Below are 109,935 nucleotides of genomic sequence, written 5' to 3'. Positions count from 1 at the left end.
CCGACCATCAACGTCCCCGGAGAAGACTCGTGGGGTGGAATTTCCGGTCAGAATCCGATGATCGGAGTCGAAAATGTTAATGCATTCGATAGAAATCTCAATAATGGAGCTCTGAGTGATAATGCTAGCTGCATTTCAGAAGTATGGTCCTTCAAATAGTATGTTCATTTTATTTAAAAGTGAATTATGGATTTTAATTAATTACTTATATTAATATTATTATTATTGTGGTATTTATGTATGATTATAGACAATATATTTGTTGTATGTGAGATTTGTCATAGTTGTATGTAACTATTTAAGGACTTTTATATGTTTGAGTTTGTTAACACTATGAACTTTAATATAATGTATTGCTATTTGATCTAAGAAAAAGTATGGTTTTTATCCATCGATTAATGTATATTGTGTTGTTATTTAATTTTTAGTTCTTTTTAGTATATATGTGTTATAGTCTAGAGGTGTTAGATGGACATACTAAATTATATTTCATCATACTTGCGTCAATTTCTCTCTATCTCCATTTGTATCATGTTGTTGTCGCTATTAAAAACTAGAATTGTTTCATGTATAAATATACACACGATAAAAGACATATGTAGATGTGTCCTTCCATCACAAACACTAAAAAACATTGTTATAAAATGTAATTAATGTATATAGATTGTTTAGAAGTGTATATTCAACATGTTATACATGAAATATATACGTATTACACACTATATATACACACTTGTACACCTTCATCCTAACACCATGATCATAGAGGGACGTTTAGTTTATGACTAGCTAATGATAAATAGATAATACTAAACCAACATAGACATGCAACAATTATTTCAATGAGCATTAAGAATCAATTAAAATAAAAAATACCATCACAAGATAGATGTATCTGAATCTTATATTATGTTTCAACATTATTTCGAAGATTTTGTATGTTGCAAATATACAATTTTAAATAGAATAATCATTCCTTCAAAAATCAACGAGCAAGTCATTGAAGAGTAAATGAATGTCTTAGCAAAGAAAAATGAAAATCAGCAATATACCACACCATACCACATATTCACAATTAAAAAATTAAACTTAAAGAGTGTTAGATAGTTAAGTTTTAGAGTGTTGGGCTCAACTCTTGAGCATGATTATTATTATTTTTTTTTAAATGGGCTTAACAGTGCTATAGTGCACGTGAAATAAGTAGACTAAAATTAAATTAATGATAAAAAGATATGAAATATTTATAAGTTTCGAAGCTAATTACTTAGATATACGCTAATTTGTAATATTATTAATCTTATCTGATTTTGGTGTGTTCAGATACATGTATCTCAAGATACATGGAGTCAAAATTAGGAGTAATTTAATCAAGATATACTATATTCAAGTAGATTTGAATGTATCTGGGATACACAAACAAATCTCGCTCGTCTCCCTCCCATCCCGCTCGCCACTTGCCTATGTATCTGGTATCTCAGATACATACAAATACATGTATCTAGTGTGATTCACATATATCTGAGATACATATACAAATCTCGCTCGTCTCCCTCCTGTTCTAGCTCGCCTCTCTCCCTAGCTATTTCAGTGTATCTGGTAGCAAAAAACATGTATCCAGGTGCATCTGACTTAATTTCTATCTTTTTGGTATGAAATTATTAATTAGTGATATAAAACGTAATAATTTCAAACTATAGGAAGGATTAGTAAATATGATAAGAATCTTTGAGTAATTAGGTAGTTTCTCCTATAATTTATTGGTTTGTTTAGTTTTTTTTTTTAATAAACCAAAATCAAATCAAATATTATTAATTTTTAAAATTGAAAAACAAAATATCAATTTTTTGCAATTGATTTTGACTTTTGGGTTTGAGTCGATTCTTCACCAAACCATGAACCCCTACATGTGACTCATCTGTGTCACGACCCAATCCATCGAGCCGTGCAGGCACCCACTCTAACACCTAAGTAGGAGAACCCTCATACCCCAATAGTCAAACATGCGGAAAAATTTAACAAAACTGATGTAATTACAATATCATAATTTTATAAATAATATCCTTAGACACACCTTTAGTTAAAAAATTGCAAAGTAATTTAACAACTCCCATGGATCTAGTCTAAATAGGTACAAGAGCTACTACGAGTACAACTGGACAAATAAATAAAAGACACAGCTCCCATTATACAGAAGGAAGAATAAAAGTTGCTGGAGATTTTCTTCGTCTTCACCTAATGAAACGTCATCAATCCTGCATCCAGACTATGTCAAAAGACATAGCAAGAGTAGTATCAGTACAAACACGTGTACTGGTAGGCATCATCAGTCAACTCGACGCCCACCACATAACATAAGAAACTAACTAGTAAGATCATGAAATAAACCACTCACTTCTCCACCTTTTCCCTATCCTAAAATACCTCCAAATTACACTAGCACCCTAACTCTTAACCACCTTCCAGTTAACCTACTTACTAGGTCTTAATTGTAGCCTAACCATTCTAACATGTAGAAAAACATTCCCAAATACAATTACAATATTCCAACTAACCGCTCACGGCATACCCTTACTTCCTCATCACACTAACCAACCATGGTCACATAGTACATTAAATCAAGCATTCTTCCCACTAGACCCAATCTCTTTTCTCCAAAGTGAAATCTACCTAAGCATATTTCATCAAACCCGCTACCTTTACTTCTCGCCATTACAACACATGAACCACCCTTACTATCCATTACTCGCCCCTTGAACACTTTATCCTTCCACTATATCTAACAAGTTCGCTTAACCCAAGAACTATCAATTATTAATAGTCATAACCTATATCCCCTAAGTTCAACACAAGCAAGTCAAACAACATTATAATCCCATGTATATATCGAACATGTACCACATTATCAACATTTACGAACAACGAACAACGAACAACTTCATATTTTATATCACATCATCGGCCCTCTCATGGTACCCAAACCCAAACCCAAACAGTTAGTTATGCCGAAACGTGGCAAGCGATCCAAGTTAGTTATGCCGGAACGTGGCAACCGATCCCACAGTTATGTCGGAGCGTGGCAACCGATCCAATAGTTATGCCGGAACGTGACAACCGATCCAAGTTAGTTATGTCGGAACGTGGCAACCGATCCATTCAACACACCACAATCACAATCACAAGTACATTCTCAATAATCATACAATCAAGAAGTTATTCACGACATATAGTTATTCATTTATCTCATTTACAACAAGTGTAATCAACAATGCAACATTCATGTACAAACATTAATTTGACCATACTTAGCCCTAGTCATCATCTAAGACTTCTTTCTAAGGTTTAGTCACAATTCATCGTAAATCCTCAATTCAATCACTCTAATTTATGATCTAGCATGCATTCATAAATCTAGTTCCATTCTTGATTTTATAGTCTTATTCTTGAACCAATTATATCCATGATAACAATTCTAGAGTCCTTAACAATTCATCGATTTCTCTCATCAAGGCATAAACCCTCATACTTTGATTTCTAGGGATAACTCATGGAATTTACTTGGTGCACGAAGGTCTACACATAACCCTACCATTGATTTNCAAAAATCAACGAGCAAGTCATTGAAGAGTAAATGAATGTCTTAGCAAAGAAAAATGAAAATCAGCAATATACCACACCATACCACATATTCACAATTAAAAAATTAAACTTAAAGAGTGTTAGATAGTTAAGTTTTAGAGTGTTGGGCTCAACTCTTGAGCATGATTATTATTATTTTTTTTTAAATGGGCTTAACAGTGCTATAGTGCACGTGAAATAAGTAGACTAAAATTAAATTAATGATAAAAAGATATGAAATATTTATAAGTTTCGAAGCTAATTACTTAGATATACGCTAATTTGTAATATTATTAATCTTATCTGATTTTGGTGTGTTCAGATACATGTATCTCAAGATACATGGAGTCAAAATTAGGAGTAATTTAATCAAGATATACTATATTCAAGTAGATTTGAATGTATCTGGGATACACAAACAAATCTCGCTCGTCTCCCTCCCATCCCGCTCGCCACTTGCCTATGTATCTGGTATCTCAGATACATACAAATACATGTATCTAGTGTGATTCACATATATCTGAGATACATATACAAATCTCGCTCGTCTCCCTCCTGTTCTAGCTCGCCTCTCTCCCTAGCTATTTCAGTGTATCTGGTAGCAAAAAACATGTATCCAGGTGCATCTGACTTAATTTCTATCTTTTTGGTATGAAATTATTAATTAGTGATATAAAACGTAATAATTTCAAACTATAGGAAGGATTAGTAAATATGATAAGAATCTTTGAGTAATTAGGTAGTTTCTCCTATAATTTATTGGTTTGTTTAGTTTTTTTTTTTAATAAACCAAAATCAAATCAAATATTATTAATTTTTAAAATTGAAAAACAAAATATCAATTTTTTGCAATTGATTTTGACTTTTGGGTTTGAGTCGATTCTTCACCAAACCATGAACCCCTACATGTGACTCATCTGTGTCACGACCCAATCCATCGAGCCGTGCAGGCACCCACTCTAACACCTAAGTAGGAGAACCCTCATACCCCAATAGTCAAACATGCGGAAAAATTTAACAAAACTGATGTAATTACAATATCATAATTTTATAAATAATATCCTTAGACACACCTTTAGTTAAAAACTTTCAAAGTAATTTAACAACTCCCATGGATCTAGTCTAAATAGGTACAAGAGCTACTAAGAGTACAACTGGATAAATAAATAAAAGACACAACTCCTACCATGCGGAAGGAAGAATAGAAGCTGCTGGAGATTTTCTTCGTCTTCACCTAATGAAACGTCACCAATCCTGCATCCAGACTATGTCAAAAGACATAGCAAGAGTAGTATCAGTACAAACACGTGTACTGGTAGGCATCATCAGTCAACTCGACGCCCACCACATAACATAAGAAACTAACTAGTAAGATCATGAAATAAACCACTCACTTCTCCACCTTTTCCCTATCCTAAAACACCTCCAAATTACACTAGCACCCTAACTCTTAGCCACCTTCCAGTCAACCTACTTACTAGGTCTTTATCGTAGCCTAACCATTCTAACATGTAGAAAAACATTTCCAATTACGATTACAACATTCCAATTAACCGCTCACGGCATACCCTTACTTCCTCGTCACACTAACCAACCATGATCACATAGTACATTAAATCAAGCTTTCTTCCCACTAAACCCAATCTCTTTTCCCCAAAGTGAAATCTACGTAAGCATATTTCATAACACCCGCTACCTCTACTTCTCGCCATTACAACATATGAACCACCTTTACTATCCACTACTCTCCCCTTGAACACTTTATCCTTCCACTATGTCTAACAAGTTCGCTTAACCCAAGAACTATCAATTATTAACGGTCATAACCTATATCTCCTAAGTTCAACACAAACAAGTCAAACAACATTATAATCCCATGTATATATCGAACATGTACCACATTATCAATATTTACGAACAACGAACAACTTTATATTTTATATCACATCATTGGCCCTCTCATGGAACCCAAACCCAAACAGTTAGTTATGTCGAAACGTGGCAAGCGATCCAAGTTAGTTATGCCGGAACGTGGCAACCGCCGGAACGTGGCAACCGATCCAAGTTAGTTATGTCGGAACGTGGCAACCGATCCATTCAACACACCACAATCACAATCACAAGTACATTCTCAATAATCATACAATCAAGAAGTGATTCATGACATATAGTTATTCATTTATCTCATTTACAACAAGTGTAATCAACAATGCAACATTCATATACAAACATTAATTTGACCATACTTAGGCCTAGTCATCATCTAAGGCTTCTTTCTAGGGTTTAGTCACAATTCATCGTAAATCCTCAATTCAATCACTCTAATTTATGATCTAGCATGCATTCATAAATCTAGTTCCATTCTTGATTTCATAGTCTTATTCTTGAACCAATTGTATCCATGATAACAATTCTAGAGTCCCTAACAATCCATCAATTTCTCTTTTCAAGGTATAAACCCACATACTTTGATTTCTAGGGATTAGTCATGGAATTTACTTGGTGCACGAAGGTCTACACATAACCCTACCATTGATTTCCATATATTTCGTAGTAAGCGCAGATTTATAACTACTCAATTCATAAAACCTAGCCTACCTGGCAGCCAAGAAGTTGCACGTTGTTTTTGACTTCGATTCAGGTTTTTCCAGGTTTCGTGACGGTGAATTTGGCCAAGAATCGCAAGATATCACCATCCTCACGCTATAAATCTCCTTCTCCTTCTTTCCCAAGCTTAGAACAGCTTTTTTAAGGTTTCTAGGGTGTTTTACGACTTATTTAGGTATTTTAGGAAGAAGAAGAAAATATAATTTCTCGTAATTTACGTTCTGTCTAGCTTATCCCGCTCTGGCACCAACTTACCCCACCATGACGCCGCAGCCCTAGTGACATCTAGCCCGCTCTGGCGGGAGAATGGCCTAAAATTTTTCCCGAATTTTTGTTCCTCCTAAATAACAACGGTTCGGATCGTTACAATCTGTTTCTCCATGCAATCAGAATAGAGATAAGAACATTACTAATGAAAATACAAATTAAGGAATTGATCAAGTACGGTTAAGTTCTCTCTAAATTATTATTATCTAGCTAGCCCAATTAAACAAGAATTTCAAAACAATAAAACTAGTGAACACTAAATGTATATTAGTATATATTTTCTCCCTTCAATTTACATAGCATAATTTGAAATTTAAGAGTCAAAATTTTTATTTTGACCATACATTCAGACATAGAATTTTTTTAAAAAATTGGAAAATTAATTTACATATATAGAAACTACATTAAAAAAATACTATAAATCACAAGAATAAAATAATTTAAAATATTTAAAATGCATACCAATAAATCACGGCCAATGATTATTTTTGTTCATACTCTTCAAATTTAATTTCTGCAGTAAAATCGACCTCCAAAAATTGTTCTTTTATAAGTTTTATTTATTTATTTTCTTGCAAAATCAATCTCCAGAGGTCAATTTGTATTTTATAATTTCTAACGCTAAAAAAATCGACATCCGAAGATCAATTTTATAATAATAAAACTAAATATTAACTGTTTTTTTAGTAGTAAATGTAACAATATAACCAAGCATGCATGTGATCAAATCAGCCATTTTAGCAGCATGTAAAATGAGCCATTTTGAGCTTACTTTATTAAATTGAGGAAGTTTTACCTATTAAATTTTGTCTTATGAAGTAGGAGCTTTTTTTAAAAAATAGGATTCATTATATAGGCCTATTATAAATTCTAAACCTATGCAATGTTCTTGGAGCATATTTAATTTGAATTTGGAAGTCTGATTTTAAGTTTTGATTTTAATTCAACGTTTGTTTTTGAAGTCGGTATAAATTTTAATTATGATTTTAATCTTCTTTTAAAATATAAAACTTGACTCATGAGATTATATTTTACAGAATAGAAAGACCCATAATTATTATCTTTATTAAAAAAAATTATGATAGAGTAACACCATGGACGAATTTGAGATTTGTTAAGACAAAAAGGTCTATACATGTCATAAGCTTGGGTCGAGTACTCTTATGGGGGAAAACCTTAATTAACAAAGACGTTGAGTCTGTAAAGGAGGGTGTATGTGACACGTATGATGAAGGGTATATCAAATTAAAGAGAAGGATTGACATACTTCTAGATTAATAAGATTCTAAAAAAGAGATGCATATCATGACACTTTAGCCGTATCCCACATGAGAATAAGAGAGGGAAGTAAAGAAATAGCTCAATTATACAAACTCATCACCCGTGAATTATACAAATGAGACAGCTTAAACTGTAGTTACAACCTGTTAATATACAAACTATAGCTATAGAAAATAATTAAGTTTATTATAGTGGCTATTTGCGAAAATTCCTATAGTTTAAATAGTCAAGTTTCTCATTATTTTCAATTAAACATGAGACATTACAAAATCATCATCACCATTTTCATTTCCATTCTCATAATAAACATTATGCTTTATCTTTTCCTTACGAAAGGAAGAAAATACCTTTCTATTATAAGTTGAAAGCGAATTCAATAGTCCTCGTATTGATAATCATTAATCTCAAAATTGATTCTATACATATGATCAACAACAAAAAATTAAAACAAATGCTATATTGCCAAAAAAAATACATAAATGAATAATTCCAAATTACATAAAATTGAATAAGCCACATTTTTTTATTGATAATATTTCAAAGTGAAGTATCTCATTATAATTTGAATTAAACATGAGATATTACATAATCATCATCACCATTTCCCTTTCCATTGTGATGAATGTTATTCTTCATCATTTTCCCCTTGTGATCATCATTAGATATCACAAAATCAAGATTATAAAGCACAGTAACAAGACTAATAGAACTCAAAAAAACCAATACAGGACCAAATATCCAAAGTACAAGTGTTAATGCAGCATAGAACAACCTATTAGCCACAGCATTTAATATAAATGCTTTTTCAAGTAACTCACAAATGTAGTCAATACTCAAGATGAATATTCCCAAATCATTATGATCTTGTTGTGGACAATTGATGAGAAAATTCACTTGGTTGATAAACCTAATTGATATAGAATAACAAACAAATGAGAAGAGAAAAATTAATAAAAGTGTAACATATTTTAGTGCAACCATAAATTCACCATGACCACCATAAACGGCGTCGTTTAACGGCTTTTTCACACTATAAGTGCTACTTATAACAGCAGCAAGCCCAGAACATAAAAGAATTGAAGTTGTTGCCATTAGGGTTGATCCCATTATTGTGTTTCTAAATGTTTGAACAGCCAATATGTTTTTCTTCTCATTATCCTGCAAAAAAATAAAATGTGTTAGTACGAGCTATTTAGTGATAGATTAGTAATATATTCTGTAGTCACACTAACTGGACGAGCAATAGTGTTCTAACTTATTCTCCAACGTGACTCGAATCTTCAACCTACTATAGTGATGTGTTATGTATAAGGTAATGATTTGTTTATCTTTAGAGAGTTTCAATAATTTAATTCATTTAAAGTATATGAGAGTGACGTTATGATTTTACCATGTAACAACCCTAACAAACAAACCCTTTTTCCCAAAAGAAAAATAGTCAATATTTTTCTTTCTTTTTTTCCTATCATTTAAGAATTTCATTAGAATAATAATTTGAGCAAAAGATAATATTTTAGTTTTTTTTTTCTAGATTCAATCAATTTTAATTTCTCAAAGTAGGTAGAAAATGAAATTTAGGAAAAACAAATGTTGTTTCCCAAGAAAAAACCTCTAACTAATGAAAAAAAAAAGTGAATTTTTTATGGACGTTTTTGTTAGAATGTAAACAGAAATGTGAGATTTTTCGACTAAAAATATGTCAGAAACATTTTCAACAATCCAATTTCTTAAAGTTTCATCTGAAAATTTGGTTTTTTAGTAGTGGACTTAAAAATGTCTAAAACCTTGATAAAAAGAATTACTTGATTATGATCCAATTTGGATGATAAAAATGTCAAATAAACATGACATAAGAACCTAATATAATGTAAACAAGCAATTTAATTGAATATCCTTCTATGTATCAATTTGCCTTTTCATATATAACTCCAGAGAGAGGTGTGAAAAGAAAAAGGATATAACTTATATATACTGCAACGTACTTTTAGTGTAATTTAATATGTTATAATAAATTAGCAACTGACTTATTTTAAGATAATTAATTTTGTGAAAGATCTTTTTATATTATTAGCATACATATAAATTAAACTCAAGCACCAACAAAAAAAAAGGTATCCACCTTCAAACATGTTCTAGTGGCTACCTAATTTTTCATATTATTGATGAAGATTAGATTTTCCACGCCCCCCACCCCACCCCCCCAAATCATGTATAATAAAGAATATTTAATCTGAATAGCCGCTCACTCCATCATTTAATCTAAATACTATATAATCTATGTAAAATATATGTATAATATGTATATAACGTATGTATACCATTTCGAAAAAATAAATATTGAATCCATCTTTATTTAAGAAAAATACACTTTCATACATCTTCGTAAACACAAAAAATTAAACATACAAGGGAATATACCTTATAGTAGTATAACTCTAAAACACAAAAAAAAAACTCTCTTTGTTTTAATTTGTATGTGTTATTTTGACTTGACATAATCACATAAAGTTTAAGAATGAAAAGAAAATTTTTAAATTTTGTGATCATAAACTAAAGATATATCAAATATATCAAAATATCCTTTAATTTTTTGATCTTAAACATTGTTACGTGGAAACTTAAAACTAAAGAGTCGACAAAAAAAGGAAAGCGGTATTCTTTTTTTGAAACAGATTAAAAAAAATTAAAAGCAGGACAAACAAATTGAAACGAAAAGTTTTTTTTACCTTGATAATAGCAGAAACCCATAAACGCCTTCCATTAGCATTGGTTCCAATAATAGTAGAAAGTGGTTGTGTTTTAACCTTATGCCATAACCAAATATGATATGTCAAGCTTATCATAAACCCTAATGGAACTAATATCACATCCAAATAACACTTTTTCCATTCCATTTTTCTCTTTGTTTGTTAGTGTGTGTGTGTGTTTTTCCACCTTTTTCTTCTTGTTGTGTTAGTAGAAAGAAGGACTTTGTTTCTCCTTTCTACTTCATTGGGTTTATGTGTCAACAAGCAACATATATATAGACTATAGAGTATAAGTTACATCATCATCATCAATATAATGTTAATAATTTTTTCTATTATCATGTCGTTTAAATAATATACACATATAAGTCTTTTTAAAATAAGGTAATTGAACTGTTATAAAAAATGAAAATGATCTGATAATATAAAAACTACTTACAAAATTATTAGAATTGATTTAGTGAATAGTTATTCAATTTTAATTGTACAAGTATCAAAGTCACTAAATTACTTTTTCATAACGGACAAGTACTCACTCAATGTTGCTTCAGTATCACCAAAGTCACTCAACTTTACCTAAATATCGTAGAAAATCATTAGGAGTGCAAGAAGACTTTTTTTTTTTTTTTATGAAAATTAGGTAAAGTTAAGTAACTTTTTGTTAAGAAAAAAATATTTAGTAACTTTTGGATAAAATTGATAAACTTTTTTTGTAACAAAAAAATATACTTCCATTCAATTACAATAAATAAAAGAATTAGTGCTTATTCAATTTTTTTAAAATCAAAATATCAATGTATATAACTTAAATCTAATATTCGATGCACATGGACTTGTTTCAAGGCAATATCCAAAATTAAAGGGAAAAAACCTTGTATATAAAGAGGCATACCCACACATATACTTTATAGTTAATATATTTCTTTGGTGTCTCAAACACTAAAAAAAATCAATAATACTTTATCGCTGAGTTATATCTTTTTCATAAAACCATTCTTACTATAATTAACGAAAAATAAAAATAAAAATCATAATAAAACACTAAATTTTATTAGGATTAATTTTTTTCTGTTATTTTATTACCTAAAGCTCCATATACTTCTTATATCATGTTTTGTCAAATATTAAACAACATAACCATTTTTAATTAGTTAGGTAAGTAAAATTTAATTTAGTTAGGTAAAACATACTGTTAGGTATTGGTTAATTTCATCCAAAAACTCAATCGAACCAGATGATCCAATCAATTATTATTATAAGGTATACAATTACTATAAATTTTTAAAATAATTTTATCATTAGTGATAAGTTACTAAATCAAAGAATACTAATCATTTAAGATGAAAAAATAATTCTTAAAATAACATGTCTTTTTAAGGATAGTCTTAAAATAGTAAAAAGTTTGGATTATTTATTGATATTATATATGTAAAAGGAGTAATTCAATTTATCGATACTAAATTTCTTGTTTATTTTATTAACTAAAACAAAAGTTCAATATAATTTTACCACTTATTTTTGAACTAACATGTCATTTAGCTCATAAGTGTCATGCAATATGCTGGTTTATTTACGGTAAATACTTATTTGTATGATGTGTTTATATCGAATTAATGTAACTTATACTGGAGTTAGAATATGATTTAGCGAGATAAGAATGTATATTAATTATTCATTATTCTGTGTTAGAAGTATAATAAAAACGCATGACATGTATTTATTGATTTGGTGTAAACATCGAAGGCAAATATAATTTGAGTTCATTCTGGTTAAAAAATAATAATTAAGTAAATATAAATGTACTTTCAAATAAGTTTTTAGATGAAATAATCATGCTTTAAACACTTCTATTCCTTTCAATTTGGTACTACAAAAATTGAAAAGCACACTTAACATTTTATAGGAGCCTTCACGTATCAATTAATTTATCTTAATATAAGTAATTTAATTTACGGAATTTGTGGGTTGGAAGTTGATCAACTATTTAATAAACCTAATTTGCTTAAGCAAATTGCTGAGTTAAATTCCACTGAAAAAGGGCCAAAAATATTAAAATAAACCTTACCAAACTAGAATAGAGTTTGTGGCCAATAAGCTAAGGATTATGGTACTGTAGAGTGGTAAGTACTCCTCTATTCTTAATTAGAGGTTTTGGTTCGAGTTCTTTCGATACAAAATTATTTTTGTTAGAGAACGTTTTATCCCCAATATAAAATTTTCCGATGTAATTTCAAATTTAATCGAACTCTAATATAAAAATCAGACAAGCGAGTAGAAAAAAAAAAAAAGGATTTTGTGAGACAAAACTAAGAATTAACACACCTGTATATCACTATTAATCTTAGTATAATAACGTGCAAGGGTCAAATTGGCTATTCAAGTTTCTAAAGCATGCTATTTTTACTATCAACATTATATAGAAGCAGTGGCGGAGCTACAATTTTTAATAAAGGGGATAAATATACTGACTAATTGAAGGGGGTTCGACATTCTATTGTATATACATAAAAAATAATTTTAACCATGTATAAATAGTAATATTTTTCACCGAAGGGGTACTGTTCGGATGAATCCCCTGCCATACTGCTGGCTCCGCCCCTGTATAAAAGTAAAGAATTATTAGAAAAGAAAACATGCATTTTTTTTAAATAGACTAAAAAGAAAAATAAAACAAATGAATTTGACAGATTCATCACTTGTTCTACGCAGCCAATACTCATAATAGGTTAAAAAGAGATTGCAATCGCCATAAAGAATAAACATGTTGTATCGAATGACATGAACTAGCGGCAATTAAGTTTTGGCAAACTAGGATAGAGGAATAGGAAAAAAAAGTGATATTTCACATCCATTAAGCAAATTATCTATACTAATTATTTTATAAGTGATCGTAAAATATTAATTTTTATAAAAAAAAAATCGTAAAATATTCTTTACAACATCAACATTATGGATTTGTGGGTGGGATGCATGGGTGGAGTTTATGCTTTATTAGGTCAATACGTAATTACGTGATAATGACATAGTTTTCTTAATCAAGATAATTAAAAGGAGAAAGCGGCTATGCACTTATTTTTTAAAATTAGGGTTAAGGTTTGGCTTTCTTTCTTAATAGTAAAATAATTATGAAAAGAAGGATAAGACAAATTAAGAGTGGATTAAGTGCTTTTTGGTTAATTGGCCACCTTCTTAGCACTCAAATTTTGATCTTCCATATTATTTTAAAATTTCATAATTTATGTTTTAAAAAAAAACATACTTTATGTACTGACAATTTTAAAAATATGTATATAATTATCAGATTAATTATAAAATTACAAATACTTTTTTTATAATCACTATGAATTAGTAAGTTTTTGTTGTAAACACCAATTGATAATTTGCTATTATATATTAAAATCCACTAGTAATATATAATAAAAACTTTATGTAGACAATATAATATAACTTAAATATTTTTATTTTAGGAGACTCATTATGTTTCACATTTTTGTTGAGAGTTTTATTTTTTTAATTTGGCGTCTAACTTTCTCTTTTCCACCAATCCAAACTCATGGAAGAGTATACTATATATTTTTAACAAATATAGGTATAATTTGTACAAGTGGTGAATAGGTGGGTTGAATTAGATTTGATCAAAACAAATCAAATTAACATATGGGCACGCATTGTTTAATCATGTCCAAAGTTTATGGGAGAAGTAAATGAGTACTTGTTTTTTATATCACTATTTAATTAGTGTGTGCTTTTTTTTTACAAAGATTTGTATGTGTATTCACTTTGAACAATTTCAGACATATGGTGTGTAAAATTAATTTAGACAGAGTTTAATATTAGATATTTCATATGGCTGAAGTTTGGGAATATGTGACTGAAATTTCGTCAAGTTTGTTTGAAGTTCAGTCATTTTTATCTCCCTTTAGCTATTTTTGCTTTAAATATTTTTGTCTTACCTTCATGCACATATGTGGTTAAAGTTCAATTATTTTTGCTTAATCTTTGACATTTTCGTTTGATGTTCATGTACATATAACTAATATTTAAGCAAAAATGACTTAAGTTGGGCAAAAACGAATGAACTTCAAATGAGACGAAAAATGATTGAACCATTATTACGTGAACTTTATGCAATAATGCATAAATAATTAAATTTCATCTAAAGTTTAGTTTTGTCAAGCATAATATCAGATACTACATATCAAAAGGGGGTATATGTGAAAAAAATAGAATTATATCATAAAGCGATATCAAAAATAGATTGTCCTATGAATTTTTTACAAAATTTATATGAACAAAAGATGAATTGGACCAAAATGAGCTTAAACAATAGGTCATAGCACCTAGCTTGACCCACCAATTTTACAGGGGACGTACAAAATTATACTAAAATAAAACTAATATTTACCAAAACTAATAATAAAAATTATTTCATTTCAAATATAGCAGTATATTATTTACTAAACATATACAACCTCCAACAAAATTAGTAAAGTTGGATCTTTTTTCTCTTTCTTCATATCTTCTCTTCCCACAAATTCTAGCTTCCACAACTCCTCATCTCCATGTACACTTGTATTTCATTGTATACTATTTTATGACATATGTATGTTAATATATACAACTGATATACACAAATATACAAGGTCATGACTCATGCATCATCTTATTATAGGTAGATCCATATCCATATTGTATTAATTCTTAATCATATAATATAGTCATACCTTCATCAAATATGAATTTGGTGTCATATATTTACTGTTATTAAATTTAAAATTCTAGATTCGTCTCTCTCGATACTGAAACGTAGAAGTTGGTCCAGACCATAAGCTAGCTAGTAGCTATAATTGGAGCTCTCTAGAGCCAGTTCCCATGATAAAGGCAGTAGAAAGGATTAGGGAAGCCTAATATTCCTTGAATTTTGAGATGAGAAGAATTTTCAAATAAGACTTACACTAATTGATTTGTAATAATTTTTTTAGAAAGTACTCTTTGTGTAAAATGTACGATAAGTCATAATTTTTAAAAAATATAATTTAACATATTTATAAGATATAAAACGTAATTATGATTATAATAATACTTGACTCCCAAAATTTAAAAGATATCACATAAAGATGTCAAGTTTCCAAAAAAGTTGTCTTAAGGGTTAGTAGGCCGCGTCGATCAAGATCAAGTAGTAGTTTTAGCATTATAGCATTTTAGAGAATTAGAGTTGGATAAATTAGCATAAAGATATTCTTAACATGATGTGATATAGTCTATTTTAAATTAACATCGTGTGATTTTTCATAAAAGGTCTCATATCTTTAAGAGTGTCTCTATATACACCTTACGTATGATTTCCAAATCTCAATTATCAATGTGAATTTTATTTGCACGCCCAACAATCTCTCCCTTGAACTAATTAAGTTTCATGTGACCTGTAACAATGATATACATGTCGCTCCTTGAAATGAGTTCTATGTGACACATTACCATGATCTATGAGACAGTCAATTTTCTAGATTTATTATGTAAGATTTTTAATTTATGAGTTTTGATCACAATTATTTTGTTTACTGAATTCTGAATATATTATTTATACATATCAAATGACTTTTTTTAACTTAAATACGAAGTTTAAGTCAAAACTATTCAATTCTGTCAAACCCAGGACTAAAAAGGTTGGTCTACGCTATGTGTCACCCACATAACTGATGTGCATTTATGTCTATTGATGCCCCAATCTAACTTCTATAGTGTTGTGCATCTTCTAGCTAGCTACTTTTGGCATAGTAAAAATAGTAAATCGAGTTTTATGTCATCATTTTGTCGTCTCTATACACGTCTCATAAAATCATTACCTCTAATACGATAATTTGGGCTAAGCCAATCCAAAGAAATATTTTATGATAACACTCATATTAGACAAGCTTACATTATTTTCTCCAAAAATCTCACTCATTGAAAATATCCCTACATCTAACTAATCATATGTAACTTCTCATTATCTGTCAACTAACCTATATGAGATTCTATTCACATAACCAACAAATCAAAAAAATTGTAAAAGTTTGCTCGTAAAATGAGAAAATATGCGTGAAAAAATTGGCGGGACTATATGTAATGCTTCCCTAACTCATTACAGAGGTCATCATATAATTTCCTAAGAAAAAATTTCAAATTGTTCTTAAATAGCATTCCTGGAATGCGTTTTATTCATTGTTAGTGATCATCAATGCAGCTCTTTGTTTTCTCCCTTAATAGCATTAACTAAACTAGTAAATAACACACGTTTTCTATCATTACACAACAACGCCATTTTATTGCATGTATTTTCACTACTTTATTAATTTAATTATTCTCACATAAATACACATATCTGAAGCATGGGCTAACCCACAAGAAAAACGTGGAAAGTCGGGTAATTCCTAAATTTTGACTCGTTAATGTGAAAATATTAATTGAAAAACTGCGGGACTATACATAATGCATCCACAACTCATTATAGAGGTCCTCATATAGTTTTTTCAGGAAAAAAATTCGGGTGCCCAGCGCCAGATCCATGAGTTAATACACACAAAATCGGCGAAAATCGGGTAATTTCTAAAATTTTCCTTGTAAATGAGAAAAAATGTGTGAAAAAAAGGTGGGACTATATGTAATGCTTCCCCGACTCATTGCGGAGGTCCTCATAAAGTTTTCTCATAAAGAAATTCAAATTGTTCATAAATCGCATTTGTGGAATGCGTTTTATTCATTGTTAGTGATCTTCAATGCAACTCTTGGTTTTCTCCCTTAATGTCATTAACTAAACTAGTAAATAACAGACGTTTTCTATCATTACACAACAACACCACTTTATTGCATTTATTTTCACTACTTTATTAATTTAATTATTCTCACATAAATACACATATCTCAAGCATGGGCTAACATAAGAGAAAAACGGTGAAAGTCGGGTAATTCCTCAAATTTGTCTCGTAAATGTAAAAATATTCGTGAAAAAAATGCAGGACTATACGTAATGCATCCCCAACTCATTACAGAGGTGCTCGTATAGTTTTTTCAAAAAAAAAATTGGGTGCCCAAAAAGTGTCTAATTCATGGGCTAATACACACGAAATTGGAGAAAGCCGGATAATTTCTAAAATTTTGCTCGTAAATGAGAAAATATGTGTGATAAAAATGGCGGGACTATATGTAATGCTTACCCAACTCATTAGGCGGTCCTCATAAGTTTTCTCAGAAAAAATTCAAATTGTTCATAAATCGCATTTATGGAATGCGTTTTATTCATTGTTAGTGATCATCAATGCAACTCTTTGTTTTCTCCCTTAATAGCATTATCTAAACTAGTAAATAACAGACGTTTTCTATCATTACACAACAACTCCACTTTATTGCATGTATTTCCACTACTTTATTACTTTAATTATTCTCACATAAATACACATATCTCAAGCATAGGCTAACACACAAGAAAAACGATGAAAATTGGGTGATTCCTAAAATTTGGCTCGTAATGCGAAAATATTAATGAAAAAACTGCAAGACTATACGTAATGCATCCCTAACTTATTTCAGGGGTCCTCATATAGTTTTTTCAAGAAAAAAACTTGGGTGCCTAAAAGGCACCAGATAAATGGGCTAATACACTCGTAATCGTCGAAAGTCCGGTAATTCATAAAAAATTTGCTTCTAAATGAGAAATTATGCGTGAAAAAAATGGCGGGATCATATGTAATGTTTCTCCAACTTATTACGGAGGTCCTTATATACTTTTCTTAGAAAAAAATTGAAATTGTTCATAAATCGCATTCTTGAATTGCGTTTGATTCATTGATAGTGATCATCAATGCAACTCTTTGTTTTCTCCCTTAATAGCATTAACTAAACTAGTAAATAACAAACATTTTTTATATATCATTACACAACAACACCACGTTATTGCATATATTTTCACTACTTTGTTAATTCAATTATTCTCACATAATATACATATCTCAAGCATGGGCTAACACAAAAGAAAATGGTGAAAGTCGAGTAATTCCTAATATTTGGTTCATAAATGCGAAAATATAAATGAAAAAATCTTCAATACTATACGAAATGCATCCTCAACTCATTACAGAGATCCTCATATAGTTTTTTCAGAAAAAAAATCCGGGTGCCCAAAAGGCGTCAGATCCATGGGCTAATACACACGAAATTGGCGAAAGTCGGGTAATTCCTAAAATTTTGCTCCTAAATGAGAAAATATGCGTGAAAAAAATAATTTAGTCCTATTAGATATGAAATAGCTCTTTATAGCCTCTATGGCAACTTCTCTGGGACTATATGTAATGCTTGACCCAACTCATAACAGAGGTCTTCATATAGTTTTCTCCGTAAAAATTTCAAATTGTTCATAATCGTGGAATGTGTTTTATTCATTGTTAGTGATATTCAATGCAACACTTTGTTTTCTCCCTTAATCGCATTAACTAAATTAGTAAATAACAGACATTTTCTATCATTACACAACAACTCCACTTTATTGCCTATATTTTCACTACTTTGTTATTTTAATTATTCTCACATAAATACACATAAGAAAAACAGCGAAAGTGGGGTAATTCCTAAAATTTTGCTAGTAAGTGCGAAAATATTAATGAAAAAAATTGTGGGACTATATGTAATGCATCTCCAACCCATTACAAAAGTCTTCATATTGTTTTTTCAGAAAAATGTTCCGGGTACCCAAAAGACGCCAAATTCATGGCCTAATACACACGATACTGGCGAAAGTCGGGTAATTTCTAAAATTTTACTCGTAAATGAAAAAATATGTGTGAAAAAAATGGCGGGACTATATGTAATGATTCTCCAACTCATTACAAATGTCCTCATATAGTTTTCTCAGAAAAAAAATTCAAATTGTTCATAAATCGCATTCATAGAATGCGTTTTATTCTTTGATAGTGATCATCAATAGTGCTCTTTATTTTCTCCCTTAATAGCATTAACTAAACCAGTAAATAACAGACATTTTCTATCATTACACAACAATTCCACTTTATTGCATATATTTCCACTACTTTATTAATTTAATTATTCTCACATAAATACACATATCTCAAGCATGGGCTAACACACAAGAAAAACGGTGAAAGTCGGATAATTCTTAAAATTTGGCTCGTAAATACAAAAATATTAATATAAAAAACTGCGAGACTATACGTAATACATTTTCAATTCATTACAGAGGTCCTCCTATAGTTTTTTTCAGAAAAAATTTCTAGGTGCCCAATAAAAGAGAAAAATATTTAAAATGTAATTATTTATTATTTTGAATGGCATACAGCTAGCTAGTTTGTTGTTTCCTTAGTCACCCATTATGGCTCACATTGTCCACAAAAAACAACAATATTTTCTTACATTTTTAATGCACATCCAATTGTATGTCCACATTTCATCATTAAATAAATGGAGGAATTCCAGGATTTTAATTTGTTACAGAAGGTTATGAATAAATTTGTTAAGTGTTGCAAGCAATAATGAAATTCTTCCAACATATTTTTAAAATCTTAATTTATAAGAAACATGACTTGCAATATTAAATTGAATGAAAAAGAATCATTCAATTTGCATTAACATCAAATGCAACAGCAGTACAACATTATTAAGAAAAAATAACTATGCATTTACACTCAATAGATCTTCAAATTTTTCATAGATCAACATTATATCCAACTAGATTTTCACTGTTCATACATGTAAACCTTAGATATGTAGATCTGGAGAACCATTTCATAGTCATTAGCTTTTTGGAGATTTCAAGATTGTGTTTTCAGGAAGATCAACAGCTCAACAAAAAGGAAGTTCCATTACTATTATCATCCCACATTAACTACTCTCTATCTACCGGTAAGTTGGTTGGCTATGAAGGTTGGCCATAGCAATAGTCCAAAGAATTCACCACGGTCAACAACTCGAACAATGAGATTACACATACTGCTTTAGCATGCTTCAAAAGTACGTCAGCCAGCAAGTGGATTAGCATGAATGGTCACCCGGTTGAGCCTGATCTCTGCAAGGGGTTTATCACCTGGTCCTGTTGGAGTCTGCAAAATTTAGAAAAGAAGTGACTTAGGTGATAGCCAACCAAATGACACTACCGTAAAGGGTCTTATAGAGCAACATATATACTGAAAACCTTAGTTGCGCGGACTCTTCACTTTTGATGCCGCACCCGTCTCGGATTCTTCAAAAATACACTAATTTTGGCGAATCCGACACGCACCCGTTGGCATTTTTGAAGAGTCCGAGCAACATAGCTGAAAACAGAATGTCATGCTATAAAGTCAATATCTCTGTCTGTTTTATAAGTAATAATGCTGAATAAGATCCAAGAATCACTAATGAGCATAGCTGCTAGAAAACGGTAGATTACTCTGCATTCCAAAATGAGCGAGCATCAGTCCGGCCATACCTTTTCCATGAGATCGAGAACCTCAAATCCATGTATCACTTTCCCGAAGATGGTGTACAATCCATTGAGATGTGGTTGCTTGGCATACGTAATGAAAAACTGGCTCCCATTGGTATTAGGGCCACTGTTGGCCATTGCCAACATCCCTCTTGCATTGTGCTGGATGGAATGCAAAACGCACAAGATTCAGAAAATTAAAAAGAGGTAGTCGCTGACAGCTAAGAGTGAAAGAAGACAAATCCAACATGCTAGACGTAATGCATCATCGACATAGTGTAGTGCATGTATAATCAGATCCATATTGACTAGTTTGGAATCAATTTAACCAAAGCAAGAGACCCCCATGAAGCAGTTGAGGTGTCAAACGATTGAAAACAAGAATAAGGGAAAGAAGAAATCAGAACGTTCTTTCTTTTTAGAAATAAGAAATTTTATTAATGGCATCACGTAGATGCAAAGAAATAACAAAAAAGTGATTACAAAAGAAATTTTAGTAATTTAGCTCCAATGCAAGTGAGCCAAATTAATTCTGGGAGCTAACAAAAAAAAACTCAGGGGAACTTACTGGGGAAAGGTAACTATAGAGTAACAAAAGACATCTAACCTTGAGTGCATGATTTGTGAAACTACAAAATATCATTAATCAGACACCAAAGTTCTTATTTAGTTTTTTAACAATAGAATATCATCATTAAATTACCATGAAACAAGCACACTTTGCACTTGCAAAGCTAAACAAACTTTTGTAAAAGGTGTAACAGAGGCTACAGCCCATATTACAGAATCTCCTAGGTCTATGGGATCACCAATAACAATGTTCTATATCAAGAACAGATCAAACTTCATATTGTAAAAGGATGATTTAGGAAGTTGCTGAATATATTAGACATGCATCCATAAGAACAAATGTTGCAACAAATACCTTGAGAGACTCCCTTATCTCATCATTGAACTTTTTTCCCCAAATACTTGTCCCACCTTTCCCTGTACCTGTTGGGTCACCACCTTGGATCATGAAACCCTTTATGTTTCTATGAAATATGGTCCCATCATAATAATCACTTGAGCATAACGCCAAGAAATTCTGCAACCAAAGGGCACTTAACGTTACTACCAATCGTCCAATTAAAACAAACACCAAATATTACTAGTTTCACCACTCAACCTAATTAAAAAACGACTGCTTCCAGATAAAAATGGAACGAAGTATAAACCAAAAAAAAGTTAATAATTCTGAAAGCAAACATGGCTTTAAAGGAGTAAGCAAAATATCATGATACGAGAGGACTTTCAAGTTTCAAGGAGAATAATAAGTCTACTTATACCATGAAGCTTATGCTTTTTTCGGTTATGAAATAATGTTTACCGCTTCATAAGTCCCTCTATGTACCCAAGCATATGGATTAGGAATTGGAAAAATATTACTTCATGCACTTCGTCGCATGGGATTGAACATAGGTATTATACAATGGTACACATCATACGCGAGAAATTTGAATTACAAGTTTTTATGTACCTGAACGTAGCATAGGCCTATGGATTAGGAAATAGAAATACTGTATCAGACACTAGGTACTGGGTAGTATGTAAATGAATATAAGTGATGTGCAACAGTAAATATATTAGAAATGAGTAACTCAATGTTTTAGACGTTTTTGATGTAGTTCAATAGATCTCAACAAAGTCATACCGATATCCTAGCTGTTGAGACAGGAACATTAATGTGAGAAAACCCGGTAATTGATTGATTATAGAGATATCCTTATCAAAAAATGATTGATTACAGAAATATATAATTTTTGTAACTTTCTGCTATAATGGTGACATTAAAATTGAAAAGCCAATCACGCTAGATAGATCCATATGCAGAATATACACCATCCAATAAGAGCAAACAAATTTCTCTGTGCCTGCATGGGTGTGGGTGTGTATCACAGATATATCAATCAAGTAAGCATATGCTGCGGGCATCTGATCTAGGCCTGACAAAGAAGTAATCATCATTAGTTGCCTATGTTCCATCATGATTTGTTTCAACTAACTACTATAAAAAAATGTTGTTTCAATTAGTTGAGGTAAGCAAGTTCAGAAATGTGGCTATGATGTTTGTTATTTAATGCTAATGGCATTTTCTCGATTGTAACCTCTCATGTTGAAGATAATATGATCTGTTACTTTGATTTGTGAGTTTACAATCATGGTCTATTTCTATTTTTTATAGACTGATGGAAGGAAGCACTTTTCTTTGTCTTGCGATGAAAATTTATAGACATACAAGAAGAAATGGGATACTTCCAACCAAAGCTGGAAGAAAAAGATTTTAGGCTCTCTCTCTCTCTCCAACGGCTTTCTCTCCATACCCCAACGGCTTTCTCTCCGGCGACGCCGGCGAAACCGACAGACACCAGCGCTGCTCCGACCAGGCGGCAGCTCCGACGGGATCCTCTTTCTCTTTCCCTCTTTTTCTTTTTCTTTTTCTTTTTCGTTCTTCTTCTTCTCCGTCTCCAGCAGCTGACGAGGACCACCAGCAATCACAGAACAGCAGCAGCAGCAGCCGGCGACAACCCACGACAGCAACAGATCCGGTCGACAGCAACCAGCGAGAGCCAGCTCTGACTCCGGTGAGCTACCGGCCAAACAACAGTGCACCAGCAGTGCTACTGTTTGTCGCCGGAGACCAACCAGATCTGGCCGGAAAACTCACCGACCAGGTTCTATCTATCCTGTCTCTCTTCCTTTCTTGATCTGAATCTATTTTCTGAGCCCTCTCTTGCAGATTTTGTGTACTGTCTACTATTTTTGAAACCTGCTGATTATCTTTTTATTTCTGTTTGGCTTTGTAGTTCAGATTAGGGCTACACCTTATTTAGTTCGGATCAGTGCTTTCTTGTTTTCTATTATAGGCTGGATCAGTGCTTCAACCGGTAGCCTAGTTGTTGCTATCTTGTCTTTTAGATTATACACTTGTTGTAGTATTTTTAAGTATATTCCTGTGTAGATTTTACATTAGTTTCAGTTTCTTTCTAGTGGCTTTGGTATCTGATGGTGGTAGTGAGTCATGTCTTCGGTTGAGGCCGAGGACGAGGGCAAATAGTGGTAAGAGGGCTACGGGTTCCCATAATTTAAGGGTAGGATCATGGAACATAGGTTCGTTGACGGGAAAGTCTATAGAACTAGTGAAAATTCTCAAGAAGAGAAAGATAAATATAGCTTGTGTCCAAGAGACTAGATGGGTAGGGTCCAAGGCTCGGGTTGTCGATGGGTTTAAGTTGTGGTACTCAGGAGGATCAAGGGATAGAAATGGAGTGGGTATTTTAGTAGACGGGGATTTGAGGGAGCAAGTGGTGGAGGTTAGGAGGATCAATGATAGGTTGATGATGATTAAACTAGTCATTGGAGGATGTACTTTGAGTGTTATTAGTGCTTATGCACCTCAAGTGGGCTTGGACGAGGAGGCCAAAAAGCTCTTTTATGAGGATTTGGATGAGGTAGTTAGAGGTATACCAAACTCCGAGAGAATGGTAATTGGTGGAGATTTTAATGGCCATATCGGGGCAACTTCTAGTGGCTTTGATGATGTGCATGGAGGATTTGGTTTTGGGGAGAGAAATGGAGGTGGAACTTCGCTTTTGGATTTCGCTAAAGCCTTTGAGTTGGTGATTGTTAACTCATGCTTCCCGAAAAAGGAGAACCACTTGGTTACCTTTCGTAGCTCGATAGCTAAGACTCAGATAGATTATTTACTCCTTAGGAAGGGTGATAGAGGTCGTTGTAAGGATTGCAAGGTTATCCCAAGTGAAAATCTTACTACCCAACACAAGCTTTTGGTGATGGACCTGGAAATTAAGAGGGATAGGAGGAAGAAGAGGGTTTTCGATCATTCGAGGATTAAATGGGGTGGCTTGACCCCTGCCCTTTCTCGGGAGATGGGCGAGAAGTTGACTGGGATGGGGGCTTGGAGTGGTAGTGAGGATGCGGACACCATGTGGAATAAAACAGCTAGTTGCATTAGGGAAGTTGCTTCTGAGGTGTTGGGGGTTTCTAGGGGTAATTTTGGAGGCCATAAAGGAGATTGGTGGTGGAATGGGGAAGTCCAAGGCAAAGTGGAAGGAGGCGGCTTACACAAAGTTGGTGGAGTGCGTAGACGAGGAAGAGAAACGGGCGCTTAAGAAGGTTTATAAGACGACAAAGACAGAAGCTAAGTTAGCAGTTACGAAGGCTAAGACGGCAGTTTTCGAACGCTTGTATGTCGAGCTGGGGGACAAAGGTGGGGATAAAAAATTGTATAGGCTTGCAAAAGCAAGAGAGAGGAAGGCTCGTGACTTGGACCAAGTGAAGTGTATCAAGGATGAGGAAGGCAAAGTATTGGTGGAAGAGACCTCCATCAAGCAAAGATGACAAAGATACTTTCATAAACTTTTAAATGAAGAAGGGGACAGAGACATTGTGTTAGGTGAGTTGGCGCACTCTGAGAGACTTCGGAACTTTGGGTACTGTAGGTGTTTTAGGACCGAGGAGGTTAGGAGTGCTATTAGTAGGATGAGCAGGGGTAGAGCGACCGGACCCGATGAGATTCCGGTGGAATTTTGGAAGAGCACGGACAAGGCAGGTATAGAGTGGTTAACTGGGCTGTTCAATGTTATTTTTAAGACAGCAAAGATGCCGGATGAATGGAGGTGGAGTACAATGGTTCCGTTGTATAAAAACAAGGGTGATATCCAAAACTGTAACAACTACAGGGGTATCAAATTGTTGAGCCATACTATGAAGATTTGGGAAAGAGTGGTGGAGATGAGGGTGAGAAGAGGGGTGTCCATCTCTAAGACTCAGTTTGGATTCATGCCGGGACGATCGACTACCGAAGCCATTCATCTTATGCGAAGACTGGTAGAAAAATATAGAGAAAGGAAGAGAGACCTACACATGGTATTCATTGACCTCGAAAAGGCCTATGACAAAGTACCGAGGAATGTCCTCTGGAGGTGCTTGGAGGCTAAAGGTGTCCCGATGATTTATATCAGGGCGATAAAGGACATGTATAGTGGAGCCAAGACTCGGGTTAGGACGGTTGGAGGAGACTCGGAACATTTCCCAGTTGAGATGGGGTTGCATCAGGGATCAGTCCTTAGCCCTTTTCTATTTGCTGTGGTGATGGATGAGTTGACGCGGTCTATTCAGGAGAAGGTACCATGGTGTATGTTATTTGCGGATGACATAGTACTGATTGATGAGACGCGGGACAGAGTTAATGCGAGGCTGGAGGTGTGGAGACAAACGCTGGAGTCCAAAGGGTTCAGGTTGAGTAGGACCAAAACTGAATATTTGGGATGCAAATTCAGTGATGCGGTGGATGAGGCAGATGGGGAAGTGAGACTGGACGCACAGATTATTCCCAAGAAAGAAAGTTTTAAGTATCTTGGGGCTGTAATCCAAAGAAGTGGTGACATAGACGGTGATGTCACACATCGCATTGGGGCGGCTTGGTTGAAATGGAGGCTTGCCTCTGGAGTCTTGTGTGATAAGAAAGTTCCACCGAAACTTAAAGGTAAGTTCTACAGAGTGGTAGTTAGACCGGCCTTGTTGTATGGAGCGGAGTGTTGACCAGTCAGGAACTCACATGTTCAAAAACTGCATGTTGCGGAGATGAGGATGTTGAGATGGATGTGTGGGCACACTAGGAGCGATAAGATTAGGAATGAGGTTATCTGTGAGAAGGTGGGAGTGGCCTCTGTGGTGGACAAGCTGAGGGAAGTGAGACTGAGATGGTTTGGGCATGTGAAGAGACGGTGCACAGACGCCCCAGTGAGGAGGTGCGAGGGGCTGGTTGTAGAGGGTACGCGGAGGGGTAGAGGTAGGCCTAAGAAGTATTGGGGAGAGGTGATTAGACAGGACTTAGCTCAGCTTCGCATTACCGAGGACATGACTCTAGATAGGAAGGAGTGGAGGTCACGTATTAAGGTTGAAGGTTAGTAGGGCTAGCGTGTTGTCTTCCCGTGCGAGGGTTTTGGTGGGCAGCGTTTGTAGTAGTCCTAGCCTTGATCTTGTAGTTCTTGTCTGTGATCATATAGTCTTTTGTCGTTTACTGAGTTTCACCTTTCACATTATTTTCTTGATGTTATTGTCTCCTTTGTTGACTATGCACTTTTCTCTTATTGGATACTATGTCATATATAATGTTTCCTCTTACTTTTCTTGGGTTGTTGTACTTGAGCTGAGGGTCCTCCGAAAACAGCCTCTCTACCTCCACGAGGTAGTGGTAAGGTCTGCGTACACTATACCCTCCCCAGACCCCACTTAGTGGGATTTCACTGGGTATGTTGTTGTTGTACAAGAAGAAATGGTTTAGGATAGGGATGCCTAGGCTAAGGACCTAGGTCACCTTAGCAATTGTTTAGGGTTAAGCAGCCAGAAGGATTAAATGGATATGCACTTGAAATTCATATTAGGACTAACCTCAAGGCAATGATAAGGCTAATTTGGCAGAAACTCATACTTCAAGTTGTTACACCTACTGTTTTTGAAAGCTAATGCTTTGTCTCTTAAACCAATGAATCAATGTGACGTAACGGGCTATCACCTCATTGATGAAGTGATACAGTTTAGAGGCGTGTGCGCTTCAAATAATGGTACACGGAGTGATCTCAAGGGTAAACAGTCCATCCTTTGAATCTCAACTTCGAGGAGTTTGGATTAATATCTACATCATAGCAGTATATTAAGTGTTGAAATTAGTTGTTTAATTGAAATTTTATAATTATATATACAAATTCATATATGTTTGGTATCTTTAACTTTTCATAAATTATGCGCTTCACCCCTTGCTTTTCACCTCAAGCCCATGGATTTCGTCTCTTTTTGAGCTTTTAGCTTTTAAAACCCTGGTCATTACAACCTTTTTAGAGTACAAATGAAGGTGTATATCTTTACAACCTTCCTTGGAGCCTGGAGTGCAAAGATCTCATTACTAATTATTTTGCCCTCCTTTTACCCCAAATGAGAAAAACCAAAGGTCTAAATCAATTCTTTGCCAAGCACCATAAATAGAAGTTTTAGCATGTGAATGAGTCATCCTTGAAAAGTCTGATTACAAGGGTTTTCTTAACAAAACTTTACAAGAGCCAACCCCAACGTGTTTGGGATTGAGATGTAGCTGTTGGTTGGATAAATATTTATAAGGTCTTTCCCACCTTATTTTCTTTATAGTATCTCCTACAATTTGCGATCATCATGAGATAACTGTTTGTTCTTCTGTACAGATTCTATCCTCAAACCCAAAAGAAAGAAAAGATTTCAGTTTCTATAGATTGCTTTAAACATTTATTAGAAAAGGAACTTTCAACAGGACCATTTTTCTCAATAGCTGAGAAAAAAACCCAACTTGTTTGGGATTGAGATGTAGTTGTTGGTTGGATAAAGATTTACAAGGGCCTTTCCACCTTATGTTCTTTATAAGTATCTCCTACAATTTGCGATCATCATGAGATAACTGTTTGTTTTTCTGTTCAGATTCTATCCTCAAACCCAAAAGAAGAAAAGATTCCAGAGTCTATTGATTGCTTCAAACATTTATTAGAAAAAGGAACTTTCAATTAGATGAGTATTGAGTAACAATGAAAATATCAACAGGACCATTTTTCTCAATTCCCGAGAAAACAATTATGCTTGTTTAACGAAAAGGAGATCTTGAGTAGAACACTTCTTTTTTCTGGAAAGTTGAATTAGAATAGCAACCCATCCTGCTCTAACACAAACAATTTGTATTTGCAATTTAATAAATTCCCCAAACTCAGCTGCTTATTTGAAATGACATCATGTTTTCTTCCTCTTTTTTTTTCTTTTGGTTATTTGAGGTAAGATCATTGCATCCACTGTAACTATATCTTTTTATGGCTGCTCCAGAAAACTGTTAGCCGACAGAGGTCGGATACACATACTCCTTGTACCCGTTTGGAATAACTATTTACTTTAAAGAGATGTAGCAGATAACTCCTCCAGGCTCCTATGCCACTTACCAGATAGACTATGTTAGAATAGAAATAAGTATTTCCTACTTAGAATAGAAATAGGAATAGGAATAGGAATAGGAATAAAAATAGGAATCCTAGTTGGAAAAGGATTCCAATGTGGTGTCTATAAATAGGGTCTCAATATAACTATTTAGATACACAATTCAATAATATTTTTCGTATATATTTCTCACATGGTATCAGAGCATTGGTGAGAACAAACAAGTCACCGTATGTCTATGTCAATTTCCGGTGACTGTTGGGTCTGATTTTGTTATTTTTTTTTTCTGTGGGTGTTGTGCGAAAACCAACACCACCACAAGGCTCGGAAAGCCCCCGCGACCAAACCCCAGCCAAAACCACCGGAAAACACCACCCCACGCGCTCTCACGCGCCGATCGGAGGTGGCAGTTTCCGGCGAGTTCTGTCTCACGCGCCGGCGCGTGAGACCTTTTCTGATCATATTTTTTGAGATTTTTTTTGACAGTTGGGGTCGTCCAGCCATTCCGACCAGGCCCATACTGTTTTTGACCAGATCCGATCGCCGGAATTAGGGTTCCGGCTATTTCCGGGCAGTTTCCGGCGACTTTTCTTTGAGATTTGAATTTTCCGAGACAAATTTAGCATAATGTCTTTTGGGTGTGATGTTTTTGGTTCCAAAAATATGGGGATTGGAAGTTCTAGCCCTATAATCACTTCAGAACTTTTATTGGGAAGTTCAAACTATTTATCTTGGGCTTCCTCGGTTGAGCTGTGGTGCAAGGGTCAAGGTGTCCAAGATCACTTAATGAACAAGGCTTATGAGGTAGATGTAAAGGCAAAGACTAGTGAGGAAGATGGAAAAGCCAAAGCACAATGGGAGAAAGTAGATGCTCAATTATGTAGTCTCCTATGGCGTTCTATTGATTCCAAGTTGATGCCCTTGTTTCGCCCATTCCAGACGTGTTATACAGTTTGGGAAAAGGCTCATGCTTTATACACTAATGACATATCTCGATTCTATGATGTGATATCTCGATTGACCAACTTAAAGAAACAAGAATCCGATATGTCTACTTACTTGGGACAGGTACAGGCAGTCATGGAGGAATTTGGCACATTGATGCCAGTTACTACGAATGTGGAAAAACAACAAGAACACAGACAAACATTGTTTCTAGTTCTTAATCTTGCTGGACTTCCTCCTGATCATGATTCTGTACGTGATCAGATTTTAGCTAGCCCTACAGTTCCTACAATCGATGAATTATTCTCTCGTCTCCTTCGTCTTGCGGCACCTCCAGTCACAAGGTAGTTTCATCACCCACTGTTGACTCATCTATTCTTGCATCTCAAACCTTTGAAAAGCGTACATATCAATCTATGGAGAATCGACGAGGAGGAGGGCGTTTTGGGAAACCTCGATCCAAGTGTAGTCATTGTCATAAGCCTGGACACACTCGTGATATATGTTATATTTTGCATGGTCCACCACCCAGTTATGATCCTATTATTCTAAAGGAATATAATGAGTTCCTTCGAAATCGCGCAAGTAAACAGACATCTCTACCAGTAGCATATGGTGCTCAACCTAATCAACCATCCAATAATGCTCATATTGCTCAGACAGAATATGATGAGTTCCTTCAGTATCGTGCAAATAAGCAAACGTCTCCACAAGTAGTTTCGGTTGCACAACCTGATGTCTTTGTTGCGGGTAATTATTTTGTTTGTGTGTCGCAATCTAGTACTCTTGGAACATGGGTCATGGACTTTGGGGCTTCTGATCATATCTCTGGTAATAAATCACTTTTATCCGATATTGTTTATTCACAATCTTTTCCAGCTATTACTTTAGCCAATGGGATCCAAACAAAACCAAAAGGGGTTGGAAAAGCCAAACCCCTATCTTCTGTCACCCTAGACTATGTTCTTTATGTCCCTGGTTCTCCTTTTAATCTAGCATCTGTTAGTCGTTTGACGAAAGCCCTACATTGTAGCATAACTTTTTTCGATGATCTTTTTCTCATGCAGGACCACAGTACGGGACAGATGATTGGAACAGGACATGAATCACAAGGCCTTTACTATCTTACCTCTTCAAATTCCTTAGCAGCATGCTCCGTTTCAGATTCCCCAGATCTAATTCACAAACGTTTGGGACATCCGAGTCTATCCAAACTGCAAAAGATGGTGCCTAGTTTGTCTAGTTTATCCACATTAGATTGTGAGTCGTGTCAACTTGGGAAACACACTCGTGCTACGTTTTCTCGTAGTACTGAGGGTCGTTCAGAGTCTATTTTTTCATTAGTTCATTCTGATATTTGGGGTCCTAGTAGAGTCGGTTCCACCTTAGGATTTCGTTATTTTGTTAGTTTCATTGATGAGTATTCAAAATGTACTTGGGTTTTCTTAATGAAAGATCGTTCTGAGTTATTTTCTATTTTCAAAAGTTTCTTTGCTGAAATACAAAATCAGTTTGGTGTTTCTATTCATACTTTTCGTAGTGATAATGCCTTAGAATACTTATCCTCCCAATTTCAGGGGTTTATGACTCACCAAGGCATTATTCACCAGACTACTTGTCCATACACCCCTCAACAAAACGGTGTAGCTGAAAGAAAAAATCGGCATCTTATTGAGACCGCTCGTACTCTTCTCCTTGAATCCAATGTTCCACTGCGTTTTTGGGGAGATGCAATTCTTACATCTTGTTATTTGATAAATAGAATGCCCTCTTCTTCTATTCAGAATCAGGTTCCCCATTCCATACTGTTTCCTCAGTCACATCTCTATCCTATCCCTCCTCGTGTCTTTGGGAGCACATGCTTTGTTCATAACTTAGCCCCAGGAAAAGATAAATTAGCTCCTCGTGCCCTCAAATGTGTCTTTCTTGGTTACTCTCGAGTCCAAAAAGGGTATTGTTGTTATTCACATGATCTTCATCGATACCTTATGTCCACTGATGTTACATTTTTTGAGTCTCGACCTTACTATACATCTTCTGATCATCCTGATGTCTCTATGGTCTTACCCATACCTCAGGTTTTACCTGTGCCAACCTTTGAGGAATCTACGGTTACTTCTACATCTCCAGTTGTAGTGCCACCACTACTAACTTATCATCGCCGTCCACGTCCAACCCTAGTCCCAGATGATTCATGTCATGCGCCAGACCCTGCTCCTACTGCGGACTTGCCTCCTCCTAGCCAACCGCTTGCACTTCAAAAAGGTATACGATCCACTCGAAATACTAACCCACATTATACCTTCTTAAGTTATCATCGTCTATCATCACCCCATTATGCATTTGTGTCGTCTTTGTCCTCTATTTCCATTCCTAAGACTACAGGTGAAGCACTTTCTCATTCTGGATGGAGGCAGGCTATGGTTGATGAGATGTCTGCTTTACATAAGAGTGGTACTTGGGAGCTTGTCTCCCTTCCTGCAGGTAAATCTACTGTTGGTTGTCGTTGGGTTTATGCAGTTAAAATTGGTCCAGACGGTCAAGTTGATCGACTTAAGGCTCGCCTTGTTGCCAAAGGGTATACTCAGATATTTGGGCTAGATTATAGTGACACTTTCGCTCCTGTGGCTAAAATTGCATCTGTTCGTCTTTTTCTATCTATGGCTGCCGTTCGTCATTGGCCTCTTCATCAGTTGGACATTAAGAATGCTTTTCTGCATGGTGATCTTGAGGAAGAAGTCTATATGGAGCAACCACCTGGTTTTGTTGCTCAGGGGGAGTCTAGTAGCCTTGTATGTCGATTGCGCAGGTCACTCTATGGTCTAAAACAGTCTCCTCGAGCTTGGTTCGGGAAGTTCAGCACAGTAATTCAGGAGTTTGGCATGACTCGTAGTGGAGCTGATCACTCTGTGTTTTATCGGCATTCTGCACCAAGTCGATGTATCTATTTGGTTGTTTACGTTGATGATATTGTTATCACCGGTAATGATCAAGATGGTATCACCGATTTGAAGCAACATCTCTTTAAGCACTTCCAAACTAAAGACCTTGGCAGATTGAAGTATTTTCTAGGTATTGAGGTTGCTCAATCTAGATCAGGTATTGTTATTTCTCAACGCAAGTATGCCTTAGACATTCTTGACGAGACGGGAATGATGGGATGTAGACTTGTTGACACTGTTAAGCCCATCTTGGTCCATTAAACTTAGAAATGCAAAGTAAGAGAGACTTATAGTCAAACTGGAAGACATTTGGGCTAAATATGGCTTGTCAAAAGGAAAATTTAATTAAAAAGTTTTAGTAACATTTAAGCATGAAGAAGTTCAGCAGGAGAGAAAATGGAAGAACAGTACAGGCATTAAACAAAATATACAGATGAATGGTAAATCCTTCCTTAACAATGAATCAAGACAGCATAAATAAATGTCCACGGATATTCATAATATAAAGATCTTATAAGATCAACCCTGAGTCCCTGACTGCGTTAAACCTGTTTTCAGATCCCCAACAGAAAAACCTTTGCATTTATATAATAGGGAGGAATAAATGGCTTTGGGGATGTTACATGGCTAATAATGATATCTGGAGGAAGCTGATTATTGCTATATATTGTGAGAAGGATGAGTGTAGCCACAATAGATGAATGCTAAAGGGAGACTCTGGAAGGTAAAGATACATTTTGTCTCAGGTAAAAGCTGTTATAGTATACTGTTGAAGAAGATAGGTCATAGGGATAATATTTGGCCTAGGAAGATAATTTGGAAAACAAAAGCTCCAATTATCGTTAGCTTGTTCAGGTGGACTGCAATCTGGCGAGTATGTCTAACTAAAAACTATTTACAGAAGAGAGGGTTTTCTTTGTGCAGTAGATGCTACTTGTGTTAAGAAGACCTGGAAACTGCCGCATTTTATTTGTGTCAGGAGCTTATTATGATGCTGGACATCTCAAAGGGTACCCAGAGAGTGAAGCAGATATGGTAGATCACCCCACTGTGCATCTTCTGAACCTTATGGATGGAGAGAAACAAAGCGTGAAGGCCATCAAATTCACATCTCTAGAGCCGGAATTAAATGTTTGCATGATCTGTTTTATTGGTGTAAAAGCAATTTATTAGTTGGTCTAGACCAATACGTGGATTTTCTAGAGCTGTTAGGAAGAATAGAGTAGCAACTTGTATGTTTGGTCATTGTATGAGTCATGTTTTCTTTTATACCAACTAGGTAAACTTCCAATAAAACTTTACCTTATAAAAATAATGTAATAATTATTATCAGATGGACGCAACAAATGATTCCTCATTGCTAAATATCCAACACATATAATGAAGGGAAGAAGCCCATGTGTCTGGAGCTATGCCACTGAAGAATCATTAACATTTGGGGATTACAAAAAATAATGAATTCTCAGTGAGTAAGTAGAGAATACCTAGGGCAGGAGACAACTCTCTCAAAGAAATTAGGCAAATAGCCCCCTAACCTCAAAGGACAGGGTGCCTACTCACAATCATATCACAGTGACCAAGCTTGGACTACTTTTTATGAAAACTACACATCCACTCAAAGTCCTAAGACCGTGTATGAGAAGGGATGAAGCCCGCACAGTGCTCAAAGAACAAATAAGTTGGTGACTTGATGATAGGGGAGTAGGGGACCAAAGCCCCCTGTGCAAGGTAGCAAACTCTTTCTACTAGAACAAACACGGGAATTAAAACTATTATCAAATGCGTTGATCAAAGGATTTTACCTCTGCTGGACCTAAGCTGTAAAGTGGGAACCATAAAAGGTTAAGGCCAAAACTACCACTCAGTACTATATGCCACCAAATTGGAAGAAAACAAAACTATCAAATTGCAAACAAAGTTCTTAACTTTTTGCAATCAATTTCAGGCAAACATAGAAACAAACAGCTAATGAACCCCCATCCCACCCCCACCAGCCAGAGCTAGAGTGCCGCAATGGGATTCAAATCACCTTCCTCAAAATATTACAACATATATACACTGTCAAAATCATTTTTTATATATAATAGATGTTGAACCACCTTGAATTTTTATTATATATAGGTCTTTATATTTTGAATCCCCTTAGTGCAAATACTGGTTCTGCCACTCCCTCAATCGCCAAGACGACTACGACCACAATAACATACCCAGTAAAGTCCCTCAAGTGAGTTCTAGGAGGGTAAAGACCCACCCAAGAATTGTTAATGTCTTTCAGAATTAGAATAACTAGTCACACTCTATGTCTACAATAGCCAGATTCTTCGAAACCCTTCTTAGAGAAAAAGTGAAAAAGGAGACAAGAATTCAACTTTAGCTTACTTACAACAAAATTAATATCATAAAAAAACAAACTTTAAAAGAAAATTAAGAACCTCTGCAGTTCTTGGCACTTCATCACAGAAGATTTCGCACTTGATGTCACCTAGATTTGTATGAAGTGTCACCGACTGCAAAAACACCAAACATTTGCTAAATTTATCAATTTCAATTTCAATAACAATAATAAAACACAAAAAAAGTATCGCAAAAGACCTGAAAAACACACCATGTTTTGCTGCTTGTATATTCAGATTACTGGAGCTGACAGGGAGCTGTTCTCTGCTTTAATAGGAAAAAAAAAAAGCAAAAATTGACCCGAAATCTGACCCGACCCTTTTTCTCAATTAGTCTTTCGGGTTTTTCTTTTTACCCTTTCCACCCAATCCTATATAAAAACCCTAATAACCTAAAACAGAGTAAAAAAAAAAAAAAAATTGCCGCCTCTTCACAACTACCTTTTCCCGCGTTTTTTCTCACTTATTCTTCCTTTCCAACTATCAATGGAGGAAAAGATAACAATAGCAGTTGATTGTTCCGGTGAATGGGTTGAGTCTAATTATCGTTACATTTGGCGTTGGAAAAACAAAGAAACGGCACATACAGTAGCAATGCATGTGGATCGAGAAGTCATATAGGAAGATTTTGTAATTAAAATCATTTCGGATTGTAAACTAAATTGTGAACCGAAAGATCTTATCATCAGTTTGATGTATCGTTGCTTTGAAGACGAACAAGCGCTTCCTTTTAGGATAAATGATCAAAGCAGTTTGAGTACTTATTTGGAACATGGAGATAGAGCAGTTTTAAGGGTATATATAGGTGAAAGATGGATCGAGAATCGTCAAGATCATGATGAATGTGATTGGGTGAATATGGATATTTCAGACAAAGAAAGTGCATGTGAAGTGTATTCTTCTTCTTATGATTCTATTTCTTCTTATGATTCTATTGAAAACTGCGTATAATCATGTTCAAGATGATGAAACGGATTTGATGGGAAGAGGAGGAGCTAAGAAGAGACGAAAAGAAATCGGAGAAAAATAAGTGTTCTGTATGCAATGAGGTTGGCCACTATAGAACAACATGCTCGAAGCGAAATGCTCCATACTAATAGATTTAATATCGTAACTATTGTTTGTAATTTGTCAACTTTTTAAATTTCTATGCAATGTAGATTTTGAACAATCTTTCTTATTAAATATGAAATCGCATGTGTAATTGTTGTTTTATTTTAATTCTCTCAGCAACTATTTTTAGCAAGTTATTGAATTTGTTGCAGCAACTAAAATACTTATCGTCATTGTTAAAAATAAATTATTAGCTTAATTGTGTAAGATCACCACTAATTGCATGTCTAGGTACTATAATATATCAAAATATTTTATTTATCATTTAATATGATTGATGTAATCAGATTATTTAATTAAGATTGACAATGCATGTAACTACTATGTAATTGTATACGATCATTACTAAAATCAAATCTTTAATCTTTTTTTAATATATTTTTTAAAATATTTTAAATTTTGATTTATTTATCGTAGTTTTAAATATTTAAATTTTATTTTTAAATTAAAAAAAAATTAAGTTAGTATATCTAATTACGATCAAAATTTCAATCGTTAAACTTAGAAGAAGAAAAAAAAAGTAAAGTTGAGAGTTGAGGCGTCTCAAAATCAATTTTTTGGCTTTTAAGTTTTAAAGTATGTTTAGCAAAGTGCAAATATAATCATTTTAGGACCCTAGGTTAAAAATAGGGCAAACTACATAAATCCCACTGGTTTAGGTCCTAATTACTAAGATTCCCGATAGTTTCAAATATTACTTCCTCTACCATATTTTCATACTTAGGATACATAAGATTAAATCTGGAGATACATGTATGAGATACATATTTTATTTGTTTGAATTAATAGGTTGTAACCAATTTCCTTAATTAGAGGAGTAATTAAGGATATATATGAATAATTAATTCTGAAAATTTAAATTAATCAAATCGCTTATCATAAGGCGGAAATCAAGGAGTGTATCTATAATTAATTAATTTCAATTTATTATTTCAAAATTATCCTTTGAAATAATAAATTCATTATATTATTAGTAATAAACAAAAGCATGTATATCTTGGTCATGTAATTTGATTAATTTCATTTAGTACTCTTAAAATAATAAATTCGTTAATTTGATGTATCTATTATCTATATATGATGTATCCAACAAACTAAATACTTAGATACATGAGTATNTATATATAGCCACTCAACTTTACTATACAATCATTATTAAATATTTTTAATAAATTCCTTTAGGTAATATTAATGGAAGAATCAATGACAATAGCTGTTGATTGTTATGGTGAATGGATTGAGAAAAACAATCGATTTATTTGGCGTTGGAAGGATGGTGACATGTCAGAGTCAGTATTGATGACCATCCAAAGGGATATTTTGTATGATGATTTTGTGAACTCAATCATTAGCTATTGTGGACTAAATTGTCAACCAAATAATCTTGTCATCAGTTACATGCACAAGTCTTTTGAAAATCAGAGGGTCCTGCCTTTTAAGATAAGCAATCAACTTCGTTTGGGTGCTTATCTGAGTGATGCAACTAGGCCCGTTTTAAGGGTGTACATTGTTGAAAAATCGATAGAGACTGAAAATGTAGGACATGACCAACAAAATCTGTTAAATGATGAATTGAATGGGATGAAAATGAATATTCCAGATGATGAGATTGGACATGATGTGGAGGAGGACCAAACACCTACACCTATTGTTGATATAAGGGGCAGTTCTCAGTTAAAACAGTTGAACAATCTTCAAGATGATGAGACAGGTTTTTACATAGGAATGACATTCAAAAACAAAGATGAACTAATCACTTCATTGCATATTGCTTGCTTGAAAAAAGATTTCAGACTTGCAAAGGTGACTAATTCGCGTAGTGTGTATTGTTTTAAATGCGCACACCCAGAGTGCAAGTGGTGGTTGAGGGCTGTGAAATTCAAAAGTTCTGACAGATTTTGTATTAAAATTTATAAAAAGTATCACACGTGTGGTTCAGAGCATATTACGAGTCATAATCCACATGCCACAACAAAAGTCCTTGGTAAATACTTCAAAAATAGTTTTCCTAATGGTAAGGGTCCATCTACAAGAGATATGACCAATCAACTCCGTATAGAATTGGGTTGTAAGGTGAGTTATTGGAAGATATATAAGGCTAGGGAGATTGCAAAGTCTTTGGTTAGGGGAACACATGAGCATGGGTATGGAGTGCTTGATGCATACCGCTATATGCTTGAGTCCGCAAATCCAGGAAGTAAGACGGCATTGCAGGTTGATGAAAATGGAAAGTTCAAGTACTTTTTTGTAGCCTATGCGGCTTGGATTCAAGGTTTTCAACAATTGAGAAAAGTCATAGCCGTTGACGGGACATTCTTAAAGAGCAAATATGAAGGAGTTTTACTATCGGCGGTGGCGCAAAATGCAGAGAATCACATTTTTCCGGTGGCTTTTTGTGTAGTGGATAAAGAATGTGATGCCTCGTATCAATATTTTTTTGAACAAATGAGAAGTTATGTAGATGATACCGATGAGCTGTGCATAATTTCTGATAGACATTCAAGTATTCGAAAGATGGTTTCAATTGTGTATCCATCAGCTCATTATGGTTGTTNGGGGGGGAGATATATAGTTGGTGAAGGAGATTGAGGGAGGTTAATTGTTAATGTACCTTCTATTAAGGAGTTTAAATTTTAAGATAATTATTCAATATCATATCTAATTTAACTTTTTAAAATATATGATATAATTATTAAAAAATGGTATTAAGAGTAATATTTTTAAACTATAGATAATATATGTATATATGGTAGTTACGTATGTCTAATTATGTAGTTTTTCCTTAAAAATAACCAAAAATTGGATGATATTTAAAGTTTAATCAGTTCATAAGTAATGAGTTTTTAATTATCGATAATACATAGGAAAACAATATATACCGAAAGTTTAAATATAAAGTATTATGTAAATTTGTATTATCTTTGAAAACTTTTGTTTTAATCTGAGATTCTTCTAAAGTAATCTGATTTTTAATACTTTTATTCACAAAACTTAATTTTTTTCTCGAATAAAATGCCCGTTCATATTTCAAAAACTTAAATTTATCAAATTTCAAGAGATCGAGCAATTATTTGACGGTGTTCAAAACGGACAAATACAAAATTATATGATTTGTCCTCGTTAACATAAACCTACTCCACTGGCACTTGCCTAACGCTTGCTTACTTGTCTCTATAAAATCTATGATTAAATGGGAGCTCGGGTTAACCATGTAATCTTAAACAGATAAGAGTATCAAAATGACCTTATTTGTATACAAAATCACGAAATTGCCACTAAATTACTCCCTTTAACTGCCATAACAGAACAGACTCTTATCAGCTAAAAACTTCTGAAAATGAACAAGTCAATCCCCCTTTTTTCCTTACGTGTAATTATAACCTTATCCATACCCTTTTTCGTCTTTTCACTCCGAACCGGACTACCACGCCTTTCCGACACATGCAACCGGCCGGCGGCGGATCTCCGATCACTCCAAACCGATCAAACGACGGTACTAATCAACGGCTACTCCGAACATCGGATTCCACTTCTCCACTCAATCGCCGCCACTTACGCCGCCGCATCCTCCGTAGCCGCTGTCATCATCCTCTGGAGCAACCCTTCAACTCCGCCACAAATCCTCTCAGATCTCTCCCAAAACCTCTCCCTTTCCGCCGCCAGCGCAACACCAATCACTATCCTCCGTCAACCTTCCTCCAGCCTCAACCTCCGTTTCCACCCTCACACATCCATCACCACCCGATCCGTCCTCATCTGCGACGACGATATCGAACCGGACACAAACTCAATAAACTTCGCTTTCAACATCTGGAAATCCAACCCAGATCGCTTAATCGGATTCTTCGTCAGATCTCATAACTATGACTTAACACATAAATCCTGGATCTACACAATGGAAACCCAGAAATACTCAATCATGTTAACAAAATTCATGATCTTAAACTTCCATTACCTCCATCAATACACATGCAACAAAGAATACTCGAAACTGAAACTCATAGTAGACGAAAAGAACAACTGTGAAGACATATTGATGAACTTTGTGATAGCGGAGCAAGTGAAAAAGGGTCCGATATTGGTGGGTGCGAAGAAAGTGAGGGATTGGGGAGATGCAAGGAATGAAGGTGAAGGTGAAGGTATGAAGGAAAGGGAAGTGGGTTTGAGTAGTAGAAAAGGAGAGCATAGGAAGAGAAGAGGAGAGTGTATTGGTGAGTTTCATAGGTTATTGGAGAAGATGCCATTGAAGTATAGCTATGGAAAAGTGATGGAAGCCATTGGAGAACAAGGTTTATGTGAAAAAGGTGGTAAGTTGGTGTATTGTGATAAACAAATTTTTAGATGAAATTATGAGAATTTTCCAATTTTTATTTTATTTTATATGTTTTTTTCTTCCAATAATGTATAATTCTAAAAAAAAAAGTTGTGTGAAAAACTAAATTTAGAGAAGAAACCATATCATAGAAAAATATATAAGTAAAGAAGATATACTAACAAATAATAGGAGATATATTACATAATATTATTTTAAAAAGACAGTAATAATAACAAAATAATGTGATAATACACAGTACAAGAAATAATATGTAATAGAAATTGAAAGACAAATACTAGAATAGTGCAAATACTATTAGTATGAAAGAAGAAATAGGTTTGGTGCATCAAACTACCACCAAGCTTATTCGGTGGGAAAGTGAAACGATGCATTACTATCTACTAATGTGCTACTTTAGTCTCATCCAACGATAAACACTTTACCTATGCGATAGTCAAATGAGCATTATATTGAGTCATTGAAAATTGAAGTGAGGGAATTGGCTATTTCCCCAATAGAAGAGAAGAGTGACCTAATCACTTAGGAAGAATATTCTTATTCAAGGTCATGTCTTCGATAAGCTAAATATGTGTCATAACTTGTATAATCACATGTCTCTGGTGTCTAAATCACATGTCCCCAATAGAAGAGAAGAGTGACCTAACCACTTTATTTGAACATCAATGTTTGGTTATAAAATTTTCAAATTGAACTTGAATTTATTAAACTTCGAAAACAACTTATAACTTGTTTCGATGTCCAGTAAAGTGCTCCCTAACAAAATCAATTTGTATCCAAAGGGACTCAAACTCGAGACTTCTAGTTAAGGATGAAAGAGTACTTACTCCTACACCAATCCTTATTGGTACTTCATATATTTTCGGGTACATTGAAATGACGAAAAGAAAATTTTAAGTCTTTCAAAAGCGACACCACTTGGATACACATTTTCCCTTATTATAAATAAATTTATGTAGGCAAGGAAATTGCATATTGATTCAATCCATTCTTAAATCACATATGTATTTGCTTTAGTTAGAGCACAAGTACCACCCGAAGATTGTGATAGAATGGATAGTATCTCTTTATTCATAATTAGATGTTTTGGGTTCGTCCAAGACATAAAGAAAAATTATAATTAAAAGTGTTCCACCTTTAATAGGTCATGGTACACAACACGAATTCAGATTCATAAGGGACCCAATATGGGTACGGGATATCGGGAGGGAACAAAAAAAAGAGTTAGAGCACAAGCACAATAGATTCTACTCTTTTTTGGAAAATACTATCTACAAATGGTCCTATGAATAACATAAGATGAAAAATAATCACTCCTATGCAACCAAAGGGTAAAAAAGCATTGCAGCAATATTCTGCAGTGCAAACTGAACATATCCATGTTACTGAGCTCAATTGCCCTCTATAATTTATTAGTATTTTCTTTTGGTGGATAAAGAGGGGAGGCGGCTTAGGCTTTGTTGCTTTATTAACAATATTTCCACCAGCAACAAGCACCAGGTAACACTGTCCACCAAGACTAGAACATTTGAGAAAAAATCACCTATTGTTTTTGTCTCCGCTATCAACTACAGCTATATCAAGGTTTGGACTTGTTCTCTTCCTGTGCATAGAAGGATTCATAAGTTGCCACTCTGGTTTTTGATTCAGGTAGCTCCATTTCTTCACTGAATTCCATTGTCATTTTCAAGAAGTCTCCCTTGTGCAACACTTTCCATTCCTACAAAGCATTTCCATAGGCCAACAGAAAAAATTAAGGACTTGCTTTTACAGAACATTAGTTAAGAGGAAGCAACTTTGACTCTCTATAATTCTCTCTCGAGCACAAAATCTAAAGAAGAAGAATAAAGACTATACATCTGGGGTATTTAAAAGTTTATCTCTATTAAACCANATTTCCAACAAAGGGTGTCAATTGACACCCCTTGGACAAGTGTGGTTCCGCCACTGCTAGCACACACACATGCACATAATTTGGTATGAGGGTTATGGGCCCCTAATATTGTTCCTACTCACAATCCTCCCATTTACTGAAGTAAAACAACTGTGCCTCAACTCGAAGCAAGCTCGGTGAAGCTATATGAATTCATACTTTTTGATTCTCTAAAGTGACAAAAATAAAATCCCTCACTGAAGCTACTACAGAACAATCAGCAACGAAGTTACTCCATTAGTCCAATTGATGGAGAAAACTATGAATATTTTCAAGCTCAAATGAAAACTGTTTATATATCAAAAAATTGTGGAAGAATTAGTAAAGGCTTATTGGAAGATAGATGTTGAAACTCAAAAGTATCAAGCAGCACAATGGAAACATGAGGCATGCTAGAGAACTGCTGTTATCCAGCAAGGGTTAAGTGCACTTGTTTTTTCTTGAATTTCGGGTGCACATAATCTAAAGAAGAAGAATAAAGACTATACAATCTGGGGTATTTAAAAGTTTATCTCTATTAAACCACAAGAAATGGATTTAATTGTTAAAGGTGAAGACAAGATATCAATTTAAGTTGGCCTAAACTTTGGCAATAGACTCCGATGTCTTTGGAGTTCAATGGAGAAGCTTTTCGAAGGTTTGATAGTCAGCCTTTAAATCTCTCAAGATTTTTCAGATTTTGTTATACCCAAAATCCCAAGAACTCAAATTTTCTCAACATTGTCCGTTGAACAGCAGTACTATAGCATATTTTCCCCTAGTTTCCTTTTTGGTTGATCCGATGCACCAGAGCCTCCTTGGGAGGTATCGGGAAGGATTTCAAATGGAATAATATCAACTCATGCACTCTTGCCATTACGAGGAAGCAAGTTCATTGAGTATAAATGTAGAATGAAAAGAAAAGCAATAAAGAGGAACTTTTACCAAAATGGCTCAAAGAACATAAAAAAGTAAGAGATTACACATACCTAACAAGTCCTAAATTATATACGATTACATTGTAGGTTTTGTTTCTACAGTAAACAAAGACTTTATATGTTGGTAACTTATGACACAGCCACAACAAAACTCTATTGGAACCACTTGCGGAAGGAATGGTAAGAGGCCAAGATTCCTGTGTTTGAATCCATGCATGGATCTTCCACAATTTTGTTCTAGATCTCACACTATCCTATTATACGCAGATGCAGAGACACGTTCAGTTCCTGGTCTACTCACAGGCAGAGATATGTAGATTATATGCTTGTAAATTTTTTACCAAATCCCACCACCTACTTTGGGATTAAGATCAGGCAACCAAAAAAGTAGATATAAACCCTGCAACATAATGCATTTTCTAAATGCACAGTCCAATCAAAATGAAAAGAAACGAAGACGGGACAGGAAAAAAGTATATCCCTTCTTCATATATTAGTACAACAAGCAACGAAGGGAGAGGCAGATATGAGCTCACAAATTTACCTCAAAGTCCCATTCCCCATGTAAATCTGGATCCCTCTTGTTAACCCAAACATATGTTTCAACCTGCAATGTCTTGGAACTATCCTGCAAAACGAAGACATACTTTATAAAACTGAATAAAATTGCAAAACTGAAAATAAATTAAACTATCACACTAAGTTCATGCCACAATCAAACAAACTGGAGTGATCCCAAATAAATCACTGTAGATTTTAGTAAAGGTGGGGGGGAAGCAAAACATAAATTGATGATGCACTAACATTAGAATATTTGAAATACGAGGGTTTTCCACGAAAGTTATAGTCCTTCATGGTCATCATTAATTCATTACAAACCTGCCCTGAAACCCCTAATCTACAATGAACTAGAATTTTCATTTTGTCAATCTAAAACTAAACTCTAAACCTATGAGGAAACAATGGTATAAAAGCTCAAAAATTAAATAGAAAAGCATTATATAGGACACGTGGGCGTAAATGCAAGTACTCTAGCAAGAACAGAATTCACTACGTGGTATCTTTTTTAGTAATTTATCATTTGCCTCAATAAGTCCACAGAAGTAATTATCTCCCACGAATAGTTCAGTAGATCCAATAAATAGGAACATTTGAACTATCAAAAAGATCGACTCATGCTCCATATCGTGCTTGAGAGTTGAGCCATAAAAAAGAATACTCATAAATGCCACATTTTTTAAGAACTTCAGTGAATCAATACCATCAGGGAAACATCAACAGTCGTCCTTTCATACTCAACGTCCTCAAATGCATCCAGGATATTCAATTCAGGAACAGTGATATCCAAAAGAACCTGCAATTTTGTTAGAACAAGCGTATTTAGAAGATCTGCAGGAGGGATAGATCCAAAATTTTCAGAAGGTCTCAATGACAATGACAAAGAACTGTATCAGTAATTTGTTCTCACTTCTTGTAGTTAATTATAAGTATATGCAATGTGCCTGGACCTCATTCCATCCTTCCATTCACCATTGAAATCATCAAGCTAGAGTACATATAAGCTATCTTATGACTTACTAAGAGCAAGGGCTCAATGGTTAAGCATGTAATGCTTGTTGATTAGGTTATCATCACACGTATGGACAAAAATGATTAAACGAAAAAGTTTAGAATTGATGTTTGCAGCCATGATGCTTGTAAATGCTCTACAATAACAAAGTAGGACGCTTCAAAAGACCTTCCTGTCAATGCTCTACAAAGAAAGATAAATACACCAAAAACGTAAAAAGGAAACTCTACAACAAAAGAAAATATTTAAAAGTTTAACAAACCTTCCCATTAACTCTTTTGTTCTCAACTGGTAGAATGGCAGGATAAACACGCCCTTTGATGCTAAACCTATGACTGCACCAAAATAACAGAATCAGCGGTTACCGCTAGAAAAATATATCCCTCTATCACTTGGGGAAACAATGCACACAACAACTAAACACAACTTGGCATTGCACACACGCAAAACAGGAAAAGAAATCCCATCACCGAGCATTTAGGTAACAGGTAAAAACACAACTTGAGAATGTATACAACCAAAATTAAAGCAAATCCATTACCAAACATCTCCTAAAGCTCCCATGTAGTCATTTTGGTACACATAAGATCCAGTATTTGTCAGGAATCTTTATTATTATTTTTTTTTTTTTATGACAAGGAAACCCCAGCCGCTAACCTTCTTTGGGTGCGCACAAGAATCTTTATTATTATGAGTCTTATCCTTTTGTTTAGTGTTTTATATGTCAATAGAAAACATAGAGAGCTCCAGTGTCTGAGAACTCTTGATTTGACTTAAAATTATAACTTATACAGAACTAAATTAAACAGCCCCAAATGGAGCTAGATGAAGATTTAGGATTCAAACAGTTGAGCTCGACTAGCTTAGTCATTGTCACTATTAGGTCTCATTAGTCATTTCCAAGCAATATGAAAACAATGCTGAAGGTAGCTCAATCTCATAGAAAAACTAAACACGAGCAGAATCAGTTGCATGAAATTTCATATAACCAGTTTCAAATTCACAAGACTCAAATTCAAGTAGTCCAATGGCAGAGCTACAATAGATTTGATAGAACCTCGTAGCTTTGGCTTAAACATTGTAGTTATGTTAAGGAATTCACTTGATATAATGAAAATGTAGTGAGCAAAAACAAATTGTGGTCCAAAACCCATAAATTTCAAATCTTTAACTTGTTTCGCTTGTTGTTACCTATTGTATTGTATTGCATAGCTAGTTTAAAGAACAGTGTTTGTTTTGATTATTACTTCATATCATATCGTTAAATCCATCTTTAAAATCCCATTTTCCGTAAGAACCAATTTGGTGTGATTGTGTGGCTACCTTATTTTCTTCTTCTCATTTTATCTTTGAAATTTTCTTCTTCTCATTTTATCTTTGAATAGTATCTAATAACCCTACTTTATCCTTTACACTATCTTTTTATAACACTTCTACCCTGTAGTTTGTCCTTCAAATTGCTTCATGTGTGGCGTTATGTAATAATGGAAAACGATACAACATATTCAAACACTCTATTCATCAACACAACACAGTACAATATGTAACAACCAATTCGAAACTAGAACCACAACTTCCCAATACCCATTAGATTTCCAATTTGTCTGCTTAAAAAATTGTGCCAATTCTCAATACCCATTAAAGAAAAAACGAATTTACCCTCATTTTCTACGTACAAATGGAACCATTGATGATTTTAATTAGAATAAAAAACTTACTAGTTGTGGAGGATAGCAGGATTAGAAGGAGGGATGCGTTTGAGAAGAGCACGAACAATGTCGTCAGCTAATAAGCTGCCATAGACGAACACATTGAAGACGGACTGAGGAGAAGACGCCATTAACAATTACCCAAAACGGAAAAACCTGCTTTTAAAATTTTATCCCACTGCTTGTGGTTGTGGTTTCTTAAAAAACTCACGACCCAATTTGCACCCAAGATTTTTGATTTAGGACTCGACTCTTGATCCTGACTTAGACTTTTGACCTTGAGATCCGACTCTCGACCCTTACTTGGGATCTGATTCTCTTGGTCACTCTTGATTCGGGTTAGATCCTGCTTCGAAATCAAACTTTCAATTAACTTTTGAATTTATAAATCTAATTTTAATTATATAAATTAAAATTAAGAAATAATTATTTTTAGATATTAAAAAAAATTATATATTTGAAAGTTATTAAATTACACCATTATTTTGGAGTAAAAGATTTGTTATGATTACTTATATATTGAATAAAAGAAAAAAAAATTATAAATTTTTTGTGTGTATAAATAAATATCTTTTATATCTAAAAATAAATTAAAAACAAATACGTAAAGATCTACAAGATCTCTCTTTTAAAAGCTGGCAAAATTATGTATTAACAACAATTAGTAAAGGAAATTCTTATGTGATATTCAAAACATAATTAAAAAAAATTAGTAACATGTTTCCCATAAAAATGAATCTATTCCTAAATTATAATTCAAAACTTTTATGAGAAAATGCTTAATTGTATTATAAACGTAAAATAAAACGTAAAACGTTTTATATTATCATATTGCAATGATAGATAATGGTTTCTTTATGTTAATAATTATTAATTATACATAGTACTTGTTATTTCACGTTCAATTACTTTCGGATTAAACATTCACCAAATGAGTAAATCAATATGAATACTTGTGTTATAGATACACATTTTTACATAAAAACAAATTAACATACATTATTTTAGCAATAGTTTAAGAAGGTGGGCTAGTGATTTTAGCATGGCCTAAATAAAATAGAACATTATTCATTAACATATTTAATTAGGACCTAATTCAAGTTTGGTTGCTTTTTTTTTGTCAGTATGGTAGCCGGTAGGATTCCATTTTGGAGAAATCAAAATAATTTAAAAAAATTCAATATGTTTTTATCACAAGATAAGAGATATTTCTAAAAGAGATGATTATTTTATATAATGGATCACCAAAATAACAGCCGACAAAATTTATTTATTTTTTACATTAAAATTAATTGCATATTTTATACATAATAATGCATAAATTTGTATATATAACTAGTGAATGTGATTATTTTTTTGATTGCCCACCAAATATATAACCTTCCCTTCTAAAAATCTTACAATTTCAACTTGTATAAATCAAACCCTGTGGCATATAACAACTTATAAATTTTATTTTATTTTAAATGACATATTTAAGATCATAAAATTAAAAGTATATTTTATATATTTTTAGTTCAAGATCTTTATAATATAACACATCTTCAATTTATCGAATATATGATCTTAGATATGAGGGTGTGAAGGTCGCAAGTAAAGGTAGAAGGTTAATAGATAGTCGATTGTCTTAGTATCAATCTTTTTATGTGGTCTATGACTTTGGTGGTAGTCTAGTGCACTGTGTCTGTCATATTATTAACATATTTATGTAGTTTTTGACTTTTAGTATCTGTTATCATTTGTTGTTTATTATATTTACATGATCGCACTTTATTGTTGATGTGACGATTTCATGCATATATGCTCCATACTGATTTTCTTTTAGTTGTCATATTTTTCTTTATTATATGTTTTTTCCTCTTTCTATTACTATTTTGATTTGCTTCACTTAAGTAGGTAGTCTTTCGAAAATAATTTTTTTGTTTTACAAGATGGAACTAAGGTATGTGCATTATTTTTAAAAAAAATCCATGTCAAATTAAAATCATCGAAAAAGAAAAAATAATTAGGTTGATTATACTTTACTCTATCTTGTTTTTGTTCATGAACATTCAAAAAGGGTGTTTTTCTAATTAAAAGTCGCCATCGGGATTTTATTTCCCATTTTTTCCCGCCGGAGTTTCGTCACGTCGGCAAAGTTGACCGCCAGTTTCCGTCCGCCACGGACCTCCTCCTTCCGATCTCCTTCTCCGGTGAAATCCACTCGTAAGTTCCCCTTTTTCTATCTACCGCCATCTCTCTCTCGATTTATACATAACTAACTGTTCTCTTCCACGGATTTATACTGGTGAAATACGATTGTCGATTCCATTGCATATAGAATGAACTCCAATTTACTTGTTACTATACTGTTTACTTACTTCCCTGTGATAAGAGGCTATGAAGTTGTTATAAAACGAATTGGAAATTCAATTGGAGATTCCACTGCATTAAGAATGAACTCCGATTTACTAGTTACTACGCGTTGTATTACTTACTTCCCCTGTGATAATGGCTATGAAGTTCTAATCATGTTTCATAAGAAATGTAATTGTTGTGGTTGTGGATAAAGGTCATAACTTTCAAGTTGTTTAGTAGATCCACATAATTTCAATTTATAGCCATTGGGAACCTAAGCATTTGATATCAATTATTTGAGATACCCCTTAAACCCAAATTCCTTCTGTTAATTGACATGATTCTGGTATGCTAGAAAATTTGATGATTGATATCTCATTAGTACTTCTTTTCCCCTGCCAAGATTTTGTTTTTAGTTGAAGTTGATCTTTATTTCATCAAAAAAAGTAATTACAAATCAAAGCTGATGCTGACCTTCAGGCTTCAGCTAACTTTGGTAATGTTCCTACCCAACTAACTTGTAGTGGTGGAGTCAGGCAGTGGCGGAGCTAAGATTTCTATTAAGGGGTTTCAAATTATGTAGAGGTAAAGACACGAACTAGCCGAAGGGGGTTAACATCTACTATATACACATAAAAAGTAATTTTAACCAAGTATAAATAGTGTAATTTTTCGTCAAAGGGGGTTTGGACGAACCCCCTAACATCATGCTTGCTCTGTCCCTGGAGCAAGGTAGGGCCGAGGGGTTTCCAAACCTCCTTCAAAGGAAAATTACACTGTTTATACATGATTTTAAAAAAAAGTTATATATAGTAGATGTTAAACTCCCTTAAGCTTCTTCTTGTGTTTACTTCTTCTTTTTTTGAACCTCGTTAGTGGAAATCTTGGCTCCGCCATTGCTAACTTGTACATGCAAATTAGGAGATAAATCACTAATCACATTTTTCCTATGTAACAAAAAGAGACAAAGGATAACAATCTATAGATGCCGGATCCTCTGCCATTTGATGTTGTTTCTGCCATTGATGTGGACATGTTAAGCAATTTCTCTGCAGATCTTATCAGGAAGGAACTGTGTATGTTGAAATCTGAGTAGGTTCCTCCCTCTCCAATCCAGGCTTCTAGCATGACGAAAATGCAGCAAATAATAGAGCTGTGGCTTGATTTCCTTTTAGCAGTCTGTGAAATCCACTGGATTTCAGCAGTACACTCACGAATTCCTCATTCGGATCCCAACCAAGACTATAGACTAACGTTGTTTGATATAATGGTGTAGCAGAGTTATGTTGCTCGGTCTCTCCAAAAATGTCGACGACGGGTGCGTGTCTGATCCTCCAAAAATAGTGCGGCAACATTTTTGGAGAGTCCGAGCAACTTAGTAGCAGGGAACATATATCTTCTTAGTTCTGCTATAGGTCTTAATGTTGCCAAGTCTCAAAGAAATGTAAATTTGGCAGTTTTTTTTTTTTTAAAAATAAAATATAAATTTGGTACTTCATCTTAAAGTAAGGTAAAACTTGCAATCAGTTTCTTTCCCCTGTTCTTGAATTCACTGTATGAACACACGTCTGAAGTGGTGTCCCACCTCCAAATTACATGGTTTGACGCCAGTCTATGGAGGCAATCTGTTTTTGATGTAGAAGTGCATATTTGGGACCTTTTTTTTCCCGTATATGAAGTAAAAAGTTATTTGGTATAGATGAATATGAAAGACAAAGACATATATTGTTCAAAACAATCTTTTTTGTGGCTATTATTGTCTAGTTAGTACACTGACATTTCTCTTTATGCTCACTCAAGTGATAAACCTGCCAAGTCTGTACCTCTTCTTTAGGTCAAATTGCCTCTCTCTCTCTCTCTCTCTGGTATAGATGAATATGAAAGACGAAGACATATATTGTTCAAAACAATCTTTTCTGTGGCTATTATTGTCTAGTTAGTACACTGACATTTCTCTTTATGCTCACTCAAGTGATAAACCTGCCAAGTCCGTACCTCTTCTTCAGGTCAAATTGCCTCTCTCTCTCTCTATATATATATATAGTGTGTGTGAGTGTCACACACACACAAAATCAATTTCCCATAGAGTCAAAATAGGGAAATATATATAATGTGTGTGAGTGTCACACACACACAAAATCAATTGCCCATAGAGTCAAAATGGGGAATTGTTTCATTGTTGCAAATCTTCTTTTGCCCATTCATTCAAATGGGAACCTAGGAATGTTGTAATTCCCATCAATGCACCAAGCTTTAGACCACAAACCTTGTGATGGGGTAGCCATAGCTCTTTCCGTAAAGCAGTAACAACATGATCTTTAGGCTACAGTATGAATCTATGTGTAGTCATCCTCAAGATTTCTGAATAAACATGAGACAGAAAACTACAGAATCAAATAATCAATAAGGTGAGAACAACTCTCCACCTGCTGTGCTACTAAATTCGCTTTAACTGACCTTGACCTTCAAATAACCCTAGAGTTCCTGAAGATACATTTTAGATTCCTGGAGACAATAGCCTAAATAGTTTGAATTTTCTGCCTTTAGTCACTGCTTTCATCTTCTACTTTATGTTGGACTATCGACTCCTCTAACAGTTCGGGGAAGAATCTAAACTTCATAAGATGAGGCTAGAATTAGGTTGTCCAACAGATGGAATGCATTATAAACTACAGAATGAGTCAATCATCTCATGCTCCATCTTGAAATTCCTTAAGATATTTCGGGTGTGTTAATTTCATTGGGTAATAGCACTTAAATGATTTAATTGCTACCTAGTTTGGTACTAGGATCCCAAGGGCATAACGATACTGGTGGAAGTTGGCATTACATTTTTACGGGCTATCCAGAAAGCGTGGAATACAAGATGTTTCAAAGATGACAAGGCTGCGGTGCAGTCTCTGAGTGTTAGATATTTTCTTCTGCTGCAATCATGGTTTAAAGAGGGCCGCATAGGACGAATGCATACTTCCTTGCAGTTTATGGTTTCTCTATCATTAGCATAATTTTGTCTTCAGAATGAGTTCTTCATCTTCCATTTTTCTGCTTTCTAATCATTTTTAATGCTTTGCACTAGTTCGTTATCATTAAAATCGAAGATTAGCTCTAAACGTTCTGATAACCACTCTGTATCAGTGGGTTCCCAGTAAATTTCTACCATTATCCACTTGTGTGTAGTGCTCTAGTCATGAAACCTTAGGGTCTTAATATTATGTCATTGCTTCTCTTTGTTATTTCAGCTATCAGAGATGGGTATATACCTGAGTTCTCCGAAAACGGAGAAATTTTCAGAAGATGGTGATAATGTTAGGGTTAGATATGGTTTATCATCAATGCAAGGATGGCGAGCAGCTATGGAAGATGCTGTAAGTAATCAGTAATGATTTTATCTACTTTAGCAAATATGTTGCAGCATGTAAGTTTGTCGAATAAAAGAAACTATATTTCTCATCCAATAGTTCTTTAGGGCTTTTATGCCGTAAAGAAAAATGATTGTAATACTAAAATAGGAAACCTGCACACTATTACTCTATGCTTTTCAAAGCTTTTGATGTAGGAAAAGATTAGCTTGCAGCCTATGCCTAATATATAGTCTTCTCTGCAATTCGTAAATAAAAGGATTTTTTTAGACTCCATCTGATGCTCATATCTCTATCCATTATTTTATATTGAGTTATGTGGTCTGACACATCAATCCTAGTTGGTCCCTGACCTGTACGACGTGAAGTTACAGTCAGACCATGCATTTAGCATGTTTTTCCATCTATTTGGGAGAAATTACAAACTGCCTTGTCTTTGCTTACTTGCTCAATGAGAACTAATGAACACATTTACAAACTGGAAATTTGTAATTCTCTGGCTACTTCGTTGTTCCGGTTAGCTATCCAAATCACTGGGTAAGACCCTCCTTGAAAGGAGAAAGAGAACCAATTAAGTGAAAACAAATCATTCTTGCAGTGTGTAACTACCACACAACTATGGCAACTCTTTGCCTGTCTAGCTGGAATTGTTTGGGTGACGCCTCAAGGTACTTTTGACCTTATATGTAGTTGGAACAGTATAGATGGAAGAACAAGTCACAAGGAGTGGTGGAAGATTGTTCCAACTTGCATATGGTGGACAATTTGGAGAGAGAGGAATGCAAGATGTTTTGAAGGCAAGAGCAGCTCAATTCAGAAGATCAAGAGTTCCTGAGCTTCTTTTTTATACTTTTGGTGTAAAGAACAATTAGTAGATGATTGTGAATCCTTACTAAACTTTCTGGTCTTATTGTAAGAATTACTCAAGGCTGTATTTGTAGATAGTTGATACCAGCTCTTCTTTTTGGGTGCTGATGAATATAACATGTTACCATCAACAACAACAACATACCCGGTATATGGGAGAAAATGGTGTCTGGGGATAATATAACATGTTCCCATTTTCATTAAAAAAATCGGAAGAATCTCTCTGTAAAAAGGTTAGATTATTTAAGACGTCGTTCTTTAATGTGATTGTTGGGAAGGGGAGTCCACATCCACTCAAGTTGTGATGTTTATTGTGCTTTACATTATCCACAATACATGTTATTGTAGCTACTTTGGGGTGCCTTTTCGTATGTAATTTATGCTTTTATTTTGCAATACTTGATCAGCCTCTCTGTTTATCATAGTGTACAAGCTATGGAAAGATTCAGCTTGATTCATGGTGCGCTTTATTTTGATCTGACTTTTGCTCTAATTTATTTAGCATGCAGCAATTACTGACTTGGATGCTTCCACTTCCTTTTTTGGTGTCTATGATGGTCATGGAGGTACGCATTTTTATATATATGCATCACTGAAATTATGCTCCCCTCTACCTCTACTTTTTTAGGAAGTTTGCCTCTCACCCTACCTTGATGTATGGCACTTCGATACTTATATCCTTAAACAGTTGAGTGATGACATATTCTTGAGTATGAGTGAAGAAAAATCTGGTTGTGATGCGTCCAGCATAAGTGGGATGCTGTTCCATCTAACGAATGGAATTTTAATATTCAGTTGTTCATTCAGATGTATTTTCCTTCACTAGTCTAAGGCCATGGGAGAAATAGAGTCTAGTTTAGATCACTGTCACCATGAATATTTTGTGGGAATGTTTGCAATTATGGGATTTGCAGCTTTCAATTGACTTTTGAAGATCCACGCGAACTTGTTAGTTCTGTTTATAAAGGCATTACTTATTCAATCTAATTTTTGTATAGAGTTTTAGCAGACAAAACAAAGGAGGATTTTCCCAACATAATTCCTAAACTAGACAATTCTCCACTATGATTCTCAGTATTACAGCAATTGGTATCACGTAGATGCCATGCTGACCAAAAGACTTAACATTTTTTTCATGATTTTTTTTTCTTTCACAATTTGAAATTTAGACTTTTAACAGATGAAGTGGGATGAATGAACTGCAGGATAGTCTTTATTTATACACCACATGAACTCACTAAAGAAGCAAAACCCAAAATGTATAACAGAAAAAATGTAAAAGGTTATCTAATGAGGGGCCCGTGTGGAGTTTGATCTTAACAAAAAGAATGAGGACAAAATGGAAATTCAACAACAACAACACGTGTAGCAGCTCACATCATCAAAGAAGTAAAATTTCTATTTTAGCCCTGTGAGGACTACAAAAGTTAGCTATACTCCCTTACATATAGTAGTAATGTATTAGTTATGTGAGTTTCTAAATTGCAAAGTAAACACCGTACTAATTTTATACATGAATAACTTACCTCCTAACTAGCTACCAAACGTGGTATTACTTATGCAAGATTTGATACCTGCATAATTCCCCTCCGAACAAGCTACCAAATGACCCCTTAATGAATTATGTTGTTTATGATGTTGAAGATATTCTGCATGTTGGGATACTATGACATGAATTTGCTGATGGGTGATATTTCTTGTTGTGATGTTCCTTTGGTGAGAATGGCAATTCTACATTTGGAGGTGTTCTGATTGTTCTACATGCTCAGCAGCATGTTTTATGTATTCCCATGTAAATATTGTTCATGGTATGGTCTACTAGTAGTTTTGGCTTTGTATGTAGTTGAAGTATATCTGATTTAGGATACTGAAGGTTCATTTGCTTGCTAGAATTCAGGGGAGAAGCTCCCCTAGCCTTGAAATTTCCTTTTCAACCATGATTATTAGACACTTCAATTCATGTAATTTTTTATGCACTAGAAAGATAAGTAGGCTACTAATGTGCATTATTAAAGATGTTTTGCATTACCAATATGCTACCTTTGTGATATGTGAAATAACTGAACTATTTTAGGTAAAGTTGTTGCCAAATTTTGTGCCAAGTATCTACATCAACAAGTACTCAAGCATGAAGCGTATCTACAAGGAGATATTGGAACGTCAGTCCAGAAAGCCTTTTTCAGGTGATTTCTTGAAGTTTTGGTTGTATAACTGGCTAATTAATATTTTGTATGTACTTTTGTCTTATCTTTTAGCATCAATTTTTCTGTAGTTTTTTATTTCAACCTTATTCCAAACTTTCAGTTTGCTTTTTTGTCTTTATATTCTGGTGGGCAAAAATGAAAATGATTAAAATGGTGTATGCCTACTTGGTTGGATGTTGAATTATCTCTGCCTGTCTGTTTAAATTAATATCTTGTAGCTGCGGTTTAGTCCTTATGTTCTTTTTATGACTCCTGAGATTTAAGTTCTTTTATTGGTTCTCCAAAAGTGCTTATCAGCTATCAAATCACATCCTTGATATTAGGATAGAAAACCCACTGTTGCATTAAGTTGTCGTACTTTGATAAAAGTGAGAAGGAACAAAAGTGAAAGCTTTAAAGTAATAAGCTGTAAGCTCGCAGGGCTTTGGTAAAAGCACTACATATGATGTGTGTGCTAGGCGTACATCACGGGTTTGAACCCTGCCACAAACAGAAACCTGGTATTTAAGTGGAGAAGGACGAGTATCAATTTTTGTGCCACTGACCCTCAGGATTTCTCAGTTATCAAAAAAAAATAATAAGGTTTAGACGTGGGTTCATTCACCTCCTCACTTAAATCATGGATCATATGGCCTGTTAAAAAAAACTGTTGATCATATGATATCCACAACATACTGTCCCAATATCCTTCACCTCCTGTATTCTGCACAACAATAAGTTTTAAGCATGAAAATCTTCAGTATTTTTATGATTTAGACTAATCAGGTTATTTTTATCAACAGTATTTGATGAGATTGGCAGAACAACAATCTCGTACTAGTTCATCTCTACCCCTCCTTTCTTTTTGTCTCTACTTTTTCCGGTCTCTCCCCCTAGGTGTTTGATCTAATTTGCCTGTTCTAGATTTCTATAGTCAAGATAGAGGAAGAACTCTCCCTCCTCTCTGTAATGTGGAAATGTGAATTGTAAATACCAGACGAGAAAGGACTGATGAACTGACAAAGCAGCAAGGATTCAACCTACTAAGTAAGCTTAACCTAATATATCGTGAAATAAAAAATAGATTGAATTGATTGTTTCGCCCATAATGGATCCAAACTTGTTCTCCTGCACAGATACAGTTGTTTGATAGGTTGTGTTCCATCAGAAATTGGAGGGTTTTCTATTGCAGTTTCTGGAGAAGAAACCAAGAGAAGATTGTGTTTCTTACCCCTTAGGTACATGTTAGGTTGGACGATTCAATCTTCGGACGGGTGAGATTGGTGCAATTGTGGAATGGACAATAAGGGGATGGTGACCGCTGATTAAACTCAAACTTGGTGGTGCATTATGGGGTGTAAGGAAGAATTGTGATCCATAGGTTATTGTTGGTTGTGATAATTAAGTTGGCTACTGTAATTAGTACTGACCAATTTTTATTTTAAATTTTGTTAGTTCCCGCTTCTTAGATTGCCACACTGTAAAGGGGGCCAACGCTTCTTCTGTTTGTGCATTGCATATTCTTGCACCTATGCATATACTTGATGCTCTTTTGTTAATGAAACTTCTTACTTCACTTAAAAAAAAAAAAGGCGGCGGCAGTGGTGGTTGGAACTGGAGTTTGAAAGATGGAATGTTTGGTGGCTATAGGATAGAGTGTAGTGGCATAGGAGGAAGGTATGGTTGTTTGGTGGGAAAAGATCTAGAGGAAGAGGCCAAAAAAAGGAATTCAGAAGAGATGAGGAAAATATTTTCTTTAACCTTCACTTCTCTGCAGTGCACTTTTTATTTCTTGTTTGTTTATCATTTGGTCTGTCCAAGAAAGAAAAATAAGAGGATTTCAGTAAAATTCGACAGAAAATTAGCTAAGGATACTGATTATACAGTGTAAATTCTGAAGATCTATATAAAAACTTGTTACCTTTTTTGTCAAAAAAAATAAAAAATCTGTGTCAGAATACAGTTTTAAGGGAAGCTCCACATGCTGTAAAGATACAGGTTCTGACTCAAAATTAGAAAAAAAAAACTATTTTTGCATGATATAGAAGCTCTTTTAGAGAGAAAAGTGCAAGATCAAGTATAAGGCTGATGCATGTGGGCTAGTGGTGAATGAAGTGGGTTGAGCACCATGAGGTCTCTGGTTCAATTCCCAATAGTGACAAAACACTAGGTGATTTCTTCCCATCTGTTCTAGTCTTGGTGGAAAAAATTACCTGGTACTTGTTGTTGGTGGGAGGTGGCATGCATCCCATGGAATTAGTCGAGGTGCACACAAGTTAGCCCGTACAGGGAGTTAGCCACAAGCAAAAGAATGGTCGCTAAGCCATATTGAGGGAGCTAATGAAATCTAAGAGGGGTAATATATTGTTTACAGGGGATAAATTGCTCCAATGGAAGATGTTAATAAGGGAAAAGGATTTCAAACCGCTAATTGGGGCTGAGATACCATCAAAACATCTGAGATTCCTTTCCTTCCAAATGCACCAAAAAAACATGATAGAATCATCTGCCAGGTCTTCTTGATGTGGCTATCAACTTCTCTAAGACTCCAACTTCCCACTGCTTCTTTGACACTCTGGGAGAGAATCCAGTTGATACCAGCAATTGAAATGAACATATTCCAAAGAGCTGCTGCCACTGGACAGTGCAGAAACAATTGATTCACTGATTCCAGGCTATTGAGGCGCATGAAGCATCTATTTACTAGCTATATTTTCCTCCTATTTAGATTTTCCAGGGTTAGGGTAGCATTCCTGAGGGTAGTCGAGGTGAAAGACTTGATTTTAGGGGTCCAAATCAGTTTCCCTGGCCACTGGTCTATCATGTCATTTGAAGAGCACAACTTGTGGTATCCTTCCTTCACTGTGTATATACCTGTTTCAGAGCTGCCCCATTTTAAGCTATCAGGCAAGTGAGGGGACATTGAGGCTCCTTCCCGAGTTCTGAAAAAATCTAATAGCTCATTAAGCTCCCAGTCCTGGAAATTCCTCCTAAAGCAAGGTACCCTTACTCCATCTTCTGTATTTTGTGCCACTGAAGAGAAGAGTCTGTGTCAGAGGCTATCCTGTAAATAACAGGGTGGGTGACATTGAGAGATTGATTGTTAAGCCACCTATCTTTCCAAAATTTAACTGAGTTATGATTTCCAATCCTGAAGGACACCTCTTGGAAGAATTTCTCCCTTGGCTTTTAATGTACTTCCAAGGTCCAAATCGTAAGGGTCATTATTCTGCTTGGTTCTCCATCTGTCTTGCCTCCCATATTTGACATTCACTACCTCTTTCCAGATACTTGTTGGTTCTTGAGCATATCTCCGCCACCATTTCATAATCTCCGATTCCCAGACCTCCGTGCTGCTTTGGCATAATTACATTTTCCCACTTCACAAGATGGAACTTATGGCCCTCATAGCTCCCCCTCCATAAGAAAGAACTTCTGATTTTGTCAATCTGTACCTTGGATGGTATTGGGAGCATTGACATAATATATGTGGGGATATTGTCAAGTACACTGTTGATAAGAGTCGACCTGCCTCCCATAGAGAGATATACAATTTTTGCATTGTGAGATCACTAATTGTTTTTATGCTGCTAAGCTGTGTGTTGAAAGATTTTGTTTTGTTGTTGGTGCAGAATGGATGAGATGATGCGTGGTCAGAGAGGATGGAGGGAGCTGGCTGCACTAGGGGATAGATTAAACAAGTTTTCGGGTATGATAGAGGGTCTTATATGGTCTCCAAGAAATGGTGATGGAAACGGAAATACTGATGACTGGGCGTTTGAGGAGGTATATGTTGTGCAGATACTACTTGAGTTAAGAAGAAATTGGGATAGAATGTGATTTATTGCTGTCTTTTTGTTTTATAGTTGACATATAATTTTTTTGAAATTGACGCTAGGGGATTTAATTAAGGACACATAATTCTTTTCCTTGTCTTTTCTCGTGGCTCATTGGGAGCTTGCTGCATATTGTCATTGTCGTGCACATTGCTTGATTGGTTTATGGCTGTGTTTGCCGTTATCAGGGTCCTCACTCTGATTTTCCTGGACCAACTTCTGGATGTACGTCTTGTGTTGCGATCATTAGAGAGAACCAACTCATTGTTGCGAATGCTGGTGATTCTCGCTGTGTGATTTCACGGAAAGGCCAGGTGGGATGCTATTGTAGTGTTAATTACTCTCTTTCCTGCCCTCTTATTTTTTTTTATTTTTTTTTTTGATGACAAGGGAAACCCGCAGCCGCTACCCTTTGGGTGCGCATAGGGTAAAACCCCCGCTCCTATGCAATAGCTCGCAAACCACATAGGAGAGGTAACCCGCACTAGGCAAGCCTGGTGCGACGAGCTCGACCCAAAAGGCAAACCCCTTGCTTTCGCTGGCAAGGGGTTTCGAACTTGAGACCTCCAACATGGAAGTCCCAAGCTCAAACCACTGGGCCACCCCGAAGGGTCTTTCCTGCCCTCTTATACTTTCTCCTTAGTGGATCTTTTATAGTGAAGTTGTGTTCCAACATGGCAGCTCAGCATGCCATGACACTGCACTTGCTAGGGCTAGGTCATAGTATTAAATGCGCAGTCATGGGCTTTTGTTGTTACGATAACATTTATGGTTTATATGAAGCATTAAAATGAATATTCATGTGTCTTTTGTGCAGGCATATAATCTATCGAGGGATCACAAGCCTGATCTTGAGATTGAAAGAGAGAGAATTTTGAAAGCAGGTGGTTTTATCCATGCAGGGCGTGTTAATGGCAGCTTAAATCTTGCAAGAGCTATAGGTATTATGTGATTTTATTCATGAACCTTTATTAATCTGCTTAAATGCTAGCCAATGGAAATACAGTTTGCAACGTCAGTAATGGAGCAAGATAAAAAATGTAATAAGGATCAGAGGCGGATCCAGGATTAAAGCAAGGGTTCAGTTTTCAAGGTTCTTAGCATTGAACTCATTGTATTTTTAAACTTATGGGTTTATATCTACTATTTGTTGCATTTTTCGTGGATTTTTACGCATAAATTTATGCTCCGCGACAAAAGTATTGGGTTCATACTCTACAAACGCCTCTCATTAGGATTTGTTTTCTAATTCAGAATTTGAACATTTGGCTATTTGATTAAATTAACTATTGGATGAGATAGTTAGCATATCTTAACTTCATTGCAGGTGACATGGAATTCAAGCAGAATAAGTTTTTGCCAGCTGAGAAGCAAATTGTTACGGCCGATCCAGATATAAATATTGTATGTTCCTTCAGGCTCTTCATAAATTGTGCAATGCCTTCTATCATATTGTTAAAACATCTATTCTCTGAGAAGTCTTGATGTTATTAGGTGGTGCATAATATTCTTTGTTCCATGTGTACAACTGTGTCTATTTAAGTGTGTTGGTCATTTGGAGACAGTTCTTTCCTTTAAAAAAACTGTCTTTGAATGGCCCTGAAACAGCAATCAGTGGTAAATCATGCTCTCATGTTCGAAGTGTAAAATAGCCAAGTGTCAATCCAACAATCATTGATTGCTCTAATTTCTTGTAAACTTTTTACTGTTCATCAAATTTCATCATCTTGTTGTTGCAGTAGTTATATTTAGCTCAGTTGCTAATATCCATGTGATGAGAATAGATGGAATAGTTCATTAGGCTCAGAAGAGGAATCTAATGTAGCGATGTCCAGTAAGATTGTTTGATTTGATGTAGGGGTGTCAAATAGGCAAGTTGGGCTGAATTTGGGCAGGTCTAAATAGACCGAGTTAATAAATGGGCCGGTTAGTAATGTGCAAAGGTTGCTTGAGCTGAGGTAGACTGGGTCTAGGTTATAAACAATGGCTCATTGTTCAACCGCCCAACTTTTTCTCGGTTTTAATTTCTTTTATGGTTTTCTTATAATTTGTTTGATTACCAGACAAAACTATTTTTTTTTTCTTTTGTATTATACCTATATATAACATGTTAAACAAAACAAAAAATTCTTTAAATATTTGACAAGGTTTTTCATAGGTCAATTTGAGTTGCATGCTTGCTTTGCTCAAATCAGCCCAACTTTAAATGGGTTGATTTGGGTGGGTCAATATGGGCTCAATCAGTAAACAGGCGGCCAACCAAACTTGGGCAGTTTATAGGCTGTCATATTTTCATGGACTATTTTGTCACCCCTAATGTTCTGATGTGCAGCCTACTATGGTCCTCCAGAACTGAGTTTATTTAACATTTGAAGCTTCTTTCTATTTTCAATTTCAATTTGTTTGTGGAAGTGTTAGTCTAGTAGTATAGATGTTTAAAAGTACTGGTATAAGTCAAGTGTATATGTAAGAGCAGTCCAGTGCACAAAGCATCCCTGTTAACAGGGTGAAGGTCCGCATCCCAAGAGGTGTGATGTAGACAGTCTACACTAATCCTTGCATTAGTGATTGTTTCCATCGCTTGAACCCATGACCTATAGGGCACCCATACAATTGTACCGTAGCTCCAAGGTTCCCCTTCATCAGGTGTATATGTGGTTCTCGTAATATCTGTGAGTCTCCAGATATCTCTGTTGGGGCCTTATTCTATTGGAGTCATGTGTTTCTAATTAAGAATTTCTTTCTTGGAGTTGTCTTATTTCCTCGAAGCCTAGGATGTATGGTTAAGAACTAGATTTTTTTGGTTCTCAACACCGTTATTCTTGAATCTATGAATAGACCTTGAGGCTCCCCTTGATTAAAAAAAAATAAACCTTGAAGGCCCAACTATTATGTAATTCTTTTGGACAAATAAACTCCAGAAGAATAAGCCCCAGAGCTGCTTTGTTTAATTCTTGGAAATGCGAAATGTTAGATTTAGTCTATAATTTGACATAGGAAAACCCCACACTTATCCAATATCAATAAATGGAGACAAGTATCTAGTAGAGGCCGCACCAGTAAGGTTCCTGCTTATGCCTCCATAGAATCAAGCTTATCTCTGATTTGGAATGTGCTAGTGACAGTCCGAGTTACAGCTCATAGCTAAGGTTTATCAGATGATTGATATTGCGTCTTTTCAAAACAATCTTCCCGTAGATATTAAGCTGTTGAGCAACTTCTTATCAATATCGCACTCTATAGTAATTATCACACTTATGGTATTAACAAATCATATCCATTTGGTCAATCGTAGATCAAATTTCACCATGTAAATCTGTTGCATAAATATTCCAACGGAAGATAGGCTTTGTTTGGTGGTGTTACATTTAACTTTATGGTTTGATGGAAGGGAAAATATTGGTATGAACTACTGAAAAATTAGAAGTTCTTTTCTTATCAACTTTGAATTGTCAAATAGTATTAATGCTGCATTGCTTTTTGCCCATTCCCCTATATTTCTATACAACATATTCTAACATTTTTTGTTTTCTAATTAGGTTGATTTGTGCGATGATGATGATTTTATTGTCCTAGCTTGTGATGGTGTATGGTATGCTTTCTAGACTCTTCGTTTCAATTTGCTAGATCCGATAGGCAATAAGACTACAACAAAGAAGAATGCATATAGGCAGTAAATTGCAGGTCATTTCAAATTGGAACTAAAACCCAATATTGAAGTGGGGGAGAATTAGTGGACAATGAAGTGGGGGAGAATCATGAGGTCTCAGGTCAAATACCAGAGGAGGGAAAGGAAAAAGTCACTAGGTGATTTCTTCCCATCTACTTAAGCCTTGGTGGGTTACCCGGTATCCAAACTTGATGGAAGATAGAAGGTATCCATTGAGGTGTACGCAAGCTGGTCCGGACACCATATTATAAAAAAATGTTTTAATTACATAAAATACTTAAAAAGTAATGTTAGTATCAGTTTATCGTAAAAAAGAATTGAAGTATCAATAAGACAACAATCAATTTTTTTAATGAGTAGATGACTCGTTTGTTACTTTATTTATTTTTGCCATGAGGTGTCTTGTTCTCCGTATTTCTCTTCTTGATAAAAGGTGAACAAGAAGTAATCCATTTTGAGGAAAAGGTAGCATTTTTAGAACATGTTATTGATGGGTAAATGAGATTGTAAAAATTAAACAGTTTTTAAATATGGAAAGATATCATTCTTTTTGGCAAGTAAAAAAAGGAAAAGAGTCGTACAAATTGTGACATGTAAGTATTTTGCTTGCTGATTTCATGATTTCTTTTTAAATTTGAAATTTCGGTTGCACATCTTTTTATATTTTTCTTTCTTGTTCTAACAGCTTTTCCATTTTCCCATCATTCTTAAAATATCTTCACGGGCTCTTTTGCATTCCTCTTTTTCTCGTTGTTCTTGAATATTTAGGTCGTATATTTTCTTTTTGTTGTAATTTCTATCTTTTTCGTATTTCCCCCATTTATGTTCTTTGTCGAAGTTTCTTCCTTCCCATGTTTCCTTGGGATTTGAAATTAACATTTGGGGTTGGAGGATAAACTCATTTTTTGTGGTATTCTATTACTAAAAAAATTATTCCGATGTTAAAGCAAGTATTGCATTGGATTAGATAGAATTATTGACTAGTTCATTCTCAAAAAAAAAAGATAGAATTATTGACTAGTTATCCTGTGCGGGACACCGAGCACCACGCTGTGGACGAGCATTTGACATTTGAGCTATAATTACCTCATTACAATCTATTCTAGAGAGTAGACTGACTTAATCCCTCCAGATGTTTTTAGAGGGCGAAATTAAGGCTTGCCTAGTGCTAGCTTTTGAAGACAGAAGCAATTCTATACATAATATTAAGATGAACAGTATTCTTTTGTTTCATTTCTGGTGTAAAGAAAGCTTTGTAGAGGAGGCAGAATCTGTGGTAGACTTGCTAGGCTCTCTGTAATCTTTGGGAGGATAGCTGGATTTCTGTTTCCCGTAAATATGGCTTGGCACCATTTTAGTGCTACTTTCGTTCATATTAATATATACATGCTACCTTCCTCAAAAAAGTGTACACCTGAAACTTACAATACTCATTCTTGATTCTCATTTTTCAGTTGTTCCTGTGGTTTTTCTTCTTCTAAGCTCTCTATTCTATTGTCGGAATAATCCGATTATCACGTGTCTTTTTCTTGTTTTGCAGGGACTGCATGTCGAGCCAGCAGTTAGTGGACTTTATACATGAGCAGCTCAAGTCGGTTAGTCTGATAGATGATGCTTTGTACCATTAAGATTAATTATTGCTTAAGTACAAAATTCAAATATGTTTTTTTAGCCATAGCATTGAGTTCTTTATGCTACGTGATAATATTCATCATGTTCACTGTATGGGTGTGCCAAAAGCCAAAGATTATATAAAGCCACTAAAAGTGAAACCTGCGGAAAAGCTAGTTGAGGAAGTGCATTGCCCATAGAAAAGATTTTGCTGATCTGTTTCTTTCAAAACGAATAGTTCTTTTGTCCATGCATTCTTGCCATATTTTGGAATGTACCTATTTGCCACAAATGAAACTTTGCTACGAGAAGAGGTATAAGGCTGAAGGGGAACATGCTTACTTGTGCAGTATCTTTGATTGTCTAGTTGACTTGGATCTCTTTGTCCTGATACATTCTGCTACTGGCTCCATTTAATGCTGTGACCGACCTCTGTTTTAGATATCTTTATTTGTTCTTAGTTTTTGCTCATTTTAGCCAGTGCAGGGGGTTGGGTAGATGTGATTCTTTGATGGGTATCGGGGGGTGGTGAATTTTGATTCTTTGATCAGAGGTTGCATAGATATCATGCAGCAATAGAATGTTGTTATATCACTGAAGATATACTTTTTGACCTAGGAGGTTTTTGACTCTTGTAGGAAAGCAAACTTTCTGCAGTATGTGAGAGAGTTCTTGATAGGTGTTTGGCACCGACAGCTGGAGGTGAAGGATGCGACAACATGACCATGATTTTAGTACAAATCAAAAAACCTGTTCCCTCTGGGGCTTCTCCTAGTGACGAACCATTAGCTTCTCCAGGTGATGAGCCGTCAGCTTCGAGTGAGAAACTCCCTGCTTCAGATGATGTAATTGCTGAAACAAAACCAGCAGAGTGTGGATCAAGTTCATAGTCACAGACACCCCTCTTATTTAATAAGAGTCTCATCTGCAGTTGTAAATGATTGTTTTTGAGCTACAAGGATAAAAAATTATAGCTTTTACTGCTGCTGGTTGTATATGTTGTTTTGTGTTGTACTATATACCTTTTTGGATGACTTGTATAGATGACTTGACCAGATGTTCTTGACATGAAAAGTAAAACCAAATTACTTTTTTATCCAAATTGATTTTTCTTTATCACAAACTACACAATCCCCTTGATACTTGATACTTCTGCAATTACATTCTTTCCTCTAATTGTATGTGAACTTTTTTTTGTGACAATTATCAAGTGGAAACGTTATCTGAAAATAAGAGGGAGGGGAAGAAACAGGTAAAATTGATAAACAACCACTTTCAGACTTTATCATGGAGTTTCACTTGTAGAAACTGAAATTCCGTAACATTTAATAGTTTCAAAGATGGGATCAAAAATTGGTCAATGAACATTATTTCTACATAAAAGAGATGGGAAGAGGTGAGATTTGAACCCTGTCTAACTGGGATATATGAAAAAAGAATGACTATTTCTAAGTTCACAACACTATTTTCTATATAATGAGCTATAAGTAATGCTACACTCAAATACATAACCAATTGAAGATTATCGTCCTACTAGAGGTTGCTCGAAGCCATGACTGGAGATTAACGATGGTAGACCAGTTACGAATCCTGGACTTCCAATTTTGTTTTGATTTCTAAGTATCAGTAATTCTGGTTTGTTTTCTTCATCTTCTCCGTTGGTCCCGGTAGGGTCCTTCCTCTTCCTGGTCCTTCAACAAGCCTAGGAAAGCAAGAAACCCGAAAAAGAAGAACCCACCTTTCCAATGGCCTCCACCACCCCCACCTCCACCTCCGCCTCCATCATCATCACGAGGGGGAAATCCAGTCCCACCATCATCCAGGTCAGGGGATTTCTCCTTTCCTGCATTCAGCCCCGACATATCAGCATTCAAATGATACTTCCTACTGGATCTTTATAAAGTGCAAAAGTAGTTGTTAACTTTTTGGCATAATACATAGACATGACCTTTAACTTGGCTTCAACTGACAACTATGACCTTTTAACTTTTGGTGTGCACAAATAAACGCTTAAACTTGTATAAAATTAAACAAATAGACACATTCATCCTACATGGAACCCTACATGACAATTTTGTGTCCTGTGTGGCGTCCTACGTGTATTATGCAACGTAGGACACGTGTGTCTACTTGTTCAATTTTATACAAGTTTAAGTGACTATTGTGCACTCCCAAAATTGGAAGGCATAGTTGTCAGTTGAAGCCAAGTTAAGGGTCATGTTTATGTACTATGCCAAACTTTTTGTTGATAAACCTTGGTGAAAATCATTGGTTAAGTAGAGATAAAACTGATTCTATGATCCTTTTACAGCGGCTGGACGGAGTGCAGTGAAAACAACTAAGTTGCAAAATACAAATTGTTTTATTTCCATTCATAGGTATACCGGTTACTACTAAGAGCATGAAAAGATTACCTTGAACTGGTGCAACTGTAATGGTTGATGATTCTCGTGTAACTGTCTGTGTCTGGCCTTCAGCACATCTTGCATTCTGCATTGATGCAAGAACAAAAGGTCAAACGGAAATGCTTATAGTAATATAGTTTACTTGAATGATACAGGAAATGGAAAACCAAATGGTGAATGTGGGTAGTAGTAGTAGTAACAGCATCAAGAACAGTGATATACATATTAATCAGTTGCTTTTTCGGATTGTCTTGCCTGTAACTTGAAATGCTACCACTTACAAGTACTCCCTTCATTTCAATTTCTTCGTCTAATTTTTGGGTACTTTCTACGTATCTTTACTTTTAAGACCACAAGATTCAAAAGTCCTTTTTATTTTCTTAAATCATGTACCTAGTTGAAACGGACGGAGTAATAAACGAAACATATATCTCCACAAGTCCACATGTTACCTTCTCAAAGAAAATGTATCTCCATATGTTACATACCCATATCTATAAACAATAACTAGCAAATAGAGAAGCTGATAAAGATTTTAGGGTACTTGTTCTAGTAAATACAGTTGATTTTCAGTATGCTGACTGCAGAACCCACTTGGCATGCGGAACTGCATATAGCGAGACAGAGTCTAATCTGATAACTTATGCCATAAACAGCTACTTGCAGTAGCATTCTGAAGCTCCAAAGCTTCTCACAGTAAAAGTAGTACAAAATTAATATAAAAGACATGACAAGTACAGATTGACCCACTAGAATCGCTGGAGGCATGTAATTAGGTAAACAAGGCACTGGGAACAATTATACGAAAAAGCATCGAAGAGACTGATACCAGAGCAGCAGCACATATTATTGAAGCACGCCTTTCTTGAACAGGACATCTCAAGCTTCTTCTATTGTTATTGAGTTGTAACTGCATGCCAACCGGTTGGAGGCAAGCTGGAACTGATACTATTGGCTTGAATTGCTTCCGGCATTGATCCCCTGCTCTCACTGTGATAACAATATTCAATGATTAACAAATTAGATAGCATGACTTACAGGATGAGCAGCAAATCTTCGAAAGGATTTTGCCAACATTGAATTTTAAAGTATCGAATGTCTTGATGACATTGTTGTCACACCTTAAATGTAAGCGGTCAATTAGATTATCAAGAAAATGTAATGTTCAATTACATTAATTCAAAACCTAAACACGATCACATCAAGTTTAATAGAAAATCAAAGAGTACTTTTTTCATTAATTTTAAATCTAATGAGTCAAAATAACCAAATTCAATCAAGCTGGATGATAGATCATAAACCAAAATTTCACTTCAACTGATTTGCAGTATTAAGTTATTATATATTTGACATGAACCTAGACGGAGCGACATGGGTAATGGTGAGGATTCATATATCCGGACCCCAATTTGCTTGAGATTAAGCAATGTAATTGTTGTTGTCGTGACTCATGAGTATTATATATTTGGCTGTGAGTGGGTGAGTGCCAATTGATGTTTTCATGTACAGAGTTACAGACAAAGAAAGAGCTAAACAGTCTAATAGTATAAGCAGAAAAGCAACTATAATATTACAATAGGATCATTACTTAATGCGACTGTCTTAACTCCTACAGCACTTAACAGCAATTGCTATTCAGTTATTCTTGCATCTATGTGGCAAAGGCTTCTCAATGAGCTAACAGCAAGAGATGCTGATCTATTAACATTAAACAGGATCAACGATATGCCCGGTTTCACCATGTGATCCTAATGACATGCCAAAAAGCAATTCTGACATCCTTTCAGAAGAGATGCGGAGGTACCAATTAAAAAGAACCGATCGGGAGCATACAGCCACGTACCTATTGGCAAAGAAGTTACACTCATGGTGGTACTGGCAGTTAACAACATCGTTTTGCAAGAATTCTGAGTCTCCCTGAAATTGAACTCGTATAGAATCCTGAAATCCGAAAGGAAGGGTAGATTCAATATGCAAATGTATTATATTTCTTTGTCATGGAAATGGAAAACCTTTCTCGCCTTTGGCGCACTATAAGTGTTAGTCCCAACGGAAGGATGGTAGTGTCCACTACCAGACTATAACTTCATTCAATTATTTGAGTCATGAGTGTTTGATAATTAGTGAAGCTTGTACATATACAGAAAATCAGCCAATATTTTTTCCATATAACTGCTATTCCAGAAAAAGTCCAGTTAATGATCAGTGAAACAACTAAATTTTTTCTTTACCAATTTTCACATTTTCTTTCCAAAGTTAATAAAAAGACCACAAAATTAAGGAATGAACATAGAGGGCCAACTCCATCTCAACTGCCCACAGCAAACAACATTTTTCTCACATTTTCCTTTCTCTATCCATCCCGCTATCTTAATAAGACAATACAAAGTTCAACTTGGGCACTACGAGAAAGTAGATGCGACAGAATTAGATGCATATGAGGGGAAAGCTAGCAAACAACCACGACGGAACCTAAATTCTGAACTTTGTACAGAGACAAATCAGATTCTAATTTAAAGTCTGAGACAAGGAGAGATGTGCATTAGCGGGTTCCATAGCTCCTAGCCTCCAACTCTGGAGGAAATAGTTATGCATTCCAAAATCATGTATCTTCAAAGATATTACTAGTAAAGTCAAACCAAAATAACAAACTTCATTACAAATATTATGTTACAATCTTATAAAACTGTAAAGACAACCATATCTTAGATCAGATCCGTGTATTCTGTATACCGTCTTGAGACGAGGCTCATAATGGCTCCTCCTTTGGAACATAGGGTGTACTACGTTAACTATTTTAGACGTTAGCAGCTTACCCAGGATTTTTCACTGTCTAAAGTTCAGCTTGTAAGTAGTTTGGGTCTAAGATTCTGTTGGTTTTAAGATCTTACTTCCTGTTTCAACTTGATATTTACTTTGTATTATTTTCAAGCAGTGACAGCTTGTCTTATATATACATGATGTTACAAAAAATATATTTACACACACATATAAGAAAAATGTTCTGTGATCCTGTGTCAGATGACACCCCACTTTCTGAAGAGTGTCTCCACCACTGCTAGACGCAAGACAGGGCAACCAGCACTTGTTTTGTGATATTCCCAAATAGATAGACGCCTCTAGTTTAAGCTTCAGTTACATCACTTTTCATCTGCCTTGACATACCCATGTGTAAAGGTCTTACACGGGGAGGGGGTGGGCGCATACTTCCAGCAGATTCTCCAAAATGTAGTAAAAATATGCTAAAATTGAATGTACCAGCTAAACCCCCTATTGATACAAAGTCTACCACTGCTAAAAATCAGGAATTAGCAACAGACAAATTCTATAGCTAAACAACATAATCCTTCACTAATCTTTCAGAAATTCAGTCAGCTACGAGCAATGATGAATTTTTTTTTTTTTTTTTTTTGTAGTGTTCCAAACTTCATGTAAAATAGGTTTAGCACCCATAGTATGTCAAGAACAAACTCCATCATCTACCATAGAACACTCCTTGTATAACAGAACAAGGCAAATGGCTTTTACATGACAACAAAAGGGTGTTCAAATTACACAATCATCATCAATGGCATAGGCACTGACAAAATCCATTTCCTCCAAGAAACTATAAGCTACATCATGCTAGCCTAAAAAACACAACTTTAATACTCCCTCCATTTCAATTTATATATCTTACTTTCCCTTTTAGTTCATTTCATAAACAAACATAACTTTCATTTCTTTCACAATTCTTTAATCTCAACTTTCCACGTGAAATATTCAATAGTCATTCATTACTTTCTTAAACTTTGTGTCCGGTCAAAAACACAAAAATAAATTGAATGCATATCAATACCATTAAAACCCACAAAGAATTCATCAATATCAATGGAAATATCCAACCTTTTTCACAAAAACAAAGTAAACCCAAACGATAATTCCACAAGAAGAGTAAAATACAAACCCCCACAAAAGAAAAATGGGAAAAATAAATAAAATGAGTAAAAGCACGAACCTTTTTTTTTTCAGATACCCAATATATTGAAGAAGAATGATAGGAAGAACAGAAAATCCCTAGTTTTTTCTTTGGGTTTCTGCAAAATTGGAGGAAGAACAAGAAGAGAAGAAAGAAAAGCTTTAAAGCTTGTTGATTTTTTTTTTCCCAGCCGGTGTTCGGAGTGTAAATTGGAGCTCCGACTAAATTCAAATCAGGCTCTACAACACTCATTCGGGATGGCGCTTTCGACAGAATTTTCTCTAAAATATTAGAAATGACTTAAAAATAATACTAGAACATACTTTTTACTAATTTTAAAAAGAGAAAATATATAAAATCTCCCTTGAACTTGGTAGCAAAATTTACTTTAACACTTTAAGTACTAAAGTAAATTTTGCTGCCAAGTTCAGAGGAAATTTTATATATTTTCTCATTTTAAAAGGATAGTCTATATTTTATTTATGTTGAAGTATGTCACGATCCAAATCGTCGACTGATACTCATATTGTTCCCTCCGTGGGTGAACCAAACCTTAACAATTAACACATGCAATATCTAAATTACTAGACATTTAAGAAGCATAACATAGTGAGTAAGGGTCTCAAAATAAAATAAATAAAATGAAGCAAAAATCTATACTATGTACCCTAGAACTCGAAAGTGATCATACGAGAACTCTAGCTAAAAACTTGTCTAAGAGTAGAAAAATAAAATAAAATCCATCAATGTTTGAAAGAAAGACATCTATCATCAGAAAAGTTGCATAAATGTTTATGAATCGTAGTTTGCACTCAAAAGAAAGTGCATGAGTAACATCCGTATAAAGTACAAACACCATGTACTAGTATGCATCATATGTTAACTAAAATTAGTAAAAAGTATATAATTATACTCAAGAGTATGATAGTGATTGAGAACTTGAAATCTCAAGTTCAAAACTCAGCGAAGACAAAAAGATATCAGGTGATTCTTCCCATCTGTCTTAACTTTGATAGTCTTTGAACAATTAAGGTACAAGACAATACAATAATCATCAACACTCTACAAATCACATAAAATCATATTCATTTTGTTTTATTTTTTATAGTTATACAACACTTGGATCTAAAATATACCATCTGTTTTTATGGTATAAACATAATTTATAGAAAGACCAAATTATTGTTATATAGTATAAATTAGGATAAATATTCATGATATAAATTATTATAATATAAACTATTTATATCTAAAATATACCATATATTTTTATAATATAAAATTATAAATAATTTATGGAAACACTAGTAAACAAAAAGAAAAAGAAAAAAAGGCTAAGTTGGTTAGGGCCCCAAAAATAAGCCCATTAGTGAGGGCCCAATACTAAACCCAAGTTCACCTAATTTATATATAACCCGAAACATTTTATTTCGAAAAAACCCTAATCGCAAATAGAGGCCAAGTGTATTTGAACACTTCATCATCTTCACGGCCTCCAACCGAAGATGAAGGTTACTCAATAAACCATTATTTTCACCTTAATTGTGTGTTTTTCAGTGTAATAATGGAACTGATGCCATGTTTTGTTATGTATTTTGCAGTTCAACATTGCGAATCCGACCACTGGGTGCCAGAAAAAGCTTGAAATCGACGATGATCAGAAACTGTAAGATAATATAGTGTTTTGTTTTTCAATTTTACCTACTTTGTGTTATGGAGATGGAATTGATAAGAATTTGTTGTGATTGTATGTTTGTGTTGATGTGAGATCCTTGATAATGAACGAAATTGTTAGTGTAAGTGTTAGATCTTAAAAGATAAAACAAATTTATTGTTGGAATGAAATGGACCTCTAAATTGAGCTGAATTTTTGTAGTTTATTGCTATGATTGTCCCTTACTAGTTTGGAATTGAGTGTAGTACTGTGCTTCAATTGATTGGTTGATTTATGTTATTGTCCAGTGTAATCCTTCAACTGCATTTTGGGATTATAGAGTGTATGCAAACCTTATCATTTCCTCATGGTGTTAGATATGGGTATCAGATCAAACTAGTTTTGAACGAGTAAATACAGCAATGAAGTAATGTTGTCTGCCCTATCGGAAAAAAATGTTAAATTCATATTTACTGTGATTAATGAGAGTTCTGTTTGCTTTTGGGTGTTGGTGGAGCTTACAGTTAAACTGGAAGGAGTAATGTGTGATTTTGAGGATTTAGTGTTATATGACTCTTAGTAATTCTCTTAAAGCCCATGTAAAATTCTGTCTTTTAAGACAAATGTCGAGTATTGGAATGACATGACTTTGGATAGAGTGGATATAGAGGATTCTTAGCCTATCACAACTAGTTTGGGATTGAGCCTTGGTGTATTGGAATGACATGACTCTAGATGGAGTGGAATGAATATAAAGAGGATGCATAGGCAACCATAACTTTGTTAGGGATTGAGGCATAGCGTAGTGATGGTGCTATAGTTATAATTGTTGTACTTAGCTTTATAGCTGAGTGGTGGGTTTATGTAAGCAGTCTCTGTGGGTTTTTTTGAGCATGCATGTCCAGTTTAGTTTGTCAACATTGATGTATTCAGAAGATACTTTTGAAATAGAAATATCTAAGCTGAATTCTTTATATGCAGCCGAGCTTTCTTTGACAAAAGGATCTCCCAGGAAGTTAGTGGAGATGCTTTGGGTGAGGTAGGCTTCTGTTCTCCTTACTCTGTGGCTTTTGGTTGGAAATCATGCTATTCTTGTTAACTCTTTTCCATAATTGTTATTTTTAATTGACAGGAGTTCAAGGGTTACGTTTTCAAGATAATGGGAGGATGTGACAAGCAAGGGTTCCCAATGAAGCAGGGAGTGTTAACTCCTGGCCGTGTTCGCCTTTTGCTCTACAGAGGTATGTTTAGAATGAGCTTAGTGGCCACACCTAAATGTTTCTTTTCATCAAAAGCTGTTATTTTAAGATCTTTATAAAAAGAAAAGCTGTTATTTATGTATCTAAGTGCTTACACATGAAACAGGTACTCCTTGCTTCCGTGGTCATGGTAGGCGAAATGGAGAGCGCAGAAGGAAGTCTGTCCGTGGATGCATTGTCAGCCCTGATCTTTCTGTTTTGAACCTGGTTATTGTTAAAAAGGGGGAGAATGATCTGCCTGGACTCACCGACACCGAAAAGCCAAGGATGAGAGGACCCAAAAGGGCTTCCAAGATCAGAAAGCTCTTCAATCTTTCCAAGGAAGACGATGTCAGGAAGTATGTCAACACTTACCGAAGAAATTTCACCACCAAAACCGGTTAGTTGTTACTGTTGTATCTACTGTCTCATTAGTTTTTGCATTTTATTCAAAAAAAATTTTATGCTTTCTGATGTGGAAACCGTGAACTAGCTAAGTGTTGTGATCTTCCGTGGGGACAGGTAAAAATGCGAGCAAAGCTCCTAAGATTCAGAGGTTAGTGACACCCCTGACGTTACAAAGAAAGAGAGCGAGAATTGCTGACAAGAAGAAGAGAATTGCCAAGGCTAAGTCAGAGGCAGCTGATTATCAGAAGCTTCTTGCTAGTAGGTTGAAGGAACAAAGAGAAAGACGTAGTGAGAGTTTGGCTAAGAAGAGGTCTAGACTCTCTGCAGCATCTAAGCCATCTATTGCCGCTTAAGTTCAGTGGGATCTTATTGAGAGGGGAGGAAAAATGATGATGAGTGGGATCTAATTCCTGCTATTTTTTTGTCTGGTTCTTATAGTTGTTTCTGGATGTCTTACGCAGTATTTGTCATTTCTAGTGTTCTCAGGCGATACTTTGATCTGATAGTTGCCACATACAATTATCTTTCATGCTCCAGATTTTGGTTACTTTGCCCCTATATATAAGGATCATCTGTCTTCTGTTTTTCTTAATATTGATTAGTTCCTTTTTTTGTTTACTTATCTGACATTAATGTATTTGCAACAGTCTTCTAAACTATATTGAGGTTGATGACTTGTTAGTTTAAGCATGTTTTGTGTTAGGATTAGTAAATGGAACTTTGTGCTATAGTATTTGGCTCTGCTTGGAGCATATTGGAGCAAAAGACCCTTCTGCTTCAACATGTGTTGCTGCTAGTTTTATTGGTTCTTAGAGTATTATGTTATTGTTAATTTGTTATATATAAATTGGTATTATTAAATCCCATATATATATATATACTCCCTCAGTTCTATTATGTATGCTACAATTTGTTTTGACACGGAGTTTAAGAAAGAAAGAAAAATTGTTGAAATAAAGGGTTTGGTGGACCTTTGTATTTGTATGAGTTTGTATTCTGAATTCTTTTACTTATCCATTTGTCATCTGGACCCCTGAACCCATCTAAACTCAACATTTTAAACACGTTTTCTGACTTGGCGTTCTATGTGGCAGACACAACTAAGGGGCGTGTGATACACACACTTGAAGAGCGTGAAATCTGGTTAAAAGGGTCCAATAGCCACATTAGGGTTTTATAAAGTCATCTTCTTCCCCATTTGCATTTAACACCATTATTAGACAAATTTGAGCTTTTTCTTGCCTCTTTTTCGATCTTCTTTCTCCAAATTTCTTCTCCATTTTTTTTATCGTTATACTCCTCTTTCATTTCTATGCATTTTCAGTTAATTCTTTGCTTCATTTTGTGGTTGATCCTATTGTAGTTTTCTACATCATCATGCAAGTTGCTTTTCTTAGAATCCTATAAATGAAACATGTAATTGAAAGCATAACAAATAGAATCCCCAAAAAATATCAAAAAAATCAGAATAATTGACTAAAAACCTAAATATTAAACAAAGACATAAATAGAAGATGAAATCTAGACTAAGCAATATACAAATACGAAAATAAGTTACAAAATTTACATAGATAAATTAAAAATCAAACAAAACCAACAAACATACTCAAACAATTTTGTGGGAATGAAGAAAACAATGAGAAAGAAAAAATGTGGGTATATATAGCCACACACAGATACTAGTCTAGGATGACGTTGACACACTGTACACTCAAGCGGTGAACCTCTCTTCATCGATTTGGATGAAAACAAAGACGGATTGCCTTGATTGCTGCTGATGTTTTTCCTTCAATGAAAGGAGTAGAAGAGGTTGAAAAAAAAAGTGAAAGGAGAAATTGAAATGAGATTGTGGGGGAAAGTGGTGGGTTTGGTGGCAAAAGGTAAATAAAAATCAGAAATATATTAATTAAATATAATAAAAATGTCAAGATGACATGAAGTGGTATATATATACACATGTCATTTTATAATTATTTTTAAAATTACGTGTCATGCGTTTGTGGTACACGCACAACTAAAGGGTAAAAAAGGTGTTTAAAATGTTGAGTTTAGATGGGTTCAGAGGTCCAGATGACAAATGAGTAAGTAGAAGGGTTCACAATACAAACTCATGCAAGTACAAGGGTCCACCAGACCATTTTGCCAAATTTGTATTCTAAAATAAGTTGATGTTTGTGTAGATAAATCATTTTATTGAAGGTAAAATAAGAATTTTAAAATTAAAACGTTATTAAATATAAAAATGTGTTTTTTGGGACAGATTAGTATGTTACTCATTCAATTTAAATATTTATAGGTATCTGTATAAGCAAGATTTTAATTGTAACACTTGTTTCTTGTAGTTTAGAAGATTTCCTTTTATTATAAAGGTAAATTATCATGAGGTCCCAAAGGTTGAAAAAAAAAGGTTTGTAAAGTCAATTAGTGTGTACTTGAGCAGTTGAGCTGACCTGCTAGTAATAATAATAGACATGAGGTCCCTTTTTTAACCAAAAAAGAAACAAACATCAAGTCCCAAATTACGTTGCTCAGAATTGTACATTAGGCCTGGTTACTTGTACCTTAGTTCAATTTTGACATCATCAAGTCTCAAGATTCCGGGATCTTGGAGATTCCACCGACCAAAATGATGTGCGGATGAAGTTGTTACTTCCTTAATTAGAAGTTTTTGTTTTAAATTTTGCATATGAAATTGTTTCTTATAAGTAACTCAATTCCTAAATGGCCCTATTCAAAGTGAATTTTGATTAGTCGAGGTCCCATGCGAATATTGATATTACGATAACAATAACATTATATCTAGTGAAAAGTAAACAATTTTAAAAGAGTCTCGACTCAATTGAAGGAAATCAAAATAGTAATGAAAAGTAAAAAAAAAAAATGATAGTGAAAAAAAATGACAACTAATAGAAAATTGACGTTGGGACTTAAACATACCCCCCTCCGTCCCTATTTACTTGTTAAACATTTCCTAATTTGATTTCCCTTTTTAATTGTTATTTTGATAAATCAAGGAAATACCATTTCTTTCTTCCTATTATACATTCAATTTATTAACATTGAGTTAATGTTGAAAAATGTAGTGAGTAAATATGTTAAGACTTTATCAATTAATAAAAGACAAAATGATAAACTTACTGTATCAATTGTTTTCTTAATAAGTGTGTCAAATCAAAATTTAACAAGTAAAAAGGAACCGAAAAAGTAAAAAACCACAAAGATAACAAATACCAAAAGTCAAAACCTATGTGAATAGACTAAGTACTAATATGAATATCGAACATTGAATAAAAAATAATAAAAATCTTAATATTCCTACATTAATTACCAGCCATGTACCAAAAAATCAAGAAACCAACTACCCAAACAATATAATATACACTATAATATTACTACAACAAAGAATAACTTCATCATAATCAAATTTATTTCCTTATATTTTGTTTAACCTTTGTAAAGATTCTCATTTTCTTGGAAAGTCCGAACAAGATTTGCTTTAGAAACCCAAAAAAGTTTATATCTTTGGATAGATTTCCTAATTAAAATCCCCAGAAAAGCTCATTTTTTATGCTGTGGGTTTGTAATGGCATCATCAATGAGGCTCATTTTCTTCACTTTATTGGTTTTTATTGCACTGACATTTACACAGATGAAAGCTGAAGCTGAGGTTAAATCTGTGGATGATGAAGTGGAAGTGGTTAAATCCCATGTTTCCACTTCTGCAGAGTTGGACCATCTTAAGTCCAAGATCCAATCTTTGGGTTAGATTTGAAATTTTTTCACTTTTTGTTGTGTTTTTGTGTAGTTTATGAATCTTTTTTCTTGTGGGTGTTTGGGAAAGTGTGTTTATTGAGTTTCTGTGTGGATTACTTGATTGAAAGACTGGACCTTTAAGGTGCATTTGAAAATGTTCTGCATTGGAGGATCATATTCCACTGTTTTGTTTAGTTTATGATTCTTTTTCTAGTGGGTGTTTGGGAAAGTGTGTTTCTTGAGTTTATGTGTGGATTACTTGATTGAAAGACTGGACCTTTAAGGTGCATTTGAAAATGTTTTGCATTGGAGGATCATTTTCTTGAAAATTTTCCCTTTTGGCTGTGTTTTTGTTTAGTTTATGATTCTTTTTTCTTGTGGGTGTTTGGGCAAGTGTGCTTTTTGGATTTATGTGTGGATTACTTGATCAAAAGGCTAGCGTTTTAAGGTGCATTTGAAAATATTTTGCATTGGAGATCATTTTCCTTTGTTTGGTGGAAGATAGTATTATGATGATAATGTTTTGGTTGTATATTTTGTTGTATTAATGATTGGTAATGATATCTATGAGTTGGTTAAAACAAGTGGTGTAAAATATGAGATGGGATCTTTATAAAAGAAAATGATGTCTTCTCGTAAGTGGTATAAGTAATTTGTTTCCTTTGGTGGAAAGTAACTTTCCCATATTTAGAAATATAGGCAGAGTCATGATTTTTATCTTTTTGGGGGTTTTGAATCACTATCTGGATAGATTATTTATGCATATTAATGGATTTTTTTAACATGAATACAAAGTTTGAGCCTAAGCTATTGGATTCTGCTGAGCACGTACCCTTGTCCATATTCCAAGGCAAACAAATAGGGGAAAATGAAATCATAAAAGGAATTTCTTATGGGGAAACTGTTTTCGAGGCATAGGGAACTATCCTTAATCTTCAACTCTAGTGATGCAAGGGACTCTTGAGATATTAACTTGATGATTTAATTGGTTGACTGATTAAAGTTCTTATCTTTTGGGAATTGAGTTAACGTTGAGCTAGATTTGAAGACAGAAGTCTGTGATACAAGATTACAGGATTAAGAAATGTAAAGTAACTTTGTTCAATTACTTGTATTGTTTAAACAAGGTGAAGAAATGGCTAGATTGAAGTCAAATGTAAAAGTTGTAAGTTAGAGCTACTTTTGATCCCCGAAGAAATCGTAAACTTATATATATGGATATCTCCACATGTCCAAGTAAATGATATTGTCAAGTACCTGCTGCTTCAGCTTATTAATGTTCGATGCATCTCTTCTCTTTGGTGTTCTATGCTATGTACTTTTGTCCTTCGGGTAGAACTATCTATGATTTTACTATCATGTATTTTGGTCTTTGCTGTAGGAAGTGAAGGAACAGTAGATAAAAACTATTGCTTCAATTAGATGCATTCGTCGAACAACTGCTTTACGTACTGTGCCACTAAATTAGTTATGAAGTTTTGACATCATATACATAGAGCTAGTTCTTTCATTGGTTTTTGCTTTTAGACAGATGCAGCTGCAAACTCCAATTTGCCATTTCTCGCTGACATCCTTTCTTCACACCCTATACAGAATTATGTGCTATTATTTGACAGAGCATCAATAGTAATTAAAGAGCTTAAGAGATGTTGTATTTACAGAGAAGTAACCCACTGAAGATAGAATTTTCAACTGATGTAGTATAAAGACGGGTGACATTACCTCTCTGGCAATATTTTATTGAGAAAGCTGTTGGAAAAAAAAATCTCTTGTCAAAATGATAATCCAAAAGGAAGGAAGCACAACTTGTTTGTTGGAAAGAAAAATATAGCTAAAGAGATATCATTACATCCTTATAAGTATATCATCTCCATTATACTTTCTTGTTATGCCCATTAAGTTATCTATAGTGGTATCCAGAGATAAAACGGAATGTTAGAAGTAGTCATATTTGTCTGCAGTAAGATGTTTTGGCTTAAGCAATAGGGAGCTGTTCCTCAAATATTCTTACCATGTCCTCTAAAAAGTTTTTGCTTTTGAAGAATCAAATGTGAAGGACGCTGCCACGGAACTGAAACAGAAGGATGAAGTCATTGCTGGCAAGGAGGAAATGATAAAAGAGAAATCAGAGTCAATTGCTTCATTGCTAGCCCAAATATCTTCTCTCCAAGTGAGTCGACTAACTTCTCCATACAAGTGTTGGCTCTTACGTGCAGTTCTACACAAACTAAGATGTCTGAATAATGTTTCTATAACACACATTCTAAAAGTTTTGATTATTTGTTCTCCCAGGAAAAAGGTTCATTGGATGCTGAGGAGAAAGTTAAAAAGGCTCATGCACGAGTTGATCAACTAGAAAAGCAAGTTGAGACACTAAAAAAGGAAGTTGATATGAAGAATAAGGAGAAAAAAGAGTTGGGAACCCAGATAAATGAAGCAGAGAAGAGAGTAACTGAATTAAATTCAAAAGTTGAGAAGGTAAGCTTCTCATGTGGTTACCTTTACCACATAATATGAACTTTTCTACAATTTTTCCACCATAATAAATTGTGTTCCCCTGTCCTTATCCGAACTCTTTTTGAGAATGATGTTTTCACATATTGCACTTCAGCTTAAGTTTCAACACGAATTATGGGCACAGTTTCAAAAGATGTTTCCTTTCTAGATGGTTTAGGTCTGCCGCCCATCTCTAAGACTTGATTGTTGTATGGTATAGCTGATTGTAGATGCTTGAGTCGGTGCATTTTACTTTATGACTGTATACTGCAAGAGTATGGCTATTAATAGAATTCAATCATCCCCTCCCTCCTCTCCAAAGAAGTAAAATCAAGAAAAGGAGTTCTGTACAGGATGAGCTCATCCTAACTGATAATGTATGGGATGAAATTCCACGGAGAACTTAAGAGGTAAATATAATATTAGATACCAAAAATCTTCATGGCTGACCAAGTAATTTAGTAATTTAACCTATCATTTGCTGGTTCCAGAAGTTGATTTTCTTTTTGCCGTTAACTAGACTTGATCTACACTTACAAATGACCAGAAGTATCCTTCATCCTGTGAATGCTTAATCTTCCAGCTCTTGCATGCAGCTACAATTTAGTATTTTTCTTGGTCAGTACTAAGCCTAATTATAAGATGCCATTCCACATTCTTTTGTGTTTATGCAGCTTCAAAAGACCGTTGATGAGCAGGAGGCAATATTAAGAAAAACTGAACGGGCTCTTCAGATTGCTGAGGCATGCTCTTGATAAAGACACCACTCCAAACTTATGAAATTTGTACGGTCGGATACAATTTCTAATACCTCTCCTATATACTCTTCTTTCAGGAGGAAATGATTAGAGCTAGATCTGAAGCCACGTCAAAAGCTCAGCAGCTTGGAGAGGTATAATTACTTGGTGTATGCTTGGGCTGTACGCATCTTATCATGTGAATTCACCAAACTGTAGACCATAATTTCTACTCCTTCCATTTCAATTTGTTTGTCTTACTTTCCTTTTCAGTCCGTTTGAAAAATAATGCCTCTTTTTCTGGAATATCCACTTTATGTTATAATGTTATAACTTAATTGAAAGACGGAAGTCAAAGTATTTCCGCCAAAACATTATAGCTTAATTGAAAGACGGAAGTCAAAGTATTTCCGCCAAATAGGTTTTGTATGATAAGTATGTTTATTTGGTTTTTCTCTATTGCTGCCTTATTTCCATGTTTGCACCTTGATGTAGTTAAATTTCGATGAATCTTCCTACATGCCCGGAAATATAAGCTATTCTTTTCTGAAAATTCAGGTGCATGGTGCATGGCTACCACCTTGGCTTGCAGTTCAGTTGACTCATGTCCAGGTATTTGGAGCAACAATCCGTGCTTTTCTTAGCAGAACTTCTAATGTAGTAGTAGTAATTATGTGTAATATGAATAACAATAAAAGAATCTCATGTAATATGAGTTATGATTCTACACTGATTTCTTATTGTATTGTGAACTGCAGTTTCTTTTGGAGAAGCACGGAAAACCTGCTATGGACATAGTGATACAGAAGGTACACTCTTCTGTTTCTTGTCTGTTTGATATCCGATTAGGCTGTGTGCTACTGTTATTAATGGATGCTTGTCCAAGTAGCCAGTTTAACCTGTTTATCTCTCTATTTGTTTTTCAGGCTACTGAAAAGAAGGCCCTAGCTGAAACATGGGCTGCACCACATGTGGAAACAATCAAAACAGTAAGCCAACCTTGCGTTATTAATGTTCAACATCTTCCTTTCTTATAAGATTGTTTCATGCACTTGTATTTAAACATTTCCATGACCTTGAAAGAAGTTTATTCTTTATTTTACATTGTCGTAGTTTTTATTTTTTGATTTATTATCATTATAACTACTANGTTTGATATCCGATTAGGCTGTGTGCTACTGTTATTAATGGATGCTTGTCCAAGTAGCCAGTTTAACCTGTTTATCTCTCTATTTGTTTTTCAGGCTACTGAAAAGAAGGCCCTAGCTGAAACATGGGCTGCACCACATGTGGAAACAATCAAAACAGTAATCCAATTTTACGTTATTAATGTTCAACATCTTTCTTTCTTATAAGATTGTTTCATGCACTTAAATTTAAACATTTCCATGACCTTGAAAGAAGTTTATTCTTTATTTTACATTGTCGTGGTTTTTATTTTTTGATTTATTATCATTATAACTACTAGTACATATTTATTTTTAATTTGTATAATATTGGCCTCGGATGATCTTAAATGGAGCGACATGGTTTGTGAGGATTCATATAGCCAACTTCTACTTGTTTGGGATTGACTCATAGTTGTTTTAACTATATTTTATGGTAAGTCCAACTGCAGTAGGCAAGGATGTGAGTATTTGCAGATATTGTTGCCTTACTTCTTATTCAAAATTGAAGAAATTCACTCGAAATTGGAACCTAGATTGATTTTAAATCCATGTGTGTACTGAACAAGTAATCATACAAATCTATCCTTGAGCTATTTATTCTTGCGAGGCTAAATCTTGCGTGCTAAGATAGTTGACCACAACGAACTACTATATTTGTTTGAAATCCTTATTGCTTTAGAGAAACAAGTGTTAATGTACATACCGAAGTTTTCTCGTTCCTTGTGAGGTAAAACCTCGTCTGCTAAGGTAGTAGATTATTAATAGATCTTTCTGGGATAGCCTTGGTGGGAGGTGGCAGGTATCCCGTGGTATTAGTCGAGGTGCGAGAAAGCTGGCCCCAGACACCACGTTTATCACAAACAAAAAAAAGATCTTTCTGGAGAAAGTTCCTTTAGAAATAGGAAGAGGCTAAATAGTGATAAGGGTGGCTGTTAAATTGTGTAGGATATTCAATAGTTTCTTTTTGATGGAGGTTCATTTGTCTGAGTTTTACATTATTCAATATGTATTAGTTTTCCTGAGTGTCTTAGCTATCAAGTGGGGGGTATGCGTTGACTCTCATTGTGCTGCTCTACGGTTTGAAGCAATGGATACCAGTTGCGAAGGAAAAGTGGTTGGTGATTTCCACTACTGCTGAGCCACATGTACAATTGCTAACTACAAGAGCTCTTGAAATTTACGAGACATCTAAAGGCGCCATAACTCCACATATTCTCAAGGTTCAAGAACTAGCTACTCCTCATGTTCAGGTAGCATTCCCAAGTCTGTTTAAGAAAAACATTTCCCCCATTTTGTCATGCATGTATGAATGCATAGTGCTGAGAAAAGTTCTCTGACAGGAAATTAAGAAATTCAGCAAGCCATACATTGATGATGTTGCTGCTGCTGCAAAACCACATGTTGAAAAAGTTCGTGTTGCTGCCAAGCCATACACAGAGATGGCAGTTCATCATTATGGGAAGTTCCTTGAGTCTGCAACTACATACCATAATCAGGTATGAGAAAGTAATTGAGACATTAACCCCTGAAATATGATCTCAGGCATATGCTTTCAGTAAGTTTAAGAAGACAAACTATGGTTTGATTTTTTTTCCCAATTTATCTGGTTGAAGTTATAAATGCCTCTATTAGATTAATGCATATATTTTTTATAGTATTATATTGGATTTTTGGTTCACCATTTGAAAAATGTCGTCTCATATCCTGTGAAGCTACAAGGCACAGTCAAAGAAACACTGGAGAATCATGACCTTACAAAGTCTCTCGCAACAAAGGAGCTGATTTGGTTTGCGGTATGTATCTGTTTGCGTATTTCAATTACTCGGTCCTTTACATCTCCACTTTTTCCTCCAATTTTATATCTGATAAATGTAAACTTGGTTGGTTTTATGTGCTGTAGGCCTCAGCATTGTTGGCTTTGCCCATTATAATTCTGTTCAAATTCTTATCTGCCATCTTCTGGTCAGTACATCTAATCTGTCCCTCATTTCCTGACGTAGAGATTATCATTGTGCAATGTGAGGCTCAGAGTTGTCTTTATTAAATTGTATGTTGCAGTACAAAGGCAAAGGAATCTGATCACAGTGTTAATTCACCCAATTCACGCCGTAAGGCCAAGAGGGGACATCCGGACATGTAGAGCAAAGGAAGTTGACTTCTTTTTATCGAAAAATGAGGCACACTTTAATAGTTCACAGGTATCACTTTCAGCTATTCCCTTTTTCCTGTATGCATAGCCGTCTTGCATTGGATATGTATTCCCTTTGTCCCGTGTGATAAGGAACAGATCAAATTTACGGTGTTTAGTTCGAAAATCATAAGCTGTTGACGGTTGCTTAATAATGTGCTTTTGCCCAAATGCACCCCATTCTAATCCGCTGCTCCAGACCGAAAAAACAAAAGAAAATTCAAGATTAAAGGAAGAAGGTGATTAAAAAGGTTTTAGAAATCTCACTTGTTGATTGGAGTAGGTGCAAACATAAAAGTAGACAACTCCCCTGTCTCAATATATCATTTACGTTGTGGATCATGATAAAATCTAAATACCATGCACTTGAGAGGCCAGCATACACCATAAGATATTGCGATGTATCGACTTAGAGATAATTGTGGCAATTCTCCATGCCCAAAATCTAGAGCTGCACATCCAAATAGCTGTCCTTTTTAATGCAAATTAACCCCTATATCTAGTGATCTTTATCGTTTTGTTTATACTGACACGGGAATGAAGCCAAACACTAGACTCTGTATCCCAATTTACGTGACACACTTTTCTTTTTAGTCTGTCCCAAAAAGAATGTCTTTGGAAACCATCTAACTTTAAATTTCATTTTACTCTAAATGAGATGATCTCTATTGCCGGTCAAATGTCAGAGGCTGGTTTTACACCACTAGTTTCAAAAGACGGTCTTTATTTCTTAAATTCCGTGCCCAGTCAAACAATACCGAACAATTGGGATAGAGAGAGTATAATGCCTTTTTCATTGCTGTAAAATGTGTACTCACATTCATTCCCTTTACTGCTTGATGTCTTAATCTGAAATATGGTATGTGTTTTTTTGTTGCAGATTGGCTGTGCTTTACTCCCTGAGCATATGGAGCTTTTAGTCCCACTACAATTTTTTTTTGCTTGTTTATGAAGCTCTTGCCTTAGGTTTTTTTTTTTCATTTTTGGGTTGTGTATAAGGCCAAAGAAATGGAGATGCATAAACTATATGTTTGAAAAATTTTGTGTTGGTGTATCACATCTTTGGCTTTGGATAGTCATAGTCTCATTATTCATGTATTATTAATTTTTATTATTATCAATCCAACATGTTGCCATGTTTTCCTCATTGTCGTATTTTCGCATTCACAACTATTTTGATTTGATGCACTTGAGCCGAGGGTCATTCAGAAAGGCCGTTTCTACCTCCAAGAGATAGGGGTAAGGTGCATGCGCGTACATTACTCTGCCTTCTCTAGATCCCACTTGTGAAATTACATCGAGCTTGTTGGTGTTGTATTATCANTTCTATAAATAGTACTTTTCAGCATTGTAAAAGTTAGTCTTTGAACTCAAACAATGAGAGTTTCTCTTCTTCTATCTTAGCTCCTTGTTAATGGAGATTTTGTGTTAACTCTGTTTCAGTTCGTTTTAGTTCAATTACTCTGCCTTCTCTAGATCCCACTTGTGAAATTACACCGAGCTTGTTGGTGTTGTATTATCAGTCCAACATATTGCTCTTAGGTTTAAGTTCATACATGTTTTTTTCCACGACATGGTCTTAGTTCTTGCCTTAATCTGTTCTCAAATAATCAAAGATCTTGGTAAAATAGGTTTATTGCTTCGGCCTAGAGTATGATTAATCCAGCATAGGCTACATGAGTCCTTATGTTGGCATGGAGTTTTGGTTAAAAACGGTTATTTTTTAAATTAACTTTGAATATTGTTTGCAAGTTGTGCACTGACCAAGAGATCGACGAAATGGGTGAATTATGAGGTCGTAGGTTCAAATTCTAGTGGAAAGACTGTGGTTTCTTCCCTTACCTTGTGTTGGTGGGATGTAATAGGTAATCAGTGGAATAGTTGAGGTGTACAAGCTGACCAAAATATCATTATCATAAAAATATTGAAAAAGTTGTTTGTATGTTGTGATTTTGCTAACAAGAGGATTCACGACATATCAAGTCCTCATAAGGTTTTTGGCTTAAATTTTGTAAAATCTTTCCTTTGCTAAGTTGAGTAAATTAGTCAAAAGAAGAAACTTCATATTCTTGATCACAATTTTCAGAGCAACAAATCTTCTTTATGTTTGTATCATTTGTTTGGCAAAAAGTAGGCACATAACAATAGTTTGTATCCCTCCTTATATATGTACGATGGTAATGTTATTGACTTTCAATAAATATTTACGATCTTTAATAATGACTATTTAGCTAGACAGATTATATGATATGTCCTCCTCATCTATAAACTTGAGCGCCTTAAGGATTCTATTTTCACTTCTAAATTTTGTATCCAATTTCTTTTATTAGTTTTACCTATTTTTATGCTCCATAATTTAATTATTTTTTAAAAAGCTTCAAATATGCTTTAACATAATAAAAGTAATCAATATACTTAATTAAGTTGAATAATCATCAAATGTTGAGATGGCCGAGTTGGTCTAAGGCGCCAGATTAAGGTTCTGGTCCGAAAGGGCGTGGGTTCAAATCCCACTCTCAACATGAGTTTTAAATTTTTTTCTATTTCCGAAATTATTTATGAGTGGTTTATACTTTTTTTCTTTTTTCTTTTTAAATTATTTGTGAGTGGTGTATACTGTTCTTTTATATCGTTTCTTAAGTTATCATTAAACACATGCCGAGAAGGTCAAGTTGATCTAAGACGCTGGTTTAGGTTCAAATTCTGCTCTCAACATAGAACGTTGTAACTTGTAACGTTTTACCTCGAAAAATGTATAGAAGTTGATTATAATTTATATATATATAAAAAAAAGATAAATAAGATAAAATACACAATAACTTTAATTATGCTTTTTTTGAGCCGAGAATCCATCATAATCAACCTTTCTGATACTACAATGATAAAGGTTAAAAAATACAAATATCAGACTCTCTCCAAACTTTACTTATAAGATGTACTACACTTGATATATTGTTATTGTATTACACAAAGATTATTCAATAAAGCTACAAAAGTCATTCATGATCAAACTCTAGTGTGGCTTTGCCACAAAGTACTAAACTACTAATTAACACTCCTCAATAAACATTACAACATAATTTGTTTTCTAAGTAGAAGAAATTAAATATAACACTAGTGCCAAACTAACATAATCTAATTAACATTACTTCCAAATACAAGGCCAAAAAAAGTGGCTTTTTGTGTAAAAACCATCTTCTTCTTGATCAATAACTAGTCCAATAGTTGTCTAAATCAGCACAATTGTCCATGGTCATGACACTATTATTCATAGTATTTGCATTATTCATTTCACCTCCATAACTTGCAATTGCACAATTGGCCATCATAGAAGAAGCCACTTCTTGTTGACTCATAACTTGTGGAGGTACATGTGGTACGGGCGCGGGGGCGGACATTGGCCTAAAAATGGGTGGAGAAGAGGCAACAACCCCACCACCAAGATTCAAGTTTAAGCCTGAAATACTGAAGTAATTATTATTATTATTATCTCCTCCTCCTGCGCCACTACTAGTACTACCACCTCCAATATTGTAACTCATTTGGGGTTGTATTGGGAAATTGTTGATCATATTTGATGAACCACTTTGAAAAACAACCCTATTATTAAGATCTTGAATTTCATGACCATGATTATTCATGTAATTATTATTATTTCTTCCCATTGCAAATTGGAACCCTTGATGATCATGAGGTAATTGCATCATTTGTGATGACACTATTGATGCATTATTTTGAGTGTTGTTGAGAGAGTATGTTGCCCTTGAATATTGGTTAGTAGGGTACTTCTTCAATCCTACACTCTTTTGGAAAATTCTACAAACCACCCATTCATCTTGCTGCAAAAAATAGAGTATATATAATAGCATGTTAGAGTTTAATTAATTTCAATATATATGTTGATAGTGTAAAATAAATTTAATATTATCGGGTCATCTAACATAGAACGACAGGTAAGGGTGATTGATCATAATAAGTGAAATTAGTAACATGAAGAAAAAAAATAAGAAGCTGGAGAAACCATATGAGTATGTATTTAGGTTTACCAAACGAGTTTAGTTTCTATAGACTGACAATAATGTAAAGAACTTTTCTAGTTAAAGTTATCGAAAAGATTAAAAAAAATATGCATGTAATTTCTCATAATAAGTGAAATTAGCTAACATTTTGAAAAACAAAGGCAAAGATAACTTGCTATAATAATTAAATTAAATTCTTTACACATGCATGAACGTTTTTAATGAATAAATTTTAATTTCTGGGGTTTAAAAAGACACCTTTAATTAAATAGTTAATCCAAAACCACACATAATAGTTAACTTGAATGACTTAGGTAACTTTTTAATATATATCTCAAAGGGATTTCAATTTCACAAAAAAAAAAATTACAACTTTTAATAAATTTTAAAACATATTAAACATGAAGGACATATATTTAATAAAAAGGGAAAAAAATGAATAGATTCAACTTATATACACCGACAATTAATATAGCATACAATACAAAACAACCATATTACTATTTTGTTGTAGGGTTCATGTAATGATTTTTTTTCCTATTTTTCACTTAGATATGCTCGATAAATGTTAAACTTAGAGTGCGATGACAAAAATTAATCTAGCAAAAAATCATCTATCATATATATCACATAGAAATTAAAAGAGAACATACAACAAGAAAACAATGAATTAGCGATAGACAGAAAACTCTCATGTTAATCTCATGTAACTACGAATAATAATTAGCTAGGAATTACCGATAAATTGAGAATACGTACCTTGTTTGTTTTATAAGAAGATTTGGATCGAATTCTATATTCATGCATGACCCAATTTGATTTTTCACCTCTAGGTGCTCTTCCTTTATAGAAAACTAATGTTTTTTTCATCCCAATTAATTCTGAATTATTATTTTTGCTATTAAAAATCTCTTTATCTTTTCCAGTAGTTTTCCAATATCCACTATTTGTTGCTCTATTTGTTCTTACTCCTGTTGGATATTTTCTATCACGTAGGCTGAAAAAATACCATTCTTTTCCTCCCATTTTTGCCTTTCCTGTAATTTAATTTACACAAAAAAAATAAAAATAAAGAGTTAATTAAATAAAATGACGGATTTAAGAACTTATATATAATTAACTGAGATAATGATAAAAAACACACATATGATATATCATTTTTTATTTTATTTTTTACGATTTTCACAGTACCCTAACTATCACACCACTAAAAAATTGTTATGAGTTTTGTGGACACACAATAGTTTATGTATGAAATTCACAAAACGATTAGAGATAAATACCCTAACTGCCACTTGGAACTCTTTGAAGGAGCTATTGGAGCGTGATGTTCAAAGGTGAAGTCGGGATTAAGAGTTTGGGCGTTTCACAATCACTTCTTGACCACTAAACCGAGTTCACAAGTTAATATACATATATATTTATTTAAATGATACGTGAATATCACCGAACCCACGAACTCCCACCTAGCTTCGCCTCTGGTGATATTCACGTATCATGTCATATTCCACTAGGGGGGATTTTAATGAATCCATGAGAGTTCAGAGGTTTTGTGAATGTACAGTAATTTAAGTATGAAATTCACAAAGTAATAATGAAAGTTTAGAAGATTTTTAACCTATTTAATCAACTCTTATTTTATTGTTAAAACATTTTGATGAAGGTATTAATTTTTATAATAGCTTATAACTGCATCCCAAAATGAAAATAAAAACAAAAAACTGTAAAGTAGAGGGAAAGATCCAAAAATTGTTCTCTTATGTTTATACATCAATCACTTCTCTGGAAATTTCTCATAATGATACACAATTTTTTTAGGGTTTTCAATAAATTCAAGAAAAAAACACGAATTATTTTTTAACAATTTACAGATATACAATATATATAAATAAATCCTTTTATTTTTCTTAATATCAAGAAGATTCAACAATTTATATATACACGAAAAAAAAATCTTTTTACCTAGCTTACATACCTACCATTAGTTTTTGGTCGAGTAGATTCAGTTGAACCCCTTTGGACATACAAATCTAACAAAATAAGATTATGACTTCATTTGAACTCAGTAACTTAGGCTTAATTAAAACTATATATACGCTTGTGTTGCAAAAAATCCACTAAATAAGTACAAATAATACATTTCGATCCAAGTAAATTAGACATGATATAGTAGAATTCTGAATTTGAACCCATAATAAAAAGTTCAAATCCTGGATCCATCGATGTAACTTTGCCCTACATGGACTAGGTACCCCTATTTTCAAAGCTAAATTTAAAAAAATTACAAGTTTGAGTTCAGTACTCCTTGACACACGAGCATAAACTACATGTTACTCCTGACTCGCATGAGTTTAATTAAATTGTATACGCCCCGAAAAAAAGAAAGTTTGAAGTTTAGTATTACCTGGAAGATCCCATGGCTCAGATTTGTTTAGATCAACATCAGCAATAGCTCTTCCAGTAAAATTAACATCATTTATTTTGTTCACTAAATAAAATGTTATAAGCTCTTCATCTGTTGGATGAAATCTAAATCCTGGTGGTAATTGAGTTTCTTCTTTCACTTCTTCCATTTTTTTTCTCAAATTCTTCTCAAGTTACTTATATAATATTTTGTGTTTCTAAAATGAAACCCTAAAACTTAAATTTGGAAAAAAAAAATGTTGCCAAAATTGATGAAAAAACCCTAAATAGGTTTTCCAAAAAGAGGAAAACCCTAGCTAGGTATAATATATAATAAATAAAGTTTGTTGTTAGCTATATGTTGCAAGAAATATATATTTTCTTTAATGGTTGCATGAATTCATGTCTAAAGGAAAATGGAATTTCTTGGGATTTGTGTAAATTTTTTAGCTAAAAGTTTAGGTTTGAGAAATTAAAGTGTTTCTTGTTTGAGAATTTAAAGAAGTAGGAAATGGTTTAAGTGTGTATTAGAAGCTCTCACCTACTATGGGTCTTGAGGTACACGGTTGTACTAATATTAATTGACAATATATTGAAGAGACGTGGATGGTAAGATGGATGTGCGGTGATACAATATTTCAATGATCGCATTTACGAGAAGGTTCATATAGTAGTACACATGTTGAGGAGCAAGTTGTGTGTCAATCGATAGTTGTATCGATCGAGAGTTGATTTTTCAAATGGTCATGACTCAATTAAGTAGTTATTATCTTAGTAAATCACTTTTATTATTTAAGAAAATTGGAATTAAGAAAAAAAAAAGTAACTATCCCAGACATATATAGTAATAATTATTAGTTAAGTAACTATATGAGAAGTCTATCCTACTGATTGATGAGGTAACTCATGATAAGAGAAAGTGTTACGAGGGACGAAATAGACCCAAAATCACTTATGAAAATTGTACCTCGAAGAACCTATAGTTTCTTGGAATTAATCTTGTTAAGGTTTTGTCATGGTTTTCTTACCTTATTTGAAGTTTATTTTTTTTCTTAAAGAAAAGTCAAAGTATTACCATAAATGCTTGAATTTTTCTAAAAGAAAAAAATATTTTTCTTCCATAGTTGGTTTATTCTTTTCTTAGAGGAAAAGTTTGGAGATCTATAACTTGAAGATCCCTATTCTCATATCAACAACACAATAGCATCCACAATGTAGTCGTTTAGAGACTTTTGTTTATGGGGAGATTTTCCGGCAACAGTTTTAATATTTTTATTAGCTTTTCATATGTAGGCCGATTGGCTAAACCATATAAGAATATTTTGATTTTTAATATAAGTTTTTGTCATCTAATTTATCAATCATATTATTTGCACTTGTAAGCTTCCGCATGACGCCGTAATCACTTTCGAACCCAACAATTAATCCCACTACAAGAAAGTATAAAATTCTCAATAACTTTTTTCCAACTATAGTAACTTGTTGTATTGGAGTAGTAAGTACTCATTCATTAATCAAATGTCTCAGATTCAAGTCTTCTTGGGTACGTAATCGCTTTTGTTAGGAAGCGGTTTACCCTCAAATATAGAATTCAAACTTCAATATAAATATCAAACACCAAATAAGAAGAAGAAAAAAAACACAATTAATTCCCTTGTATCAATAAAGATAAATGAGTAGCAAAAAGCATGATCACACTACATCAAAATATCTTTACCGGCAATTAATTAATGGCAATAGCTTAATTATATTGTCACTAAAATATGTACTTTTAGCGGTAATTAGCAGTACTCTTTGTATATGTATCTAAAGCCTTTAGCGACATTGGATGCAATGACAATTAATTAATGCCGGTAAAGGCTTCAACACTCTTTGTTAATGTGTATATTTATTACTGCTAAAATGTGTTTTTGTTGTAGTGGATCAATTCATAGGTGCTACTGATAGGTTACTAGAATAAGCTGAGGTTTCACAATATTTATTTGTATATTCAATTATAAATTTATTATTGTTTCACAAAAAAAAGGAAGGAAAATACATGTTTTTGAAACATCTATGGCCAATTAATAAAAAAATACTTAATCGAATAATGATCATGTACCATCAAAACAAACTATCTACATTACAAAGGATGAAAGTACACTAACTTAATCATTCAAAGAAACAAATTATAGTGTTTTTTTATAAATAAATTATAGATTCCAATTTAAATCTAATACAAATTTTCATAATACGCCTCTTCTTAATAAGACTGGATGGTGTTTGATGAAATAATGAGTATATTATTACATTTATTAAGTAACTTCATATAATTCGAAGACAAATTTGAACCTTTGTTTATATAAAGTGATGAATAATTTAAAAAGATTTAGATTTTCAATATTAAGTGTAAATATATATAATCATCGCTTAATATTATAACATTTTTATACAAATAACATTATTTTAATGTCATTATCGATTATTAATCATAAATAAAAACCGAAAGTCCAGATTTTTATTTTTATTTTTCGTAAACACTCCTAGACTTTCACTAGCCTAATTGTAATATATTGTGACCATATGTATAAAAAAGTGTACAATCAATATACACTAAAATTTGAACGAACATATTTTTAAAAAAAAATAGAATTGTTTCTTCTTGTGATTTTTATTGAACTATTAATCCTCATATACAAGTTATAGTTACATATATTATCAACTTCAACTATTTTCTGTTTTATTTAATTAATTAACTAAATAACATTAACTTGAACTAAAGTGAATCTAGAGATTATTATCAAGTATATCAACATTATTTATTTATTCATTTATTATTATTTTTATTATTACTATTACTATTTTTGTCGTTAATATTTTTCTTTTCTATAGTATTTTCATCATAGATTTCCTATTCTTGTATTTATTTTTTCAAACATGTTATGAAAACACATTTTTGAGTTGAGAGTGAATTGAAAGCATAAGGATAAAAGTTGTAGACGTCTTATTTTTCTCAAATTCTATTATAAAAGCACACCGAATATATTGTTATATGCAAATAAACTTAGAGTTTGATTTCAACACGCAACTTATTTCTCATAAACTAAATGATATTTTTTTTAATTAACTAAATAGGTCCAATTATCAATGTGTTAAAATCTCTTTATCCCTTTTGCTAGCCATAATTTGACTTTAAGGACCATAACAACTACGAAGAATACTCTTTGTTACATAATTTTTTCTTCTTCTTTTTTTGAAGCATTCAATTAATAATGAACATTTAAGGTTTATCATGTAGTAATCTCTAAAAATATGAAAATTTCTTACCAAAATTTAAACTATATATTGATATCAACATATTGTAAGATAATTTAGAATAACACATACTACAACTAATTATTTACTACTAATATTTTATTAACACTCAATCCTAGTTAGCAAACACCCCTTTTGTGTTTTGAGAGAGCTCATAATATATATAACGATACTCATATAAATTTAACAAGATTATGAAGTAAACGCGTCTAAGTTATATTTTTATATCCATTGCATTTTGAAACTAGTCTACTACATTAATCTTGATATTCAACCCCTATCCTAGGGTGTACAAAATCGAATCGAAAACCGAGTCAAATTGGAGAAAAAATTCGACTAGTGGTTTGACTTTTCTTGATTTGATATTGGAAAAAAAAAAAACCCTACCATATTTGGGTTGGTTTGGTTTCAACTAAAAAAAACCAATCCGAGACCAAACCAACCCGACATTATATATATAATTTTAAAATTTTATTTTATACGTAAAAATATTTACGTTGATATAATTTTTAAATATTTCTTATACTTTTTCATAGTTTTTATCTTTTAATATATTAGTTCATGTTTGAAAGTTAGAATTCTTAATGGTCCAATAAAGATTATAGTCCATAGATGTTGGTAATTATAATAAAGCTTAAATCAAAATCAAATTAATACTAAGCAAAATAAAATCAATTCAACACTAAGAATGACAATAATATTGAATATTTGTTCTTTAGTTTTACATAGGTTTAGGCAATTAAAATAAATAATCTAACTTTATTTTCCTTTAATATTTAGTCATGTAACTAATAATTATTAAATTTATTTTAGCATGATTTAGCACTCTTAAATTATGATCATTTTCATTATGACTTAATAATTTGTAATATTTGTTTTACGCGATTTCATTATTATTTTTTGTTGGATATTTTAGTGTCATTAATCATATCATATTTTGTGTTATATTCTTAAGAAACACCTTAGATAGTTGTATTTTGGTAGGACTAAAGAAATATTTGAAGTACAAGTAAATTATATGTTTGTATGAACACTTTACCCGAAAAAACTCGAGGTTGAAAAAACCGAGTTTTATTGGTTTGGTTTGGTTTATAAATTCAAAAATTCGACACATATGGTTTGGTTTGATATTTGAAAAACCCGAACCAACCCGGCCATGTACACCCCTACCCTACCCTATGGCTTATTTTGTGTCCTAATCGACTATTTAGGAGAAAATAACAAGATTAGCTTCCTAGAAGATTGTTATATTACTTGTATCATACTTCAAGTACTCTAATATATATATTATTAGTATTGATGACACATATCCATATATAAACGATCGACTTCTTTTTTTTATATTATATATTTGTAACAACGTTACATACTAATCGATCCAAATTCAGGATTATAATGTAAACGCATCTAAGTGTTTTACTAGTAATATATATATCTTATTCTATTGTCATGATCATCCTATTATGCATTGTATATATTACATTTTGTTATGGTTGTAGAATTATGCTAAGTCTTACAAGCAATTGTGTCTACAATTAAATTAGGGTTTCGTGTCACTCTAGAAAAGTAATGCACGTGAATTCTAATATTCAAAGGTAGGTTTAGTTGGTTTTTTTCATTTGGTGTTCGATACTTATATTGGAGATTGATTAATACGGATTCGTATCGCTAGGGCAGCCCCATTTGGGAGAAAGCGTTCCTTATTAAAAAAAAATTTCCTTACCCCGAGCGAGAACTCGAAATCTTTAATTTAAGAAAAGAACAATTACATTCACTGCATCATATTCTTCCGTGGTTATTTGAAAAAGGATAGAGATATGTGTGGTGCACTATATTGTGTAGTTATTTAACGAAGACTTTGTGCACTAACACGCTAAAATAATCATTAAGAAAGAAGTAGGAAGACAGAGGCGGATCCAGAAATTTTATTTGATGAATGTAATATTTAGAGTTTTACTATCGAAAAGAATTCGATTTGATTTATGCACATATATACATTTTTGTGTCGAAAATATTATTTAACGAAGACTTTGTCCACTGCTAAAACAAATGCATTGAGAAAGTAGCTAGAAAGGCTACGGCGGATTCAAGTTATTCATTTGATAAATTCACCTCTAGATGTTTATCGTTGATCTATTATATCTTAAAATTTGAGTTTAAAACGTAATATTTATTTTATGATTTTAGTGATTTTCTTTTTACAAACATAGCTAAATTTCACAATGAAAATATTAAATTTAATCGAACTCATAACTTAGACACTACATCAACCTCTACTAGAAGGTTGAAGCCAAGGGTGCCACTATGAAAACAAAAGAAGTATGGCTATCGGTTAATGAAATGAGTGAAAATTATGAATAAATTCAAAATTCATACTCGGAGATTTTCTTTCATCCGCTTAAATTTTGGTTGATAAATCATCCGGTATCAATGATGATAAAATGATGTATTTAGTGAAATAGTTAAAATGTGCGTAAATTAACCTGAACACTAATGTCTACTGTTATGTAAAAAGTAGTAGATGGGAGGTCATTATCAAGAAGACTATCTAGAAGCACACTAAGAAAGAAACCCTAAGGACAAAAGACATGCTAATTCATCTTTGGTAGACTTACTTGTCAAGCACTTCACCAGTGACACAACAAACAATTTTAATGTTTTCATCACACAAATTTTAACATTTGTTTAATTAATCCTATCAACACAAAAATTTAAGAATAAAAATGAAGCTTAATGCTGAAAAATTTATGTAAAAAAAAAATTGTTCATTAATAGTAGTGAGACTCTTGCCATGATAAGTCTCTAGTTGACCAAAATTGGTAAAAGTTCATAGGTGAGGTCTAGAGAAGATAGACCATACACAAACCTTATCATTACTTCGTGAAAATAGAGAGACGATTTTCAAAAGACAATCGGTTCAAGTATCGCAAATCAGAATAGTAAGAAGATGTCCAAAATGCACACAAAACAAAACCCTCTTTTTCTAGGATTGTGTTTTATGGGTAGTAAAATCAGAATCAACCCAAAACTTAGGTCCTAAAAAAGTGAAGAGAAATCATAAAATATCTTTACCCATAGTAGAAATAAGGTAAATGAAGCAAAGTTGAGCAACAAAGAAGAAAACTACACATTTTCTTACTGGTAACAATTGTGATTCTAAATTCAACTGTGTATCTTATATTTTTGTTAGAATACTAATAAGTCGATGTTCTGTACATCATAACTTGTTCAAAATTGTTGGCTATAGCTACCGATTTACCCTGTTAAATCACTATATATATGATAGTTACAATAACGTATACCACGACGACTATGAAAGCAGGTGCAACTGAGGGAAGCAAATACTTCCTTGCATGGACAGGAAAGCCGATCAAACATTCCATCACGAGGCCTTTTCGGACTTCAGAAAGTTGTGAATCTCCATCTGAGTCATCTCTTTGCCAGAGGACGGATCAAACTTGCATCTAATAAAGCTGCGTGACAAGTTGAACACATATCAATAATGTGACCAAGTGAATCTTACTAAGAGAAGTATATGTATGTAAACAGGGCAAGAGTGCATATTCCAGTCAATTTTGGAAAAGCTTAAAAAGTCATTCACGCACATCCAAAACCATACATAGGAAGAACCAAATTAATAGTTGAAAGAGAAGTAAAAATATGACTGTATGCATTAGCAAGTGTTTATGTGGGCGAAAGATACTTCAACAAACGAAGGGATAAGTTAGATGGTCAATCACACACTTCAAAAATCTTCCGTTGGGAAAACAGCTTTAGTAGTGGAAGAAGAAAACACAAAAGAGTAAGGAAGACCATATTTTACTTCTTTAGCCCATCTCTTTGCTCAGCCGGTTATTTTTTTTGCTGCCCTATTTGTTAGTTCTAATTTTTGGTATTAAATATATGTACATGAATTGAATTTATATTCTTCACCCAACAAAATGATGGTGAACCGACATATTAGCATCTTTTTACTTCTTAAGTAGCAGGTACTGAGAAGCTCATGCTATGGCACTTTCTACTTATCATCCCTTTAAACTGTTTTCTACATAACCACTGGTAATAAGACAATACGTATATATCAATACACAGGTAGGTTAAAATTCTTTATACTCTCTGGCACTTTAGCACAATAATTTATCAATTTCATCTGTTAAAACAAGAAAAACATAATAGAGACAATGTGAAGTCTGTGCTTAATTCTCTCTGACTACGTATATATCAATACACATGTAGGTAAAAAAAAATTATACTCTGGCATGTTGCGCAGTATTTTGTCGATTTCATCTGTTAAAACAAGAAAAACATAATTGAGACAATGTGAGGTCTGTGCTTAATTCTCTCTGTCCTCCAACATGAACCTTTTGTTGAAAGTATAGGTATTTACATGTAATACAAGAGAAATATTATGTAATATATGCCACAAAATTCTCAGAGAAGTGGGCCTACCTTCCATCCAAGCCAAGAATTAACAATGTATTCTTTTCATGACCAAAAGTAACAATGAACTCGGAATCTCCGGGAAATCTGAATTGAGCCACAGACCATTCTGAGCTAAAATACTTTGGAAGTACTCCTGTCAACATGAAATCCAAATTCAGAGCCTGTAAAAAGTAACGGGAGCAAAGAAGTTCTCGACTCAAAGTTTCATGTTAAACATTTTCAAGGCCATTTCAGAGAAGCAAAACAGAATATTATTGAGGATGCATGTGAATTACAGTGCATGGTAGCCGATCTCAAGTCTGATAAAAGAGGAGGCTGTGATTGGTTGACCACCAACTTAAAAAAAGTTATTATGAAAATACAGCCCCAGCTTTGTGATTAAGGTGTAGTTGATTGATGCATGTGGATCACCAAAGTCAAATATAAATCTTTTTCCATTTTAAACAACCTTATTACAAAGAGTTAATCACCTCTAATGATCCTCCAATATATCAGAGAAAAAACAAGTAATCTCAATTCGATAGAATCAAATAAAGCAAAATTTACCAGGCAAAACTTGTGCGCTAACACAGATCCTTCATTATTAGTCTTCAGGCGCATGAAAGTTAATCTATTTAATTGCAAAAGTGGGTGTTTAAATAAGCTACGGATAATACTACTGCACTAGCAAAAACTACAATTTAACGAGTATTAACACCACCTTGAGGTTACAAATATTTATCTGTGGCTGTAATAAATAGACCAAGAAGGCAAACACTTTTGTGCAGGAAACTTCAGGGTATGTAAGATGTCCATTAAGGACAAAGGAAAAAAGATTTTTATAGGAGTGGTATCTCAATTCTCATATGAGCTGCACATGAGTAGAATAATGCAGAACTTAGAGAACCCTGAAAATAAAAAAATGACTTGCATGCCATTTGGACATAGTTACTTTAGATATACTAGGGAAAGGGGACTGTTAACAGGGAACGAGTGAACTAACATTCACAAAAAACAAAATAAGAGAGAATCTAATCTAGAGGGTAACCCATATTGAAAGCCTTTTGAGTGAATGACATGAAAGACGGGACGAGAAAGAGCCAAGTTAGTAATAGTGCTATTTCCCTTTATTTGGTCTATATAGTAAAAGAAAACTCCTCTACATTCAACAGAGAGGAAGTAACAAATGTCATATACTTCATAACTGTACAGCGAGAAATCCAAAAAAATATATTGAAATAAATTAGTAAAATTATGAGTTTGTTTTCCCCTACCCTTTATTTAGACTTTATTGAATCATATGCTTTATATGTTTTGAAGCTATAAAGAAAACTCCATATTGAGTGGAAAAGGGTCAAAAAAGCTTGCTGTCTCCTGAGCTTGGTTGATGGCCCCATAAAAATGTTAAGAGACAAAAATTGATAGATGACATTAGATACAAGCTTAGATCTTAAATGAAATGACAACTATGGTTGTTTAAATGCAAGGGACGATTTACATACAGCAAGGTGACGGTGACAACCTGGACAGTTGTCCTTTTGGCAACTAGACTTTAGATGTATAAAAACTGTGAGTACCTAATGTAGGATTAGATATTTAGTTTAAGTTGTCTATGTCTTAGGCCAATTGGTCAAGATGAAGTGTATAATGGAAGACTAAGTTGGGTTTCTCATGGAAAGATATCAAGCAAGTAGGCTGTTGCTGTCTATGCTAACTGCTCTGGAGCATTTGTCAACTGAACAAGCCTACTACTGTTAACTATCATTCAAAGAATATTTGCGTGTGATAAGTTGCCGTAGTTTTTTCTATAAGCTCATGGTCAGGACATCCATCCCTAATGCTGAACAACATTTACAAGGCATCCAGATCAAAGATCAAATAATTAGTGTTTATGGTTGAATTCTGCACAGCTGTTTGCAACACACACACACACAGAAATCAGAAAATGTTAAATGTGTATCAGAAAGGAACCATACCTTTGATGAAGGATAGTGGTGAACTCACTGCAGCCAAAGTACCACGGAAATTAGGAGTAGTTCTTGTCTTATCCTGATTCCCTAGATTGACCTTAAGCCTAAAAACATGAACTGTGCCTTTGTCACTAGAGACTGCTAGCCACTGAGCAGTTGGATCGAATGAAACACTGTGAATTTCTGCTCTATCAGCACCTCTCCTTACCTGAAATCATACGTGATGTGTGATTTACCAAAACTAGATATCTCAAAAACACTGTTTAATTGGTGCAAGGGAAAGTTAAAAGACTTAATCTAGCTTGTCATTTATGCTTCTTCTTTTTTTTTTTTGAGACAAAGCTTGTCATTTGTGTATGGATAAAGTAAATCTCTTAGCAAGCAAAGTAGAAAAATAAAACCATAAAAACATTACAATCTTAAACAATCTATATCCGATATGTCAACGGATATCAGTAGTAAAAATGACACTTGTAATTATGGGAGAATATGAAGAATAGAAAGAAGATACAAGGAATTGGCAAAAGTTAACAACATTATGTTCATTAACTCTACATCCACTTCAAGATAAAATAGGTGATGAAGAAACATCTAGATTCCCTCCATTCTAGAACTGTTCATGCAATATCCAGATTTGACCCAAATGGAGATTGACAAGGAATGTTGCAAGCCAAAGGCACATATGGATGGAGATTTATATAGAAGAAGAAACTTCTAGATCCAGTTTGAATAAATTACAATCTGTTGATAACCAAAGGTTAATATTCAAGGCAGAGGCAAGCAAGGAATGCACGCTGAATATACAGTTACCTTTAAAAAAAAAAAAAAAAAAAGGAGTGCACTCTGAGTACCAAATGCATCCTAAGACTTTCTGAGTCATGAATCACGGGAAACACAGAGTAAAGAATCAGTAGGTAATTTTGAGACATTAGAAAATGCTATTAGGTACAATTTACTTGAGAGTACAAGCAGAAGTCAAGGAATTTCAAAACAACAAAGCCATTAACTTATCCGTGTTTAGCATAAGTAAATGACATCAAAACATCATGTTTTGATCAAGGAGAGTTACAAAATGAAGATAAAGACAGATATGCTGGATTGATGAAGTACTTTGACAAGGTCAGTTTTGCAATCCAGTAGCTACAAACTATTCATACTTGGTGAAAGAGAAAAATACGAAAAATGCTACTACTGCTTATGAAAGCTTTGGTATAAAAGAATTTGAAATATCTTGGACTGAACTAAACAACATTCAAAATCTTACCTCCTGTAACAATGTACCATCCTGCGTGCTGAAAATCCGGATAAGAGTACCCTTGATACTTGCTGTTGCCAGCACATTCCCCTCATGACTAAGAGCAAAAGATGCAATCCTAGAATCATGTGCAAAGATAAACTTAGTCCTTTTTGGTGTGAAATGATCAACCCGAACTTGACCATTTTGCAACCCAGGGCACACCAGCACAGGTGATACAGCTGTTTGTGAAATTTCACAGAGTCCTTTTGGGTTTGAAATTGTCTCAATCTGGTGGACGAGCTTCAGATCAGCAAAATTATATATAAATATCTTCTGCTCAAGTATAACTACAATGCAGTCCCGTCGAAGCCGCACACCGCGCACAGCCGACCTGAAACGGAGCTCTCCGATGCTACGGTTCTGATGGTCATCCCAAATTATGACCTTGTTTCGATGATACTGTGGATTATCTCCATTTCCCACAAAGACTAGTATATTGCTTCTGAAGAGCATCTCAACAATTCCAATACCACCTCCATTATCAAAGTATCGTCGAAACATCTCACAGTAAGGGTCACAACTATAGACACTAATGCCGCAATCAGTGCCAATGGCGAAACAACTACCATTTTGATTGAAGGAAACACGGTATAGAGTTGAAATTGCTTTATTGATAAAGCCATGGGTAGGACATGGATTAAGGGGACTCTGCTTAGGATCATTATCTATCTGTACCACAGCAGCTTCTTGTGTCTGAACCTGTTGTTTGTGTTGTTCATCTAGTTGCTCTAAGCGAGGTTGAAGTATTGGTGACAAACTAGTATTAGAGTGCTTAACTGGTGGGGTGAGAGGGGAAACAGTGGCCATGGACAGGGATTAGGAAGAAATCTTAGAGAGGTATAAAGCTAAATGGATAATGTTTTCTATCTCAACTCACACCACATAGACGGTCATCAATCTGCATCAGAAAGACAAAATTTAAAACTAGATGCAATATTATCAAACTGATGAGGTCTGACACTAAACTTGATCTTAGCCAAAAGGCCATACAAGCATTGATTAATAAAAATCTTCAAAAGGCAAAAAAATGAAAAGATCTTCAAAGGAAAATGCTACAACAAAATCAAAATTAGTTTTTTCGTTAAGATATGCTAAACAGCTTCAATTGGTTTTCCCTACCGATCGCCACACACTGTTCTTCCTCGTTACTTCTACTTTATAGGCAATACAGGGACTTCTATGAGAGGAAAGATTATGAATAAATGAACATCCTGGTTAATTGGGGATTGAACACTAAACTCACTCATTAAGCTTCTTAAGCAATAACTTTTTGATTATATAACAATAAAATCATACTGAGTATCGAAAAAAACGAACTTTAAAACAAAATCATTAATATCCAGTATCCTGCTCACAATAATGACAAACAAAATCAAAAAAAATTGCTAGAATTACGTGACACCCAATTTAACAAAGTTATTGATCTCAACCCAAAAAAATAATAAGCTCATTAAGCTTCTTCATCAATAACTTTTTCATTACACAACAATAAAACCGTAGTGGATTGTCGAAAAAAATTTGAAATTTTACAAAAACAAAATCATGAATACCCAGTATTCTGCTCACTATTGATTTACATAATTTTAACTAAAAAATTGCTAGAATTGCCTGATACCCAATTTAATAAACCCATTGATCTCCACAAATTCAATTTTTTTTAAAAAAATTAAGCTCAGTAAGCTTCTTCATCAATAACTTTTTGATTATACAACAAGTAAACCATACTGGATTGTCAAAAAAAATAATTAATACTCCTATCGATGAACATAATAAGAAAAAATTGCTAGATTTACGTGAAACCCAATTTATTAAAACCATTAATTTCTACTCAAAATTTTTAAAAAAATTGTGCAGGAACATCAATGATATAGTAAACAGATAGTAATACTTACATTGAAGATTAAAAAAAAATCAGAGAGATATTAATGGAGGAGTGAAGAATAAAGAGGAATTTGGGGTTTTGCAGTGAAGAGAACACTCAAGAGAATTTTTCAGTTGTATTTGTGGAGTAGAAAACGGTTTGTTTTATTTATGTTAGAAGAAGGAAGAATATTTGGATTAGGAGTCTTGATGGACAAGCATTATTTTTATATTTGTATATTTTAACTCGCGGTTGAACATGCAATATGAAATTATAATAAGCATAATATATAAATATTATTCTTAATTTAATTTCAGTGGATATGATTTTTTAACTTGATTTGTTCTACATGTCATTTCTATATCCTATGTGAAGTCCTACATGTATTATGTGACATAGGGTACGTATATCTATTTGTTTAATTTTATATAAATTTAAATATTTATTTATACACACTCAAAGTTAGAGGACAGATCAATGTCAAGCTGAAACTAAGTTAAAGGGCATAGTATTATGTTAATTATGATATGGTATTAAATTAGTGGCTTAAGTCATCGACAACCTCTTAAAGTTGTCCGCATAATTCACCTAGACACCTCAATTAAGACTAGTATCTATTGAACACTTTTACCTATTCAAAAATTGTTCCTATTAGACATATTTTGATAATCAACAAAAAACATGAAGAGTGTGTGATACACTTGCGCTGACATGGCAAAGTGGCTAATTAAAAAATAACATGTGGCACTGGGGCCCCAAAATTATAGAAAAAATATTTTTTTGTTTAAAATTATTTCAAACACATTTTATATCTAATTTTTTTAAAAGAATTAAAAAAATTGAAAATGTCAACCTATTTTATCCAAGCCCACCCCTACCAACTCCCTTTCATCTTCATCTTTTTCTCAAAACACATAATCCAATTTCTTTTCAAATAACTTGAATACAACTTTTTGAAAAATATATATTTTCATACTAGATTCGTCATAGAGAAGGATTGATATAAGAGTGAAGAAGAAAGAAAATTTTACCGATGATCATTTCGTCATCGATGACAAAAAGAAATTGATAGCTCAAAAATTAATTCTATCAAATTTTTGGATATTATTTTGATAAATTTAGTGAGTTTATATTTGAATTTTAGTAGTAATATTTGTTCGAAAATTGTGATAAACAAATATCGGCTAATTTTTTTATACATAAAAATTATTTATCTTCTTTCTTCATATTTGTTCCATTATTTTTATGAGATTTGAAATAAATCATACGAAAGAAAGTCTTTCTTTCAAATCTGAATCATATGATTTCTTCATAGTTGATTTTCATTTCTTCATATTTGGAAGAAGTAATATATTTTTTTTTATAAAAAAGAAAGAAAAACAATGTTAGAGCTAAAATAAAAAAGGTTTTGCAAACTAAGTGCCCGTTTGGATTGACTTATTTTAAGCCAAAATAGTTTTTAAACAGTTTTGAAGTGTTTGGGTAAAGTTAAAAAGTGTTTATAAGCACTTATTTTAAAGTCAAAATAACAAAAATAAGTCAAAAGTCATAAGTTAGAAATCCTGACTTATGGCTTTTGGCTTATAAGTCATAAGCCAAAAGTCAATCCAAACATGCCCTAAATTATGAAGAAGACGTCTGGGAGGGGTGGGTGGTTTTCTTTTTTGAAAAAAGTATAAATGAAAGAAGATAAAAAACAATTTAAGTTAATTATATTGCCAAGTGTCAATAAAAGAAGAAAAAAAGTATTTTTTATTAAAAAAACACTATTTTGAATTTTTCACGCACTTCAGAGAAGTGCAAAACATGATTTTTGTCATATCAGCATTTTGTGTTTAATAGGTACATGTTTTAAATAATTTAGGTGTTTAATAGGTACAAGTCCTAGTTAAGGTGTCTAAGTGAATTATGCGGACAACTTTAAGGGGCCGCAAATGACTTAAGCCTAAATTAGTTTTTGAATATGCAATTTGGTATCATGACTTGATGTGAAGAAATTGTTATATTATGTGAAAGGGCATAGTAGATAATTGTACTCTTTAATTTGACATCATTTTATATTTATGCCCTTTAACTTTGTGTGCGGTACTAGAAGACACTTAAATTTGTATAACGTTCAATAAGTGGACACATGAATCATATGTGTCATAATACATGTAAGACAAAAATTGTGGCGTAGGATGTGTATCTATTTGTTCAACTTTATACAAGTTTAAATGTCTATTTTATGCACACCTAAAGTTGAATGACTTAAATGTGAACTAAGGTCAAGTTAAATGATATATTTATATATGAGTTTAAGTTTTGTGCACTGTCAGTGTAGTAAATTTCTACACCATCAGGTAACTTACTTTAATAAAATATTATAACTATAAAAAAGAAAAGAAAATAATATCAACCATTTACTAAAAAGAGAAGAAGAAGAATATCAATAGTTGAGTCCTATTTGGATTCTAACCAAATATAATTCCGTAGTTAAATTATTTTCTTTTCAAGATTAATACAATAATTAGGTTTATCGTAGGTTTTCCCTTAAGATCATCGCTCATGTAATTCTTCAAACATCATACTTTCTGAACCTAGTAAGAAATAATTTTTAGAACTTCAAACATTCTGAAACTTGACAAGCTTCTTCTACTCAACGGTATGTCGCGAGAAAAAATTTCTTATATTTTCTTGTTTATAAGCATAAAAAAACTCCTTCTAGACAAATCTTCATTAGCAAAATAATTCAATGTACTAAAAATAGGTGAATATAGCGTCGAGNTGTTCTACTCCAAGTTATTGGGAAGAAATTTTATTAGTTGAACTTTCACTACTGAATATATTTTCCAAAGGAAGTGTTGAATAATAAATAGACATATTCATAATTTTAAGTTATCTAACATTCATAAATGTATTTTGCAGCATCAATGGAAAACTCAAATTTAGATGAGCAACATACAGAAGTTGAAGTTTCATTAGAAGAAAGTGATAGGGAAGAAACAAGACAGATTGTTTCCGAAATAGGAGTTGGAAATTCGAGAGACCCCTATATCGGTAAGGAGTTTCAGTCACTTGATGATTCATTTAAATTTTATCTTGATTATGCTCATCGTAGCGGTTTTAGTGTACGTCGAGGTCGTATGAATAAGTCAAGAAAATATAAATCAATAATTGGTCAAGAGTTTGTCTGTTCAAAGCAAGGATTTCGTTCAAAGAAAAATTTAGAAAGTAATAAACCACGAGATGAAACCAGAGAAGGATGCAAAGTGTTGTTATATATGTCAAAGAAAGAAGAAGGTAATTGGGTTGTTTGTAGGCTGTTGCTAAGCACAATCATGATCTTGCATCTCCAAATAGTAAAAAATTCTTGCGATCAAAAAGAAAAAATCTGATGCCCAAAAGAATCTTATTGATTTACTTGATAACTCTGGAGTTCGTTCAAGTAAAATAGCATCAGTGTTGATGAATCAAGCTGGGGGTGTAGATCGACTGAATTTAACAAGTCAAGATATCCAGAATTATTTGCAAACTAGAAGACAAAAAGATCTTGAAAAAGGAGATGCATAATTAATGCTACAATATTTCCAAAGGCGTCAATCTGAAAATCCAGGTTTTTTTATGCAATTCAAATGGATGTAGATGGTCATTTAGCTAATTGTTTTTGGGTTGATGCTAGATCTAGGATTGCTTATAAGAATTTTGGGAAAGTAGTTGTTTTTGATCCTACATATCTGACAAATAAATATAAGATGCCTTTTGTTCCATTTACTGGAGTTAACAATCATTATCAATCTATTTTGTTTGGTTGTGCTCTACTTTGGGATGAAACTCAAGACATTTTGAGTGGTTACTTCGTACTTGGCAAGAGGCAATGTTCGGAGTTGCGCCTCATATAATCATAACATATCAAGATTCTGCCATAACAAATGCAGTTGCAACAGTATTTCCTAACACTAAACACCATTTTTGTATGTGGCACATAACAAAGAAGATTCCAGAATATTTAAGTCATGTTTATAATCAGTATGCTGATTTTAGTAGCAAGTTTAGTTGGTGTATTCATGGTACAACCACTCCTGAGGAATTTGAAACAATGTGGATAGAAATAATGGAGATGTATAATTTAGGAGAAAATAGTTGGTTGCAGAGAATATATGCAATTCGTGAAAAATGGATACCAGCATATATGCGTACTACTTTTTGTGCAGGCATGTCAACAAGTCAAAAAAGTGAGAGTATGAACAAATTTTTTAAAGATTATTTGAATTCCAGTACTCCAATGAGTATATTTGTGGTGCAATATGATAAGGCTATTGACGCTAGATATGATAAAGTAAGGGAGAAGGATTACAAGACAAAATATTCAAGGCCTATCTTGAAAACTTTGTATCCTATGGAGGATGAAGCGGCGAAGGAATATACAAGAAAGATATTTCATATTTTTAAAGAAGAACTAATTCAATCTCAAAAATTTATCTCTGAAAAGATTGAGGTTAAGGACGGAAGAAACATTTATAAAGTGCATCAACTTCAACGACAAAAGCCGACATACATCGTTAGTTTGGATCTTGCATTGAAAAGAGTTGTTTGTTCATGCCACAAATTTGAGTTCATGGGAATTCTACGTAGACATGTACTAATGGTATTTATAAAGAAGCAGATTCACTCACTTCCGACATATTACTTATTAGATCGATGGAGTAGAAATGCAACCAAAGAAAGAGCTAATGATCCACCAAATGAAACAAAAAAATTGAAATCTTCTACCTTATGGTTTAATAACATTATGATACATTCTATTGGGCTATCTGAACGAGCTACAAAGTTTGAAAAACATTATCAATTTGCACATCAAAGATTATTGCGATTGTGTGAAGAACTTGATGAACTTCCTTATGAATCAGAGGAAGATTGTGTTGTATTAGGTGGTCCAAGTAGTGAAAAATATTGTGAAATAATATCATGTGAACAAAGTCAAGATACTACTCTGCTTGACCCTTCAGTAGCGGCAACTAAAGGGCGTCCAAGATCTTTGAGAATGAAAGGTGCTTTGGAAGTTACTCAAAAGACCAAAAAAGTTACTTCTCAGAAGCAAAAAAGGCAAACGAAAAGTATGAAATTTAAGAGAAAGGAAACAAGGTAATTTCACTTTACACAATAAATATTATTTCTATTGCGAGTTATTGTTGTTATAACTTCTAAAATTGTATGTGCAGTTCAAATTATAATGTCGAAGTCGAGCAGAATGGTACAACAATATCTAACGAGGCTCATTCAATGGTAATTTTTTGTATACTAGCTTATGTCAGTTGGCTTACTTTTCATATACTTTCTTCTTCCTCATTTAATTTGTCAACAGTTTCAACGATATCCAGAATATTATCAAGGATTTATTGAGAACACTGATTGTGCTTATGCCACATCATTTACGGTAAAGAACTATTCATTTTTTATTCTATCGTTTATATATTATGTACATGCTAAAGTGTGTGTTGATGAATTATAACTCTTCCTTTCAGGAGTTGATGAAAGCAGCTTCAACTCCATTCCAACAACACCATCCTAGTTAGTGAGTAAGAAGATGAAGGATTTGGAGCTTTGAGAATATAGGAAATAAGAAGAAGCAGTTATTTAGATTTTAGTTTATTAGTTTTCTTTGAAATTTTTTAACTTTTGAATAGTACTTTTCATTGTTTATTTTGACATGTATATGGGATAAAATTATATGCTTGTATTGCAGTTTGTCCTCTATTTTTGGGTCAAATAAATTATATTTTTTGTTACGTGTGAAAATAGATGCACTTTATATCATTCGAAAGTGAGTGTAAAATGTAAGATTCCTCTACAAATCAACAAATTTTACTCTAAAAATAGCTGATGTTATAACATGTGTTGTCGAAAATCTTAATAAAAACTAGTTGTGTCATAATACAATTATATACAGATAGTTTTCTGGTGGTGTAGAAAACTTGTTCCTTCA

General features: G+C 33.8%; 11 protein-coding genes and 1 non-coding gene across 13 annotated transcripts; 6 read left to right on the top strand and 6 right to left on the bottom strand.

Moving 5' to 3' along the window:
* Positions 1–8,337: 8,337 nt before the first annotated feature.
* Positions 8,338–10,759, bottom strand: LOC125851570 (uncharacterized). The gene is made up of 2 exons (XM_049531344.1): positions 10,497–10,759; positions 8,338–8,928 (listed from the first exon to the last, which is right to left on the bottom strand). The coding sequence occupies exons 1-2, from the start codon at positions 10,662–10,664 to the stop codon at positions 8,338–8,340; spliced, it is 759 nt and encodes a 252-aa protein (XP_049387301.1). The 5' UTR covers positions 10,665–10,759.
* Positions 10,760–20,102: 9,343 nt separating this feature from the next.
* On the bottom strand, positions 20,103–35,559 carry LOC125851577 (peptidyl-prolyl cis-trans isomerase CYP18-1). Its single transcript, XM_049531353.1, has 5 exons — positions 35,473–35,559; positions 35,300–35,374; positions 21,896–22,057; positions 20,974–21,132; positions 20,103–20,605 (listed from the first exon to the last, which is right to left on the bottom strand). The coding sequence occupies exons 1-5, from the start codon at positions 35,473–35,475 to the stop codon at positions 20,522–20,524; spliced, it is 483 nt and encodes a 160-aa protein (XP_049387310.1). The 5' UTR covers positions 35,476–35,559; the 3' UTR covers positions 20,103–20,521.
* A 4,071-nt stretch (positions 35,560–39,630) lies between these two features.
* Positions 39,631–40,721, top strand: LOC125851579 (glycosyltransferase family protein 64 C3). Its single transcript, XM_049531355.1, has one exon. The coding sequence runs from the start codon at positions 39,711–39,713 to the stop codon at positions 40,716–40,718; it is 1,008 nt and encodes a 335-aa protein (XP_049387312.1). The 5' UTR covers positions 39,631–39,710; the 3' UTR covers positions 40,719–40,721.
* A 1,083-nt stretch (positions 40,722–41,804) lies between these two features.
* LOC125851571 (AIG2-like protein D) lies at positions 41,805–47,171 on the bottom strand. The gene is made up of 5 exons (XM_049531345.1): positions 46,845–47,171; positions 45,389–45,461; positions 44,818–44,910; positions 44,101–44,184; positions 41,805–42,426 (listed from the first exon to the last, which is right to left on the bottom strand). The coding sequence occupies exons 1-5, from the start codon at positions 46,964–46,966 to the stop codon at positions 42,286–42,288; spliced, it is 513 nt and encodes a 170-aa protein (XP_049387302.1). The 5' UTR covers positions 46,967–47,171; the 3' UTR covers positions 41,805–42,285.
* Positions 47,172–48,786: 1,615 nt separating this feature from the next.
* On the top strand, positions 48,787–65,797 carry LOC125851573 (probable protein phosphatase 2C 60). Its single transcript, XM_049531348.1, has 11 exons — positions 48,787–49,040; positions 52,412–52,537; positions 53,901–53,964; positions 55,473–55,581; positions 59,214–59,367; positions 59,606–59,731; positions 60,235–60,358; positions 60,745–60,821; positions 62,957–63,009; positions 64,628–64,682; positions 65,337–65,797. Exons 2-11 carry the CDS (start codon positions 52,421–52,423, stop codon positions 65,586–65,588), a joined length of 1,131 nt encoding a protein of 376 aa, XP_049387305.1. The 5' UTR covers positions 48,787–49,040; positions 52,412–52,420; the 3' UTR covers positions 65,589–65,797.
* Positions 65,798–66,168: 371 nt separating this feature from the next.
* Positions 66,169–71,183, bottom strand: LOC125851572 (protein YELLOW LEAF 1, choloroplastic-like). Its single transcript, XM_049531346.1, has 5 exons — positions 71,101–71,183; positions 68,947–69,044; positions 67,933–68,093; positions 67,113–67,188; positions 66,169–66,541 (listed from the first exon to the last, which is right to left on the bottom strand). The coding sequence occupies exons 2-5, from the start codon at positions 68,993–68,995 to the stop codon at positions 66,345–66,347; spliced, it is 483 nt and encodes a 160-aa protein (XP_049387303.1). The 5' UTR covers positions 68,996–69,044; positions 71,101–71,183; the 3' UTR covers positions 66,169–66,344.
* Positions 71,184–72,479: 1,296 nt separating this feature from the next.
* Positions 72,480–74,951, top strand: LOC125851574 (40S ribosomal protein S6-like). The gene is made up of 6 exons (XM_049531349.1): positions 72,480–72,572; positions 72,663–72,727; positions 73,697–73,754; positions 73,848–73,956; positions 74,081–74,353; positions 74,476–74,951. The coding sequence occupies exons 1-6, from the start codon at positions 72,567–72,569 to the stop codon at positions 74,712–74,714; spliced, it is 750 nt and encodes a 249-aa protein (XP_049387306.1). The 5' UTR covers positions 72,480–72,566; the 3' UTR covers positions 74,715–74,951.
* Positions 74,952–77,767: 2,816 nt separating this feature from the next.
* Positions 77,768–85,851, top strand: LOC125851576 (synaptonemal complex protein 1-like). 2 transcript variants are annotated; one of them, XM_049531351.1, is made up of 14 exons: positions 77,768–78,122; positions 80,157–80,284; positions 80,407–80,592; positions 81,285–81,353; positions 81,446–81,502; positions 81,906–81,959; positions 82,106–82,156; positions 82,274–82,336; positions 83,602–83,766; positions 83,857–84,012; positions 84,229–84,309; positions 84,417–84,478; positions 84,575–84,714; positions 85,585–85,851. In XM_049531351.1, the coding sequence occupies exons 1-13, from the start codon at positions 77,945–77,947 to the stop codon at positions 84,654–84,656; spliced, it is 1,332 nt and encodes a 443-aa protein (XP_049387308.1). In that variant the 5' UTR covers positions 77,768–77,944; the 3' UTR covers positions 84,657–84,714; positions 85,585–85,851. The 2 variants fall into 2 exon arrangements, with proteins under 2 accessions (XP_049387308.1, XP_049387309.1); XM_049531352.1 differs by lacking the exon at positions 82,274–82,336 and adding an exon at positions 82,592–82,654 and having other exon boundaries at positions 77,784–78,122.
* A 1,294-nt stretch (positions 85,852–87,145) lies between these two features.
* TRNAL-AAG (transfer RNA leucine (anticodon AAG)) lies at positions 87,146–87,226 on the top strand. The gene has a single exon. It is a non-coding gene; the product is annotated as a tRNA-Leu (tRNA).
* A 382-nt stretch (positions 87,227–87,608) lies between these two features.
* LOC125851575 (NAC domain-containing protein 20-like) lies at positions 87,609–91,576 on the bottom strand. The gene is made up of 3 exons (XM_049531350.1): positions 91,128–91,576; positions 89,483–89,760; positions 87,609–88,543 (listed from the first exon to the last, which is right to left on the bottom strand). Exons 1-3 carry the CDS (start codon positions 91,294–91,296, stop codon positions 87,911–87,913), a joined length of 1,080 nt encoding a protein of 359 aa, XP_049387307.1. The 5' UTR covers positions 91,297–91,576; the 3' UTR covers positions 87,609–87,910.
* Positions 91,577–97,519: 5,943 nt separating this feature from the next.
* LOC125851578 (autophagy-related protein 18a-like) lies at positions 97,520–104,017 on the bottom strand. The gene is made up of 5 exons (XM_049531354.1): positions 104,002–104,017; positions 102,077–103,007; positions 100,819–101,020; positions 98,870–98,996; positions 97,520–97,893 (listed from the first exon to the last, which is right to left on the bottom strand). The coding sequence occupies exons 2-5, from the start codon at positions 102,914–102,916 to the stop codon at positions 97,803–97,805; spliced, it is 1,260 nt and encodes a 419-aa protein (XP_049387311.1). The 5' UTR covers positions 102,917–103,007; positions 104,002–104,017; the 3' UTR covers positions 97,520–97,802.
* A 4,148-nt stretch (positions 104,018–108,165) lies between these two features.
* LOC125851581 (protein FAR1-RELATED SEQUENCE 5-like) lies at positions 108,166–109,386 on the top strand (the record flags this gene model as incomplete). Its single annotated transcript, XM_049531356.1, has 3 exons — positions 108,166–109,094; positions 109,172–109,235; positions 109,315–109,386. Coding segments are annotated over exons 1-3 (1,065 nt in total), but the record flags the coding sequence as incomplete, so codon positions are not given.
* Positions 109,387–109,935: the final 549 nt, after the last annotated feature.

This window comes from Solanum stenotomum, unplaced genomic scaffold (assembly GCF_019186545.1).
Source record: "Solanum stenotomum isolate F172 unplaced genomic scaffold, ASM1918654v1 scaffold27263, whole genome shotgun sequence".
NCBI lineage: Eukaryota > Viridiplantae > Streptophyta > Magnoliopsida > Solanales > Solanaceae > Solanum > Solanum stenotomum.
Note: the sequence above shows the minus strand (reverse complement) of the source record. Positions and strands in the feature narration are given on the sequence as shown.

What these genes read in the sequence shown, in the direction of transcription:
- LOC125851570 (XM_049531344.1), bottom strand. Translation starts at nt 10,664, where the DNA reads ATGGAATGGAAAAAGTGTTATTTGGATGTGATATTAGTTCCATTAGGG. An exon ending in GGGTTTCTGCTATTATCAAG is followed by an intron (nt 8,929 to 10,496) that starts GTAAAAAAAACT and finishes ATTTTTTTGCAG; the next exon opens with GATAATGAGAAGAAAAACAT.
- LOC125851577 (XM_049531353.1), bottom strand. An exon ending in AGATAAGGGAGTCTCTCAAG is followed by an intron (nt 21,133 to 21,895) that starts GTATTTGTTGCA and finishes CATTCCATCCAG; the next exon opens with CACAATGCAAGAGGGATGTT. An exon ending in TTCTCGATCTCATGGAAAAG is followed by an intron (nt 20,606 to 20,973) that starts GTATGGCCGGAC and finishes TAAATTTTGCAG; the next exon opens with ACTCCAACAGGACCAGGTGA.
- LOC125851579 (XM_049531355.1), top strand. Translation starts at nt 39,711, where the DNA reads ATGAACAAGTCAATCCCCCTTTTTTCCTTACGTGTAATTATAACCTTA.
- LOC125851571 (XM_049531345.1), bottom strand. Translation starts at nt 46,966, where the DNA reads ATGGCGTCTTCTCCTCAGTCCGTCTTCAATGTGTTCGTCTATGGCAGC. An exon ending in CCTGCTATCCTCCACAACTA is followed by an intron (nt 45,462 to 46,844) that starts GTAAGTTTTTTA and finishes ATTTTGGTGCAG; the next exon opens with TCATAGGTTTAGCATCAAAG. An exon ending in ACAAAAGAGTTAATGGGAAG is followed by an intron (nt 44,911 to 45,388) that starts GTTTGTTAAACT and finishes ACAAAATTGCAG; the next exon opens with GTTCTTTTGGATATCACTGT.
- LOC125851573 (XM_049531348.1), top strand. Translation starts at nt 52,421, where the DNA reads ATGGGTATATACCTGAGTTCTCCGAAAACGGAGAAATTTTCAGAAGAT. An exon ending in AAATCTTGCAAGAGCTATAG is followed by an intron (nt 60,359 to 60,744) that starts GTATTATGTGAT and finishes ACTTCATTGCAG; the next exon opens with GTGACATGGAATTCAAGCAG. An exon ending in CTAGCTTGTGATGGTGTATG is followed by an intron (nt 63,010 to 64,627) that starts GTATGCTTTCTA and finishes CTTGTTTTGCAG; the next exon opens with GGACTGCATGTCGAGCCAGC.
- LOC125851572 (XM_049531346.1), bottom strand. Translation starts at nt 68,995, where the DNA reads ATGTTGTTAACTGCCAGTACCACCATGAGTGTAACTTCTTTGCCAATA. An exon ending in TAATATGTGCTGCTGCTCTG is followed by an intron (nt 67,189 to 67,932) that starts GTATCAGTCTCT and finishes GCATCAATGCAG; the next exon opens with AATGCAAGATGTGCTGAAGG. An exon ending in TACAGTTGCACCAGTTCAAG is followed by an intron (nt 66,542 to 67,112) that starts GTAATCTTTTCA and finishes GGCTGAATGCAG; the next exon opens with GAAAGGAGAAATCCCCTGAC.
- LOC125851574 (XM_049531349.1), top strand. An exon ending in ATCGACGATGATCAGAAACT is followed by an intron (nt 72,728 to 73,696) that starts GTAAGATAATAT and finishes CTTTATATGCAG; the next exon opens with CCGAGCTTTCTTTGACAAAA. An exon ending in GTGGAGATGCTTTGGGTGAG is followed by an intron (nt 73,755 to 73,847) that starts GTAGGCTTCTGT and finishes TTTAATTGACAG; the next exon opens with GAGTTCAAGGGTTACGTTTT.
- LOC125851576 (XM_049531351.1), top strand. Translation starts at nt 77,945, where the DNA reads ATGGCATCATCAATGAGGCTCATTTTCTTCACTTTATTGGTTTTTATT. An exon ending in GGGCTCTTCAGATTGCTGAG is followed by an intron (nt 81,354 to 81,445) that starts GCATGCTCTTGA and finishes CTCTTCTTTCAG; the next exon opens with GAGGAAATGATTAGAGCTAG. An exon ending in AAGCTCAGCAGCTTGGAGAG is followed by an intron (nt 81,503 to 81,905) that starts GTATAATTACTT and finishes CTGAAAATTCAG; the next exon opens with GTGCATGGTGCATGGCTACC.
- LOC125851575 (XM_049531350.1), bottom strand. Translation starts at nt 91,296, where the DNA reads ATGGAAGAAGTGAAAGAAGAAACTCAATTACCACCAGGATTTAGATTT. An exon ending in TGAGCCATGGGATCTTCCAG is followed by an intron (nt 89,761 to 91,127) that starts GTAATACTAAAC and finishes ATTAAATTACAG; the next exon opens with GAAAGGCAAAAATGGGAGGA. An exon ending in CTTCTTATAAAACAAACAAG is followed by an intron (nt 88,544 to 89,482) that starts GTACGTATTCTC and finishes TATTTTTTGCAG; the next exon opens with CAAGATGAATGGGTGGTTTG.
- LOC125851578 (XM_049531354.1), bottom strand. Translation starts at nt 102,916, where the DNA reads ATGGCCACTGTTTCCCCTCTCACCCCACCAGTTAAGCACTCTAATACT. An exon ending in ATGGTACATTGTTACAGGAG is followed by an intron (nt 101,021 to 102,076) that starts GTAAGATTTTGA and finishes GTATGATTTCAG; the next exon opens with GTAAGGAGAGGTGCTGATAG. An exon ending in ACCACTATCCTTCATCAAAG is followed by an intron (nt 98,997 to 100,818) that starts GTATGGTTCCTT and finishes TCATGTTGACAG; the next exon opens with GAGTACTTCCAAAGTATTTT.